Consider the following 120,536-nt stretch of genomic DNA (forward strand, 5'->3'; position numbering starts at 1 on the left):
GTCGATCCGAACGTGGCGACAAGGAGGGGAGATAGCAGGAAGGAAATATTTGCGCTAGGGTATTAGTAATGAATCTCTGCTGAGGCAAATATTAAGCCTTTTTCCAAACAGTTGACATTGTTTGTTTTCCGTCATCATAAAAGCTTCGTTGGTGCCTTTGACGTTATATCAATGCATTGAACTGACGCTATGGTGAAGCAGGTGTGAAGGCTGTGCACCAAAAAATTATTTGGGAATACCAAGTTATTCAATAAATTATAAATTTATTTGGGTTCGCGTGCCAGTTGCAAAACTCCCTTCAACTAGGATTGCATTTGCGCTAATCTTGATCATAATGAAGCAGTGCTACTCTTTTCGAGGTTGTTGAGATTAACAGGAAGAGTTTATTTCGTTTATTTAGTCACCAGGAAAGTAAATGTCGTTCTGGAATTTTGTATGTGATTTGGTTTCGCTTGCCAATAACAAAACTTTCTCCACAAAGGATGATAACTGCGCTTATCTCGAGCATGTATTGTTCTGAGAGAACAAGAATGAATCATCAAACAAAAATCGTCAAATAATTCTACAAGAAAAAAATATTTCAGGGCGACCAAAATAGTAGAATGGTTATTTCTAAAATTTCGTAGCATTATAATATAATATTCGCAGTTATGAACAAGCGACATGAATTAAACTACAGTGTAGTTCTACGTCAACAATGCGGTCGTGTCTTGGACACAACCTCCTATAATTTTTTCATCAGGACCCAATTCCAATTTTAGGGTGGTCCGAAAAATCAAAATTTTCCCCCTTTTTCCAAAAAATGACCTTTTTCAAAAATTCATTATTTTAAAAAATTGTAAAGGGTTGTATCTAGGGCACGACCGCATATTTTAGACGTAGAACTACGTAAATATATTATGCAATCCACTTGTTTACCATTTCGAATATTATTTTAGAATGCATCGAAATTTTTGTAATGGATTATGTTCTTCGTTACAAATAAATTTGATGAACGTCCTTTTACGTTTGATACGATGCCTACGACTACCAAAATATGTGAACGGAAGAATTGTCAAACGATCATTGTTTTTTACATTTTCCTCTGTAATTATTGCACATCTCATGTTTACGTATTTCTCGAACCGCGAAAGTTCATTCACCTCTAGTATCTGAAATGACCATTTTCCCAAGCTTCTCAGCTTAAAAGTACGTTTTAGGGAAACATATTCCGGTCTGCACAATAACATGCGAGTACAAAAGTACTCAACACCAAAAAATACTTACGACATGCATGTATTTGCAAAGCGGATTCCCCCAAGGCACACTAATTTTGAAGTCCGTGTTAGGGAAACACGGCTCAGTGGGAAAAAATACCTCCGACTTGCATGTTTTGACAAAGCGGATTCCCCCAGGCACATTCATTTTGAAGTCTGTGTTAGGGAAACACAGCTCGGTGGAAACAAAAATACCCCCAACTTGCATGTATATTTTCAGAGCAGATTTCCACAGGTACAACGAAGTCTGTGTTGGGGAAACCGTAAATCGAGCCGAATAAAACGAGGCAGTTAGGGCGTTGAAATAACGCATGACATTTTACAGCTATTCAATAGTTCATCTAATGAAAAATAATGTTTTATTAATTGTGATAGACGCGTAGAAATATGTCCTATCAATTGATACAAACATCTTTCCGATCTGTTAATGTTCGAGTTATAAGCATTCGAAATACGGACACAAATCGGCAGAACAAATGTATGGGAAAAAAGGAAGTTCTTCCAGTTTTCATGAATTTAAATCGTTTAGAGATAAGCGAAATGTGATGTATAGCATATCAAACAAATCTTAGAGAATTTCCGATTCGATTGGTATGCAAATCATGAGAATTCGTTCACAGTGAAAATAGTTATTAACGTTAATTTTATTCCATAAAAACGTGACCTGTGACCTGGCACCCTTCCTGAAAGACGTAGTTCAACATCAAAAAATAACTCAAACACTAAAATTAACACCTCTCTGATTTTTGGATATGTTGTGCTTTCAAGAAAAAATAAAAGCTAAAGATAAAGCAAGCTAAAAAGTAAGGTACCTTCCAGAATAAATCGAGAAACTTTGCCATCTACCTCATTTGCCGCGCAGAATAAAGGAACAGTTATCGACATTTGCTTTTTAACTGGACCGACATGTAAAACGTCAAATAAAATCGAGGGAAACTTCAATGAATTGTTTGATTCGCGTTGATCGTAAAATTGGATAAAAAAGGAAGTTGGAAGTTTTGCATTTGTTGCGACATCAGGTATGATACATAATTAGTTGAAATATTTCTTCTATAATTTAATCAATGTTTTTGTCAAGCGAAAATAATGTCAACATTCGAATGCCCTTCTCAGCAAATCTTCAAATTGAATATGGCGTCAATTGTTGAAATTATGCTTTTTACCTGAACCAAAGACCAGTTAACGTCCGCCCAATTAAAAAGCAGTTCAGTTGATGACAATTCAATGCTAACCTCTTACCAGATGCTCAAACCATAAGTTTTCAAAAGTACCTACCTTTGTATTTTTTGGCAATCCAGCAGCATATTCAATTCATGTTATCCATATTTTCTCTGTTGTGAAGCACTTAAAACACGAAATGGCGTTGAAATATAGAAAACAGGAATCGGTCACCGTAGAACCAAAATATCAGCGTTATGATTTATTTAAAATATTTTTAAGAGTGGAACTCATTACTTAATAGCTTAATAATTGCAGTGGAGCAGAGGAAGTTCGGATGGATACGTTTAACACATTTCTAACAAATCCTTTGACTTTAATTGATTATTTTATAAAATACAATGAATAAATTAGGGATTCGAAAGAATAACTTAAACAAGGGAACAAAAAAGGGTATAGATAGCCATCATAGTTCATTCATACCGAACTGATACATCGCGGAAGCATAGCGCTAGGTTTTGAAAGAAAAATTCGAAACCAAGCGCTATGCTTGTTGGATCTGAGAATTCGATCAGACACGTTGTTAAATCAATATTTATAAGATTTTTATCCTTCTAACTAATGGATCTGTTCCACTGATTCCTTACAATACTTTAACATGCTCTAAAGGAATCAAATGATATTCGCAACTTTGTATGTAATAATGATATAATTTATCGTCGTAATTATATATTAGCTAAGGTATGAAGGTAGGAAATATATTAAATTATTCTGTTTCTATGAAATGCAAAATAAAATTTCACTGTCTTTTCTTCGTAATTCTAGATTAGGTTGTTCAGGTTATACGTGAATCATAAATAATTAAATAATCAACAAATTATTATGCGGTTTTTACTGATAGTCCTCGGAAATGTACCTCAAGGGGTATATTTGCTATTAATTTTTGTTTGGAAATTTGGGTTCTTTAAGCTATGAAAAGGCAATGAAAATATTCATAATTTAGCTGAACAATATTTAAATGCCTCTATTGCGTAAGTAATTTGGTGTTCTTCAAAGCAATATATGAAAAAATGTTTGATGAATGATATGACTTGCATTGAAATCAAAATTTCAGTTTTTAGAACTTTGAATCATGGCGTATTATCAAATATATAGCGATATCGGAATAAATCCTTTTGCAGTCTGTTTCCAAATCTAAAAGGCTCGGATTTATATTGCGTTTCAATAGGAAATCGTTAACCTTGTAAAGGAAATCTGTATGTAGGAAACGTGCGCACTTTTGTTATCATTTTGGCAAACTTGGAATATCGTGTTTATGTAGGAAATAGACATAATTTAGAGAGCGGTTTCCAACGAGGGAGCTGAGGGTTTCGGAGAGTTTGTTCGCTGTTGGTCGTCGTTTGTTACCACCTCATTAAAATTCAGCTCGTGATTCTTTGGTGGAGCAGTCGAATAATTACTAATTCCTATATAGTGTCCATCTTTGAATGTGGCCGATTTGATATGATTGTTGTTACTCAAAAACTGAGCTCTCTGGGCTTGTAGATGTGCACGAGTCGTTGCTGGAGAATTTATCTTTGCGATAACTTCACCCTTCATGAAGTTGTTTTCGTCTGCCTGCAGAAAAATGTTCTCTCGAATGTTTGTGATATTTTCCTCGATTACTTTGCTCTCAACGGGTTCATTTTGCATGGGAGATGCGTTGCGACTTTGTGATTGCGAACGGCTGACGGATGCAGAATTGTTCGGGCTAGAACTATCTTCTTCGCTATGCGCCTCCGGGATCGCCGTAGACATGACTTCGCTTCGCATATTGTTGTATTGCCAGCCTCTTCTGGAAGACAATTTCGTACTGTTTCCTATCTTGGACGGAGAGCTGTTTCCAAAGTTACCTTGCCGCAGCATGCGTCTAGTGGCAAATGTTTTTGGGGACCCCGAAAGGTCCAGGATGGCTATGTTACTGTTAGTAGCTGTGCTGGTTGATGGCGTTTCTGATTTAGAAATGGAATTTTTAGATTTTTTGAGCAACTCAACAGCAGATAATTTGTTCCCCGGGCAAAGATTTGATTTGGATCCATGTGCAAGGAGGAGCTTCTTGAAATCCATGAGGCTCGTTTTAGGTGTTCCCAGTCGATCTGAGCAAGTTTGCGGAATATCGGTGCTGTTGGAAGCCCAACTGTGGCGACCCCGCGGTGGTTGTGCTTCCAGAACATTTTTTGGTGTTGATCGACCCGAGCTGACTGGCGAATTTCCATGTGAACGTATTCCTACTTGCTGGAGTTTAAGTCTGTAGCGAAGCTCTTCGGAGAGCGATGCTCTAGTCGGTGATAATGTAATATCCGTTGATTTATTCGGCGTTGATGTCTTAAAAGGCACAGTGTTTCGAGGATCAATGGGAGAGATTTTTAAGCTATTTTCAGTATCTTCCTTTGGTTCGACACTTGCATTGTTCTTAGCGATCGGGGAGAAATACGCCGCAAACCCTGTAGGAGTAGTTTTGAGTTCAGTCGGCTTACATTTGTTCGGTGTGGAATACAGTTCCTCAATCGGTGTGGCGTTTACTGGTGGCAGCAATCTAAAATCAGCTCGCTGACTGGTACGATCCACAGTGGTTGGTCTCCGACGGGTTTGTAGCGTCCAGTACATGTCGTTGCCTCGCTGAAACTGGGGGGCATCATTTCTGAACTGATTTCCGGGTTCATAGTTCTGCCGTGAAAGTGGTATTGCTGTTTTTCGCGGCACTACGTTGCCAAATCGGCTTTCCATTGATTGCTGCCCTAAAGGACGCCTCGGCAAAGTATAAGCGTGCGATTGAGATTCGCGAAGTTGGGCGTATTCCTCAGGGGACGAACGTAGATAGCCTGTTTAAAAATAGTGAAGAAAGTTTGATTTCAATCATTTCATTTGAACGTTTGATCATGTAGATTATTCTCTGGAATTATGTCGTTGGATTTTTTATATTCTAGTGATCATGATTTTGTCAGTTTTAGTATCATAGATGTTTTTCTTCAGAAACAATAATAGCGCTCCAAACCAAGCAAACAGTACAAACCATTATGAATATACTTACATGCGTGTTCTAAATCAAATTTGTGAGAGTGCTTCTATTTACATGTATTGGATGTTCGAGTTGTTATTGAGTTGTTGATGACCAGAAACTCAGTCTGTTTCCTCATATGTGCTATAACAAACGTCGACATGACACTTTCCCCGCGATGACATCAAAGATCCGTCAAAATCAGCGTTCTTTTCCTACGATCTGTTTATTTGAACCAGTACTCATCGCGAAAGCCATCTACAGGGACCTCCAAGAACAAAGAGCATTTCCCGTGTTTGGGAATAAGATGGATATATTTCGTTTGAAGAAGTATGAAATGTAGAATACATGTCCACTTCTTCTATCGACTCCAGTATAAAATAGGAGCTCATAAAGACTCTTCCGGAATAAAGTAAGTGACTTTGTTATTTCACGTCACTTCCTCGCAAAACAAGGAGGAACATGTAGGCAGATTTGACATCTTCATTCGAATGAATGAAAGCCGTATTGAAAATTTCCAAATATCAATCTATCATATCGTGATGAAGCTTCAGGTAAATTCGAGATATGTTTAAGATTTGTTAACTGATGATCGATCCTCAGCAGAATTTGCGTAGCATTTCAAGTAATCGAAGAACTGAGTTGACAATGGAAAATCGTGCTACGTCTCTTTTTCAAGGTTACCATAGTACTTTGCTGACTGAGATTTTTATAGGGTTTCCTCCAGCCTCCTGATCGGTAGAGACAAAGTCTAGCAGATGGCAATCTGCTATCCTTTGTGAAAAACTTCATTACAAATCGAACCATCCAGGCAAAAGTTGGGAGCCCAAGTTCTAGGCGCCTTCACGCAGAAGCTGATGCACCTCAAGATTCCATATTAGCCGTCTGTTTTTTCTCGATAGCGACGAACAGACTGTTCCGGCTGCTAACGAAGAGAGCGTTCGTACTCATATATGTGGATGACATCTTTTTGGTAGTGGTCGGGAACACCCATGCATTAAGATTAAAGCAACTATCAATGCTTTCGGTATATGGGCTGTCGTCCAACTTTCCGACTTTCGGCACAAAAGGGTGGTCACAAGGTGGTCTACAGTCAAAAACATCAAGGCTGCAATTCAACAGTCAAAATGTGTAACGTGCGTATTTCCCTTCGTAGAACGTCGAAAATCCTGGTAGTGGTGGTTGACTGGAACCTGAATTTCCAGCACAATTTGGCACCGGTTAAACCTTTTGAAAATAATCTTCAAACATCACCGGAGTAATAACCGAATGGTCTGTTTACGAGTGGCCAAAGCCATAATCGATGACCGCCTCATCTACGGTCTCGAATTGACTTGCCTGACCAGAGATAAACTCTTAAAAACTCTATCCCTGATTTACGAAAATGCACTGCGGAACATTTCTGGGCTGCTACCATAAGCACAGCAGCCTCGGTAAGCGTAGGAGAACCTTCGACATCGACGTGGACGCAACGATAGTCACAAGAGCTGCGAGCTTCCTCGCTAAAAGCAGCGATGATGAGGAGACGCACCTGACTGTCTTAACAATGGAATGCTTGTAGCACGTGACACACTCCGACCTCCCACCGATAGTTAGACAGCTTTGGTTTGGGACTAACGATTGGAGAATGCCGGCGGACTGAGTGGAAAATTCAATCAGGGACAACTTTCGAGCTGGGGCAAAGCTCAGGGCGTCTGAAGCAAACGCCGAGCTGGTCTCAAGTTAATACTGCGACCACGTGATTCGATACGCAGGCGGTTCTAAAGGAATGCAAGAAATTGTTTTTTCTTTGGGTAAGCGCTCACAATAACTTTGCTCTTGGACTGAAGCTGCGACTATTACGTCAACCAAACCTATCCTTATAATTACCCACTATGTGAAGACCATCGACGCCTTCTGGATCTAGGCACCCATGGACTTTTTTTTGGACAAAAAAATTGTCCGCTAAAGCGAGGTTATTCCTTCGGAAACTAGGCCCAAAGACGTGAAAGCGATTTAGTAGCAGCGAATTCTGTTCAGACTAAGTACCAGTCACAGCAACATTGTCAACAGTGTAGGTGATTCTAGCAAATTATTACTACTATACTACTTACTATTCGCATTACAGTGTATAACTTGATGTTATTTCTCAAATGTCGGTCCATGCTTATCCAGGCGATGGCGGATAGTCATCTCAAGTACGTAAATGATGAGGTTAGTCCAAAGCAAATATGTGATGTACTTCACAATGTCTTCGAGCTTTATGTTCAAACGGCAGTTGCTGTCAATGCATTTTCCGGCCATCGGAAAAATAAAGCGAAATGTTGCAAAGTTAGTGTCGAAAAATATGGTAGAAGGTATGAAGATCGACAATGTTTTGGATGCGTCTGTGAAAAAGTTGTGTGAAGCATGTATCGTTGGGAAGCAAACCCGTAAGCCATTTCATGGTCGAATCGAAAAGCGTGCAAGTCGACCATTGGAAATAATGCATAGAGACGTCTGTGGACCACTTAGCCCATGACGTGGTACGGATTTAATGATTTCGTTACGTTCACAGATGATTCATCCCGCGATGTTGTTGTTTACCTGATTCGATCGAAGAGTGAAGTATTTCAGTGTTTGGCGGAGTATGAAGTAATGGCTTCCGCTCACTTTGGGTTCAAAACTAGCCGTTTGGTGTGTGATAATGGCGTTGAATATACGAGTAAGGCGCTGAGGAAGTTTTGTCGGAAGATGGGTATTCAGCTAGAAACCAAGATATCATACACACCCGAGAGAAACGGCGTAAGCGAGCGCCTCAACAGAACGATCGTTGAGAAGGATCGAGCTATGTTGGAAGCGAGTAGAATTCCGAAGAACATGTGGGGTGTGGAATTTTTTTCTGCAACTAACTTCTCCTAAACAACTAACCTAGACAACTTCGAATGAAGCTTGACACAAAAAGTGAGAAAGTTTGTTTCGTCGGTTATGCTCCTAGCGGATATCGCGTGAGGAATGGGAAGAAATATTTCATAGCTCGTGATGCAGTTTTCAATGAAGAAAAGTGAGGACATTTTGTGATGGAAGAGGAAACTCGTTATGAAGAAAATGGTATGACCTTGATTGAAAATCGTGTGATAGATCGGGACATCACCATACGTGATCAGAGCTCTGCGGGAGATGAATAGAGTTCGGAAGAAGATCAAGGAGGTCCGAATGTGAATCCGAGAGAAAGCGAAGGGAGTGTTCAAAAAGCAGTCGATCGAAAGTGCATCCTCAATAGCATAATGAAAATGACATGAGTGCGACAGCGTTTGCTACAGGCCCGGCTATGATAATATCTCACGTAACTTTTGAAAAGGTCCTAAGTAACAAATGTAAACAAATCGAGTTAATGGATGCACACCATTAGCTCTCAATCATTGAACGCATGGCGAAAACAACCGTTCAAGTATCTATACTTTTCACCTTTTTATCACCGATATAAAATATGTCCAATGTACAGATTCTAATTTTAAGCACTCAACTGTTACTTCGGACGCCACTTTCCTCTGACGCTCGATACGTCCGAAGTAACAAAGCAATCAAAACAACACGAAATTGCACTTTGGACAATTTGGGTTTTTGTTATTTTCGGGTGTAGATACCGATTTTAGTGCAATTCTACGAGTGATAACAATAAAGATCTGCTTTTAGCACGAAGTGCAAGTGTTTGGATCGTTGTTCAGTAGTTATTTTCAAATTTTCATTGTGCAACGTGATTCTCCCAATGTACAAAGCTGTCAGTCAAAACGTCCAATGTAACATTTCTCGCTCGGAGGCTTCAATTTCAAACTAAAAACATATTACGACAGTTACGATCGGTTTTTCAAAGGTATTATTGGCTGCTAGTGGTAAAAGTAGTGATAAAGATCGATTCCTTTTGAAACAATTCGCGGAACAATGTTCCGGTCTTTAACTTCGTTTTTCTCGAGTTGATGTGAATGATACATATGACATTTTCAAAAGTTACGCGAGATATGATCCGCGAGTCGAGATTGTGCCGTCACTTGAGCTGTCATCGCCAAACTGAAGTGAAGATTATTCTATGGTTTATGGTGCGACCGATTGGTGGGCTAGGGGAGCGGGGTATGAAAGCAGTACACCCAAACTAGCGTTGCTAGAAAGCATTTCATTTTCGGTAGAAACCATATCTTTTCATGCCTTGTTGCGTCAAATGAGCTAATAATGTCATCTGTCCCCCAATGCTTTAAAATGTTTCTATGTATGGAAGCAGACAGCAAACTGCATTTGCGACCGTCATGACCGTCATGACCGAACATGTCCGTCGCTGTCACATGCTGCATGCTGTCGGGATCGGGATGCTGAAAATCAAACTGTCCGCAGAGTTTGAGATGGAAGACCTGTAGGAAGTGAGACGTTTTCTGGATTAGCACGGAGGCAAAACCCATCGCACTCTGTCAAGGAAGTTGCGAGGTAGTGTAGTTACGATCCTTTTGCAGTCTTTTGTACAGAATGTTGTGAAACCGATCACTATTTACGAGGATGATCAGCCGTGCATTGCAATCACTACAGATCCCCGTAAACACAAACGCATGAAGTATATCGAAATTCAGAATTTCTTTGTCAGAGAATTGGTAGATAAAGTTTTGAAAAATCTTCAAACTGAAGAGCAGGTAGCGGATATATTACCCAAAGGTTTACCATCTCCTCGATACTGCAAGCTACGACAGAAATCAGGTGTCATCAATTGACACCTTCTCTATACATTCCCCTTACAGTGTATAACTTGTTGTTATGTCGAATAAATATCATTCTTGTGTTATCCTTCACATGTAAACCAAGACGGGTCTATGGTACTAGGTGAGGCCGTTTCATCACTAAGTTGGTAGGGGAGCGGTATATGAAAACAGTACGGAAGAAAGCAGAAGGGGAATTATTTGCTTGCAGCGTGAAAGAGACAGACTGATCACGAGCGAGCTTCGGCACTAGCGTATTGTGTTTTGTTTACAAACAAAGTAGACTTCCAAGACGGCTGAAGAGTGGTTTTAGCAAGTTGGTCCAAGACGGCTGAAGAGTGGTTTTAGCAAGTTGGCCCACCTTAGGATATACTTCTAGGCGCCTTGATGTAAACCACACGTTTTATTCTACTAAAGGGTGTGTCACATCAAATTGCATCACGGAAAAAACGCTGTAGAAATTCGCCCAGTAGACCGATCCTTTTGAAAATTTTAGACAGTAAAATAAGAACTATTAAACAACTTTTGGCATTTTCTTTTTATTCATACTTCGAGCCCAAGCCCGTATGCTCGCACCTTCCTCTTTACACCGTCCATAAGGTTCTGTACAACGTCAGGTTGTAGTTTTTTTTTGAACAGAAATCCATTTTCTCTTGAAGTCCGCCTCCGATTTGACAACTTTTGGGTTCTTCCGGAGGGCCTGCTTCATAATCGCCCAATATTTCTCTATTGGGCGAAGCTCCGGCGCGTTAGGCGGGTTCATTTCCTTTGGCACGAAGGTGACCCCGTTGGCTTCGTACCACTCCAACACGTCCTTTGAATAGTGGCACGAGGCGAGATCCGGCCAGAAGATGGTCGGGCCCTCGTGCTGCTTCAAAAGTGGTAGTAAGCGCTTCTGTAGGCACTCCTTAAGGTAAACCTGCCCGTTTACCGTGCCGGTCATCACGAAGGGGGCGCTCCGCTTTCCGCAAGAGCAGATCGCTTGCCACACCATGTACTTTTTGGCAAACTTAGATAGTTTCTGCTTGCGAATCTCCTCCGGAACGCTGAATTTCTCCTCTGCGGAGAAGAACAACAAGCCCGGCAGCTGACGAAGGTCCGCTTTGACGTAGGTTTCGTCGTCCATTACCAGGCAATGCGGCTTCGTCAGCATTTTGGTGTACAGCTTCCGGGCTCGCGTATTCCCCACCATGTTTTGCCTTTCGTCGCGGTTAGGAGCCTTCTGAACCTTGTATGTACGCAGGCCCTCCCGCTGCTTGGTCCGCTGGACGAATGAACTTGACAAATTCAGCTTATTGGCGACATCCCGGACCGAACTTCTCGGATCACGTCTAAACTGCTTAACTACGCGCTTGTGATCTTTTTCACTGACGGAACATCCATTTTTGCCGTTCTTCACCTTCCGGTCGATGGTTAGGTTCTCGAAGTATCGTTTTAGTACTCTGCTGACCGTGGATTGGACGATTCCCAGCATCTTACCGATGTCCCGATGTGACAACTCCGGATTCTCGAAATGAGTGCGCAGGATTAATTCACGACGCTCTTTTTCATTCGATGACATTCTTCCAAATTTACGAAAAATTGACAGTGAAGCATGGCCAACGTGATCTATACACTCTTATCTGATTATAAGCGAAAGCTGAAGATATAATTCCTAAAAAATATATTTCTACAGCGTTTTTTCCGTGATGCAATTTGATGTGACACACCCTTTACTGTTAAGGTGAAGGTGGAAGCTAGCCACAAATGGCTGCCACAATGGCGCTCATTTCTTTCATCTCCGTCCCTCACCCCTCGCCCGAAAATCAATAATTGCGCGAAACTATGTGAAGAAAATTATCGGTTTTCGCACACTTCCCATGAAGTAATATCAACCAAAATCTAATCGATTACTCACAAGATATTAAATTTTCATCTGCTGTCGCACTGTATAGTGAAAAACGTCGGAAAACTCGAGCAAGTGCTCTGAAAGTTAAATTTTCATTTTTCAATCTTCGGCAATGGTTTTGTTTGTATTGGTGAAAGCATCGTTATTTTTTCGACACTGATGCCAGACAACATCATCGAAACAGCTATACAATACGACCAACGAAGGAAAATATTGAGGAATTATCAGCATCGAGTTACTATGCGGTAGAACTTGTTAATATCAAAAGAGCCCCAATTCGCATGTGTTATAAATTTGTTCATGTTACGCTCGCGTATAATCAGAATTTTACTTCATATGCAAAAATACCCCTTCTATATATTTATGTTTGCAATTGGCTTGGTTCATCGGAACATATCGTTCATACATTTAACTTCAGTATTGAATTGTTATTTTTTTTTTTTAAATGTATTCAAAGACTCGTGTCAATGAAGCGCCACACAGTCTGATAAGTGAATTTATCTATTTACATGTGCTTTGCTCTTCTCTCACAAACACTATTACCCCATTTTTACACGTGGTTTTACCTATACTACTACAATGGCTAGCTTCCACCTTCACCTTAAGGGTGCTCATACACTGTTTGACCGAAGGGAAATATTTGACTCTTTTTGACAGATTTGATTAACGTGTGCTGATCAAATATATTCGACAAAAACCACGACAAGCAAATATGCAATGTTTGGTTACCTAAAATATTTCTTCGGTCTGTTCTTCGAACCTGTCGGTACACGATTGGGTTACCCTCAATATTTCAGTGGATTTTTTCCATGCTTGATGTTTGCCAAGTTAAAGAGTGGCAAAACAAAATAGTGTTTGAGGAATCCTTTCATCCTTTCATACCTTATCCGGAATAAAACGTTGCACGCTTTTTGACCGAAGCGCAATAACAACTCGCATCATAGCTTTCAATATGGGAATGATCCAGAACATTGGAAAGTGGGTTCCACATGAGCTGAAGAACCGAAATATCACATGTGAAATGGTGCTCGCCATGTTCAAAAGAAATGACTTCCTTCTGCACCTAAGCTCCATCGGATTGTGATTGGCGATGAAAATGGATTTATTTCGAGAATCAAAGCCTCAAAGTTCTCGGGCTCGGATTGATCCAGAGATCAGCAAACAAGAATGTCTAATGCCGGTGTGATATTTTTCTACGGGGGAGGGCCGATATGTTGGGTGAACAAGAGATGGGACTCGGCATGCTCTTTCGTCGTTAGAAGCCGAGTATAACGCTCTCTCAGTGGCGTGTTAGGAAGTAGTCTGGATAACGCGATTTCCCAACGATCTAGACCTCAAGCTTATGCGATTTTCATATTCTGAGAGATTAAGTGTAAGAGTCAAGCTCGCCGACAGGAAGGAACATTCTATTCGTGACGTTTGTAACCAGAAAGTCGTCGTATTGATTTACCGGTCCTCAGGTGAAATGATCACATATAGATTAACGAATTCATTAGGATGGCAAGTGGTCAGAGAAAAAAACTCGATCGGATTGAACTATCGACTTAAGCAAAGTCGATTGTTATTCAGGAGTGTGAGAGTAGAATGACTACTAGTGTTTCTACATCTTACCACAAACGCATAGGATAAAAATGAAAGCGTTTTAATCGTTTTTCTAAATCTTCGACTTTTTCAAAGGTTTCCGGTAGTGCTTTGCTACTTAATTTTTCACTGTGTGCAGTCACAGATCTTGATTTTGAATGGCACACAGCGATAGTTACATGACTACATGATATGCATTGGCATTACTCACACAAAGGAAAACAAAACAGAACTCAAAACGACAACTTTATGGATAAAACATATAATTTCAACGTATTCTATTAAAATGGTAAAATCAAGCATTAGGACAAACAAAAAATAAAACAACACATAATCGTTAGATACACACACATCATTAGTATATTTTCATTTTTACTGGCAATTTGTTAGTATTGTACTGTGTCACGTCACAGTTTTGAACACTTTTCTGTTTTCACTTTGTGTTAGTAATGCTTAATGCTATGTAATTATTTACAAAAACACGTAAGATTCGTTTCAGGAATGTTGATTCTTGTTACATTATATTATTAGTAGTAGTCTGTGCGCACTTTTTAGTTCGACATTTTGCAGTGCTCGATTGTTAAGTAATTAGCAATTAGAAAGCTGTGCTGTGGAAGCTATGTGTCGTAATCATAATGATAAAAGTAATATGTACACTCCGTGATGATACTTCACTTTCTCTCGAGAATGTCTTGTACTGTGTGAAATGCAATATATTGTACCTTAAACTACGATCCAAGCGTGCGGAATTAATACAGTAGTGCTTATATAAATCTACAACAATGATCTGGTGTATGAACAATATGTTCAATTATCCGATTCCCATGTTTAACAATGTCAAATAAATACCGTTACTGTTCATTCGTTTAAATATACAATCGGTTGAAGTATTTTTATTTCTTTTACGAACAAAGATTATATCAATATCGGTGATTCACAACTAGCACATTTCCGTCAATTTTGCAAAGTGATAAATTTAATGCTATCAATAGAAGATTAGTCGTTCGAACATGATAAACATTGCAGCAATCAACGTGTTTGATTAGGATGCATTGTCGAATGATTCAGTCGTTATTGCATGAAAAGATTGCGAGGATATTTTGCTACAGAGCAATCCCACGCCAAATCAGCCAAAACACAGCAAATTTTTACCCGACCTTCTCCGATTTTTTTAAATTTGGTATTTATGATGGAGGCTTTCCAAAAACACAATTTTTATTATTATATGACCAATATAAATTACGACTGATTTTTGAAAAGGGCATAATCGAAATCAAGTTTTTCCCCCCGACCGATATTTTTTGTATATTTTTATTAGAAAATCCTTCAAATTTAACAAAGTTTGATGAACAGTGGTGCCGTGGTTAACTCTCCCAAAGGGAGATACGAATTTTTGAAAATTATGAAATTTTAGTACTAAAACATCCTTCTGTTATGTTTCTAAAGATGATTATAGATTAGCTGAAGAGAAATTTGAACAGATTTCTAAGAAAACGAAATCAATTACTGGTACTCATAAATATCATTCATATATACCTATTTATGGTAACAAGATAGCAGCTAAAATATATTCTAATTCCAAAGAAGAGAGTTTTGAGATATAAGTTTTTAATATTAAATTCAATTTTTGAGTAAGATTTTTTAACAGTGCATTTGAAATGTTATTTTTACTAAATTGTTCATCGATTTTCCAACAACTTTGTCGAACATCATATTTTGATCAGACATCTGGATTTTGAGTTACGATTTTTTGAAAGAAAGACCAATGATTTCGATTACGCCTTTTTAAAAAATCAATCGTAATAATAATGAAAATTGTGTTATTGGGAAGCTTCCATCATAAATACCAAGTTTTAAAAAAACCGCAGAAGGTCGGGTCAGCGGCCGGTTGATTTGGCGTGGAATTGCTATACAGGGTCTTTCAGATTAAACGCTCACACAACAAATTTTAATATCTTCTACAAAAGTGAACCGATTTTTATTTTAAAAAAACGAAAATAAAGCTTATTTTAGGACATTTTCGATGTGACCACCTCTTTTTTCGATAACGCGTTTTAAACAGTGAACAAAAATCTTCATGCTCAACTCTAAGGCGGCTCGCACACCGGAGTAATATGCAACTAGCAAGCTGCAATACGCAATATGCAACAGGCAACATGTTTTGTTGTGCTTCGTATACCAAAGCAATAAAAACGCCTGACATGCAAACAACCTGCCTAATGAACGAAGTTTGTCAAATTATGGGCGATAAGTTGCTTTTCAACCGACACGTTGTGTTGCTAGCAATATGTGTTGCTAGTAATAAGGTGATAGCGATATCGTATTGCGTCGGTGTGCGAGATCAACGAAAATAAATGGAAAAACCAATTGGCGATAATATTGCTTATTGCATGTTGATAGTTGTTAGTTGCTTATTGCTCTGGTGTGCGAGTCGCCTAACATTACGACTTCGATGCTGTTGAAAATCCGAGTTATTTCTTCTTTAAGTTCCTCCAAATTTTGTGGCTTATTAATATAGCAACGGTCCTTCACGTACCCCCAGAGAAAGTAATCGACGGCAAGAAATGTTGAAATTCTTACCATAAGAGGACAAAGTTTCATTAAAGCTTCGGTTGCTCGAGTAATACGATTTCACTAAAAATACACGTTCTTGTAATTTGTGCATCTTGACACTATAAACCATCCGATCAGACTGAACGATTAGTTGAATATGATCGTCCCGAAGTGGGGAATGCAGTGTTACCATCGACGGAGCGAAAAAAAAATTATAAGGAGCTATTCCATTTTTTTTGCGTGAGTGTTTAATCTGAAAGACCCTGTAATTGCCTAATTGTTTTTAAATTTAAAAGAACACAATAAGGTTAAGGAAAAAATGAATGAACATTTATCGAAAGTTTTTTTTTTGGTTTAAAGATTTACAACAAAATTTCTTGGGTAATTTTTATCGCTAGTAATTTTAAACATTGAATTATTCATCATACTGAATTCCAAAATCAAAAACACAAACCGAATGCAACACACATCATTGCCACCGACACAATTTGATTACCAAATATCAGTGGACTGATCATTTATTGCGCCGCTGAAGCTCAGAACCCTGGCCCTGTGCAGACTACTGTCGGAAGGAACGGTCAGCTTGCTAGGCGTTAATGGAACGACAAAAGATGGTCCACACTTGACCGGGCTAGTTGGCATTAGGTCTTGCAGAACCCCATCCAATTCGTCGAAACTATGCTCATGTGTGGTATTGTCTAGCTCAGTCAAACTTATTTTAGACAAAATGTCTTTTCTATTGGCGTTGAGCCCAAAAACCTCATCGGAAAGATTGAGCAATCTTTCGAACGAACGGGCAATGGATTTGCTATCCTCCTCGTAATCGATATCGCTGATCTCCTCGTAACCGTCATCTCTGTCGCTGTTTTGCTCGAGTGCACGAGGAAATTTAAGAACGAGCGCATCTACCTTTGCCAATGATCCAAACAATTCATCTCTTTTATTTACATCCTCTTCTGCGAAAGCGCACGAGCTAGCATCAATATCGATTTTTGGAGAATTTGCGTTCCTATAGCTATCTCTACGCCTAACAGCAGAGTTGCTATTTAGGTCAATGTCCTCATTACGTCTGAGCGTATGAAAATCGTTCGCATTGTTAACGGTAGAGTTTAATGTTTTGAAAGAAAAGGAAGGGTGTGCGTGCAATGGATTCCTAACATGAGGCAGTATAACATTTCTAACTTTTGACGATGTGCTCACTACATTAGATGTTCCTATTTTTCGAATTTTCAGCTTACCTGTTTGTTGTTGTTGTTGTTGTTGTTCATCTGTATATAAAATTGTATGTTGTTTCGTAGCTGTTGGTCGATTATCTTGGACATTCACGTATGCACCTTTTAGAACTCCAGACGATATCATGTTTGATGCGGCCGACAATTTGTCAATTTCTTGCATGTCACTTTTGTTTGGCACGATGGTTGCAATTGGAGCCATGCGTGATAATGTCGAATAGCCACTAATATTTCTGTTTGTGCTATCGTTCGTAATTGCTTTCGTTTTTAATGCTGATTGCGAGATCACTGGTTTTATTACAATTGATTTTCTATTCGTGAGGCCGCCGCTCAGCAATGGGGATGCAGCGACATTCTTGGAAATGTCTGCGGACACTGACGTCGGTGTTGCCACTGACTGCGTAATTGTATTGGAAATGTCCGTCGTCACTGGTACGATATCGGAAGAGGGTGTATTTGCACCCTTCACAAATGGTCCCGGCGCGAAGGTTGTGTGCGCACCTTTTCTCCTCTTCAAGCTATCCGAACTGTAGATAACCTTCCCGTGCGCATCCAATTTTACTCGTGCACCCCGCCTCGTGGTGCATTCGGAATTTTCCCCTTTTTGATCGTCCCCTTCCGCGTTGGCAAGATTTGTTTTTCCTGTTCCGCTTGAATCATGTTTCTCCGCCGACGAGGGAACGTTGCTCTCACAGCGTATATTACACGGCAATTCATTCAATGATACATACTCTGTTTCTTCGTTGAGATTTCCCGAGAGAACTGTGGCTAAATTGCGTTTTACTACGTCATTAGAATAGTAAACACCAGCGTGCTGGTTCTTTTTACCGGTTTGTACGTCGGCGATTCGGACGTATTCTCCCGTAACATCGTATATTGTTTCGTTGTTTACACTCTCCGAAATTGACGAATCTTTACTGGGAGATTTTTTCAGAACTCCCTTCAGTCTACCAAACATGCTATTCAAGGGAAGCAGCGTTGTTTTCTTAAAACTATTGGAATCTTTCCTCTGATCGAGTGATTCATCGTGGGACGCTTCGTGGGTGTTATCCTTTTTGCGTTTCAAGGAACCGCACTCATCGTCGCTGTTCAAAGGCGTGATAATGCACATGGACGGTATTCTGCTAGTGTTGATTGTGGTTTTCTCGCGAATCCTTTCAATGCGATCAACGCACTCTAGGTCGGATGATTCGGAGTATTCGAACTCGGAACAGCTCCTCGTTCGTTGCGTTGGGCTCGAGTTGGCGTTAGACTCGATTGGGGAAGAGCTTGTGTTATTGCCACTGTCAGGCGATTCTACTCGGTTCTTTTTACCGTCCTCTTCCTGATGAATTAACGCAGCTACCTCCTTCTGTATCAAGTGTCCATTTCTCTTGATCGTTCCGGTTCTTTCGAGTGTACTACCAACGGTGCTGCTTGAGTAACTTCGCTCGAGTGTCCCGTTGCTGGCTGTACTGTTGCTGCGATTGAGCTTTGTCAGTGAACTTTTACGTTCCGGAACGGCGGGTCCATGTAAAGAGTTCCGATGGCTATCCGCTAGGACAGTGCAGATCGTACCTGCAGAGCTAGTAGTAGTGGAAGTTGAACCCTTTCCGAACAGTTCGTATTCATTTTCCGGTGAAACAACTGTTTGATTTCCTGAACTTTCGAAAGAAGTTGTACTTGAAAGGGCCGTCGTTGAATGGAGAGGTGTTGCCGGTTCTTCTTCTTTCAATGTCTTCAACCCAGAATCTACGTGAAACGAAGTATAGTAGCCCTCAGTGTCACACGAATATACCGAGCTTGTTTCCCCACCTTCATCGTGATAATCATACATTTGCAGATCTGGAGTAACGGTTCCCTCACTAGTAACACTACTAGAGGCCGAAGTATTGAGAAACCTACGACGACTAATGATTGAGCTGGGTGGTCCACTGGAGATAGTGTGATGATTGTGGTTCAAGGAAGTGCTGGAAGCACTAGATTTAGGCTGAGTTGTGGTAGTAATTTCGCTCCCAATAGATGTTCTCCCGGATTCCGAGCTGGCGCTCCAATTACCACTAGATGAGTGGGGTTCATCCTTGTTACCGAGTGCAGTACGACGTTGTCGGCGAATAGAAGAGGACTCTCGCAGTTTCACTGGATTTATGGAAGCCGGCATGCTGGTGGCAACGCTGGTGGCAGTAGCGACATTAATGCTCCTATCTGACGACGAATAGGAAGGCTTTCGTTCGTGCGAAAGTTTTGTATCTTTGTCAGAGTTTTTGCGTTTACTGTTTCTAGTCGTATCAGAGATATTGAAGTCATCAATATCTTGTACCTTGTCTTTCGATTCGCGATTGATCATTCTCAGTCGATTGCGGCCCCACTGTTTCAGGGAGTTAAAGTGTGACGTTTTAGTGGTGTGTTTGTAGGTGTTGTCTGCTGGTGATGATGTGGATTCTTTCCTGAGTATGTCGCTTGATTTACTACGAGGCACCAAGTTAGTAGGTAAGGTAGTAGAAGTAGTAGCTTCGTCCCTGTTGGAGAAAGATTAAAAGGGTGCAGTGATTAGCGAATGACTCCAGTATAACGATAGTTTGTACATTATAATGACACGGGCGTTAAACCGAGAAAAAAAAATGTCATGGCAGTGTTCATGATATTGGTCAGCAACTTGTTAAATTTGGTATGGAATGACTCTTATACATAGAAAATCGTTTCAATTGGTGCGAAAATCGTGCGAATGATTGTGAACCACGGACCGAATGCGATGCAATGCTGTTAATAGACTGCATATCATCCACATTATCACCCGTTACGTGAAATATTACATCAACTTTGGATGGTTTGACGGTTTCAATAATATGCGTATTAAAAACGTTTTCTCATTGAGGAGCAGCCGTTTGCTTTTTTACAGTGTTTTGAAAAAAATTATTACAGCCAAAAATTTGAATTGAAACGAGAACTCTTTGTCGGATGGTTTATTATAATTTCACCATGACGCATTCCAACTAGATTTTGGATCGATATTTAGAAGATCGATCTTTTACTCCGATTTCCAATTTTTTGGATCGATTCGATTTTTTTCTTTTCGATCTTTCCGATCTTTGTGATCTTAGAATTTCTTTTATAATTAATATGTTTTTCAGTGAACATTGATTCTAATCTCACCAAAAGCCACCTGACAAATTTCATAAACAAAACCTCCGAAATGTCCTTACCTAGAACTGGGATTACTACCAAGATTTCGACTAAATGCCAGAAATAACGTTTGCATAAAAAAATGGACAAACATTGCCGATTTTTCATGGGTTTACCTTCACAGGCACTGACGAAACTACCCATGCAGCATCAATCATAGTAACCCATGAGTCAGCAGAAAAAAAATGACAGCTCTATCAGTCGAACTCTAACCGTGATGGCGAAAACAGTGAAACTACTCCGTTCAGAAGTGTGCGCGTTCAATGAACGGTACCTCGCCGCGTCGAAAACGGACATCATGCGGCACTTTGTGGACGCCGGATACGCCCGTTCTGGCATCTACAACATTTTGACACTATTGGACAACAATCAGAGCATCGGAAGAAAGCACCACCGACGGCCCTGAGCGACAAGAAGCTCCAAAGGATGCTGAAGAGGAAGATCGAGAGAAAAGTCTCTACATCGCTGCGTGCGCTTGGCCAGGAGGTTGATGCAACCGGCAAATAGTGGAAAAGTACCAAGCGAACATGGAAATACATGTCAGGAAGTGGAATGGATGACGCAGCGACAGCGGTTGAATAAGACGGTCATGTCGATTTTCTCGGCGAATCGTGACGTGGCGGTGGTGATGGGCGACGCGATCTATCTCATCCTGGATGGTAACGACTGGCAGGGCACTTCGTATTTTACTTTACGTATTTTAAATTAAGGAAGTGAGCTCCAAAGTGAAGTTTATTTTACACACCAAGTTCCCCAAGAAGGTGCTGCTGTGGCTGACAATGAGCGAGAAGGGGATGTCAAAGCCGCTCTTCTTTAGCCCTCGACTGGCCGTGAACGGGGAAATTTATAGTACGAAGTGCCTGCCGGAAGTTGAGTCGTTCATCATAAATACCATGAGGGCGAAGATGTGGTGTCCTGGCGCGATCTGGCGTCGGCCCACTACTTGAAGCGATCGTTAGAGGAGATGGAGTGACTGAATATCGATGTGGTACCCAAGTCGGCGAACCCGCCCAACGTTCCCCAGCTGCGTCTCATCGAGAATTTATGGGCAAACCTTAAGCGTAAGATCTACTCCAACAATTTTGTCGTGGAAATTGAGAAGGAATTGATAGATAAAACGAAGAAAGAATTCAAAAACATGCCTACATGCATATTTTCGTTCGCCATGGCGAACTGTTTTCATATACCGCTCCCCTAACCAACTTAGTGACGAAACGGCCTCACCTAGTACCATATACCCGTCTTGATTTCAACAACACCGCACGGTTGCCAGACTTCCAGACTTTTATAAAGCATCCATATATGCAGACCATCCTTCGTCTAGTTTAGACTTTCCGCGCTTTGCCCAAAATTTTCTAGATTTAAAAAAAATCTGCAATCACATTTAACCTTATTTAGTCGGTTTGGAGAGCTAGTTTATGCTAATTTTATCAAACCGGTTATTCAAAATGGCATCACTAATTTCACTGAAGGGATTGTGAGATCAGACTGAGCTAGCTTTCTCAGAGTACAGATAAGCATGCTGGTTTCTGCAAAGTATGTTTTAAAGACATAAAACGTCTTGGAGGATAGAAGGATTTTTTGAAGCATGCTGCGACTGAGAAGCCCAAATGCAACTGCTGTGATCACGAGTGTACTCTTTTCGAAGAATCGACGGATCTACCGAACAAAAAGTCACTAGCCTTAGTTGCCAGTACTAGCTATTGGAATGATGGTATACTGAGAACGTTGTATGAGGAGATGGTTTCTTTGTTCAAGAGAGACAAAATTGCATACCAAATTTATTTGATTGGCTACGGGGTTGATGGAGGAAGGAACATGACTTCACCAGGCAACTCACTTCATTATGAAGTGTAATTGCCACAGTTTTGCCTTATGCTCTTTATATGCGCGAAAGCATATTCCAGATGAAATTTAGCAAATCAATTTGCTGCAGTCCCTTGCAGACTAGTGAGCGTGATGTGAGCCGAGAAATTCTTGATTCAAAACCCTAGAAAATGCGCGACTAGATCGCTTTCACTAGAAGCAGTGGTGCAAAGAGTGCTTGACAGATATGAATCACTCCCTCCGAATCTACTTTACTGGAAATTTTCTTAATCTTGTTCCTAGGGAAATGATTCAGCCAATTGATAAGAAATTCATAGAGCTGTGCGATGTTGATTTTTCAGACTACTCTCCGGATGAACGAATCAATGTAGTCATGTTTCGGGGTAAAGTCCTAGCCACAACTACCCGTGGTGGTGACATGATATTCCCGCAATTAAAAAACTTGATCCCAAAAATTTACTGAACACCGAAGAAAGTGGTTTGATGCACAAACAACTCAGACGTAAAAATGTTGATTGATTGATTGTGCTGAATTGTAGAGACTAGTCCACAAGGGACTGCAGCTAAGATAGCTATTGATTTGCTAAATTTCATCTGGAATATGCTTACGCGCATACAAAGAGCATAAGGCAAAACTGTGGCAATGATTGAGACTATTTGCCTCTAGTCTTGAAAAAGACCAATTTGGGAAACTGAATTAAACACTCGGCCTTGAAAAAGACTATCTGAAAATCCTTGTTGCCGACTGGTCGTTAACTGGATGAATGATGAATCGGGAATGCTGTGGGATTGCGAATAGCTTATATATACTCAATAAAATCAAAACGGGTGGTGCTAGAATTGTTATATATTATTTATCCACATTTTCCGTAGAACGAACACTGTACTTGCTGTTACTGCTTCATGAAAAAATTTCCCTGTTTTCTGATTTGGCACCATCAATAAAAAACGTATTGCTACGTCAATAGAAGGGGAATTATTACTTAGTTTTTCGTTATTGTTACACATACAAAATTATTTAAAATAAAGCAACACCAGATGGGCCAACCAGAAGAGAACGTCGGGCTACATGCGACCCTCGGGCCTCAGGTTGAGTATAGTTGCTCTAAGTGAACCGATGTGTCGTAATTGGCTCCGTCGCACCAAAGACGGTCATTTCGATGTTGACCACTTAAACCAATTTTCGAAGATAATACAAACAATGCTTGAATGTCAAAAATCATATTATTCACCGGGTGGATAACGGTGGAATTCAAATTGACGTTGAAATAGGTCAAAAACTTGTACTTGAACTGGTATCAGAATGCCGTGTGTGCATTACATTGCGTCGGCTGTCATCACTTGCTGTAACGCTCGGCTGATGCACTCTGTCGATTTTGTTATTACAATCTAGCGCACACGTCATTTCTGTGTAAACAGAAACGAAGCGTATCTTCCTTCAGCTATTTGATCTGTAATTCCAATTCATGTCATGCGCTTCATTTATTTTACTCCTAGAAACACAGTTTAACACCTATTCCAACGATGCAAACGAGGTGATGCGTCATTGTGCGCGTCTATAGGGGAGCCGCGGGTAAGACGGACAGTGGAGGTATAATGGACAGGTGGTTGATTTGTATAGTTACATTATGAATTTCAAATTTCTGTTGATGGGAAACCCTCCTACATGCTATTCTATAATATTTGAACCATCCTATGACAATGAATATAGATCAAAAGTGGAATAGAGAATCCGCGTGTGGATGTAACTTTTGCGGCTTCGATATTGAGAATTTTGAGTGGTTTAATTGCAAAATTGAATTCGCTAATGATTATATTTCGGTTTGTGATTTGTCAGAGAAGCGATATTAGGTAGGTACGGAAAAGTAAATTCATTCAAGTGGTAAAGTGGTAAGTGGTGTTGAAATGGACAATCACATCCAATGCATGATAGAAAGTGAAGAGAAGAATATTGAACTCTTTTTTATATTGCTTTCTCTTTTTGTTCTATATCAGTTACTGGACGGACAAACACTGAGAGAGAGTGAAATTATTCCTCTCACGAGCGATAAACCTCTACGCCTCGTATATTATGAACCTGTCCATATTCCCCTCACTAGATGTCCATTATACCCGCACCGATAAAAACGTTCTACTTTTCGGCTTGTTTTAATTTCAGAAAAAACATTAAAAAACACATTTTTTTAAAACATTTGGCCAGTTATTTTGAAAACCAGTATATTGAATTGTAATAAACTGCTTCTAAATTTTTGAAAACATGAGTATCCAAAGATGCAATTGAAGTTTTCCTTAACATGTTCGTCTTACCCCCATCTCCTCTATGGAAACACATATCTTAAAAAACAACTATTGAAGCGATGTTACGTGCAACGCGGTATTCTGAACCCAGCCACACGATCGACAGTCGCGATAGAATACAATTAGGGGAAATTCAGGATATAGATGTCGCCAAAAATACAATTTCAATTCATTTCATACCAGTAAACAGCCAAATCGTACGATGGAGCCCAAAACACACACTGGGAAGTTGTACGAATTACCAAGGAATTAACATGGATGCTTATAACGGACGTCTAAATGTACGTAAGGATGGATCTCCAGACCAAAGTTATATCAGCAACGGCTCACAAAAATGTTCCAATCGAGTACTCGAAGATGTACAAGCAGGCACACATTAAAGCAAATATAAGGATCTGTGTAGCCACGTGAACAAACTATCACTTCAGTTGAAAAGTGCTCGCGATAATGGAGGGGATTTCGTCGAAAATAACCTCAACCTAGTCAGGCCAAAATATAAGTTAATATCAGCTTCTTTTGTATATAACTTTTTATTGCATGGGTAAAATTGATGAAATTTTGGAGTGTAATGTTTACATGTGCAAAATTTCATCATAAACTGTCAAGTGGTTAACGAGGTGGCTCCAAGCAACGAAAGCTTTGACAAAAAAATATGGGCGCTATCATGGAAAATCCAGGCCAGCCCCACAGGCAAATCGTGTAACAGTTGTAAATTGACCATTCGACTGTGTCCGGTGTGGTAAATTCGTTCAAGAAGGCCCAGATGATCCAGCGGCGAGCTGGCCAAGGTCTATTTTTTCGCCGGGTTCGTCCATTAGACAATGAAATGGACTGGACTTCAAATCTTCAAGGTAAGGAAAGCGTCTGAATGAACCGACAAACATAATACGGTGGCCAAATCCCGCGTCAGGAAGGTGTACCGGAAGTTGTCGGTGTAGTCGAAATGCATCGTAATGGACGACGAGACGCACATTAAATCGAACGCCAAGCAGATCCCCGGCCTGGAGTTTTTCGTCGGCAAGTCCCGCCTGGACATCTGGAAGAAAAAGGTCGACAAATTTGTCAAGAAATACTTGGTGTTGCAAGCGATCTGTGGGAGCGACAAATTCAGCTAGCCGTACGTAACGACCGGAGCCATCAACGGCCAAATATATAAAGAAGAATGCCTTCAGAAGCACCTGCTGCCTTCTTCAGGTCCCATGAATGTAACACTCTGTTTTGACCGGATCTGGCATCCTGCCATTACGCGAAACTGGTGATGAAGTGGTACGAAGTCAACGATGTTGTTTTTGTGCCGAAGGACATAAATTCGACAAACTCGCCAGAACTTCGCCCAATAGAAAAATTCCGAGCGATCATGAAGGGCAAGTTTCGGAAAATAAGGAAGGTCTTCAAAAACGACCAGGTTGTGAAGAAAGAGTGAATGAAAGTGTGTAAGGAAGATGGCGCAAGAGTTGCACAAGAAATTATGGGTAGCGTTAAGTCCAAGGTGCAGGCATTTAGCCGAGGAGAGGAGGGTGAACTAACCAACTTTTAAAAAACATAGCTAATATGTGTTTATTTATTCCCTGAAAGTTTCAAAAATATACTCAAATGAATTTTTGGTGATCATTTTTATCTGTTGCATTTTTTCGAGTATGGTCTTACACGTGTAAGTATAGTCATGTTTCTGACAAATGTTGATAATCGCTTCATTGATACAGTTTTGCATTGTAATTAATGTATATTTCATTTGGAGAAATCCATTAATATTTTGAACATTCCGTATTTGATCTCTGTATCAAGAACTGTTATTGATGAGTAATATAATAATCAGCACTTTTGGAAATAAGGAATCCAGCAGCTTGCTCAAAGGCATTATAAGTTTGTAAATCATGCGAAAATGACTTTAATTTTGCGAAGGAGTAATTATGTTAAAGGAGGGGTGACATCTGGTTCTATAGTTATGAAACATCGGCATTTTGGTTTTCTTTGAATGTTTTGCGCTTAACCAAAAAAAGGCAGGTTATAAACCAAGTTTTTTAAACGAAGATAGTCATCGTACGCCATTCAATCATTTCGACCGGTCTATTGATATTCTCTGATTCATAAACCCCACATTGGCGTACAATGTAGAAATTTTGAAGTTTGTCTAGACATCTGCTGCAATGACTTCATTCTTTCAGCTCATCATTTCGGTAATTCCATCTATCCATGTTTAACTCATATTGTTGACACCTTACTCATTATCAAAGAACAAACACGAACGTATGCTTTTGTTTATCGTTGTACGCGGGAGTTTACAAAGCATTCGAAATACTGGAGTTTTTAAGGGCACGAGCAATATTATTGGCTGTTTAATTCATGACGAACAATATCCCAAAAACATGCATTTTCAAACGTCAAAAAACAAGGCTTATTAGTTTAAACAACATCAAAAATATATACACATTTAGCTTCATCACACGCGATAGATCTAAAAATTGTCATGCAGCCATGAGGGCGATGGGAAAAATGAACAGAACAGAAATGAGCGCATGGTCACCGTTGTGAGGGTGCATGGCGATTGGTATGTGAAGACCAGAGTTTCCATTCTGTTCCGATCAATCAGTTTGGGAATGAGTTTAACATGCGAAATGTTGTACAGCTTTTGTTATTTAATCGGTTGCAGAGGAAATCACGATATCACTTACCCATTGTTAACCACCTCCGCGATTGCCTTTTCGTCCGTCCCGGCGATCGTGTTTCGTCGTTTCCCTCTCGATCGTCGCGGTCTTGATCGCCGTCTAATGGTTTCGCCCTCAATACCCTCTGGTTGGGGTGAGTTAGACTCGGCATTCTCAGCTGCGGACACAAAATGCAGCAGTGACTTTCTGGTAGTACACATCCGATCAAACCTTCGTCCAGAGATGTCCACTTTGACTGTTTCCGCAGGAAATCTATAACGAGGGTCAATCATTATTCACCACCCACGCTAGGAACAAGTAGAAATATGAATATACTTGAGCGCTATCATCTGACACTGCTCCTCTGGGGAAGGTAATCTATGATCGAGCGGTGTGTCCTGTCCACCAACAGTCGCGGCTGAGCTGCTTTCTACCACGATTATGTCATCGGTTTCATCGAACGAACTGCTCGTTGCAGCCTGATATGAGGGTGAGGCATTCTGCGAAGTGTTGTTGGAAATTACCGAATTATTGCCCGGAACACGCACTGTGCAATCTGGAGGGACGGTGATGTCCCCGATAGCTTCTATAGACGTCCATTTTCGTAGATCTTCCACCGCCGACGGCTGTAAGAAAATACAACAAACAGGCGTAGCAGAATATATTTTGTCTTTCTCTGTTAATTGATTAGTTAATATCGCTTTGGAAGTAAGATGGGGAATAAAAAATAAATGCAGCAATTTTCGTCAGGAACTGATCATAAATATGCTGTTGATCTTTAAATATTTTGGCAAAAAACTGGCACAATTTCGATTGGTTCATGTTGTGGACTAGATTCTACTTTGAAATTTCTTTGGAGATTAATACCGACTCTGTCAACGTTATCGAACTCAAGTCGTAAACTTCTATGGGGACATCGAAATGCAAGAAAATCAAGAATGTACTGTTGAGTCTGAATAGGATACTAAATCTTGCTTCGGTTAGATTTTGAGCGTATGACATTAAGAAAAAAGATTTGAAACACACAGTTGGTCAAAGAAAACAATGCCGGCTATTTTTCTACCATCTCTTCATCTATGCCGCATCCCGTGGCAACTTGTCACTCTTTTTTAGCTTTCGTTTAACACTAACCCAAGGTTTCTCGATAGGACGAAATTGGGTGGTTTCCATTGTCCACTGAAGAGTGTCTCTCCTATAATGGCAGCTTGTCTAATTTAACAATAACCTCGCAGGATTCTTGTGTACTTTTATATAGAGCAATTCCATGCCAAATCAGCTGACCTTTGCCTCGACCTTTAAACTCTATAAACATAGTGCCAGCTACTTAAAATCACAATTTTTATAATCAGATGACCAATTTTAATTACGACTGATTTTTTTTTTTACAAAAACGCAACCAGAATCATTGACCTTTTTTGCAAAAAAAATGACTTGAAATCTAGATGTCTGATTAAAATATGATGTAAACGTAAAGTTGCTGGGAAATCCACGAACTATTCAGGAAAAAACCACTCAAAATTTAATTTAATATTAAAAATGTCACTTGATTGGGATGAAATTTTTGAAGAAAATTGAGCTCTTTTGGCATTAGTCGTGCTGCGACTTCTCTCATGGCCAAAACACCAACTAAAATGTGAGAGATATTTTATCAGCAAAAACAAATTTAAACTTCCTTAGAACATCACCCTGAGCAGTTGCCTCATTTTGTTTGTTTGTTCAATGTCCAGTAGCGTAATACAGTCATACCTCGATATAAGACAACCGCGATATAACGTAACTTTTTAAGATGTAAAAGTAAACAATACAGACATAGTTTTTGGAGCATACATTATTTCGAATAAATGTTTCCAGTAAGTTTTCAAACAAATATGTACCGTAAAATGAGGTAGCACTGGTAGTTTTCATTTTGGATCTCAATTTTATTTTTTGATAAAAAGGAGCTTGTGGAAAAGCAATGTACGGATTGTTTTGTATTACAGTCCACGACAATTTCCTTTATGAAATACGCATGCCTTCAACCTGATGTTTTTTGACGATCTTTCCACTTGGTTTCAAGAACAAAATCCTGAGAAATTTCCATTTGAAGATAAAGTAAGTCAAACGGTTCCCGGAATAAATCGCCACAGAAAACGACTGCAACAGAAACCACCGCTTATAAAATGTGTAGTAGGCTATAAATATTGTGGCGCGGTATTGTATTTCAAAACAAGAATTAACCGGGCAAACGTATCGCCCCAGGCAAACGTAACGCCCCGGGCAGACGTATACCGTCCGACGCTCGCTAGAGCTCGGTCGGACATTGCTAAAGGATCGTATCCTATGTTTCAAACTAACCGGGCAATCAGTGGATCCCAGGTTTGCGTGCGAGACACCGCCGCTTCCGACGGCGGGTCGGCGGTGGACTCGGATTGCGTCATCTTGGCGGCATGGGCCGCCTCGATTCCTTATCCTCGCCAAATGGGGACTTCGTCCCCATTACATTGTCCTCAGAATAAATTTCGAAAAACGAGAACAAGAGAATAAATTTATAATAGAAATGTGAGGCACATGATGTTTTTCCCGCGCCAAATATTTCTAGCCTACTACACTTTTTCTAAGCGGTTGTTTCTGTTGCAGTTGTTTACTGTGGCGATTTATTCCGGTCACCAAGTCAAACATAGCAACTATAAAATAAACATTGATACTAGAGATGAAACGGATATCCGGCCTATCCGTCCAATATTTGCTATCAGGCTATATACCGGATATTAGAAAAATTCACAATTTCTAATTAACATAACCTAAATAACGGATGGCGCCAGTGGTTGTGTGGTTAGCGTAGCCTCACAATCCGATCGGCCTGGGTTCCCATCTGGCGTAGTTGGGATTTTCTGAGGCGAAAAATCTCTGGAAGGAAGGAAAGTAAAAGTAGTTGGCCCGGCTCATGAGTTGTTGAGTCTGATAGGTAGAAACAGGTGTAGTCGCCTCCCTGATGTCGGTGATTGGCACCGAAGTGGCGAAAATAGGCCGACAAAAAATAAGCAAATATAAAAAAAACAACATAAATCATAACAAAATAACTCATTAGCTAGCTAGCGTAGCATAACAAAACCATTTATCCATAATTCAAAATAAGGTTTGATTACTGAAATGCCAGATTTTTTAAATTAAATTAATATTTGCTCATAACATTCATTTATGAACAGTACTCAATATTACCCAGTGGTTGTTATTATGATGAATAAATAATAAATTTTCGAAAGTTGATGATGACAACCGATTACGCTTTGCTTCGTAAACCAGGCTAACTTCAGACAACAGTCTTTGCTATAATACTACTGCAAGGAGCTGAAAGATAAACTCTAGCAATCCTTGCATTCGATTGACTGCTTTGATTTTAATGGCCACCAAATTTAGAATCGAACGCAAACGTGATTCACATTTCCTCGATTTCGATAGCAACGGGATTTTTTTTAATAGTCTGACTTGATCCTCAGGTCTAAAAAGTTTTCAATTAAGTTATTCTGAACTTCTCCTAAGTAGTTGAATCCTAATCAGAAAAAAAACTGTTGAAGATTATTTGCAGAAAACTTGAATCTCTATTGAAGGATATCTACGGAAACGGGAAATTTCTTCATAGTTCATTATTTTTATGGAAAAATGCGTTTATTTCTTCCAAAAAGTAATCCTTTATTCGCTTTATGTACAAGTGCAGTGTCATCCAGTTTCGTATTCGCAAATAAAAAGCCGAATATCCGACTGCCGGATCCGGCTATCAGGCCTAGAAGTTATTCGGTATCCGGCCAAACTACTATCTGTTTCATTTCACTTCAATTTTTTCAGACTTTCCTCTACTTAAAACTGATTATGTTCGTCTACGAAAATTATCTTATATGGGCATAAGAAAGGGTTATAAATGCTCCTGGGTGATACAAAAGTCTTTGCGCATTTTTGAGTAATCATGAACAGTTTTGCATCAATCAAAAACATTTTTTTTTGCTTCTTATATTATGTTATCCAACTGTTTACTACTTCGAATATTATGTTAGAATGCATCGGAATTTTTGCTATATATTATGTTCTTCGTTACAAATAAATTGGATGAACGTCCTTTTACGGTTTATATGATGCCTAGGACTACCAAAATATGTGAACGGAAGAATTGTCAAACGATCATTGTATTTTACATTTCCCTCTGAAATTATTGCACATCTCGTGTTTACGTAGTTCTCGAACCGCGAAAGTTCATTCACCTCTAGTATCTGGAATGACGATTTTCCTAGGCTTCCCAGTTTAAAAGTACTTTTTAGGGAACATATTCCGGTATGCACAACGACAACTAAGTAAAAAAGTACTCAAAACCAAAAATACCCCCGACTTGCATGTATTTGCAAAGCGGATTCCCCCAGGAACAATAAATTTGAAGGCCGCGTTAGAGAAACACAGCTCAGTGGGAAAAAAATACCCCCGACTTGCATGTATATTTGCAAAGCGGATTTCCACAGGTACATCGATTTTGAAGTCTGTGTTGGGGAAACCGTAAATCGGGCCAATCAATACATGGCCGTTAGGGCGTTTAGATAACGCTTGACATTTTACAGTTATTCAATTGTTCATCTAATGAAAAATAACATTTTATAAATTGTGCTAGACGCGTGGAAATATTTCTTATCAATTGATGCAAACATCTTTCCGATCTTGTTCGAGTTATAAGCATTCGAAATACGGGTAGGGTTGGCACACAAATCGGCAGAACAAATGTATGGGAGAAAAGGAAATTCTTCCAGTTTTCATAAATTTAAACCGTTTAGAAACTATTGAATTGTAGTGTATAGCATATCAAACAAATCTTAGAGAATTTCTGATTCGATTGGTATGCAAATCATGAAAATACGTTCACAGTAAAAATAGTTATTAACGTTAACTTTATTTCATAAAAACGTGACCAGTTTTCTTATTTGGCACCCTTCCTTAAAGACGTAGTTCTACGTCAAAAAATTAAGTTGCCTTACTGTATTTCAATCATTTGAAACATTTCAACCAGCGGTCTCAAAATTGATTTGGCTGGTAATAATTATCCTAATTTATTCTATTACAGGGTCTTTCAGATTAATGAAGAATTTTGTTCACCGTTTAAAACGCGTTATCGAAGAAGGGGGGTTCACATCGAAAATGTCATAAAATTAGCTTCATTTTTCGTTTTTTAAAAATAAAAATCGGTTCACTTTTGTAGAAGTCATTAAAATTTGTTGCGTGAGCGTTTAATCTGAAAGACCCTGTATATCAATATGAATAAATTTGAATTATTCGGTTACAAAAGTTGATGCTCCCGACAGAGAATGCTTCACATCGGGCTGTGATATATTCTAGTTCTCCATACCACGATCGAACAATGAATTAGCGTGATGTGTCGTTTTGGTGGTTGGTATTACAAGGTAGTGTGAACGGCTTTGGATAAGCTAAATATGCCAGGAAACTGTATCATCAACATTGTATAATCTGTAAGTGCAAATTATTCCAACAGTAAAGCAATCGGAGACCAGCATACATTTTTCACACTGTTGTGTTATCATACTGTCCCATGCAAATCACTTTGAAAGATGATTTGGAGATTGACGGCACTTTTCGACAGTCCTCTGACTGCCCATTACAAGTCTAGGGGACCTGAGACCACTGTTTGAACAGTTATCACCACAAAAAATGTCTGTCTTATTTCACGCATGTATGATTCCATAACTCGTACTGCAATAGAAGAAAAGTTGAAATGGGAAATTAACTGGTAAAAGCCTTAGAATAGTCGAGCAGTCTTTTCATCAACGATTTTACATTCAAATGTCTTAAAGTTGCATGAAACATCGAGATCTACTATCATCTCGTTCTTTTTTGTCAAAAATCGACACTCTTTTTTCGGAACACGAGGCAAAACGTATGGTTTAGGGTGCTAATGAAAATAATCATGTCGATTTTTCATATGGAACTTCGTGCAAAATTTTGATTCACACGATCAAATACTTAATGCAAAATATTAGCCTAATCGGTCATCATTCACTAGTGTCGCAGAGGTTGAAATTTGTGTGGTTTTTCGAGGTGGGGAACATTTTTATGGGGTAACTTTTTAAAACTCCGAATGATCATTTTCATTGTTACCCTAATGTACATTTGGTCGGTGTTAAGTCAGAGCGGACCAAGTCGCAAAATTCAAAATTTCGAGTTATTGATTGCAGTAGATTTGTAAGCTGCATTCCACATTCATCAGATTTGGAAATTTCATTAAATCGTTTATTTTTACAGGCTCAGGTTCCTTTTACGAAGTTACAACATTTAAAAAAATCACCTAAAAATTTCGATGTCGCATTCAGTTTCTTTATATTTTTTTGTCGATTGTATGAATGTTCACGGAAAAACTTTCGTTCGATTTTTGCAGAGCTGATTGTTTTTGAGATTGGCAGCTCCAGTCAAGCAATATCCGATTGTGAGCCATTGAGCAGACCTGAAAGGAAACCAACCTAGTTCAATGCTCGACTACGGCAACCTGAAGTGACTCAGATCAGAAGCATTTCGCAAGTCTTTTGCGTGATCTCCAAACGTTACTCTCAATACCCACATAAGGTATTGAGCGGACAACCGTTTTCTCTAGGTCAATGATCGACGTGATCCAAAACAATTCGCTTCATGTCATTGCGATTTAATTATTTTTTTAAATTTTATTGTTTTTATTTTATTCTTCAATTCTTTCCCAGGTCGTGTATTTTTCATCAAATTAAGCTCTTTTGAATTGCACCGCTTTACGTGAACTTACTACCAAGAATATAAACAAGCGTTATATTTTTCATCAAAATATCAATCAATTGTTCAAAAATGTAGCATCTTTTGGAGTACACTTGAATCGTGTACACCTAAACTAAACACGTTTTTCCAATTCTATGAAATTTCTTCCAGTACGCATTTATGGTTACATCTAATGAACAGTTTCCGTTGCTTCATGTAATAAAAACAGTACAGTATTCATGAACTGCCCAACGGGTGTTATGCCGGTTCCGACCAATACTACTTGTATGACATATGGCGGAGGCACTATGTGTATAGCATAATTATTCGCCATTTGCGGAGAATAGTGACGACATGCTATATAAACTTGGTTCCGTACTTTTATTATGCCAGAATGTCCGCTGCAGGAGATAAACTTAGGCAGGAAGAGAACATTGTACCTACGTGTAATTGCATAAACGTGAGCTATCTACTTACTTCTACGAGTATGACACTGTATTTTACCGCGACTTGTTGTTATTTTATTTTTTCATGTTGGTGTTATTCATATGTAGCATAAATTACCCAAAACGGTATGTCACTGCTTTCACAGCAAAAATAAGAAATATTCCGGAACAGTTGAAGATTGAAAAAAAAGTACAGCTACAAATATGCAGGAATGTTGTTTGATGACACTAAAGTTTGAGGATAGTCGGTACGGTTGTGTTCATAATAATCACTAAATTGGAATCCAAAAAGTTATAAATACATCTTCAAAAATACCTTAACGAATCACCAAAATGTCCCAACACCCAACTTTATATCCAACATCGGGGAATTATCATGGAAATTCGTTATTTTTCGACCTTCCAGAGTAGGGTCTCCCCTTGACTGTGACAAATATAAAGTAAGTTCTTGAGTTCAAACAAAGTAATTTAGCAGAAGTAACAAAACACACCAACAATGTCGGTCAAAAATCAAAAAATCAAATATGATTAATGAGAAATGAAAATGATAAGAATTCGTTGCGGTGAGAGAAAATCTTGCTTACCAGTCTCGTTTCTATTTCCATGTCAACCTTAGACTTGAGCTTTCTTCGCATTTGTCCCAACACTGGCGTACATAGGAAGGCGTCCGAGCCCCTTCCTCCTGATCCGTTACATGCGATGCGTTCCATCTCGGCGATGGCCGGCACCGGCGTTTTGGCAGCCGCATCGTAGAGTTCCTGAAGAGTTTCCGAACGTGTTTCAGCAGTGAATAGGCAGGTATCAACTCGGTACTTTGTACTGTAGTGGGTTTTGATCTGAGCGAACGAAACCAGATCACTTTCAGCTGAAAAAGAAGGAATACAAATTTTAGATTAGTTACCATCTGAGATATGAGTCATTAGAATGAAATGTATCAATCGCACGATTCAGCACTCTACTGTTAAATTCATCGATGCAAATGTGTACTCTACTTGCCATGGAACGTGTCCATCGTATATACAAAATCTATAGTTTGGTCATGTGTTTTGCACCTTCAGCAAAGCATGGAATCAGTTACACCGACTTGTCATATATGGTTTCTCGCGTGTTCTAACCAGAGATAGTATGTTCACATACGACGGTTTCGAATCTGGTCGCCATAAAAGAAGCGTGTAAAATACCTCAAATATTGACACAACAACCATCAATTCCTATCAGCCGAAGAATGGAATCGATTTCAAACCGGGCTGAGTTGTTATCAATTGTGTACACATCGGTAATAATTTGTAGCGACACTTGAACGAGCTGGAGGAGAAAAAAACCAAGCAGGGGTGGTCAACTAAAAGCAGATTTGATAACGATTCGAGCGAACGACGGTTTTTTATGATTGAAGTCCTGACTATTAACGCTGCAAGCGGTGCATCTTGACATAAACTAATCAGCAAATTGAAGTTATCTTGATATGGCTTGGAATCTGTGGATCGAAAAATGAGAATGTCGAATGTGTGACTAGATACTGTTCGTAGAACGCATGACGAGTCTGTTTGATGGTTTCCGCCAAACCACCGTCAGTAAGTTTCAATTTTGGGTGTAAACTTTGGGCAATTAAATCTATTTTCGGAATTGCAATGTCACTAATCGCAAGATATTCACTCCATGTCGCAGTCATGCTAAACAGAGCATTTCTCCTGGTCTCTACTAGCCTATTTTTGTCATGCGGCGTTTAGTTCTGTTCCATGATCGCGAGAACAGTGTATCGCGACAGCTACAGGGCGGTAAATTCCAACCGTGAACAGATTTCATATGAGAAAGCAAAACGATGGACACACATGACTTATCCCGAAGCATTATTCTTCACTCCGAGACACTATTTTTAGAGAGGGCGCGAAGATGATTAGAGCATGAACATGATTTGTACGACTTTAGTGGGTATTCCTGAACTATTAATTGTTAGTTTTTCTTTACCGAACATATTAATTTGAATGTAAAACGAAAGAAGGAGAAAGATTTGGTTGAAAAGGAAATATATTTAATACTCATAGTCATTAGGCGAACCAGCCCAGGAGGCTGAAAGCCTCTCAAATAAAGAATTAAAAAAAATACTCATAGACATTCTAAAGTCTTGCATCATAAAGTAGTAATATTCGGAACACGACCACAAAGTGTCTACAAAGCATTCGAGAGCACTGAAAGTTGAAATGATTCTGGGAAATCAGGTAGCATCAACAATCAGAAAAGGTGTTATTGAAGTTGAACTGCGTACACAACCAATTAGAGTGCCACTACTGAAATCAGGGCATGTAGGTAATCGCATGAGTTTTGTTAAATCTCACGTTGATTAGCTCACTGAAAACCCCCCGGGTACATAATTCCTACCCCAAAACACACAATACACTATAGGCATAGCAGTGGAACTCCATACAATTCACTGACTAAAACGTGTCCACATTTTCATCGCTTTTTTACATGAAGAATATAATTTTTCCAGGCATATTTGATTTGAGAGTGTATTGATTTCTAGCTGTCTTGACGCAAGGTCTTTAATGAAGAATGATAAGATGGGAAAGTTTATATGAACATGTTTCTAATTACATAAGTTTATTCAAGTATTAATATTACACTTTAAGGACCGAAAAGAAATCTGTAAGACATACGCGTGGGCGTGCATGTTTTGGGGCAAACTTGTACGCTTCATTTGTTCGGATTCCACGAATGAAATCGTTTCCTTCGGTGTGGATGAGTCGAGGGCGAGCCACCGGTAGGCCTTGTTAGATTCTTGGCAGACCAAGGATTTAACCATCAAGTGTAGAAAACACGGGTTATTTCGTGATCCACCCGTAACAGACGGAAAGCGAAATACGAGAAAACTCGAAAGCGGTCCTTAATAGTTAACTATTCAGTGTAATTTTATCAGAATTTGAAAGAGAAATTAAAAAAGGTGTGTGTTTTTTCAATAATTGTTGTGAGATGGTTATTAAAATCCATGATCACCTTAGCTTTATTATTTGCCTCCATTTTTGAAAACTTTTCCTGTTTTTCGTTTGACCTATCATTTTGGCAATTCAGTTTGTGAGGTTTAAAATTGTGACAGATAGATGTTTATTATGAAAGAACGAATTGTGGAAAATCAATTAAATTTTCTCAGCTTTATAATTAACATTTCTCTGTAGTCCTAAATTTCTGAGTTTGTTGAATGAAAGATTGAAGTTGTTTCATAGAAGAATAAGATTCAATTTGAAAAATAGTCGATTTTTAAAAAATAGACTCAATGGTTGAAAAGTTCTGAAGTTGAAAGAAATCATGAATTTTATGTTTTTTAATTCTTCTCTTTCAAACCATTGAGCTTATTTTAAGGATTGACATATCAAATGGAATCTTATCTTTCTATGAATCTGCAAACATGCCTAGTAGTAACTTAAAAAAACTCATAAACGACAAAAGGAGTATTATATTGTAGGATATGTAATGATAGAAAAATCAGAGATGAACCAGCCTTCGGCTGAAAATCTATTTAATAAAGCAAGAAAAAAAAATATAGAAAAATATTATATGATAAAATTTATCATTTTTTTACTTGTAGTGCTTTTTAGTTGGCGGTTCGCTAGTTAGAGCACGCGCCAATCAAAAAGCAATCATCCGTCATAATTGTATATCAGTTTTACTCTGTTGTTTCATATACATTTTTATTGAAGGGTCTTTGAAAAGATAAAAGTACAACATAAAAGTTTTTAGATTCACAGTTTGTTTGACAAATGTTTTCGTTTAAAAATATATATAAATATATAAATTGAATTATATCACATCTAATATTCAAGGAAGTTAATGATACTTATATCTTCTAGCATCAATCTAAATACAGTAATCCTAATTATGATTAAACTATAAAATATAATAAAACAGATCATAGTACCTACGTTGTACGGTCTGTTAACCGAACAAGTATCACCTCAAACCAATAGGGAGACAGACAGACAGACAAATCTCGTTTTTGTAATTTTTAAACTGAAACTTCGGTACATTCACTGTGACTGTTGATTCTTGTAAAGGGTATTTTTACGCCTAACGAAGTATGGTCTGCTGCACCAAAAAAGGGAAAGAACTTCACATATGAAGTCATACCTTCTTGGGGGAGATTCAGAATAAACACTATTCTTCGGGAGTGCCTCGCGTCTATAAGCGAAAATTCAATCGCCAAATGTGGATTGCTGCAATGCACGATATCATTTCTTGGTTAATTAATTCGATTTTTCCAACATTTAATGTACAACCAAAATGATTTCATACCATGGTTGAATAAAATTATTCTGATTCCTCTCATGACGAATTAACTTCTACGCCCCGTATATTACATTACCTGTCCGTTTTACTCCCACCATATGGATGTTTTCGCAACTTACCTATCCACCTTACTTACTTACATCATATCCACCTATCTTTCTTCAATTTTACCCATGATGAAGTATTAAGATCATTGCAAAAGCTAGACGCGACGAAAGGAGCCGGAGTGAACGACTTAGCACCTATCCTGTTGAAGAACTGCGCTTCATCATTGGCTTTTCCTCTGGCAATACTCTTCAACAAGTCGCTCGAGGAAAGAACATTTCCTAGCCTATGGAAAACTGCAAAGATTATTCCTATCTACAAATCAGGAAGCTTGCGGCGCGTAGAAAATTACCGTGGAATATCCATCCTATCACAAGATCAAAGATCACATCTCTGCTATCACCTCCAAAGCATTCTCTATCCTGGGATTTGTACGTCGGAATGCGTCACAGTTCACCGACGTATATGCACTAACAGCTATGTACTGTAGTTTAGTGAGGAGCAACTTAGAGTACGCTGCACCGGTCTGGGCCCTATACCACGTTTCCGAGATTTTACGTATTGAGCGTGTACAGAAATGTTTCGTTCGCTGTGCATTGCGGCGTCTCCCGTGGAATGACCCCGCCCATCTTCCCCATTATTCGGAACGTTGTCGACCTTCAACAATGTCTGCAAAATTTTTGATTTCAACATGACTACAGATTGTTTTAAAGCTAGGATTAAGAATATATCATAAGTATAACCAGTCTGTACGATACTCTCGAAGACGATGAATAAAATAAACAAAAATATGTCCGTTTTACCCACATCACAATTTTTTTTTCATCTTTTCGATATATTTTGATTACAGTAAAAAATATTCGAAAATATTTAAATATTTTTTTAAACCGAAATCGAAAAACAGTATATTGTATGAAACTGTATTTAAGTTCTGGGAAACATAAGATTTCAAAGATACAATTATAGTTCTTTTTAACCTGTCGGGTTTTCCACATGATTGCCACGTTTCACGATTTGCATACCAATCGAACCGGAAAATCTCAAATTTGTGTTCACGATCACGATCATCAAGATACGATTTTCAAATAAACCATCCACGGATTAAATGGTTTATTTGAAATTTGGAAGCATTCCCATTTTACCATACATCTGTACATTTGTTTATGTACTTACAAACCCGTCAATAAGGAACAAGTTATGTATCGTTTAAGCATATATATTTTCGGAAGCGAATACATCGAAAGATGTTGAGTCCCCGTTAACGAAGAAACAAATCACATTCTTTGTGCAGGACGTGTACCGACACAAAAGGAAGAGAAAGCCAAAAATTGACAGCGTTAGCTCCACCCGTACACATACAGCGGGTACAAAACCGGGGCACAAATTATGTTCATTAAATTTCACGCGTTATACAATCAACATTAAGAATAATCAACAACTTGATTTCGTTCGCAACTTCAATTCAAGGTGGAATTCGATGAGATGGTACAAGGGTCGGTGCCGTCTGGTGGAGAGTGCTTGTATGTTTTTGCATCACACGCACAAATTGTTGCTTTTTGCGTTGACAAAAGCAAATTGAAGTTGTTTTAATAGTTTTGTGTTTTGTCCATTCGGAAGGTGGAATAATGGAACAAATATATAATCGACCAAGTGTATGTCAACTGAGAAGAAGACCGCCGCTATTATAGCTATAAAACCCGAAAACAAATGGGTTCGCACTTATATGTTTAGCGGATTAGGGGTCGGGTTCCCCAATACAACTACATCTGAACAGTCAAGAACTGTTAATCGGAATCCGATTTGAATTCTAAAAGGATCAATAAAAATAACATATAGTACAAAACACAGGTGAAGCGAACGTGGAACCAAATGGAACCAAAAAATTGAGGAAGCATAATTTCAACGCCCGTGTGTTCAAAAAAGTGTTTATCAGCAAGAAAAATCAGTAACTCCGTTTCTTTTGTGAGAACCCACCGCACAGTGGTCCCTCAGAAATTCTAGGTGGCATTAAAAAGAAAAATGAATGGAAATGCCTTGAAATTTCGAAGGTGTTGAATCTATTTTTGAGTCATTTTTGTTATGTGCTCCAAAGGGGGTAAAGCTTAAAATTTTCGAAAAAAACACGTGTGGGGTGGCTAAATATATGTTTTCAGACTTCCTGCAAACGTATTCAATATTCTTTTTACCAAAAACCCAAGAGGGGGTGCAGGGGGAGGGGATAAAACTTAAAAGAAAAATCGAAAAACACGTGTGGGGTATCAAAATATTTATAGCATGTTTTTGCAAAGTGGTCAGAAGTGGCCAGAATAAAGGGAAAATTTAGAGGAGACCCTAAGGAAGACATTTTGTTATAAAAACTTTGGAGGTATTTGGAGAATTGTTTGTAGGTTTGTAGGTTGTAGGTGTAGGTTTTGTATAAGTTCAATGTAGAAAATGTTAAGTACTTTCAAACACTCATTCCACAGCTTCATTTTTTTTAAACTGAAAACGGAATACAAATTCGAAATCAGCATAAAATTCTCTATCCAGAATACCGTCACATTATTTTTTAACGTATTATGTACCACTTGTGCAAAATTTTAAAAACATGCGTGTTTATCGCTACACTGGTTCACTGCATAAAACACTACGTTGCCACGTCGTTATCGCAACGAAAATCGTCCCGGACACTGTTGCCATATGTGATACTAGATGCCTTGAAGATTATAGAACAAAACTAGACCATGCATTCGGTCAGGCATTGTTGTTCATTTTTCTATTTATTACCACCTAGAATTTCTGAGGGACCACTGTGCACCGTAGTCTAATTGGGAAGGTGGTACTGTTGTAGAAGAGTCCAAATTTAATATCTTTGGTTCCGATGGTCATCATCATGTACAATACGGTTTTACAGCCTAAAGCCTAGACTACACGCACCATTTGCTAAATAATAATGGCGTTTTAAGCATCACCAGATGCCCATGATAGGTGATTTCAAATGTATGTAGTGCATCTGCGAATTCACGTGTCGTGTACCAAAGAATTATAGTCGATCGGCAAATCGATTTAGTAACCTCAATGACGGGGTGAACTTTTCGGACAACCAAGTATTTAGAACTGAATAGATGAGTACGAAACAACAATTCTTGGTTAAAAGAAGGGAATTTTTTTACAGACACAGAATTCTGCAGAGGCCTTAAGCCTTTCAGTTCATTCGCCTCTAGCCCGGAAAAGGGCCCTTGTGGAAAACATAACTCCGTCTCCTCTCTTGCTCATGACATACAACTCATTCTCGCACGACGCTCGCCGGCATCGGTGTTCACTCAACAAACATCAAACGAGAAGTGTTAAGGTGGTTTTATATTATCCAGCACGTAGCGTAAACGGCACGAACCGGCACAGGCCGATAAATACATGATGTATTTATATTACCAGGCATAACGGCTTCTTTATTCCGGCAGCGCAAACGGAGCGGAAAAAATTGTTTTCTGATTGAGAGAGTAAATTCGCATTGACGAAATTGAGCTTCGTATCACGATTTTGGGAAGCAACAATTACTATAAAAGGTTTTCAGGTGGAATGAACACACTTTAAAATTAAAATTATGAATGAAAAAAAGATTTTTCTATATCGAATATGTATTTCATTTACACGAAAACCACATTTTGTTGCAGGTTGGGGATAATCTTATACGAAAACTGCGTCTGAAGAGAATTTTATAATATAATGATGTGTTTTAGTTGAAACATCATTTTCCAATATATATCAAAAAGGGCCGAGTAAAGCTCTGTACTATATGTTTTGAATAATCAAACAAAATGAAGTGAAAAATTTCGCTTAAAGTTTAACAGTTTGCCTTCGGGCATGCTAATTCGATAGAGATTAATCTGCCTTCCTAAATGAATATTGACACCAGATGTCGACACTGTAGCCAACCGTAGCTACTGGTGGTTGAACCGATGCCGAACCGAAGAGCGTCGAACGCACCCATACCACGATCTTCGCCATTTGATTTGTATGTATGGTGTTACTCGCCCGTGTAGTTCGTGCGCCGGCAATGGCAAAATATTTTTTTCGAGAATTCCTTCATGAATTTGTCTGAAGCGTGCTGTGTATGCCCGCAGTCGTTCCGCTATATTTACGCATAAACATTTGAAACACACGCAACAATATTTTTCTTGCATGAAACGTGCCGGATAGTATAATATTACCTTTGTGATGCACGATTTTGATTTCGCAGGTTGCTTCGATTCGATGTCTGTGTTAGGGAATCACCTAGCGGTCTGTTATCACATTCTATTGATTGGATGCGATTTCATCACGGAAACAGCTAGTGAAAACATATCCATTCGCTCGGGTACTTTCGTAAGCGACCTATTTTCCATGACCTCCCCACGCAGTGGCAAAATGGAAACTGATTCTGTTGGTCGCAATTGCATCACGGGACACCTAATCGAAAACAAATCATTTCGCTTCGACGCATTCGTAGGCGAACTATTTTCCACAACCACTCCATGAGAGGGCAAAAGATAAACTGAATGCTTCCCGAGCTGGTATCCGCTTATATACAGATCTTTGTGATTTTAAAACTTGCTTTCAAAGCAATTTTGAGCTATTGAAACAAGTTTTTGGATCAATAAGTAACAAGCATATAACGCGTAGACATTTTTTCTTGTGGTTATCATACAATTTCGTTCAGTTGGTTAGGAGGTACTAACGTTCGAAGTCTTGTACTTCCGGCGTAACGCTTTTGTTTTCGAAACTTTGAACTCACACCCCAGTATAGAAATGAAAGACGTAGTCCTACGTCAAAAATTGCGCAACAAAAATGAAAATGCTGTATATTAGTTCTGTCAATACTATAGATATCTTCTTGAATGGCACGATCCCTGTGGAACTTTTGCCGTCTTAACGAATGCATTCACTAGCGTCATTTATCAATACTTAATTCAGATTTCTTAAGCCAAATAACACGCCTTGGATATATTCCGAGGGGCAAGCTCTAGAATACGCGTGACCACAGTGCAAGTCGAGTAAAATTTCTTTGACAAAAAATCCCCCGGCCAGAAGGCGAATCGAACTCGAACACCCGGCACGATAATGTGAGACGCTAACCACTCGGCCACGGGTGCACACTATAGATATAACAATAGGTTTTAGAGTGAGATCAACAAGATTATTCAAATATTCTTATATCCTATCCTTTTCTTGAAGAAAATATTTGAATATATAACCTTAAAATTAAAGAAAAATATTAGTATAGACGAGTTAAAAATATATCAAAGAGTCTGGCTCCCTTTAAATTTAGGTAACTGAGGCATCAAAATAAATTAATTTAAAAAAAATCTGGCAATGCTCGTATATATGTAAATGCAACGACGAAGTCTCCAACGGAAGACACTTATTTTAAATTTAATTTCACATTACATCGCATGCTTATGCTCTTCCGCGTTGTATTGTTATTTTTTGATAATAAACAAGATTATTGTTTATTATCAGAAAATATAACAAAAATCTCAATCTATTGTTTTTGTAATTTTGCTTTATTCTTTATTTCTGTTTAGGACTACTACCTTTTCGAACGTGTCGAAAAGATGTACTTCTAATTTAATCTCTGTATTTCTCCTTTGTTATACTCATGAACTCGTTTATTACTCGTAGAAAATGAAGTAAAAGAGTCTTATTATACACTCTAATGCTGAAATCGCAAAAAAAACAAAACAAAATTTTTCACTGTAAGTTACAATTGGCAGTGTTCCTCAAAAGTGTAATTCTAGTGAAAGATCAATCATTTTCCATTTGATGAATTTTAGTGACAAAAGAACTATATCCCCCGTCCTATCGCTGGTCTTGTATCGCAGAGCAGCGAAACAGGGTTTCGAAAGGAACCATTTAATTACGCCTTATCAACTTCGTACAAGAAAGGGGAACCATAAAAGCCGAGCACAAACAGAGAAAAGCACATTATACCATGACTGGTATTACCAAACGAAACAACCTGAATTTACTATATAAGGTTAGGCTATGAGAGAAAACCGGCAGGTAAAGCATACAAATGGCAAAACTTTTCTACATGAGTCAATAATGTTGTCTGTCACAGCTCCGCTGAACATATTTTAAAGCTGGTTTTCACTGAATCTCCTTACGAGTTCAATAGGGACATTCGGGGCCTCACCGTTCACCGTTTCATCATCAGATGTTTCTAAGGGTCTGAAATAGTGTGCGTTCCAGTAATTCTAGCACTATCGACATTTGAGCACACAAAGTGTTCTCGCATGCGAATGATAACGATCTGCAGTTTTCCAGACCGCCTGTTTAGAATGACAACAAATAGCTCGTTTCACCCCATTTCCGCGAATCACAGTAACGGTTCACGTTATTATCGCGAACACGACCATAAAAATGGCAATGTATCAGCATTTTCCGCCGCCGCCCCCTCCCATTCCATCAATGTGCGCTCTTTTCTCTGATGACATTTTTCACCACGCTGCTCGATGTCGCTGCAATCCCAAACGTATTGCTCCATAAACAGATTCCTTCGTAAAACAACAAGTGTTCTTTCTAACACAAAGTTAACGACCTCGTTTAGCCTAGTTTTACATATGGTGTATATTGGGAACAGACGGAACGAATTCAACATTCAAAATTATCGGCCCGGGCCAAAGAGCAATGGTTAGTGTTTATTTATCTTTACGGCTTAAATACTCTTAAGATAAATTGGGAGTAATTCACTTCCAAAACCATAACCGAGAAAAATATACAAAATAGAGCAGACGCACATATGAGGGGCTGCAGCCGTTTGTTAAAACCATGAAACTATGATTGAAAACTGTTCCACTCCGATGCATCGATGCTCATTTGCTTTAATTAAAGCGGTCTTCTGTCTTGCTTTGTTTCAACCATAGTCTATTTGGAGCTATATCGGGTTATATATTTCGAAGTTCTCAATTTGAAACAAAAAAAACCTATAATTCAGATTATAATCATTTGTTTTTCATTTTACTGATATTTGCAAATGAAACATCATACGCAGGTGTTCTATAATGTTGCACAACAACGCGACACGGGCATCTAATGACCGTCACGGTGCTGTGGTTCCCATTCGACACTAATATTTTCACATACATAAGCCCCTCTTTTCGTGGAAACCTTCCTTTTCGAGACTTGTAGGCTTTCAGCTGTAGTTGTTCAATTTGACAACGACGGTAATTTAGCGACTGATGGAGGCTTGTGTGATAATGATGGATTCGTAAAGACAGCCGAGAACCATTGAATTTCAAAACCAGTACATCAGTTTCAACTTGAACTATTTTTTTTCTCGTTCTGCTGGTACCACATCATCAACAATAAACGCACTTCAAATTATGTGAACGTGTTGTGGAGAGCATTGTTCAGAGTAAATTAGACATTTATAAGTTCAACACCTCGGTTATCTATGTTACGCAACGAAAGCCATCAGAGAAAAGCGTGAATTGACTATTACTGAAAACACTTGAAAATTAATTTTCGATCACTTTTTTCCAGCAGTGGAGGCCGTATATCCCCATAAAAATGACCCAACAGTGTTAATTCGCATGATATTGGAGGCCAATTCACTCGACTCTTAGGCAAAATGCTCCGCTCCTTTCAATTGTGCAAGTTGTACCGTCTTGTTGAAACTGCTCTTCCACATTACCCCATTAACGACCAAGTTGTAATAAATTTTGTTTTTACGAAAGCCGTTGGTGCAATTTTGATTATTGGCGGTGAAGAAACCCCAATGTTTAAGAATTGTTTCCTTATCCAAGTCTTCCATTCTCCGGGAAATGACAAACTTTCCAAAGAAATGGCAAATCATTATAAAGGGTGTGTCACATCAAATTGCATCACGGAAAAAACGCTGTAGAAATTTAATTTTTAGGAATTATATCTTCAGCTTTCGCTTATAATCAGATAAGAGCGTATAGATCACGTTGGCCATGCTTCACTGTCAATTTTTCGTAAATTTGGAAGAATGTCGTCGAATGAAAAAGAGCGTCGTGAATTAATCCTGCGCACTCATTTCGAGAATCCGGAGTTGTCACATCGGGACATCGGTAAGATGCTGGGAATCGTCCAATCCACGGTCAGCAGAGTACTAAAACGATACTTCGAGAACCTAACCATCGACCGGAAGGTGAAGAACGGCAAAAATGGATGCTCCGTCAGTGAAAAAGATCACAAGCGCGTAGTTAAGTAGTTTAGACGTGATCCGAGAAGTTCGGTCCGGGATGTCGCCAATAAGCTGAATTTGTCAAGTTCATTCGTCCAGCGGACCAAGCAGCGGGAGGGCCTGCGTACATACAAGGTTCAGAAGGCTCCTAACCGCGACGAAAGGCAAAACATGGTGGGGAATACGCGAGCCTGGAAGCTGTACACCAAAATGCTGACGAAGCCGCATTGCCTGGTAATGGACGACGAAACCTACGTCAAAGCGGACCTTCGTCAGCTGCCGGGCCTGTTCTTCTCCGCAGAGGAGAAATTCAGCGTTCCGGAGGAGATTCGCAAGCAGAAACTATCCAAGTTTGCCAAAAAGTACATGGTGTGGCAAGCGATCTGCTCTTGCGGAAAGCGGAGCGCCCCCTTCGTGATGACCGGCACGGTAAACGGGCAGGTTTACCTTGAGGAGTGCCTACAGAAGCGCTTACTACCACTATTGAAGCAGCACGAGGGCCCGACCATCTTCTGGCCGGATCTCGCTTCGTGCCACTATTCAAAGGACGTGTTGGAGTGGTACGAAGCCAACGGGGTCACCTTCGTGCCAAAGGAAATGAACCCGCCTAACGCGCCGGAGCTTCGCCCAATAGAGAAATATTGGGCGATTATGAAGCAGGCCCTCCGGAAGAACCCAAAAGTTGTCAAATCGGAGGCGGACTTCAAGAGAAAATGGATTTCTGTTCAAAAAAAAAAACTACAACCTGACGTTGTACAGAACCTTATGGACGGTGTAAAGAGGAAGGTGCGAGCATACGGGCTTGGGCTCGAAGTATGAATAAAAAGAAAATGCCAAAAGTTGTTTAATAGTTCTTATTTTACTGTCTAAAATTTTCAAAAGGATCGGTCTACTGGGCGAATTTCTACAGCGTTTTTTCCGTGATGCAATTTGATGTGACACACCCTTTAGTTGTTGTTCGGTTTTCGAACGGCTGGTCGTTATGAGCTAACGGCACACAATTGTGGTGCATGAAAACGGCGACCATGGCCTTGTGTCATTAGCTATTACGGTTTGATCGACATCACATTTGAAGAAAAACGGATTTCATAAAGCGCACCGGACTGTGTTTTTTTTCAGAATTCAACGGTATTCCGGCATGTGGCACGACAATGACACAAGGATTCTCGTCACTCTAAATGCGGCAGTTTTGCTTATTGATGTCGATTTAACGAAAAATGAGTTTATTCGCTGAAGAAAACTTTATTTTGAAACTTAGCAATGAGTTTTTCGAGTTCCGAAAATAATCTACACAATTTGCAGGTGTTGTTCAGGTGTCAGTTTATGTATGATGAAATGGTAGAATAAACACAAAACAAGTGCTAGCTTTCAAAATAGCGTACATATCAAACAATGTTGTCAATCCTAAATTCTATACCTCTATAGAAAAAAAAAGTAGTAGAAACATCCATATTATCATGCTCTGAAAGGTTTGAAGACAACTTTTCTTCGTTGTGTAGGTGCGCACCATGTGCATTTTGTGTATTGGTATTGGTGTCAGTTCTAGCCTCATATATAGGCTAACCGACGCACACGATGAAGGAGTACCGTGACGTCGTAGTAAAGTTTTTTGAGAGAGTTGAACGACCCGGCGACATATTCCGGAGGTTGAAATCCCACAGGGTGAAGCAGATTTTCATCTATACTGCATTCCGTTAGTATCGGGCTCGGCCAAGGACCGTGTGAGATCCGGGCGGCCACGTTTGGCGGAGACGACAGCGCCCATCAAGGTGGTAAGGGGGCGGGTTAGCATTAGCATAGCATTAGCATTGAGCAAGTTGCACAATATCGTAGGTGGTACGAATTCAGAACTGTTACGTCAAAAGCTCGCCTCCATCCGTTACTGACGATTGGTAATATCTCTTACATGAAGGCATGCTTTCTCCAACAGGAAAAAAATTGTCCTGGCCACATCTAAAGGTGGTAAGGGGCGGGTTCGTCAAAAAATGAACCGATCGATCTGGAAGACCGCAGCTGACCTGGATGTGTCGATCGGAGCTGCCCACACCATCATGACGAAGGACCTGGGGTACAAGGCGTACAAGAAACGCAAGGTTCACGGGGTAAGGAAGGCTACAACGAAGAAGAGGCTGGACAGAGCAAAACTGATACTTTCGCGGCACGCAGGACAGGAGTTTGTGTTTTCTGATGAGAAACCCTTTGTCCTGCAACAGCATCCTCAGCATCCCCCCGTCCCACATAAACATCCCCCGGGTCCGTATCCAGGCGTGGCAAGCTCCCACTGGTGTTTATCGAGAAAAACATGAAAAACAAGGCCGCGTACTATAAGACCGAGGTTGTGGAGAAGGTTGTGGCCCCGGCACTTCGGGACATCTAAGGGAAGGATTATTACGACCTGCAACAGAACGGTGCACCGGCCCATACGGCTAATATTGTCCAAGCGTGGTGTCTGGAGAATTTGACTGGTTTTCTCGAAAAGACTTTGTGCCCTCCCAGGTCCCCGGAACTTTACGGATTACGTGTTCAACTTCTTGAACGGACTGCAAGTTACGTTTCAGATCAATCATCAAAGATCAAAGATCAATGAAGCCATCTTGTCCATCCCCGAATCGATAAACTCCATGGTTCCAGTTCCAGAAGCCGCCAATGTACCTTACATGAACTGACTACCGCCACCGTGTTTTACTGTGGGAACCAAATTCTGATCCTGGAGCACCGATCCTGGATTATTCCACATCATCTGTCTTCCATCCCAATCAAAGAGATTGGTTTTCGGCTCATCCGGACCCTGTTTCTAGAACTCCGTAGGTCTTTTTACATATGCCTCAGCAAACTGTAGTCGTTTTTTCATATTCACCTTTGAGACGAAATGCTTTTCACGGTCAACACACCTCTCAACTTGTTCCTGTATGCTGCTCTCCGGACAGTGTCTGCGCAGACTAGTCTCTCAATGATGCCGGCTACTTCGGTAGTCAATTTAGGAATGTTTGTTATTGGGTTCTTTCACAATGTTCGCACAATTACTCGTTCATCATCAGAAGACAGGATAAGATAGGATTAGATTTTCCATGGTTCCTTCGTACTTTTACTTGTTTATGATTTTATTTGCTGTAAAGTGAGTCCTTCCTACTATATCTGCTATTAACTGCAATGTATTTCCACGACAGCTCATATTTATTATCATTGTACGTGTAACAATATCTATTTCTTTCCTCTAACTTGCCATTTTGATAAAAAAAATGCAAACATCAATAAAGAAACAAAAACTATCGCTGACATCAACCACTGATGAAAAAAGGTACGCAAATTCACAAGATTATATTTAAAATGTTAATTTGTTTGGAGAAATTTAAGGTGTACACTCAATTTAACGGTGCTTAGAGATTGTTTTCTTTTTTTTTTGAATAAATATTTTCTTGCGGCCATAGATAGTTAAATGTATGTGTCATTAATAAGCATGAAAAAAAATGTATTCAAAATATTTTGTACCAAATAAATGGGGAGTATCGTCAAGTAGCATGTGTTTCAATATATATATATATATATATATATATATATATATATATATATATATATATATATATATATATATATATATATATATATATATATATATATATATATATATATATATATATATATATATATATATATATATATATATATATATATATATATATATATATAGCAATTCCCAGTCACTTTTTAGCCAGGTCTGGATAGCTGGTCATCATAGCAAGAACGTGCAACGCTTGTAAGAGGACTCAGTAGAGATGTTTTGGACAATACTAAAGCGGACGTTGAAGATGAGAGAAAACATGATCGAAAAGATTTTGATCGAATCGAAGATTCGGGTAGTGTCGACCTAAAAGTCACTTCGAAAAAACAACGAATAATTTGTTATATTTTTAAAATATACATCCAATGAACATCTCAACCAATGAAAATTTTCTTTCATCACGAGCAAAATACACACATTTGAATCTGTCCCACTTTAAAATGTTCTGAATTTTATTTAATTTTTTATAAGTTCGTAAATGAAATTCAAAAAAAGGTATTGGCATGATGCCCCATTGCTTTGTTTCTTATTAATAATACAACACCATACATGCCTTCCCGCGTACCTGTAGTCAGGTAAAGAGTCCGAGAATTGCAATATTAGAATGTGATAATCAGGAAAAGGCCGAAGACCACCATCTGGGCCGCCTGATTTTTTGGCGAATAAATTATTTACTGTCACTTATGGCAGAGCGAGAAATAGTTTCATCTTTACCAGTTCCTTCACAGTGAAGTCTTTTTTCTCTCTCTCTTATTTTGGCCCTTTACCTCTTCGCAATCGTACATCGGCGGTTCTACTTGTGCACACATACAGACAGTATTTGATTATTTCTCCCCGGAGTTGTTGATGGTGAAGCAATCTGTCTGTCGAGCTTGGCATGGTTGAGGAGTTAGCAGAAAAATAACCGCAATTTTCTTACCTTTGGTGGGAAACGGAACCCAGCCAACCAACGGATCAATGTGCTGTGAAAAATAGAATGAAGTATGAAGTCTTGAAGAATGAAAACCTTATTTTGCGGTGAGATACATAAAGCAACAAATAAATTCATGAATATTTGAGAACATTATTGCTAAGGGCTCCAATTGTTTTATACATAGAGGCATATGTGTATGAGAAATCTCATAATGGCATTTTTAGTAATCAGTTAAGGTTCTGTAGTGACGCCTAATGCCTTGGTGTGCATTTTGCAGTGACAAATTCAAAGACACACGTGTACACTTTCCCGTGTCAGGTAATTGCACTGATACCGCAACTACTCGCTCTATGAGAAATTAAAAAACAAAAAAAAATCTAAAATGAACTGAATGTATGTAATTCGATACATAATTGAGCACATCAAACCGCTCGGGTTACCTAGGTGTTGTATTTGTACTGTGCCTTTTGTATATTTTCCGGTTACGCTTAAGTGTGGGAAACTATCCGAAAGCGTGGCATCAATGAATTCTGCCCACATGAAATATTCAAACATTTGCGTTGTATGCTGTCTGCTTCTTCACTTGATTCGATGTGACTTTTTCTCCGTACATGATCGTTTCCATATGTACGATTTTTCATTCAATTTGTGTGAATTTACTGTTTGTGTTTGTGAACCGGGCAATACCATACAATGAAGAACAACCGGTGATTTCACGAGCAAATAAAACGAAGAAGGTATATAGTTTGGTAATTTGTGTTAATGAAATAATTTCCTAACCCGATGGTTTCTTTTTGTAATGTGGTGTGATGCAAAAAGGCTCAACTTACACACACGTAAAGGCGGTTGGATACGTTCCAAGCACTCCGCCAACTGAGTGATTGGTCTTGGTGAACATGAAACAGGTTTTGTTCACGGTAGAAAAGATAGCATTTTTATGGGTATTCCGATGAATGCATGCAGGTTATAGTGCCGCTGTGATCCGTCGGTGTTTACGTCCACAAATAGCACCTCCCAAGTGGAGTGAATAAGCTTTGTAGTGTGCTTCGGGGCTTAGTTGGTGTGCACCATCAGAAGCATACCTTCATTGGCGGGATTTCGATTCCACCGTATTTCGATCGTTCTCCCGCAAGATTATATGCGTTTCCGAAGTCTTTTAACGACACGCTGCGGCATTTCAAATCCAACTCAACGTTATAAACCGTTACAGAATTACATATCCAGAACGTGTTTGTATAAAGGGTACTCAGACTTGAAGGGCTTTCAGCGGATTTTGGTTTTATGACCGGAGATAAGCAAGTTTCTTTCCTCTCTGTGAAAATACGCAATAAAAAGGCACTAGGTAATACACCTATCACCCCCAAAAATGTGCCCTAAAATGTATTATTCGTTGTATAAAAGATTATCGGAGTACTTACAAATGCCTTTCCACTTTTTTTTTTCGTTGAGTTTCGACACATTCTCGCACTCTTCAATATTCCGAAAGCGTTAACCCTTGCACTTAAAAAGTCCTGTGTAACGCCTATAAAAATCGCATCCAATCAAACCTGCGTGCCAATCCAAGAGGTTCCTGGAGACATGTTGACAGTCAGAGAAAAGAGATTGGTTTGCCTACCGTAATGATGCGCGACAACGATGTTGCTGATACCAAAGAAGGTATCTGTGGGCTGTTTCGGAAGCAGTTTACCGGTGTTTTTGTTGACGAAAAACGCAATAGCCATCAAATTTCTTCAACTATTGGCAACGTTCCCAGTCTGTCGTTTATTAGTCATTATCCGTTAATAAATGCCGTTATTGTACACGATGCCTGCAAAAAATTAAGAATTTTTTCAAATGCTGGACCTGACGGTATCCCGTCTATTATTTTGAAGAAGTGCTCATGCAACCTCTCGACACCGTTGAGCATCTTGTTCCGCCACTCCATCCTTTGTGGCACTTTTCCAAATGTGTGGAAGAAGTCATTCGTGTTCCCGGTATTCAAGAAGGGTTGCAAGAAGGACATCAGGAATCACAGAGGAATTGCCTGCCTATGCGCTATCTCCAAACTATTTGAGATAATTATTTTGGATTACATTTCCCATGCTTGCAACAGCTACATTGCAGATGAACAACATGGATTCATGTCTAAGAGATCAACGACTACAAATCGCGTTCTGTATACTTCGTACATCGCCCGCTCTCTAGAATCTCGAAATCAAATTGATGCGATGTACACAGATTTCTCTGCAGCGTTCGATTTAATCAACCACGACATTGCAATAGCTAAGCTCCATCGTCTTGGATTCAACGGTCCTTTTTAGAAGTGGCTTCGTTCATACCTCACTGATCGCGAAATGTCAGTGAAATTAGGTGACACTATATCTACGTCTTTTCGCGTAACATCAGGTGTTCCTCAAGGCAGTCACCTGGGTCCATATATATTTCTGTTGTACCTTAACGATGTAAATTTTAGCCTTAAGTGTCTGAAACTTTCATATGCGGATGACTTTAAATTGTTCCTCCGAGTGAACTGCATCGGAGAAGCCAAGTTTTTACAACAGCAACTAGACATATTCGCCGTATGGTGCGTAACCAACAGGATGTTTTTAAACCCATCAAAATGTTCAGTCATTTCATTCTCACGCAAGCGTTCGTCAATAAGCTTCGTATTTTCGTTCTTTTCGTCTTGCGCACTTTACCGTGGAATGATCCAATAAACCTCCCTAGATACGAGGATCGCTGCAAATTGATTGGACTGGACTCATCAGTTTCACGCAGGAACGTTGCCAAGGCCCTATTTACCTCCGACTTGATTTTGTCGAACATCTATTGTCCTGAGCTCCTTCTGATGATTGATTTCAACATAAATCACCGTAATTTACGATCTCAGAAATATTTTTACATCCCATCAACCCGAACAAATTACGGGTATAATGAACCTATATCTAGCATGTGCCGCGTATTTAACCGTTGTAGTGTCTGTTTCGATTTCCATCTGTCTCGTTCGTCCCTCAAAAAAATATATTATATTGCTCTTAATTAACTTGATTACTTACAGTTGTATATATTCATATAGTTGTAGTTTGTAGTGGTAGTACGATAAGTAGTAGTAGTAGCCATGAAGCATTGGGGCATCTAGCCTGTTGTCTTTGTAAATAAAGAATAAAGTTGAGATTTACAACGTCGAGTCTCACTCGATGTGGTATGACAGTGCCACAACCTACGACATCGAGTCTCACTCGTGGTGCATTCACATATCATAGGGCGCTAGGACGCTCAGCAGACTGGTCAAATTACTCGATGCGTGACCCATCGTAGTGTTTGCATTTGGTCCGCTCTTTTTGGAAATTAAATCGCCAGCTAAGGGGTTAAAGTCGGGTTGCATCGATCTGAACGAATTATAATTACAAGGCGCTATGTCTGAATTCGAACTGCGTCTGCGTTTTCCAGGCGTGTACTCCGGTGTGTGGCCGAACCTTATTGTGAATCAGAATACACAGTGTGTCAATTAAGTATAGGAACCTCGAACCAATCTCAGCAATTAGGTGATCCAAATGAAGAGTTTGCTCCATTGGTTTAAACGTTTATTAAATAATCTTTTCTTAGAGTTATGAAACATTTGATGACATGAGGGTCAATGACAAAAAATGTAAAATAATTTCTTTTTGTCGCTCCAATAACCCAGTACTCCATCAATATTTGTTGGAATCGTCAGAACGGGAACGTACATCGACTATCAGCGATCTCGAAGTCACGATTGATTCGAAGCTCCGACTCAACGTTCACGTGGGCATTGTAACTGCCAAAGGTTTCACCGTGTTAGGATTCATCCGCCGTCACGCATATGAGCTCGTGCCTTGAAGATGTTATACTGCTCATTGGTCGCAGCATTCTGGAATACGCTGTTCCTGTTTGGCCCCTTTCTATGTAGTTCATGCTTTGACGAAAGAACGGGAGCAGAAAAAAAATTTACGTTTTGCCCTGAGACGGCACCCATCTAATCTTCCTCCTTATTCCAACCGGTGCAAGCTGATAGGATTGGAAACATTATCAACCAGGCGCGTTACATTGCAGAGGATATTTATCTTAAACATACTGCAAGGCTTCATTGACTGCCCTGAACTTTTTGCACAGATTCCTTTGAACATAGAAGATATCAAAGAACAAACTACGACTACAACAATCCATTTGATTCATGTCTTCGCCTATTCAATTGTGTATGTAATGAATTTGATTTCAATTTAAGCAAACACGTTTCTAGAAACAGGATTATTACATACATTTCTACGTTACATTATACATAGATTATAACTAAATAGTTCTGTCTGTGCGAGTAATCGAGGACGGTGGTAGAGGAAAAGGGGGGAATTTGGACCACCTAAGCAAATCGCCTAATATTAGGCAGTCAAAAAAGTCCTGCGGTATTTTTTTTTGAATTTTCATTTGTTCATAAAATTAGTTACAATCATTTGTTTTAAGTCAAATATGCCCGTTTTGTTCGATGACTTGTTCCCAACGAGATGCCAACTTCATAATACCCCTGTTATAGAAGCTCGCTTCCTTATTGGCAAAAAACTCGGATAGCCAATTTTCTCAGGCCTCTTTTATGGCTAACTTCTGACTACCTAGCTCGTTCGCCATGGACAAAAACAGGTGGTAGTTACTTGGTGCAAGGGCCGGACTATACGGCGGATGCAAAAGAACCTCCCATCCGAGCTCCCGGAGTTTCTGGCGCGTCACCAAGGAAGTGTGTGGCCTGGCGTTGTCCTGATAGAAGACAATGCGGCATCTGTTTATCAAAGATGGCCTCTTCTTCATGAGTGCTACCTTCAAGCGGTCCAGTTGTTGGCAGTACAGGTCCGAATTGAGCGTTTGGCCATAGGGAAGCAGCTCATAATAGATTATTCCTTGACAATCCCACCAAACACACAGCAGAACCTTCCTGGCCGTTAATGAGGGCTTGGCCACCGTCTGAGCCGCTTCAGTGGGCTTCGACCACGACCGTTTGCGCTTCACGTTGTCGTAAGTGACCCACTTTTCATCGCCAGTCACCATCCGCTTCAGAAACGGGTCGATTTTGTTGCGATTCAGCAGCGATTCACATGCGTCGATACGGTCAAAGATGTTTTTTTGCGTCAACGTGTGTGGCACCCATACATCGAGCTTCTTTGTGAATCCAAGCTTCTTCAAATGGTTAATAACGGTTTGATGACTTATCCCCAGCTCTTGGCCGATGCTACGGCTGCTACTATGCCGCTCTTTCTCGGATAATTCAGCGATTTTGTCGCAATTTTCGACGACAGGCCTTCCGGAGCGTGGCGCATCCTCGACGACCTCTACACCAGAACGAAAACGTTAAAACCATCGTTGTGCGGTGGACATGGAAACTGTATCGGGTCCATAAACTGCACAATTTTGTTGGCAGCTTGAGATGCATTTTTGCCTTTGTCATAGTAGTACTGTAAAATATGTCGGATTTTCTCTTTATTTTGCTCCATATTTGCGACACTATAACTCACGAACGGCTTAACCATACAAAACACTGTCAAGGACTATATTATAGCGCACAAATACCTTTCCAACAAGCTATAGTATGACTCGATACAATGAATACAACTAGAACTACGCGCTCACAACGACACCTCGCGGACATACCGCAGGACTTTTTTGACAGCCTAATTTTCCAAACCAATACGGTCTAAATAAAAAATGTCACATTGTATACTAAGCTACACTTGTTTTCTCTCAATCAATAATGTTTAATCGTTTTATCAAGATGATTTTTGGACATTAAAATTTGATGGTGGGTGATTTTGTCCAGTGTGTGTTTCGTCGAAAAAAACATATTTATGTAAAGTATTTTGGAATAATGTTACAACCAGTAACAGTGTTCTGGGATCGATACCAGGTGTCTTCACCAGATTCCATACCAGAAAAATTGGATTGAGACCATCTCGAATTCTGCATGGTTTTTTTCACTGTTGTTCGAGCATTTTCGAACACTTTCGATGCTTGGTCAAAGAAAATCCGTTCTTGATGGCCTGCTTTGCTCTTTCAAGTTTTTCCTTCTCCCAACGTTGTCTGTCCATTCTCTTTTTGTATATCGCGGCATCTAGAATCAATTAGACCGAAGAAAAACCTCAAATCTGTAGGACCAACTCTCCCCACAAAAACGTGTCCATGTCACCCCACACAACATGCAAAAATTCAAAGGCAAATAATTTCATTTATTGTTATCAAACTTACAGTTTCGCTGCATCAAATTGTTCCTCTTCTGTAGGCGAACAGAACTTTACTGCACAATACACGAAAAGTTTGTTTAATCAGCGGGAAACCTTAAAACCACGATCGGAAAATTCACATTTTTTGACAATCAAAGTGCTTGATGTATTCATGCTACCATTTCCTTCCACCTGTCGAATTTTACTAAAGTTTTTTACGTTAGTTACATACGGTTCATTAATAAATGAAGATGACATTATAAAAAAATCCAAGTTGAGCCGTACTTTTTGAGATAATGGGGTGGTCCAAATCACCCCGTGTAACCCTAATGAATAAATAATCAGCAGGGGAATCGCAGGCTCTGCTCGGGTGGCGCACTGTCTACCGGTGGAAACGTGCCTCTGGGCGCTTGAACTTCCGAGTCTACAGCGGATTTTTTTTTGGAAAAATAGTTTGGAAAAAAACTGTTGTTGCTTGTTGATGGCGTTAACTACTTCATGGTTGGAAAATTACAAGTCGCTTCGTTCTGTTCTGTGCCTATTTTTCAAGGGACTTCAATCTAATCGCTTTGCGATTCTGTTGCTTTTATACAAGCTGGCTGGCAGGAAGAGACATCCTTACTGAAAGTCGTATTTCTTCATTGAGCTTCTATAACAGGGGTATTATGAAGTTGGCATCTCGTTGGGAACAAGTCATCGAACAAAACGGCGCATATTTGACAGAAAACAGATGATTGTAACTAATTTTATGAATAAATGAAAATTCAAAAAAAAAACCGCAGGACTTTTTTGACAGCCTAATATATATATATATATATATATATATATATATATATATATATATATATATATATATATATATATATATATATATATATATATATATATATATATATATATATATATATATATTTCAAATAAAATAGTTGTTTTGCATTACTCATTTTCGTTCAATATGTGAAGACCCTTTTTGTGCCGTGTTAATATATTCAACACATTCATCTAGCATCCCTGGATATGAGATGGAGTCCACCAAGCAAGAAATTCGCCATATTTTACGCTTTTACTACCTGCGAGATAAAACTGCAACGAAATTCGTGTAGTTTATGGACCCGATACAGTAACGATTCGCACAGCACAGCGTTGGTTTGATCCATTTCGTTCTGGTGTGGTGGCTGTCGAAGATACACCCCGTACTGGTAGGCCAATCGTGGAAACCGATAAAATCGTTGAAATCATCCAAGTAGACCGGCATGTGAGCACTCGCTCGATTGGCCAGGAACTGGGTATAGACCATAAAACCGTTTGGAACCATTTGCAGAAGATTGGATTCCAAAAAAAGCTGGATCTATGGGTGCCACACGAGTTGACGCAAAAAAATCTTTTAGACCGAATCAACGCCTGCGATGCACTGCTGAAACGGAACGAACTCGACCCATTTTTGAAGAAGATGGTGGCTGGTGATGAAAAGTGTATCACGTACGACAACCTAAAGCGAAAAAAGTCGTGGTCGAAGGGCGGTGAGCCGGCCCAAACCATCGCCAAGCCCGGATTGACGACCAAGAAGGTTTTGCTGTGTGTTTGGTGGGATTGGAAAGGAATCATCATGCTCAACTATAGCCAGACCCTCAACTCGGTTCTCTAATGTGAGCAGCTTGACCGTTTGAAGCAGACGATTGACCAGAAGCGGCCAGAAATGATCAATAGGAATGGTGTTGTTTTCCACCAGGACAACGATCGGCCTCACACATCTTTGATGGCCCGCCAGAAGCTACGGAAGCTCGGATGGGATGTCCTTTTGCACCCACCATATAGTCCGGACCTGGCTCCAAGTAATTATTATCTCTTCCGGTCCATACAAAACGCTCTTGGTGATACTAAGTTTGCCTCAAAAAGGCTTGCGAAAACTGGCTGTCTGAGTTTTTTGCAAACAAGGAGGGGGGGTTTTATAAGGGGGGGATAGTGAAGTTGCCTTCTAAATGGCAACAAGTGTACGATCAAAATGGCGCATATTTAACTTAAATTGGATAATTTCAAGTATGTTAAATAAAGCGTCTAATTTCGATCAGAAATACGACATTTCTTTTTCCCCAACCCTATATTTTATATTTTTCATGTATAGCCCATCAATTTTCGAACATCTTTGTCGAAGGCCAAATTGCAGCTAGAGAAAGACGAAATACTCCCTTGCTTGACCCTTATTTGGTACACCCTCAATAAATGATAGTTTAAAGTAAAATTGCTTATCATCATCTTCTATTTGTTCTTCTCCTTAGGTAGCACTAACGAACCTTCTTCTTGACCTTCTGAACGTAGTATTACATGTGTTATTTGAATAAGTACTTGGGGTATTTCTATGCCGAATAACACGCCTTGATTGTATTCTGGGCGGCAAGATCGAGAATACGCGTTTACAAATGAGGGGCTTAGAATAAAAGGGGTGTAAGTGATTTGATCGATTTCTCTACATCGACTCTCTCTTTGGGTCATAACTTAGCTGCAAATACATTCCCAGCTGTATTTACCAATGTGGAAAAGAGGTCAGAACCTCATCTATCGGATTCTATAGCAAACTTAAATTGGAAATTTTTTGCAGTTGAGTTATTAACTAAATAAAAAGTTGATGAAGAGAAATCGATCAAGTCACTTACACCCCTTACATTCTGAGCCCCTAGAATGCTAGTCAGAAGATCTGTATTTGAGACAAAAATCCGAACACACAGGGAATTGAACTTGAAACTTCCATCACAAGATGTGTGATGAGCTTCCATCAAATTAGAAGCCGGGCAAGATTGATCGTTTTCAACAGATTCTGCGTGGAATTGATCTATGACCTTTTAGATCAAATCGATTTCATGTTTGAATTTATCTCAAATCCATTCAATTTCATGTTTTCATACCGGCGAAACCTTACATTCGCCTCGTTAACATAATGAAAGCAGACAGGCTGAGAGGACAACCGCGAAATGCACTTATTTGTTTCTCTTCGTCCGGTCAAAAAGGGGGTGGTGGTTACAGCTAGAGCTCTTGTGAAGGGAAAAAAACTAGTGGAAGTGAGGGCTTCTTTGATCAAGCAGCAAAATCCGAAACGCGATACGTGGGGGCTTAGCTTGGCTTGGCTTGAACTGGTTTGCCGTATCAAAAGTCGCAACTCATTTTTTATTTGGAAACGGTTAGATTACTTCGAGGAAGACTTCCACCACAGAGTGGAGTGAGGTTAGCGTCTTGAGGTGAAATACTTGAGTATAGCGAGAATTAGTTCTCCCTCGGCGAAATAAGCGACGTTAGCGAGTGCTCGTTTTTATGTAATTGTATATCGTGTTATGCTTAAGCTTATTTTTTGTTTTGCTCTTTAGACCTTCATTAGCTTGTCCTGCATACTCTCGCACGACAGTTATCGTTTAATGACTCATATGCTTCGGGCTGTGAAAATGTAATTAAGCAGGGATTCAGGAGAAGTGCTGAAGGTTCGCTACAGTTATGTGTGTTTTGTACAAGGTTTATTTTCCCCATCACCACTGAGCATTATATTCTGTGATACAAACAAGCCAATCGATTGATATTTAAAAAAAACAGTAAACATTCTTGGAGAGGATTTTCATGCACCCAAAACATTCACATTCACAAACACCTTTGAAATCAATTTGGATGTGATGTTTTTTCTTCAAAGAACCAAATTTGTTGTTTCCGCTATTTCGATGGATGAACGGCAATTTCCTGACGTAGATGGGAAGAGAAGAAAGAAACTATTCTCACAAACAACACGTATCCATGACATGCAGAAAACCCAGAAGCGAGAACTCCGAAGCACATCTGGCAAACCCGGCGCGTGTATGAATAATGAACGATCTAAATCAAAACATCTGCAGCGTGTTGGTTCGGGCCAAACTGATTGCGATGACAGAGTATACACCATCTTGAAGCTTCAGGAACTATGTGCAGTCAAGGAGGATAATTCAGAGGAACATACACACAAGCAAAGGCGGACTAACAATATCAAACGAATCTTAGCGAAATATTTAACGGTATGATTTTATGCTTCAGTAGAACTTGTTGCTCGACACCGCATTTTATAGGTCATATGTGATGAGAAATGTGTCCTAATCAGGACAATTGTTTCTTGGCATAACCGAAAAAACCAACGCATAATAAAATCGTTGTGTTTTATGGTCATAATATTTGAGTAGAGGAATCCAACATTCGATTTTCAGTCATTTCAAGTCAAATTTTTGTTGCAATCTAAAAAAATAGGACTCGCTTGTCACAACCGTTTCGCCATTTTGCATAAAGAGTGTGGAAGGTATCTTATAATAATCCCCGTTGATAGGTTGCAATCAAATCGAACGATGAATAGATCCAATATGTTTCATTGGGGAACCTTGTTGGAACCCAAATCTCCATCCCTGTTTCGATATATGATATGCACGGGCGTTTTTGTGCTCTCGCAGAATCCGATATGATTGACGGATCTCGTTTTACAGCCTAATAATATTCGCTCCATCGGGTAGACAAAACAAATCAGAACGGCACAAGTATAATGAATCAGTCGAGTCAGCGCAGGAGCAGAAAGAAAAAAAAAGGAGAAGAAAAACAAAAGGCGCGAAGTGTTTATTGCAACCACATGTGGGTATCAGCATTTTTTGTGTGGATGCTGTGGCAAATTTGTTGATGAGCGACTTTGGTTGTGTGATTTGCATTTTCTAAGTGATGATTGTGTTTTCATCACATCTGTGATTATGATAATCGTGTGCTGCTGAATTTGTCAATAAATACTGATGATGTTTATTATAGGTTTATGACTATAGAACATTACGGTGCTGACTGTGGTGTGGTGGTACTAAAGGGTGAGTCACATCAAATTGCATCACGGAAAAAACGCTGTAGAAATTCACCCAGTAGACCGATTCTTTTGAAAATTTTAGACAGTAAAATAAAAACTATTAAACAACTTTTGGCATTTTCTCTTTATTCATACTTCGAGCCCAAGCCCGTATGCTCGCACCTTCCTCTTTACCCCGTCCATAAGGTTCTGTACAACGTCAGGTTGTAGTTTTTTTTAACAGAAATCCATTTTCTCTTGCAGTTCGCCTCCGATTTGACAACTTTTGGGTTCTTCCGGAGGGCCTGCTTCATAATCGCCCAATATTTCTCTATTGGGCGAAGCTCCGGCGCGTTGGGCGGGTTCATTTCCTTTGGCACGAAGGTGACCCCGTTGGCTTCGTACCACTCCAACACGTCCTTTGAATAGTGGCACGAAGCGAGATCCTGCCAGAAGATGGTCGGGCCCTCGTGCTGCTTCAATAGTGGTAGTAAGCGCTTCTGTAGGCACTCCTTAAGGTAAACCTGCCCGTTTACCGTGCCGGTCATCACGAAGGGGGCGCTCCGCTTTCCGCAAGAGCAGATCGCTTGCCACACCATGTACTTTTTGGCAAACTTGGATAGTCTCTGCTTGCGAATCTCCTCCGCTGAATTTGTCCTCTGCGGAGAAGAACAACAGGCCCGGCAGCTGACGAAAGTCCGCTTTGACGTAGGTTTCATCGTCCATTACCAGGCAATGCGGCTTCGTCAGCATTTCGGTGTACAGCTTCCGGGCTCGCGTCTTCCCCACCATGTTTTGCCTTTCGTCGCGGTTAGGAGCCTTCTGAACCTTGTATGTACGCAGGCCTTCCCGCTGCTTGGTCCGCTGGACGAATGAACTTGACAAATTCAGCTTATTGGCGACATCCCGGACCGAACTTCTCGGATCACGTCTAAACTACTTAACTACGCGCTTGTGATCTTTTTCACTGACGGAGCATCCATTTTTGCCGTTCTTCACCTTCCGGTCGATGGTTAGGTTCTCGAAGTATCGTTTTAGTACTCTGATGACCGTGGATTGGACGATTCCCAGCATCTTACCGATGTCCCGATGTGACAACTCCGGATTCTCGAAATGAGTGCACAGGATTAATTCACAACGCTCTTTTTCGTTCGACGACATTTTTCCAAATTTACGAAAAATTGACAGTGAAGCATGGCCAACGTGATCTATACACTCTTATCTGATTATAAGCGAAAGCTGAAGATATAATTCCTAAAAATAAAATTTCTACAGCGTTTTTTCCGTGATGCAATTTGATGTGACACACCCTTTAGTATTGTCATAATTCGTTTTAAAAATAATTTGTGTACATATTATAAGTTCACTCCGTTCAGTTTACATTACCTTTTCAATATAATCATAATCGTGTTCAAAACTTTATGCTTTAAGTTAAAATGAAAGACAGTATTTCCTTATGTATAGTTTTGATTTGCCTGAATTAAACAATAGATCATACGTACAACCGAGACGGAATTCCTACTATCAATACTAGAACATTTGCTCTGAGGGACAAATTCAATCGTTAATGTCATATCTTGGAGTTGTTGATATAGAATGAAAAAAAATAAAAATTGTACGTTGCATCGAGTTGTATTTTATATCGAAGCATAATAAAGAACCCAGGAACATAGCTTATATTAATTTATTGAGTTGCTGTTTGAGTAGTGAAAAATGATGAAAAAGTTCAACTAGAAGATAAAGTTAACCTTTCTGATGATGTTTCTCTTCATACTGTTGATTAAAGCTTAATTTATCTACACCCCAAGTTAGTTTTTAGCACAAGTTATGGCATCTCGATTTATTTCATTAAATGAGCTGAAAAATAACAGAAAATGTTCTACTCCCCAATACATCTACATCATTTGTATAAAATATATGCTAGAGCAAAAATGAGCGAGCGAAACAGGAGACACATTAAAATGAAAGCATATGAAAGCTTTTCCCAGACCAGACAGAAAAAGATATATTCTCGTTAATGTTCTTCTTTATCTTCTTAGAAAACACCTTCCAACTTCATTTTATTATGAGTAATATTATCACACTTCAATATAACAACGCTGGCAGCTATATGGATAGCGTGGTCGTGTGAAATAGCTTTGCATTCCAGCCGGCCTTGGTTCGATCCTCATTGATGCCGTATGGGCTTTTTTGGCCCAATCCCAAACGAAATGAGAAGAGAAAACAGAAAGAGATGTCTGCTCGCATACATACAAAACATTTTTAAGCTTTTAAAACAGCTCATTATTTGCGCATTTGACTCTCCAGCACACGAAATGGCATCATTTCTGCAAAAGATGAAATGTTTTCTGCCAACGCTTGTTTGATGGGGGTCTCCGTAGCCACATTGGTTGCGCGTTCGCTTAGTAAGCGATCGATCGTGAGTTCAAAACTCAGGACCCTCATTTGACCATCTTTGTGTTGTTACAGAATAGCTTCGTCCACGCAACAATCATCAGCGATGGAGATCGATCCACGGTCGAAATAAGATCGATTCATCCATACAACTGCTCTGCTCTGCAAGACACATCGGGCTGCTGTTCTACAAATAACTCAACAATGATCAATCAACTGTCTCCGCTGTCCGGTGGTCCAACTGGATAATGGAAGAACAGACAGAATACTCTTAAGCCTAAATGGCTACTGTGTGAATGTACCATATGTAATGGTATAGAAGGAATACTGGCGAACGGCAACTGTGTAATGTGCTAATTATAGAGGTGACCGGAATAAATCGCCACAGTAAACAACTGCAACAGAAACAACCGCTTAGAAAAAGTGTAGTAGGCTAGAAATATTTGGCGCGGGAAAAACATCATGTGCCTCACATTTCTATTATAAATTTATTCTCTTGTTCTCGTTTTTCGAAATTTATTCTGAGGACAATGTAATGGGGACGAAGTCCCCATTTGGCGAGGATAAGGAATCGAGGCGGCCCATGCCGCCAAGATGACGCAATCCGAGTCCACCGCCGACCCGCCGTCGGAAGCGGCGGTGTCTCGCACGCAAACCTGGGATCCACTGATTGCCCGGTTAGTTTGAAACATAGGATACGATCCTTTAGCAATGTCCGACCGAGCTCTAGCGAGCGTCGGACGGTATACGTCTGCCCGGGGCGTTACGTTTGCCTGGGGCGATACGTTTGCCCGGTTAATTCTTGTTTTGAAATACAATACCGCGCCACAATATTTATAGCCTACTACACATTTTATAAGCGGTGGTTTCTGTTGCAGTCGTTTTCTGTGGCGATTTATTCCGGGAACCAATTATAGATATGATAACCATGTGACAGGTACACGATTAAAATTCGGCTCTGTTACAGCTGAAATGCTAATGAGCCTTAAATAAATAAATGGGATAAAAAAAAAACGCTTGTTTGGGTGTAGAATCCGCAATCACAAAACCTGTTTTATCTCGGGATTGGTCTTTCGGCCTCCAGATATTGCTTCAGAGTTCTACTTGGTTGCTTGTAAACACAGAAACTACGATAACCTTCTCACATATGGATTCTGCGGATGGTACTTTGATTAGAGTTGTGTATGTGGCGATGTCGTAGTCCGAGAGTCCCGGGATTGCATTAATTATCTCCATACTTTCAACCTCAGCTTCCGATCGTATGTTCCACTAAGTCGGAACAATAGTTGCACTTTCGCGAAAATGTTTCAGTACATCATACATTTTCGTTTTAGCCACTTTCAGCGATTTCGCGATTTAAGTATCTGACCACGACGGATTTTCAATGTGGGTGTCCAACATATTTTTTTCTCGGCATCCATCCTGCACAACCTTTTCAAAACAAAACGGATCATCCGAATTTTCATCGTCGAATAAGCGTAAGAACACACTGAACGGCTCTCCCGCGCGGATTTCGCAATGACAGACCGCTGCGGGGCCTCGATAATGGAATGTGAATGATATAAAACACACAAGGCGGGGCGGGTGTGTACGGTTCCAAAATCACTGTTGTACGGTTCCTCATTCGCTGCGGTGGCTCGATGGAAATGATGCGCCGCAACGGTTTTGTGGGAGTATTAGTGTTTATTCGCTTTTGAAAGGTGTAAATACAGCAAGGCATTAATAAATTTACTCTCAGGTGAGCCATTACGTGAAAATTACTCTGTGGTCATGTAGCTGCGAATACTCGAATTCCCTCCAAATTGTCAAGAAATACAATATTTCAGACGTCTGTGATCAACTTCTCTCTCCCTCTCGCTCAGGTAAATATCCCCTCTTCCGTTTTCCACCATTCTGTCTTTATATACCGCCCCTCTAATCAGTTTACTGACCAAACAGTTGTACCTTGTACCATAGGAAAGGAAAAGAAGAATGGACAAGTGCTTTCGAGGAAGTGAAGCGGGCGAGGAAGTGAAGAACATGATATTAGGATCGCGACTTCTCAAGCTATCATAATCTGATATGCGTGGGCATACCCTTTCGAACTTCTAAATCAGCAGCCGGTTGAATTCATTAATTGCATTTTTTACACAAACAACATGCTAGGTATTATGACATCCTGAACCACAGTTACATAAACTGTTAGTACGTTTCACGTTTCTTTGTTTTTAAGAGGCTTTAAACTTTGCAGTTCATTCGCCTCCAACTGTTAGTAGCAAGACCTACACGATGAAGACGTGAATTGAGCCCGAATGTATTTGATTGTTGATTGTGCCGACTTATAAATGCCTGTTTGTTCGAAAAATGGAGAATAACTCATCATTCGCATCGATTCCCATTGTGAGTTAATGCTCGAATGCAGGCAAAAAGATTGCTCGTTGCGTTGGGCAGGTAACGCGTGGTTAGTGCAATCGAAAAAAACATACCCATTTTAATCGTCAAATTGTTCAACTTTTTTACTATATTGCCTGTTCGTGTTTCAAGCAAAAAATTGTCTGTCTAATGGTATGTAACACAATATATGTCGCAATAACGATTTAGAGTAATATGCGTTTGAAATCTCTTAATGAATCATTAGATTTTTCGTAGAATCTAATATAGACATTATGGAAATCAAAGACATAGTCCTATGTTAATAGCACAAAATGATGAGAAGTGTCGATATTCGATAGTGTGATATTCTTAGTCGCTTCAAGCCAACAATTTATGGCTCATCTTCATCAACCTAATGTAGTTCATAAACTGATGAAGCAGCCTCAGCCGTCGAAAATGAATTTTCATAATCGTAGGAATATGTGTTTGGATGCAAAACAATGTTGACTAGACGGCGCCAGTGGTTGTATGGTTAGCGTAACAGCCTCACAATCCGATCGGCCTGGGTTCAATCCCAGCTGGCGTCGTTGGGATTTTCTGAGGCGAAAAATCTCTGGTTACGTCTTCCTTCGGAGCGGAAGTAAAAGAAGTTGGCCCGGCTCATGAGTTGTTGAGTCTGATAGGTAGGAACAGGTGGAGTCGCCTCCCTGATGTCGGTGATTGGCACTAAAGTGGCGGAAATAGGCCGACGAAAAATAAGCGAAGATAAAAAAAAAAAAAAAAAAAAAAATGTTGACTATACCATCGTCCATCAGGGCCTTAAACTCCACATCCTCATCGTGCACGATATTGTCCTGACCAACAAATTTCTTCAGAAAGTATTCATTCTTTTACAACCGACAATGGGCTATCAGCATTTTCTTTGACTTGACAATGGAATCAATCGGTATCACGTTCCAAAACTTGGCTACCCAAAACATAGCATCCCTAATGTTGATTCGCTTAACCGTGTCATCGAATTCTCCTTGGCATCCAAGAAGCTCACGCATAAGCTTTTGCTTCTAGTTGGACTAGACCATTTGAATAATATTTTAGTCCATGAGCTGTAACAAGGCGATGATTTTTTTTCGATTTTCAAAACATTACCCCGCCAGGCAATTTCTGGCTACGACACTGCAATATAAAAATAATTCAGTGCAAATCAAGGTTATTTTACGTTCACCGAGAGATTTTCTTTCAAATTTTTGTATGATTCGATTATCCGAAGAGAAAAAAACACATTCCGGATTCCGGAACATTCCGGATAATCGAGTTCGAGTACTAACAAACATAAACAATTGAAAATGCTGGAATAAGTGAAAAACCTTCCGTATCCCAAAGTAAACAATCTAGAATGCGCTGCGGACATGTATTGGTAATAATTCAGCAGAAAAAAATGTTCCATCGTTCGATTTTTCGAATAGGGTAAATGATCTTGGTTTGTCCGATTTAGGGTGTTTTTACGCAACTAGTAAATGCAAATCAATTTTTCTTCATGAAACTCGTATATAATCGATACGTGTTTGGGTTTGTTGAAAAGCCCAAGTCTCTAGTTGCTAATACCACCATAAGGCGTTGGAATTATTCAAATTTTTATGTTTTTTACCGATTTACCTCAAAGAGAAATTATGATCATCTTGACCACCTCTGATCATCTTCTTCTTCTTGGATGGCACTAACGTTCTATTGGAACTTTTGCCTTCTCAACGTAGCATCACTTGCGTCATTTTTATTAGTAATACTTGGTTGAGATTTCTATGCCGAATAACACGCCTTAAATGCATTCTGGAGTGGCAAGCTCTGGAATACGCGTGACCACAGTGCAACCAGGAAGAATTTTCTTTGATGAAAAATCCCCCGGCCAGAACGGGAATCGAACCCGAACCCCCGGCATGATAGTGTGGGACGCTAACCACTCGTCCACGGGAGCACCTCTGAACATAGTTTGTCCAAAAAATGATCATGGTTTGTCCGGTTTTAGAAATCACCATTTTTGAATGAAAAAAATCGAATTTTCAAGTAGATGTTACATTTATCATTGTTTGGGTTTACTGTCATCACATTGATCCATTAATAAATTAGGCTTTCTGCAGAACATTCCCTTTTCTTGGACATTTTAAAAGTCTTCACCTCAACACACTCAACATGGAGAAACCTTATTTCTGCTATGCGCGAAGGACACAATAAACAAACTGTAGCGCGCCAAGCGGTTGCCATAGAAATCATGTGGACAAAATAACATTATTGAATTGGACAACTCATGATCAGAATTGAGTTCATCGAAATGCGTTAATTTAATGGTGTAGCTATGGTGTGCAAGCATGATGTTCACAATATTTGTAAGTGTTATAATCCAGAAAAGAATACTTGCTAAATAATCATCTGGAGATTGAATAAAAGTTAGCTCAAATGAGGGGCGCATTGACACCAATAGAACATGTATTTTATAATCCTTTAAAACATGTGAATCCATAAAATTGTACTATAAAACTACTGTAAATCAAGGAAAAGACAATTTTATTTATATGTTTTGAATCATTCGAATTATTATTATTGAATGGCGTTAACGTTCCCTATCAAACTTTTGCCGTCTCAACGTATGCATTAACTAGCGTCATTTATTAATACATAGTTGAGATTTCTTAAGCCAAATAACACGTCTTGAATGTATTCCGAGGGGCCAGCTCTAGAATACGCGTGACCACAGTGCAAGTCGAAGGAAAATTCTTTGACGAAAAATCCTCCGGCCAGAACGGGAATCGAACCCGAGCACTCGGCATGATAATGTGAGACGCTAACCACTCGGCCACGGGTGCACAAGAATCATTCGAATACCTGATTTGATAAAGGTGTGCTGAATTAGAGCATTCAACAAAGTGATCATATTTTCGACTGGACAAACCAAAACCATTTACCTTACTCAATTTCTCCGGCTTTTATTTTCTTGTGGGGGCTCAATCAAATGATTTTTGCCCTAGATCACTATGTGTTTTCTTTCATCAAAGTAATACTGTTCACATATTCTTGTATTTTATTGTTTTTTTAATGAAATTTAAACACGTTTCAGACATACTTGCTTTAAATCGAATTCACTGGCGAACAAAGTTATACAAAATTGAATGTAATTGAAGACATGAAACATTATCGAAGTTACTGTTCGATTTTTGGAACACTATGGGTTAGGCTAATGGGCTGAGCAATTATTTCCACTGATATCTTCCGTCTCTGTCTCCCATGCAGTTATAGGCATATAGACAGTTTTTAGAAACAAACGTTTCAAGTGGTTCACGAACCTATACGTTCGCTCAGCGGTATAAGACTTCCTTCCTCCCTTGTGCAATACCCACATCGACACAAATGCCACACTTTCTTTCGCCTAGACGCCCTTGAAATTTGAAACCATTCACTTAGGGTATGTCGAGTGCTTCGTTCGATTTCGTGTCTACTATGATATGGCCACGGATGTAAAGGGACGGAACGGAACCTAACCTCGCATGTTTGTTGGTACAGGAAAAATGGACGGAACGAGTCTCACTATTTTTGTTCTTATATCCCCCCAGTGAGAGGGTCGGTTTTAATATGGATAAATTGCGGTTTTATGAAAACAAAATGTGGTTGGCTATCATTCCTAGTCAATCATGACAGTTTTTCTCCACCAGCAAAAACTTGCAATGCTATGCTGATAGATATGTGTACTAAAGTCTGTGAAAAACGTATGGGGAAGCATGGAGTTTATTATTTCAGGCATAAGATAATGACTATTGAATTACCGATGTATATATAGACGTTTATTTTTAAACATAGCTTGGCGACTACTCAAGACATTATTGAACGCCCCTGATATATTATACTAGAGTGTTCGAGGACAGAGGTATTGATAACCAGAGAAGCTCTTTCACAACTTTTTTTCTGCTTTCGGTTTTGCATTCCAACCGGAGTGACAATAGTGAATTTGAAGTGAACATATCCTAATCCTAAAGTTATTAATTTTTGAACAGTTACCAGGCGTAATGATTTTTTTTGAGACGTGATCAAGCGAAATGAAGCATTTCAATTCGAGAATACAAATGAATGTGATTCCAATTCGTTGGTAATGATCTTTGTACCTTCGGGCAGTTCTTCCATTTATTCGCTATGTCATAATATCTAAGTATCGTGAAACATCTTAGAATAACAACTAACCAAAGCTTTGTTTCAGGTAATGAAAATAGTTCTCTTCAACCTTATGTTTCCCTTTCCATTCTCATTCCTTCGCAACTTAAATGTTTTCTAAGAAGTCATCAGTTAGAAGGCTGTCTATAGAGAAACATGACAAAGAAGAGAATAGAAACTGATCCTACGGAGCCGACAAATGTACGATAATGTATGGTAGTGTCTCTTTTGATGTATTCCGTCAATCCCGATGGAATTTAAAGATTTCAAACCTTTAATTATAACATACTAAGTACAATTTAAAATATACTTGCTAATCTGCTAATCTATTTGAAGTCTCCGCATTCCTCATAAAGAAAATTATAAACACACGAATACCGTCATAGCCAACCCCCAGTGACAGAGAATGTTGTTTCGCCAATCGAATTATAGCGCTTATCCTTCCCTCTTCGGTACACAGCTCCAGTCGTGGAAAGTCACCCAATCGACGGCATGTGATTATATCTACCTTTCAGAAGCAAATTAATGTCGGGATTAATCTAATCTAATTGGGTGATGCTGGGAATGATACAAGAAAAAAAACCCCAGGCTGGTAACGGAGTTGAATTCAATTTCTTTATCCACCACACTGACACAGCCAGAAAAAGTGTACATCGAAAAACATTGAGATACAACATGGCCAATATACGTAATATGCTTAATTGAGCATAATGGATATGATCTCATGACACGATCCACATTCTTGTAACTATGCCCTCGGTCAGACGACGAGTTTGCATGATTTTCGTACGAACATATTTTGGAAAATGACTGAAAATAAGCGAGTGTTTATTTGGGAAACCTAGTGTGAGCAAATACATACAGTATCATTACGGAATTATTCAACCACCGAACATAAACAATCATCCTTTTTTCCATTGGTGTATTTGTCGTTCTTCACTTCTATCTGTCTATTCAATTCATTTTGTTTTTTTTTTGCGAGATACCTCAAACTTGAATTCATTCACCAATGTGCTCAATGTTGTCTTATATTTTCCATCGTAAGCAATGCGTGTTGGAACTTTGTCTTTTATCTAAATTAAGGTTCCTTCCATGGCCAAACGGTGAGTGTCGCACAATTATCATGATGAAAAACATTTGGCCCGGCATAATACCGAAAAAATACGCTAATTCAATTTAGAGGTATTCAATGTATAAATCAATTTGTTAACATTAGTCAAATTTTACATAGTATTTGACTGAGAAAAAGACTAGTTCAAAATATATTTACATATTTTTTTAAAGAACATTCTCACCGCAACCATGGGCCCCTATCTTGTTGGCTACGTTGGTGCTAAATTAAATTCAGATTCACTTGTTGGTGATTTCATTAGACAGCTGGCCGACGGGTATACTCTTCCTACTTTTTCGCTGGCTTTAATAGTACACTCCAGCGCTAACGAGATCAAATCAACGTAATTAAACAGCAATCAATTTAGGAAATTCATGTTTATGACATTTTGAGATTCTGGCTAGAAGCCGTCTACGAGAAGGCAAAGATCATATGAGCAACTGAATTTTGTAGCAGTTTAATTTTAGAACGGATCATTCATGATAACTCTTGGAATGCTGTAAACAGTACAAATTGATTACTTTCGACATTCGACTCACGTAGTAATCTCAAGGATGTAAATAAAAAATTATGTTTGAATGTTATCGCCGCTTCTGATCCAGGTGGATTTACTCATGAACATTAAATTAAATCATCTCGTTCGTGCTTGTTGATTATTACACTCTTTTTCAAATTGATTTTCCCAAAAAAAAGTTCAGCGAACGAACGTTTTCGCGTAATGAACCCGTAAGCTTCCATGATCTCGAAATTGAACACCATTGGAATTTTTTTTCGGAGCTTTGTGAAGTCTCTTCTCAACGCCGGTAAGCCGCAAACGATTGACATATTGACATATTCAATTGCTGCAAAAAGGGATCGACAACTGGACTTCTTTCGAACAACCGAGGTAGCAAAATGCCGGAAGTCATAATCGGAAAAATGACAAAAAAGCTCCCTTCTCGAGAGAATTCTTTGCGTGAGTTTGAAAAAATTTGTTGGTAATTTGTTCTAACGAAGGGCGAGGCCACTTTCGAGATGAGTCGTGTACTCATTCTGCGCATTCGTTCGTATTGAAGATCCGTTCACAGCAACTGCATCGTCGTTTGAATGAGCTGCTAATATCTTCAAATTCATATTGACATTTTATTTTAATTCATATTTGGACAGTTTTTTATTGCCGTCGTGGAAACATCTCTCAGTTGTCCCTTCAACTGGTGCATAAATTGGCGCGAAATTTCGTTTCCTTGTAGTTTTTCAATTGAAATTGAGTTTGCTACAACGTTCACGAGTTTCTATCTATGAACGTCTCCATAGATAGTTCGTGGATCAAAATGAATACAAAATCCTAGTTCATCGTTATTCATGCACATGCGAGGTTCCTCGCTGCATTCCATTCGTGAGCAAAGCGAGCAGTAGATGGTAAATTTACTCAAAAATTCGGCACGCAACGAACCATTGTGTGAGGAAAGTGGTTTCATCCTGTCCTGTCCTCATAGCATCGATATTTGGCGATAGTAACGTTTGCATTAGAAAAATGGACAAAAATTGTCGATTTTTCATGGTTTTACCTTCACACGCACCGACGAAACTACCCATGCAGCATCAATCATGGTAACCCGTGAGTCAGCAGAAAAAAAATTGACAGATCTATCAGTCAAACTTAAACCGTGATGGCGAAAACAGTGAAGCTACTCCGTTCAGAAGTGTGCGCGTTCAAAGAACGGTACCCCGTCGCGTCGAAAACGGACATCGTGCGGTACTTTGTGGACGCCGGATACGCCCGTTCAGGCATCTATAAAATCTTGGCACTATTTGACAACAATCAGAGCATCGAAAGAAAGCCCGATTCCGGACGGCCGACGACCCTGAGCGACAAGAAGCTCCAAAGGATGCTGAAGAGGAAAATCGAGGGAAAAGTGGTTACATCACTGCGTGCACTTGGCCGGGAGGTCGGTGCAACCGGCCAAACAGTGGATAACATGGACATATATGTCAGGAAGCGAAAGTTCCGTCCACTGGTCTCGGAGCTGCAGGCAATGACGCAGTGGCAGTGGCTGAATAAGATGATCAAGTCGATGTTCCCGCGAATCGCGACGTAGTGGTGGTTATGGACGACGAGACCTATCTCACCTTGGATGGCAACGACTGGCAGGGCACTTCATAGTTTACTTCCATCACGAAGAAAGTGAGCTTCTAAGTGAAGTTTAGTTCACACACCAAATTCCCCAAAAAGGTGTTGCTGTAGCTGACAATCAGCGAGAAGGGGATGTCAAAGCCGCTCTTCTTTAGCTCCGGACAGGCCGTGAAGTTGCGTCGTTCATCAAGAAATACCATAAGGGCGAAGTGGACTCCTGGCCGGATCTGGCATCGACCCACTACTAAGCGGATGCGCGTCCATTTGGCTCTTTTCTTTTGAATGGTTCGTTCTCTCAACATATAGTAGGTATTACTTGCGTCATTTACATAGTACATCGTTGAGATTTTTATGCCGAATAACACGCCTTGAATGTAGTCTGAGTGGCTAGCTCTAGAATACGCCAAGATCACAGTGCAATTCGGAAGAAATTTCTTTTGATTCGACCACGGGAACACAACCACAATAGTAGAAATCGCAAATAGCATCTCTTTATATTTATATTATCTATATTTATACGGACAACGCTTTGGCATACTCTCCATGAGGTTCCGGTGGTCGTTCCAAACCTTCTTCAACGCAGCAAAATAGCCTTGCTTCTTCGTAACGTCAGTTTTGTCCACCTTATTGTCCAAAACCACCCATAAATTTTCAAACAGATTCAAATTCCAAGTCAAGTTTGAGCAAAGGATGCTAACGTAAGCACTGCACTGAGCGGCGCGTTTACAGTGTTAGGAATGCTCAAGAAACGACGATGAATCCATTTTCAATGAAATCCACAGGCTGTCGACAGCGGAAACTGAAGTGTTTATGAGTACGACACGCAACTCAATCAACATGTAGACGAATATTGATTGCTCGAAGAGCCATGGCCTTCTGAGCTAACATTGGTTTTATTCGAATTCTTTCGTAATTATTTTTGGTTCTGTGCCGACCAAAAAAAAAAGGCAGTCCTGAACCGGCCCCCTGTTATTGCTTCGTAGTTATTCGACACGTTGACTCAGGCGCTTATCATCGTTATATCGTTTTAGGACCACCATTTTTGAAAGTGTCGAAAAAAGAAAGATTCGATTTATCCTCTGTTTCTCTTTTTTTTTCAACACTCATGAGCCACGCCGACCAGTAAGTCATAGTTAAAGAGTCATAGTATACATGTCAATGCTGAAGTCACCAAAGAATAAGAATTTTATATTATTAATGGCCGTTGCAATTTAGGGGATCGGGTCAGGGCCACCTTCCCTTAAAGGAAAATGCTTATTCTAAAGAGAGATCTTAGATCACGCTACAAGCATGTGTACATTACTTAACTGGCAACCCTCGTAAATTATAACGCTTAATTTGGAAGACGTAGTCCCCCAACACCTTTGATTGTTACCCGGTTTTAAAAATCTCAGTAGCGAGATATCACGTTGAGCAGTAAGCTGGTTACACTGTACACAAAACTATCGTTGGAATGTAAATATTAAATACAACAATGCTCTATAAGTCGTGTAATTTATCTACTCTGTTAGTCCGGTTGACTTTCTAGGCTCACAAATGTCGAGTCAGCTTTTTTATACATTCACAACTTTTTTATTTTATTCTGGTCGCAAGGCTGAAAAACTTGCAAACGAATTTAGTGAACGAAACTCGGATATACACTAATGGGCGCAAAAAAATCCACCCCTATTTGAAATCAAAGTCTCCCATTATTATTTTTTGTTCAAATTTTCCGGTATTTAAGTCAATATTACGTAGAAGCAAGTACTTAGTAGACCATTTTTACATTTTAAAATCGTTCATTTATTTTTTAGAAAAAAAACAAAAAAAAAATTTGTTCCTAAATAGGTACTTTTAGGGTATGACAAAAAACAATCCACTCCATGAGGTTCCGGAGGTCGTTTCAAACCTTCTTCAACGCAGCAAAATAGTCTTGCTTGTTCTTAACGTCAGTTTTGTGCACCTTATTGTCCAAAATCGCCCATAAATTCTCAATAGGATTCAAATCGGGGCTTTGGGGTGGCCACACCATTGGTTTGATCCGGGCCGATCGGAAGAATACTGCTGTTTTCTTCGCAGAATGCTTCGGGAAGAATCTTGCTGGAAAGAGTAGTTATTCTTCAACCCATTTTTCGCATGGGGTCTTCCAGGTTTTCGCACAAAATGTCGATGTAACCATCGGCAGTGTCAAACATGTCCGGGTCACAAATGCAACTGTGTGAATCAGGACTCTTAAAAATATACTACAAGGTGGGCCAATATATTAAAACCTTCTGCTGCAATCTTAAAAATACAATATTTTTTGTGTACAAAACAATACCATTGAACACGGTTTTGAGAACTATATTCAATACGACATTTTACGTTGGAAACGTTTCGTCTTTTCTATACACAAAAAGGTTTATCTTCGAATAAAGCTTGCTCCTTTACTGCTTTCATACACCGCTCCCCTAACCCACTTATAATCCAAACGATCGCACCATAAACCATAGAATCGTCTCGATTCCACCGATTAGTTCGTCGATGACAGCTAAATTGACGGCAAAATCTTGACTAGCGGATCATATTTTCTTAGTCGGGGCTTGGTCAAAACAAGTCACTACAGGCGAAATGTTGACTAAACAGCTACAAAAATTATGTTCGTGTCAGATGTAAACAACCAGCTGTCAAAATCAAAGGGTGCATCGATAAAAAAAACACGGTAAAACAAATGTACGCAATTGGATTTACCCAAAAGGATACCCAAAAAATACCTATTTAGGAACAAAAGTCTTTTTTTTTGTTTTTCTAAAAAATAAATCAACGATAATGAAATAGGAAAATGGTTTATTTATTTTATTTATTTTATTTACAACAATCAACATGTTGAAAGAACCCTAATGATCCTCTAAGAACCATCTTATTCTAACTTGCTGGAGCTTGCGGATAAGGCGCCTTTTTATTACATCCCTCGTAACATTAAAATCGATGAATTCGATATGTTGATTGAACACGCGATCCATGCTTGCAACGGGCTCATGGTAAGCATAGTTAGTACGCGCTGCAGGAAGGCGAAGAAAATCGTGATTACGTAAATTTCTTCTTCGGGTGTTGAAGTTGAGCTGTCGAAGTATGTAATTCCGGGCAATCGATGTTTCCTTGGATGAGATCAAAGACAAACAGAACATTTGCTGTATTACGTCGTTCGCTAAGCAGATTCAATTCTATGAGATTGCAACGATCCTCGTAGCTAGGGAGGTTCTGAGAATCATTCCCATGGTAGTCGACGTAAAGCGAAGCGTAAAAATTTGCGTTGAATGGACTCAATTCTCTGGATACTGTTTCCGTAATTCGGATCCCAAACTACGGATGAGTACTCCAAGATAGAGCGAACCAGAGAACAGCACAGAGCTGTCGGTAAAATGTTTGGTGATACGAAATATGAAACCAAGAGCTTTAGAAACTACGTATGAAATATTTTCTCGGTTGATGGTATCGTTGATCGTTTCCGAGAGAAAGAGACTGGAACTGGAATGCCGAAAAATTTGAAAAAACTTTTAGTCTTGGAACGCTTTGATTTCAAATGGGGAGGATTTTTTGCGCCCATCAGTGTATAATATTTATTATGGGCATGTGGTGTAGAAGAAATGAGAGAAAGCTAAATATCTGGTCAAATATTTGCTGTTAAATCATAGAATCGTTTGCAAGATTATTTTGCATCCAGCAACGAGTTTTACGAGCTTCCGCCGAACGCCGTTGAGTAATGTCATTCCGTGTGCTTCCTTCAATCATCCGAGCGAGAAGTATAGAAGACGTTAATAATATCATCGTTCGTTAGATAGATTGAGAGAGTAAAATTATTTATGGTGCAAACACAACAGCTCATATTTTAGGAACGAACGATGAACGGGATACGCTTCGATAATTTCGACAATCTGATGATGTGTTATACATCTGCTTTAATAGCAACATCAATGATTCAATTTATTTGAACTTCGTTCCGTAGGTTTAATTCGCAATCAATTTTCTATGACATTCGCCGAAAAAAAAGCCGTGACAACAAAAACAGAAGTTGTTCCATGTATCAAATATTACACATAGAACATGACACATGTTTCTCGCCCATGTCATCAAGAAAAGTTAAATACAATAGAAGCCACACATAGTCATATAATTAGGGGTTACCTTATCTTGTATCGGATAGATTCCGCGGCTCCGGCTGCCTTCAACGAAATTTTATAGTTTTCTCTTTTCTCTTTCCGGGAAAGTAAATATGAGATACATATGTGTGTGAGAGGAAGCCCACGACGCATAGTGTCCTCCATTTGACACATATACTGTGTAAGCTAAAATCAATTGAAAAGCACGTGGGTGGACATGAAATATTGGTGCCAAGGAATGAGACAGACGAACTCACAAAACATAAAGCCCGGTATTTGAATCGGAACGTAGCGCGTCTTAATGGGCATTTCTTTTCGCTTTTATGTGAATTGCCAATAGCCTTCCGAGCTGGTGGGGGTTTCATGCCCAGTGCGCAAAGCTGTGGTACCTTGCCCACGAGAGACACCAGCTAGGCGGCGTATAGATTGGACTAGACATTTTTATGAATCAAAAATCAGCAGTAATTTTTTACACTTGCGTTCCGTTTCTCCTCCGGCATGTTATCTTCGGGATGGTAGCATTGTATTTGAGACGGTGGGAATCCGGAGATTTTTTTTTATTTTCGGATATACCACCACCATTCTACGCTCAAGGTGCAGGAACTAATAAAAGCATAAAGGTGTGCTGTGTTATTAGTTTCTGTTTTCCTTCGTTTCCTAACATCGCTTGCGAGAGGGGAGAAACCGAATGCACTGTCATGGTAAATATAATAAAAAAGGCTCACACACTGGAAGGTATTGTTTTAGCGCAGCAGCGAACCATGGAGTGTTTCCGGTGCTGAGCGTTACAGATGAGGATGGAGGTTCGGTTTGTAGATGCCTATGTATACATCGTGAGTGTGAGATATGGCAAATCCATATCAGCGGAGGTGTTACCTGCCCAATCTTAATCTCGAGAGACGGTTATTGCATTAATACAAAAGGAGTTGATACGCTGTTCTTTTGTTTTTTTTTCTCCGTTGGTGTGAGTCACGGAGATATGCTGAGATATTTGCCAGTACTCGTCTTTGAAAAACGAACATACTAACTTATTCGTAGTGATTTATGAATCAGTAATAGTATTTGAGATTAATAACGTTTTCAGGGATGCTGAATAGCGATACGCAATCGCTCTGTTTAGGTTGGCCTTCCGTGTAAGAACCTTGTGTTCAATGTTATGTAGGGGAGGTGGGGGTAAAACGAACATGTTGAGAAAAACTTCAATTAAATCTTTGGAAATATGTTACCCAAAACTTTGATGCAGTTTCTTGCAATTCAATATACTGTTTCTCTACCTAATTGGCCTGATATTTTACAAAAAAGTGTTTTTCAATGTGTTTTCACTGAAAATTAAACAGACCGAAAAGTACAACATTTTATTCGATGCGGGTAATATGGACATATAGTGGGGGTAATATGGACAGGTTTGTAATATATGAAGCGTAGGGGTTTATCGATCGTGAGAGGAATGATTTTATTCAACCAAGGTCTGAACTCATCACGAATGTCCGTTGAATGATGAAAAAATCTAATTAATCCACCTAGAAGTGATATCGTGCTTTTCAGCAGTATAAACGAACAGACACTTAACTATTTTGCTTTTGGTTCCAGTCAGCTTCTAAACAGTCCACAGGGAATTCCTTAGGAACAGATTAAACAGACTTTTCACAGTCCATCTCACTCCCACTGGGAACTGTCCGTTTTACCCCACCAGTACAATTATTTCCATAATTTAAATTTTCCACTCAAAAATGAATTTACTTTTCAGTACATACCTAATATAGCTTCTTTGTTGACTCACAAACCGAAATATAAACATCAGCGAATTGAATTTTGATATTAAAACACTCAAAATACTAAATATCAAAGCAGCTAAAAATACATCCACACGCGGGATCATGTATGATTTTCGGTTTTTGTTTCTCTTTTCCACTTGAGTATTCATTGCCATAGGGTGGCTTACATATTAGGCTGTCAAAAAAGTCCTGCGGTATTTCCGCGAGGTGTCGTTGTAAGCGCGTAGTTCTAGTTGTATTCATTGTATACTATAGCTTGTTGGAAAGGTATTTTTGCGCGCTATAATATAGTCCTTGATAGTGTTTTGTTTGGTTAAGTCGTTCGTGAGTTAAAGTGTCGCAAATATGGAGCAAAATAAAGAGAAAATCCGACATATTTTACAGTACTACTATGACAAAGGCAAAAATGCATCTCAAGCTGCCAATAAAATTTGTGCAGTTTATGGACCCGATACAGTTTCCATTTCCACCGCACAAGGATGGTTCCAACGTTTTCGTTCTGGTGTAGAGGTCGTCGAAGATGCGCCACGCTCCGGAAGGCCTGTCGTCGGAGGTTGCGACAAAATCGCTGAATTATCCGAGAAAGACCGGCATAGTAGCAGCCGTAGCATCGGCCAAGAGCTGGGGATAAGTCATCGAACCGTTATTAACCATTTGAAGAAGCTTGGATTCACAAAGAAGCTCGATGTATGGGTGCCACACACGTTGACGCAAAAAACATCTTTGACCGTATCGACGCATGTGAATCGCTGCTGAATCGCAACAAAATCGACCCGTTTCTGAAGCGGATGGTGACTGGCGATGAAAAGTGGGTCACTTACGACAACGTGAAGCGCAAACGGTCGTGGTCGAAGCCCGCTGAAGCGGCTCAGACGGTGGCCAAGCCCTCATTAACGGCCAGGAAGGTTCTGCTGTGTGTTTGGAGGGATTGTCAAGGAATAATCTATTATGAGCTGCTTCCCTATGGCCAAACGCTCAATTCGGACCTGTACTGCCAACAACTGGACCGCTCGAAGGTAGCACTCATGAAGAAGAAGCCATCTTTGATAAACAGAAGCCGCATTGTCTTCCATCAGGACAACGTCAGGCCACACACTTCTCTGGTGACGCGCCAGAAGCTGCGGGAGCTCGGATGGGAGGTTCTTTTGCATCCGTCGTATAGTCCGGACCTTGCACCAAGTGATTACCACCTGTTTTTATCCATGGCGAACGAGCTAGGTAGTCAGAAGATAGCCACAAAAGAGGCCTGTGAAAATTGGCTATCCGAGTTTTTTGCCAATAAGGAAGTGAGCTTCTATAACAGGGGTATTATGAAGATGGCATCTCGTTGGGAACAAGTCATCGAACAAAACGGCGTATATTTGACTTAAAACAGATGATTGTAACTAATTTTATGAACAAATGAAGAATCAAAAAAATACCGCAGGACTTTTTTGACAGCCTAATATTATAGAATAACATGAAGAAGGTGTTCTCATTAACGGAAATCTGAAATTCAAAATGTAACTATACAAATCAGCCACCTGTCCATTATACCCCCACTGTTCGTATTACGGGCACGTATATGAGAATTCCACTTATCTTCATTCCCTCTGAACGTAGTATTAATTGATTTCGTTTTTGATTAGAACTTAGTTGATATTTCGATACCGAATAAAACGCCTTGAATGTACTCGATCATGGGAGCCATCTTTATTCACTACATATTAAGTTGTAAAATCTAAAGAAAAATTCTACCGAGGGCCATAAGCTAAGTCTTGGTGTAGAGCAGGGTTGCCATAATAAAATGTGTATTTTCGGTCTGAAAAAATCTTTTTACCTTAGTTTGGTCTCAGAACTGTAGTAACAATAACACTGTAGTAAAAATACAATGGTTCATTGAAATGGAAGAATACATAGTTACCCAGTTACCATTCGATTATCCTGAATTTTAGACTCGATTATCCGGAGTATTTTATTTTTGATTTTCGGAAAATTTGAATAATTTGTATATTAATTCCATATTGAATAGCTGATATGGGTATCAAATGAAAGGACTTGACTAGTAGAATGTACTTAATTATGGAAAATGCAAATCCAAAATGACGGATAACATATTTTCTCAGAACCCCATCAATATGGGTATCAAATGAAAGTGCTCGACTGGTAGAACACAGTAGATCGTGAAAATCCAAATCCAAGATGGCCGCAGTTCCCAAATAAACAAGTGCTTTTTAAAGGTTCTATTCAGCTTGCCCTGTTTGTATGTATGTTTGGGTTAGGGTTGTCCCACATTAATAGAAAATTGACCCCGTTCCTGTTGACTGATTGATCTGAAATTTGGAACATACTTCTAATTCTACTGTCATTATAAAACTGCGTGTTCCATGTTCTTGAAAAATGTAATTTGGCCGCCTATGACTTGATTATCCGGAGTGAGAAAAAATCAATACTCCGGATAATCGAGTCCGACCTGTATTACATCAGCATTTTTCAAAGAGTCAGCGTGAAAAGTTGTCTTAGAGACGAAGTTCATTTTTCAACAAGACATCGATCCTAAACATACCGTCCACGAAACCACTGTGTACTTCCGTGGTTCACGTGCTTTAAGCTATTGGAATGGCCACTACAAAGCCCGGACTTCAATCCAGCAGAAAATTTGTGGTCCTTTTTGGACCAAAATGTAGAGAAGGGAGATGTCTTAAACCACGATAAAATATTTGATCCTTTGTAAAAAGCCTGGATGAACATCAACTCACAACATATCAGAAACCTACATAATTTCCCTGAAATTCCAGAAATCCTGCGTATTTCAAGAAGAGTAAAATAACGCACAAAAAGTATGTTAATTTTTTATTACTGTGGCATACAACAACATGCGTTCGAGCTGTTACAATTTAACTTCTCTGATTATTATATTTTTAGAATTCTACAGAGCTAAACATTGCACCGCCGTTTAACCGTTCACGTATAACAACAAAATAAAATATATAACACTGGTCGTCGGGTAATAGCTCTAACGGTGGCGCTGCCTGCCGTTTTATAAGCCGTTGACAAAGCAGCAGCAGCACATGAGTGGTTTCACCCTTATGTTTTCCTTAGTTTACACCGCTGCAGTTCGGCTGCGGCCGAAACTATCTCCTCCCAGGGAACATACATACAAGGTCAAAACACAAAACGCCGTTGAGCCAAAACGACAAACCCCCTGAACAGTGTGTAGTAATTAAACGACAAAAGTAAAAACAGAGGGTATATAAAAATTACCGCGTTGGCGAGCCTTTATGCGGACAGTAGACTGTGGTGAGATTGAAACGCACATTTCGATGTTATCTAGGATCTTGATTGATGAAATAAAAAAAAGATAAGTGGAATGGAATTGTCCCAACATGGAGCTACAATGAAATGTTCTGCCTGGCGTTTCTGGTGCATCAGACTCTATAGGGAGCGAGACTGGACCTGGACAACATTGATTTTCGTTTTTCGCAAACGATCTGATTCACTAAGTGAATAATAACAGTTCATATTTCAAACAATATTCTAACCATTACATTTTTCCGAAATTATAGTAATTGGAATTGAGCACAGCTGCAGGAAGTCAGTCCGAAATACTTATGAGCCTTCAGTAGATAGGCAAGGACCTTTGTTTTTGTCAGTTGGTAGGAAAATAATTACCTTGGGAAGCACTGTAACTTACCGAAAACCTGCTGCGTTCTCACGACTACTAGACAGCTGACATAGGAGGCCACAGAGCTCGAAATTTTTAAACAATCGGACACCATCAAGGAAACAATGTGAAGTTCAGTAATCGCAGGTGTCGTAAAATGTCGGAGTCGGCTGTTAAAGAACAAAAGGATTCGGTCTTCTTTAATATTAAAGAAGCAGTCTCATGACTAAACTATATTGGCCTTCAAAAAGTTTCATGTTTGAACCTCTTATTAAATTTCTCTCATGTAGATGATTTAAACCATATTTCGGGACATTGGACGACAGCTTACATACGTTTTGGATGGTTCGTCACTCGGGCCACTGCTTGACATCCAGTCCGGAGGAAGAATGTCGGGAGTGAGAATTGAACTCGTGACCTTCGGCGTGAGAGTTACGGATGTGTTAACCACTACGTCAGATCGTCTCCTTCGCTGACATTGAAAGTTCGTTGTGTGATATATCGGAAATAGTAGTATTTTTTGGGAATCAGTTCCACTTTTATAAATCCAATATTTAACATGACAAGATTCTAGGGCATCACGATGAGAACATAGTTCGATATAAATGATGAAAATAGTTCGAACCATGACATGGTACTAAGAAACTTCAATAATCGGACAAAATCGTTGAACTATTGTATACCCCTGAACTTCCAGTAATTACTCCGCGTAAAATCTTTGCTTTTCGACTATATCCGTATCGAGCAAACCGCAACTACACTTGTCGGGGTGGCTCGAAACCAAAGGCCGAAAACGAATAACGACATGTTTTGATGAAATTGATACCATTGTAAGTCGAAACCGGTTGTACCCATTTTGGGCGATTTTTTGGTTCATGCTCGCGTCCCACCCGGGTATGATTATTTTATGTGCAGCTCCGAGCAGCTCATTTTCACTTTCAGGTGTGAGGTGAATTTTATATATTTCTCTCAGAAGAAGTGATTCCCGTTATATGAAGAGAAAAAAATATTGTGCCACTTTCGGAGGCTACAGCGATCTCACAGGCATGCTCCATTTGACGGTACACATTTCACAACAACTGGTGGTTTGAACGCTGACAGCTGACAGTTTTGTTTTATTTGCATTCAATAACTGCATTTGCATGAAAGAACATTTTCGCTGTCATCCTCTCGAGTGCATTGCGACCAAAAAAGCTGTTGCACTGGAACAGATTGGTGGACCATTTGAAAAGGAGGTCGATTTAGTCGTACAATTGTCACCCTTTCAAAGGAAAAAAATGACTGCACACAGCTTTGCGTGCTGTGAACGACACAACCGTAGTAAAATCGATGTAATGCAAACTAATAGGAACAGGAAATACAGGCATCAAATACCGGAAATTTATCCATTTGATTTTACAGGGAGTGCTGCTCGTTTTTCAGTTCATTCCTCTTTGGTTGGGAACGAGAGGGAATACACGGAAGAATCATAAGATAAAAAGCAGGCGGAAAGTAGAAGCATCGCGTATAGTAATGGGAAGAGGAGAGCCGTATGCGCACATAAAAACCAGACAAGAGGTAGTAAAGGAAGATTCCGGCTGTGATGCTGTGTGTGCTGGAGAGAGTGTGCAGTAAGAGGGGTACTTACGGACTGTAACTTGCTTCGGATCGAATTCCTCCACTCGTTTCGAAAGATTGTCGATCCGCTGTTTTATCCCGAGCGATCGCTCACTAACACTAGCCAGTTCCTTGTTGAGTTCGGTGAAGATCTGGTTCGAAATGAGCACCAGTGAGGCCAGCTGGCGTAGAGCATTGCTCAGGGTTAGGTTGGTGATTGCTTCCAATTCATAATCTTGAACTGGAAGTGCAGTGGCGCCACGTGAATATGACGGTTTGTTCGACCGTGCCACATATTTTGGGGTCACTACACGTTGCACGAAAGGCATTTTTGCATCATACTATGAAAGATAATGACCGAAACCGCTGCCGCCGTTGCTGTTCTGCCCACTTGTGCTGCGTTTTCACTATTACAAGATGTTCCACATAGAGACTCACGCTCTCGTGGTTGTATTTTTACATTCGCTTATTTTGTTGCTATTTATGCGGCTCAACTCATCAGGGCATGTTTCACACAATTTATTACTATACACATGAAAAAGCATCCAGATCACGTCACGCCATTGATGAAACGTGCTAAGCTCAGTTTGGATCACAGACACCAACAAACCGATGTCGAACCATTAACTTCCTTGCGGGTAATTCACATCAACAATTCTTTGCACCAAACAGCAACATATGAACAAATATTGAATCATTCTTTTTTTTTGCTACGCAATGAGCAGATGCAGGTACTTGACGGTTGGCGATCATGTCGCAAACCGATTATTCAAATTAAACATAGGCACAAACATTTCTTTGAACACCTGTGGAGAACACTGCAGATGAAACCGGCATCGCAGATCAACCGACGGAACTGAACTAAAGACTGCGCGAGAGAACAACATGCCATAAACTTGTTCTCAACCCCCTCGATACGATAGCTGCTGGAGAACAGCATACAGATGAGCGGAGAGAGTAGCAATGCTGCCCAGAAAGTGAGAGAAGTTGCGTATCATCGTATGCGAGAGAAGTGTTTATACACCGTGTTGCCGGTTTCATTTGAATGAGAAGAATGTTAAATAACTATCGTTATTTAATATCAATCTTTGATTGGAGTAATACTTAATAAAACTTTATGTTTTGTCAATCTCTCTAATACTTCACACAACTGCGATTAATTTAGAATTGATACCGCGTTAGAAAATAAGTTCTTGTTCAATATGAATCAGATTCTATAAATGACACTATGAATTATTTATTCCATCAGAATGTAGATTTAATTACAAAGCAGTTCTCTCGGATGCCTTCTCGGCTTATCCCCGGATAACTTTATAATTCTACATGAAATAAGTCACATCATTCATCGTCGGTCTGATTTATTATAGAGGACTTCTCTGAGTTCCTTTCTAATCTTCCAATTAGTCACCTGTCACCTATTGGTACAATCGCATAGGAAACATGGAATTAAGAAGAGTTCTCTCCTCGCGAATAGAAACATTCCTTTCACTTATTATTGTTAATTGTTGTGCAACGTAAGAACCAAAAACATTCCTTTTTTTCGGATGGTAATTTTATGAATCAGACTGGATTTGTTATTGATTATTTGAAGTCCGAATCGCCGAAATTTGCACCAGTGAAATGGAATGGAAAAGCCAGACAAGAGAAGGCGAGAAAACCCCACATCTTTTTACATGATTTACAAATACTATATAAGTTATCACAATACCATTTCCCAAAGGAAAACGTAAACATCGGGTTTTTCAATAAGTGTTTTTTCTTGCAAATAAAACAAAAACGGTTTGGATATCAATGAAATTCTTTATTCATGTGAAAGTACATTTGATGCCATTATGTATGGAACTCGATTTCTTTTGCATGGCCACCACGGACACGCTTGCAAAAGTCTAGACACCGAACCCAATTTTCGGACGGTTTTCAAGCATAAGTCGGCCGATATTGCTGCAATTTCAAGTTCTATATTCATACGAATTTCATCAATCGTCGCTGACTTGTTGGCATAGACTATAGACTTGACGTAACCCCACAGAAAATAGTCTAACGGCGTCAAATCGCACAACCGAGGCGGCCAACTGACCGGGCCATTTCGTGAGATAACACGCTCACCAAACTTGGTTTTCAATAAATCGATTGTTAAATTCGCTGTGCGGCTTGTGGCGCCGTCCTGTTGAAACATATTCGGTTATCATTGAGCGGTAGCGATTCCCATTCACAGTAACGTGCCGATCATCATCACGGAGAAAGTAAGGCCCAAGGACGCCGCCGGACCATAAACCGCACCAAACCGTTTTTTTTTGGATGCAATGGTGACTCATGGAGTACGTGTGGATTGCTACCAGACCAATAACGCATATTTTGCTTATTGACGAAGCCATTCAGGCAGAAATGAGCCTCATCGCTGAAGATGATTTTTCGATGAAAATCCGGATCATTTTCAACTTGTTGCTCAGCCCAATTCACGAACATACGACGCTTCTGGTGGTCAAGCGGCTTCAGTTCTTGCGTCAATTTGATCTTGTCAGGATGTAGGTCAAGATCTTTTCGCAAAATTTGCCACAACGACGTCACAGAGATGCCCAACACTTGAGAACGACGTGTGAGAGACTGATTTGGGTCTTCTTCAATTGATGCGCTAGAGGCAGCAATATTCTCGACACTACGGGCACTCCTTTGTCTCACTTGCATGGAAAATTTTTGTACTGTGCCTGTGGATTCAATTTTTTCCACTAGACCCCCAATTGTTGATCTGGCAGGACGATAATGACGACCATAAATTGGACGTAGCGCTCTTAAAGTTGAGGCCATTGAATCCAAATTTCGGTAGTAAATTTAAATAATCTCGACTCGTTGTTGTATCGTATACCTTTCCATTATGAAATGGCAAACCTTACTGAAGAGAAATGTCAAGAGAGCGGGAAAGAATATGGCATCGTTTGCTGTCCCCATCGGTCTGCTTTTGTAGTGTCCCTATTGAAATACCCGTTACATGCAAGTTTAGGGAAATTTTTTCCCATCGAAGTATGTACCCTAACACAGCCATCAAAACAATGGTGCCTAGGGAAATTGGCATTGCAAATACATGCAAGTTTGTGGAAATCTTGTTCCCATGAAAGTATGTTTCCCAACACAGTCAATTCGTTACTTACACAGCAAATATGTTGAAAATGGTTTCATTCAATCAATAACTTTGAGTCACAACTGTTTATTAGTTGAAAAATATTTCGAAACTGTTCAGTCATAATGAACCAAATCTTGAAAAGGGCTTCATTTGTTCAATCAAAGTGGACCATGGAAGTATAGGAATCCAAATAACTCTCAGTTTTGGGCATGAAATTTGATGTTTTTTGCAATTATCATAAGTCACAGTATTGCCAGAGAATAGCTAATATTTCTGGGAACAATATATACACAAAATATAGGAGGTTGTTTCCAAGATAAGACCGCATTGTTGACGTAGAACTACGCTGTTATTTTATATAAGTCGCTTGTTTATACCTTCAGATATTATTCTATAATGCTGTGAAATTTTAGAAACAACTGCTTAGTAGAATAATCTCTGAAATGGTTTTTTCATTGTAGAATCAGATGACGATAATTGATTGATGAGTCATTCTTGCCCTCGCAAAACAATCGTATGTCGCAATTTATTTCATGTCAATGCATTGAAAATTTATCTCGAACGCTATTCCGGTGGCCTTTTTCGAAATTGACATAGACTCGTCTACAGTCGATTATATACATGTTGCACCAGCACCATTATTCCATATCTCAAAACTACATCAATATATCTTTGGCACCGCATGGAAACAACAACAATGACAACATGTTATTTAGTATTGCCTCAAAGGAATCGCACCTCTAGGTATCGTTCGTACAACGTGAACCAAGCGCCAAACAAACGTTCACCATAGCATGCATACAGAGCCATTACATTGGTGGCTTGAAACTACTAGGAATATAAACACTTCTCATCATTTTGCGCTATTCTCAAAAGAAACGCTTCGGTTAATATTACTGGCCTCGAAAAGAATTTCATTACTTTTTCATGCTCGAGAGAAGCGCAGCTGTCACCCTTAGTGGAGGAAGTTTTGTTACTGACAAGCAAAACCTAATCACATACAAAATTCCAGAACATTTGCTTTCTTGGTGACTAAACAAGAGAAATAAACTGTTTTTGTGAATAACAACCTCGAAAACAGTAGCAATGCTTCATTATGATGAATATTAGCGCAAATGCAATCCTAGTTGAAGGCAGTTTTGCAACTGGCACGCGAACCCAAATAACTTATAACATTCCAGTAAGACATTCAAGATGCTTGGTATTCCCCAAATAATTTTTGGTGCACAACCTTAACGTCTGCTTCGCCATAACGTCAGTTCAATGCATTGATGCATTCTCAAAGGCACCAACGAAGCCCTTATGAAGACAGAAAATAAACAATCTTAACTGCTTGGAAAATGACTGAATTATGCCACACAGCTTGTACTCTGCTGTAACAGCCATCGATGCGAATTCGCTGATAAGTTTGTCAAGAGCGACCGCCTTCACCACCAGCGGGATGAGCTTGATTTTGGTTGCTGCCTGGGTAACGGCGTTTACATTTTCGACCGACGCGCCGAAATCGCCTACTTCGCTGTTGTTCGGTGCGGTGTCACACTCGCGAAGGTTTGGTTCAGTGCGAGCGTTTTTCACTGCACCAACATCGCGTGCAACATTAGATGACGCTTACCTCGAAATTTTATTGCCCCTGGCAATGCGCTCGTTTTTTGCAGGGCTCCAGCCTGCCTTCCTCTACTTCTTGCTCATCACAACCTACGCGAAGCGTCCAGTTTATGACGCGGAAAGAAAAACGCACGATACGAAAAAAGTGCGCTACACATACAACATCCCGTCTCCGTGAAGGAAACATAAAGGAAGTGTCAAATATTCTCCCATGGAAATCATATGGCAGTATTCACATACACAATCACCGGCTACTTTGACGTCGGCAAAATAAGTTCTAGAGAATAGTTGACGGGACGGTGACGGTGACGCTGTATGTGTAGCGCACTTAACGCGAAAACGAACAGAAAAATCAAACGACGATATCCAAGTTGGATTACCACTGGTGGGGTCCAATCTTAGATCGAAGCGCAACGAAAGCAAAGTGAACTGGATTACTCAACAGTCCGATGCCGAATGAAAGTTTGCCTCAGCGAGATCCACTGCTTATACTCTAGGCAAGTATCCCCCTTAATTTTTCTACTTGTCCTTTTTTTTTCCAAAATATATATTTTATTAAGGCACATGTGGCGTTAGCCTGACGGGGCCGGGAGTCCAATATTTTGACAATTTTTGTCTTACAACTATGTTAGTAATATGTAACCGATTACTCGCGGTTGGCTCGAGGTTAGTATTACAAGTGTTCTCATAATTGGTATGTTGCAGTCTTCGATGCTCTGTACTTGTGCCCGACACGGGATACTTCCTATTGGGATGCAGCTGACCATTAATCAGCAACGCCCCCCTAGTCTGTACCCCATATCTAGCGTGGTGCGTCTTTCTCGACTCGAGGAATCCAGGATAGAATGGTCACTAGCCGGCGCAATCATCAGCTCGTGTAGAGTTGTCATGAGCGGTACAGCCTTTGGCTCTTGTTGATTGATCAGTGGACTGCACAACCTTCGGCCCGTGCATCTGTAAAGAGTGTGTGTATGTATTGCCGCGACTAAGTAAAAGTTTATCGATCGGATAGAAGGATCGGAAGTATAGATGAAGCAGAAGATCAGGATCCCGGCTACCTAAGATATCCCGGACGCGTTTAGGTTGTAGTGATTGGACATAAGCCGAGATATCACGCGAATGAAATCACGACCTACATTCAATCCCTTGAACCATGCACTCGTCGAGACCTTAGGGATAATCGTGTGTAACCAACGACCGAACTCATCACCACTCCACATGCGCTGCCAACTTACGAGCGTATACTGATGAGGAATGTGGAAAAATTCATTATAAGCAATTTGCCTTTCAAAAAGTGTGCCTTCTAAAGCGCCCACCTTAGCTAGCGAGTCCGCTTTCTCATTCCCCGGAATCGAGCAATGAGAACCCATGCTAAGGTATTCTTGAATAATTTTTCGACCAAAACACTCAATAGTTGTCTTATTCTTGTTAGGAAATAAGATGAGCGTTTATCAACTTTCATTGAACTTTTCCTTTGTTCACGGAGACTTTAAACCCTACGATTTCCCCTCCATTGGTCGTCGATAAGTTGCACGTTATTGACAGCTCTGTTCGGGAAAGCACACAAATGACAGAGTGAATATATGGAAAAATGGAAACACTTAAAGTTTTCATGAATTTTAACCATTTACTAACCAGGGGATTCTAATGTATGGTATATTAAACAAATCTTACGGAATTTCCGATTTGTTTAGTATGTAAATGGCCAAAATCCGTTCGCGGCAAAAATAGTTATTAACGTTAACTTTATTTCATAAAAACGTGACCTGTTTTCTGATTTGGCACCCTTAATGAAAGACGTAGTTCTACGTCAAAAACTGTAAGGGATTATATCTAGGACACGCCCGCATTTTCGACGTAGAACTACGGAATTATAGTATTCAATCCGCTTGTGTACTACTTCTGACATTATTTCAGAATGCATCGAAATTTTTAAAATAACTTTTTAGTTATTTTAACTACTTCAGTAGTAGGAATTTTCATTTAAATACCAATTTATGCATCCCTAAATGGATATTACCACCAGACACACGTTGTAGATCTACATATTAGATATAGACATATTAGACATTTATTTATTTGATTGCCAACAGACTAGATGTCCCAATGGTAGTCATAGTATCTAAATTGGCTTTACATAGATATAGAATAAAATTACAAAATTACATTAAAAATTTGCATTGCCTAGTAAGATGTCCAAAGTCAAGGTCTAAAAAACATTAAAAATTTACGTTTAATACAAACACGAGACAGGTTAAAGTCAAAAATAAAGATTACACGATTGAAAATGCGCAGTAGACCTGTAACAGCACCGTAAGCACCGTAGTTCGTTTGCCAGGTGGAAAAGTGCAGCATTCCGAAGCTGCCTTGGACGAACCAGAAGATTGAACCTTTGGAGAATGGAGTCGATTCGTGAGGTTAAAATGTCAAATATCACCACGGCTAGGGCAGCGTTGCGGCGCACTTCCAGAGTGTCTAAATTGATAAGCTGACAGCGGTTTCCATAGCTGGGAAGGCTATACGGATTTCGTCAAGGCAGTAAGCGCAAAGCGAAGCGAATAAACCGTCGTTGTACGTTTTCAATGCGGTACACACTGTTCTGGTAGTACGGGTTCCAGACGGCAGAGCAATACTCCAGTATGAAGCAAACGAGGCCACAGTAAACAGATTTCAGACAGTGAACATCTGTAAATGATTTCGTCGTTCGAAGGAGTTGTTGTCTCGAAGCCTTGTTGGCAATATAAAGGGTGTGTCACATCAAATTGTATCACGGAAAAAACGCTGTAGAAATTCGCCCAGTAGACCGATCCTTTTGAAAATTAAACATAAAACAACATAAAAAATATTAAACAACTTTTGGCATTTTCTTTTTATTCATACTTCGAGCCCAAGCCCGTATGCTCGCACCTTCCTCTTTACCCCGTCATAAGGTTCTGTACAACGTCAGGTTGTAGTTTTTTTTTAAAGAAATCCATTTTCTCTTAAAGTTCGCCTACGATTTGACAACTTTTGGGTTCTTCCGGAGGGCCTGCTTCATAATCGCCCAATATTTCTCTATTGGGCGAAGCTCCGGCGCGTTGGGCGGGTTCATTTCGTTTGGCACGAAGGTGACCCCGTTGGCTTCGTACCACTCCAACACGTCCTTTGAATAGTGGCACGAAGCGAGATCCGGCCATAAGATGGTCGGGCCCTCGTGCTGCTTCAATAGTGGTAGTAAGCGCTTCTGTAGGCACTCCTTAAGGTAAACCTGCCCGTTTACCGTGCCGGTCATCACGAAGGGGGCGCTCCGCTTTCCGCAAGAGCAGATCGCTTGCCACATCATGTACTTTTTGGCAAACTTGGATAGTTTCTGCTTGCGAATCACCTCCGGAACGCTGAATTTGCCTCTGCGGAGAAGAACAACAGGCCCGGCAGCTGACGAAAGTTCGCTTTGACGTAGGTTTCGTCGTCCATTATCAAGCAATGCGGCTTCGTCAGCATTTCGGTGAACAGCTTCCGGGCTCGCGTCTTCCCCACCATGTTTTGCCTATCGTCGCGGTTAGGAGCCTTCTGATCCTGTATGTACGTAGGCCCTCCCGCTGCTTGGTCCGCTAAACGAATGAACTTGACAAATTCAGCTTATTGGCGACATCCCGGACCGAACTTCTCGGATCACGTCTAAACTGCTTAACTACGCGCTTGTGATCTTTTTCACTGACGGAGCATCCATTTTTGCCGTTCTTCACCTTCCGGTCGATGGTTAGGTTCTCGAAGTATCGTTTTAGTACTCTGCTGACCGTGGATTGGACGATTCCCAGCATCTTACCGATGTCCCGATGTGACAACTCCGGATTCTCGATTAGGATTAATTCACGACGCTCTGTTTCGTTCGACGACATTTTTCCAAATTTACGAAAAATTGACAGTGAAGCATGGCCAACGTGATCTATACACTCTTATCTGATTATAAGCGGAAGCTGAAGATATAATTCCTAAAAATTAAATTTCTACAGCGTTTTTTCCGTGATACAATTTGATGTGACACACCCTTTATGCGATGTGATCCTTGTATGTAAGTTTTGCATCCAGAAGCAAACCAAGGACTTTCACCAACTTCACACGAGGTAGAACAACGTTTGAAAGCTGGTAATCTAAGAAAATAGGATTCCGTTTCCTCGCAAACGACACGACTAAGCATTTGTTGGTATTCAGTACCATCCTATTCGTTTCACACCAAGCTGCAATGAAAACCAGTTGCCTTTGAAGGAACATGGCGTCGTTGATCAATCTGATGTGGCAAAAGATTTTCATGTCATCGGCGTAAAGTAATCGGGGACTCTCTAGTAGATTATTGCAATCGTTGAAGTGACATAAAAAACAAGTCGACCGAGATGGATGCCCTGTGGTATTCCGGAAAACGATGCAAAACATGAGGATAGCAATCGCCAATTTTCATGCAGTTTGTTCTGCCAGTCAGGTAAGATTGGAGCCATTGCAGCAGATAACCACAGACTCCCATGCGTTCCAACTTGGCCACTGCGATTGCGTGGATCAACTTGCCGAAGGCAGCTGTCAAGTCGGTATGGATGGCGTCTGTCTGGCATCCCTCCGAGAAGCCGTCGGTGACATGCGATGTGAAGACAAGCTGGTTCGTTGTTGTGGAGCGTCGGGCATGAATCTGTGCTGATTTTTGCTATTAGTTCCTTAAACCACGAACCACGAGTTCAACATAAAACATATTAGATATAGAAAAGTTATTTTTCATTCATAATTTTCATCTTGAAAGAGGTTTCATTCCACCTAAAAATTCGATGGCCACCAAACGAAAAGTTGCGTGGTTTCAAATCACGGATGGTTTATTTATACCAAAAGTTGAAAACGGACAGAAACGAATGTAAGCACAAAAATCGGTTGAGAAAATGTATGGGATAATGGGATCAAACGTCAAAAATTGAAAGCTTCGAAAATTTCAAGCACTGAACTTCAAGTTCGTTCTTCACGAAATCATAAAAATGTCACATGGTCCGAACCAGGGCTGCCATAATAAAATCTGTGTTTTTGTTCTCAAAAAATCTTTTCATCTGTGTTTTTTCTCAGAAAATCTGTATCGAAATCTGTATTAACTTTTTGCGGTCGTTTGTCTGCTTTCAGCCACCACAGCAAAGAAGTATGCTAATATTATAATTTATGCAACGATGTATCATTTAACATTTTGTTAACTTATTCACGAACCAAAACGGTGCTACTATGAATAACAGATAACGGTACTCAGTATAAATAAAAGCTTTCATCCATGCTTGAGGAAAGGATTAATGGAAAACTCCATGTATTGCGGCGCTGTTTAGATGTAAAGAGCATTGTTCATATACAGAACAAACAGAAAGATAAAAGGTGAAAGACGCCAAACTAATTATTTTGTGATACATGCGAAGGATAGAACACGCTACATATAAATGACAAGATGACTCGCATATTAATTGATATCAGTCACAACTAATATTGGATCGTTATTTTGAAAAATCTGTAAATCCTTAAATGAAAACCAAAAAAATCTGTAATCTGTATCTACAGATTCTTAGTTTCAGAAAGTCTGAAAAATCTGTATAAAGTCTGAAAAATCTGTATAAATACAGATTATTCTGTAGATATCTATCAGCTACTAAGCGGTATTTTGTGACTTATCATAGTGATATTGATTGGGAGAACTCAATTGTAATGCATAATTCTTACTTTTTCATTTCCCCTGAAAATCCATTATTTTCTTGTGTCTTTTTAAGAAAAAGGTTCAGGAAACATGCAAATTTCATATAATTGCGTTGGAATTTGTCAATTCCCCGTAATGAATAACAAACTGAATGTCCCATGAGAGGGAACAGCAGAGTGCAGAGGGTTATCCAATCAACCTCATCGTCAGTGGGGAAAACGAATTTCAGGAATTGCATTTTGACATATTTTCGGTGAATTCTCACCAAAATCTTTTAGTAACTCGATTAGGCCATATGTTGATCATCACTTTGACTTGTATTCACCTGTACAGATGCAAGCATCAAATGAACTGATTCAAAACTTCGCTCGAACTCTGGCTCATCCCAAATTTAAATGTTGATTTAGGGTATTCTAATTTTTCGGCCAGGTTCAACCAAGATGTTCATCATTTTACAAGGTCACATTGCTTCCCAAGGATTGATCACTCGATATCATTCACAACATAATTAACTCATCATAGTTGTGTAGAATCATCGCCGGACAATATTTTCGTTCAAAATTTCCGCACCACATACAGAAAATGTGCTGTCTATTGCATAGCATATTTATTTGGCACAGAAGGCATAACTTTCATTTATACATTTAAATTCAAAATTGTGATATGTTACTCGGAAGTTCGTCACCATATATTTGCTCCACACATACAAACTGTTCCTCGCAACTTCAATATTCCGAATATGTTGCATCCCTCGCTTATAATTTGAGAGAATATAAGAGAGTCCATGAGAGCAGCTGAGCATATACAGAGAGCAGCCGTACTCGCGGCGTAAATAAAAACAAAAAACAATCCCTCAATCAGCCGAATGAACTCTCAGAGTTTAAAGTCTCTCTAATTCAATACCTTCCTTCCTTCCTCAATCAGCCGCAGGAACTTCTTGGAACGCTGTTCGTTCTGTAGGAAAACATTTTTTCTATTCAAGCTGTCTGTTCCGAAAGGGACAATTAACAAGTACTTCATGAACATGTCATACTTCAGTCAAAAGCCGTGCGCTTGGCGTAACGCTTTTCAATAGCTAATGTAGCAGATGTGAATGATATATTGCAATCTCGAAAAAAACCGTACTCTCCAGGTAAGCGTATGTGAAAGCATAAAATTCGTTTATGCTCGAGTTTACACTAACACATGCTGCTGTTGCATACCGAACCCTCTCAACTGCTACAGTGGCATATGTTTTCTGCTCTTGGCACACTTAAAACTACCCCAATCGGAAGCACTCTCTGCGGCCTGTAGGAATTACATGGTAATATGGATATGTTGAAAATTTATGATCTCTGTGAGCAATGTTTGCGAGAAAAAAGAGAAGAGATCGGCACCGTAAATAACCGCCAATTGCTTCGACAATGTGTTTATTACCGTTTGATTGTGGACTGAAAGCAACAGGTGTTGGATTTTTGAACATAATGAGTGTAACGTTAACGCTTACCCACATAAAGTATACGCATCATCCCTAATTAAAAATGCAAATTATTTAGAACTTTTATAAATATTAAATTATCGCTAATTATTCATGTAACGCTGTTCGGTTGTTGGATAATAATTCAGCTTGGATTATGAACAATAACCTCCATATAAAACTGTGGTGTTGAACGATTTATCATGATCGAATAAAAAGTTATTCGCACTATAGTGAGGAAATGTTACTCAAAATTTGAATCCCAGTATTTAATATCAAAACTATTCGTTGCCGAGGAAAAAATAATAAGAAGAAAATTTAAAAAAATATAATGGCTACCTATTCATCTAGTAAAGAAGTCGAGCACAATAAGACGTTTCCAATGCATAATGCACAATAGTCCAGGAGATGCATTTAAGTGGAAATTAGTTTTTAGAGCTCGACAGTTATTCTCTAGACAAAAACTGTCTTAGACAAAGTTGTTACTCATGATAGAGCGCTCGCTTTTATGTTGTCAAAAATAAGGTGACCAAAATTTTCGAAATCTATAAAAAATCTATAAGAAATCTAACTTTCTTATCTTTATAGATAGAAGTAAATATAGTTCGACAATGTTGTAGTTCCAATTATTTGAGACATATTTGTAGAACAAAGTTTTTCTCTATCTCTTGAAATAACCGATATAGCGCCTTTTGTCTAAGTTACGTTATTGCAACCATGAAAAAAACTGTTTTTTTGCTCTCACTTTTATGTTTCAAATTATACATGCAAACTGTCTTCGAAAGACTTTTAGAGTTTACTAAAACAAACATTTTTCGATACAGAACTTGTCAATATCTCAACTTTACTCAAAGTTATTGATGTTTATTCCCAAAAAAACAAAAAAACACAAACATTTTTTATGTTTGCCCCAGAAAGAATGACAAACAAATCAAAAAAGCATGTTTTTGGGAAGAAATATCAATAACTTTGAGTAAAGTTTAGATATTGACAAGTTCTGCATCGAAAAATGTTTGTTTTAGTAAGTTCTAAAAGTCTTACGAAGACAGTTTGCATGTAAAATTTGAAATATAAAAGTTAGAGAAAAAAAAACAGTTTTTTTCATGGTTACCCTAACGTAACGTAAAGGCGCTTTATCGGTTATTTCAAGAGATAGAGAAAAACTTTGTTCTACAAAGGTGTCTCAAATAACTGGGACTACAACATTGTCGAACTATGTTTACCTCTATCTATAGAGATAAGAGAGTTAGAGTTTTTATTTCATCGAAAATGTTGGTCACCCTATTTTTGGCAACATGAAAATGAGCGCTCTATCATGAGTAACAACTTTGTCTAAGACAGTTTTTGTCTAGAGAATATGCTAAAATGATAATTTCCACTTCCACTTTCCACATTGTGCAATGGTCCTGGAGGTACATTCAAGTGGAAATTAGCAATTAGAGCTCGACAGTTATTCTCTAGACAAAAACTGTTTTCGACAAAGTTGCTGCACATGATAGAGCGCTTATTTTAATGTTATCAAAAATAGGGTGACCAAAACTTTCGATGAAATAAAAAATCTAACTTTCTTATCTTCATAGATAGAGGTAAACATAGTTGGACAATGTTATAGCCCCAGTTCTTGTAAGCAATGTTGTAGAACAAAGTATTTTTCTATCTCGTGAAATACCCTATATAGCACTTTTTTTTCTAAAATGCGTTAGGGTCACCATGAAAAAAAACTGTTTTTTACTCCAACTTTTATATTTCGAATTCTTCATTCAAACTGTCTTCAAAAATATTCAGAGCATACTGATACAAATATTTTGCGATGCAGAACTTGTCAATATCTCAATTCTGTTCAATGTAATGATTTCTTCTTCCCAAAAATACACTATCTTCATTTGCTTATCATCCTTTCTGGGCAGACATAAACAATGTTTATTGGTGGCATTTGAAAGAGCATATTTTACTCTACATAATGTGAGATTTTCAAAACTATGTTATTCTTTGTATTTTAGTAAATTAAAATTGAAATCATGAGTTTTTGGGTGGAAAACCTGCAATAACATTGAGTAGGATTGAGATATTGACGAATTCTTCATCGCAAAATGATGGTCTTCGTAAGCTCTAAAAGTCGTACGAAGACAATTTTGATGTAGAATGTTGAATATAAAAGTTAGACTAAAAAACCCGTTTTTTCAAGGCCACCCTAATGCAACTTAGAAAAAAGCAATGAATATCATATTAACAAATAGAAGACAAAGTTGATTCAAATAACTGGGGCTACAACATTGTCCCAAAAACTCATGATTTCCATTTTAGTTTACTCAAACACAAAAAATAACATAGTTTTGAAAATCATACATTATACAGAGTGAAATATGCTCTTTCAAATGCCGTCAATAAACCATGAATTTGATATAAAAGTAAGAGCAAAAAAACATTCTTTCGAGGTGGCCCTAAGGCAACTTAGAAAAAAGCGCTATGTCGGCTGTTTCAAGAGATAGAAGAATACTTTGTTCTACATAGATATCTTGAATAACTGGAACTACAACATTGTCGAACTATGTTTACCTCCATCTATAAAGATGAGAAAGTTATATTTTTTATTTCATTGAAAATTTTGGTCACCCTATTTGTACGAAAATGTACGTGGTCGGTTCATGAAATTCGATAATGATTTTTTTTCTCCACACATCCATCGCCACCCTAATGAGCACCCTTTGAAACAAATGAACTGCATATTTTAAAGTTTGTCATTTACTTTGGGTTCAGCAAAGACAAAAGATTCATCAAAAGGAATAACAAAGAAGGGACGAATTATGTTAAATAGTGCAAAATTTACTCACCACTTCTCATGTTTGCCCTATAGGGTAATTGGAGGGAAAGTGGTCACCCTAAAGAACATGCCCATTTCCTGTGTCCACATACCACTACAATTTCCGTTTTATAGCTCAACCTTTTTTTTCCATTATCAAACAAAAAGATGAAAAATCGAACATTTTTTTAGTTAGACGGTAAAGTCGTCACTTTATGGGGGCATAGTGGTCATTCGCACATATCAAGGAGAGAGTAACGGAAAGGGGGGGGGATATTTTCAAAAGAAAATGAAATGATACCAAATGTCTTAAAATCATAGATTTATACATCCATCGGCACTCTAAGGTACATGTATGTATGAAATGAGCTGTTGATTTGTCGAAAATAACAGGTCAAATAAATTAAATTTCACAAGTCACTCACAAAACTACGGTCGAACGGCTACCGAGAGAGCGATTTTTGTTTTTACATGCGACATGCGATAGCTCCACTGAAGTACAGGATGACTCTAAAATCAGGATATACTTCAAACATAAGGTGACTATCAATACTGTGTCAATAGTCAATATTGCCCCGACTACCCCTACTTAAAATACATTGCTTGTCAGTGCGTCTCAAAACACTTTCCCCTTTGCGTGTGTTATACTTTAAGTGCCATCCCCAATGAGCTTCGTTTTCGGAGTTTGGGACGTGACCATGACAATAATGGTTTTTCGCGTGGAATGAACACGCTTTTAAGATAAAAATTCTAAATTAAAATGTTCTTGTATTCTACGTAAAAAAGTAACACGTGTTATTCGAAAATTGTGAACAACTATTGAATGAAAAGAGCGTTTGATAATGTGATGAAATAATGTAGTGAAGAGTTTTAGTGACATTATCAGAAAATGTATCTACCAATTGTTAGGTAAGGGTCACAATTTGCGTAGCAACGTGCACAATCATCTTTTAACCCTTAATTTGGATTCTCCATTGAAATTGACTTTTTCGAAACAAACTATTGAACTGTTGTAAAATATCAAGCACTATCTAAAGGCGCCATATTTAACGTTATAATTGATTCAAATTTTGCAACTCGAGAAAGAAGCAACTAAGTACTGTTTGAATATATCCATATCATTTAAAAAATCATGATAGTTAACTAATATGTTATATTCTACCAAACGGAAAATGAATACAGTGGAACCCCGATTATCCGCGAGCGGATGATCCATAAAGGCAAGCTCCAAAGTAAATCTATATGCCCTCTCCGCATTTGTCAGGCTCATGCACTTTTATTTATATGCACTGATGTACACGATCTGGTAGATGGATACTTTAATGATTTATGTAATGATAAAACATAGTTTTCATGCTGAAATATTTTTTTTCATGTTTGGAACTCATTTTTAGTCCTTTATAGTGTTATCCGCGATTTTCGTTATTCGTGGTAAGCTAGTCAGACTATTCCGCGGATAATCGGGGTTCTACTGTATATCCGTTCATCCATTTATTGAGGATTGATTTAGATGCAACTTGAAAGAAATGATTACCAGGCTAACGATAGGTAACGGTAGTCTTACGTGAATCTTGCGGTTATTTCACCGATGTCATCCACCCTTAGTTTTTTTTATAATGTAATAAACGCCACCATATTTGTATTACTTTCAGGAGATAGTAAATATATGTTTACTTTTATTCAGCAGATCAAGACTGATATAATATCATTTATATTCGTTAGTTTTCGATTTGGAAGATAAAACAAATCGTACGATCACTCCACCTTGTATTAAATTGCATAAACATTGTTGCCATAAACCACTGTGTGCATTTATCCTAACAGTGTTTATAGCATACAGAGCACATGCCATAAAAGCATGTACTGATAGTGCTTTTTCTTGAAACTTGACAAATAAATGACGGCTTGCATTCACCAAGCTTTATCTCGCGGGCTGATAATAGGGATGCCAGGTACTTTTTCAAATGTCGTCAGCAAGTATTAACGTTAACTTTATTTCTTAAAAACGTGACCTGTTTTCTGATTTGGCACCCTTAATGTAAGACGTAGTCCTACGTCAAAATGAGCATACAAACAAAATGCATACAAACAATAGTTTTTCAACCTAAATTCTAATTTTTCCAAATCACTCTAATGTTGCAAGCAGCCATGTTCGTGGCATAAATTTATTTTGAATGATCAACAAAAAAACTGATAAAAGTATGCAGCAGAGTTGCCAACCTTCCTGATTTTTCAGGGCTCCCCAGAGTTTTTGGATCGTTTCCTGATGTCCTGACGAATATTCGGTTTTGCCTGATTTTACTAGCGTTATCTTGATTTTCGAGATTTTTGTACTTTTTTTTTCATCAGAATAATAAAAACAAATCTGCGATGAATACTCTAGGATCCATGCCAAAGTTTTCTTGGTTGTAAAATAGCACTGTTATAAAAGCCCATATGAGGAAAAGCTGTACGGTCCGCACGTGTATAAGAGCCCCCGCACACTGCAGACTTTTTTCAGTCGATAGTTTGATCGGGTTGGGTGCCACCGAGCCAACCTAACAGCCGTGTTGGTCGAGAGTGCGCACACTAGCCAACTGTTGGCCGAATATTCTCGAAACACTGTGTATTTAATTTGTGTTTGACAACGGAGAAGAGAACGGTGAAGGAAAATCAAAAAGATTCAGAGCATTGAGAGTGAATTGAACTATCAGCCGATAAACAGTCGTCGTGTGTGCGTAGATCGACGCTAGCCAGTACTGATTAAACGGACGACCGATAGTTTACCAACCGAATTGTTTGAACCAGTGTTGAAAAAAAAATCATCTTCGCTAAGCTCAAATGTATAGATTTTTGGGCTAGGTTGCATCGAAAACCTATATATTCCAAACGAAAAACAAATGACAGATCCAGAGAACCAGTGAATATGAGCAAATGAACTTTTGTTCTTCAATATGTTTTGAAGTTCATTTTTCCACCCAGTGTCATTTTCATCTTGATTATTCAAGATGCCAGAATTGAATTTCATTTTAGCCAAATGAATATCAGCTGTTGTTTACTTTTAACCAGAGGCAGCTGTGTGCGGTTGGATTCTATTTATGCCGTTGTTACCGTCTCGCCAAACTAAATCCTGCGCGTTTTCTTGAAAAACTCGTTTCATCGAATTCTGGCGTTATTGTTCTCTAAATGGTCCAGCCTGACTATTTTTTTATTTTTGAATTTTGACTCAAAATCAATGCCAGAACGAATATCGTTTCGAATGTGATGAATATCAATTTGTTGCTTTTAATATTCAAAATATAAATAACAGCGAATAGATGAACCCCACTCAATCCCGCATTCATTCATTATAGCAAATTTATTCATGCATCTGCGATATGAACAAAATGAACTCGTTTATTATTGTCATCAATGCAATGAAGGCAGTGTGTCATTTACACTGAAATAAAATCATATTCGTCATTCGTGAATATTTGTTGATATTCTAAGACACTGGTTTGAATGCAATCGGGAAGCTTATCAAACTTTTTTATCGGCCGGTACTGAATCGGTGTAGTGTGCGCATGTGCATATCGCTCCGTACTGATTAAAGGTAATATTATATTATCAGGCACGTAGCGTAACCGGCAAGGCACGTTTCATGCAAGACAAATATTATTGCGTGTGTTTCAAATGTGTATGCGTATATATAGCGGAACGGTTCCGGGCATACACAGCACGCTTCAGACAAATGCATGAAGGAATTCTCGAAAAGAATATTTTGCCGGTGGCGGGCATGAGCCACACGGGCGAGTAGCACCATACATACAAATCAAACGTCGAAGTTCGTGGTGTGGGTGCGTTCGTGGCTTTTCGGTACGACATCGGTTTAATCACCAGTAGCTACGTTTGGCTAAATTTCGTCAACCCGAATTTAATCTTTCGCTACGAAAACAAATTTCTCCGCTCCGTCTACACTGCCGGCCCGTACAGAGAAGTTGCTATGCCTGATAATATGAATACATCATGTATTTGTCTGCCCGTGTGGGTACGTGCCGTTTACGCTACGTGCTGGATAATATAAAACGGCCTTAAGTCGGCCGACCAGACTGTCTGCACTCTGCGGGGGCTCTAATGCTCATCCTTTCTTTATTATATTTATATATCTCTCCCCTCTATACCATGCGGCGAATGGCGTGAGATTGCGAAGTTTCTCACTATATTGTGGAAGCCATCTTATTTTACAGCACCTATTTGATCAAAGTACGTGGAATAAAAAGGTAGTCTACTCCCTGCTTTGTTTAAGTAGTAGTGGTAGGCAAAGAAAAAAAAAGCAAAAAATTGTAATAAACCATCGATCGTATCCATACGAATTGAAATATTTTTTAAATTTTTTTAATTATAACACAAGAACTGTCTCAAAATATGTTTCGAAATGATAAAATAAAATAAAATTTACTTTATTATTTTAAAATTTAAAACACAAAAATTATCGCACATGAACTATAAAAATAATGCAAAACCGATAAACAATTGTGTGTGAAAAGTTTATATTCAAGCAGTGTCATTCCCGTTCCCGATCCAAGGAACGAATCATGTGCTGGAAACATCTCCGATTAGTTGATCTCATTCGAAATTATTTTGCTTCGGCATCGCGGGACGTGGTACTTATGAAATCGATAAAAAATCATATAAAACCTTGCAGTGAAAAAGCAGCACACTATCCTATTCATCATTCGCTCGACTTGCGATTTTGTCACTTTTATGATTTTTAGAACTTTTAAAATCGAGAAATATTGAAAAAACTTCAGAACTTCGAACAAATTGAGTATATTTTATTACTAACTTCGTTGTGTGTGTAACACATGCGCTCTCCGTGTGTATTCACAGGAAATATCCCTTACCTTCTATTTTACGTACTTTGCTATTTGATACCCGATAACATATGAGGACACGAATGCGGAATCTCACCTAAGTGACATACTACACTGTTTCATAACTACAGAACCACTCCATTTTTCTGAGTTTCCATATATTATATATGTAAGAAGTCAGTTGAATTGAAGTATATAGTGCAGTATATAATAACTATCTTCGTTTATAAGACTGATCATATGAACTTTATTGTTGTGTCCAGACGAGAAACATTCAAAAAACTAAAATTCCAGTGTTTCATAATTATAGAACCAAATGGAAAAACTCTCACTCCTTTACAAAACTAACGTCAATTTCACATGAATTACAATAAGTTTCTAATTCGTTCTCGTCCAGTTCAAATAACCTATTCGGGGTGGTTTTGATCATGCTGCGCCATCTCGTTCTAAGCAGAGGATACTGCTCGTTTAAGCTTTTAAAATCACTCATACTGCTTGTAAGCTTCATCTACTATTCGTACGATCACCCCTCATAAGTTCTTGATAGGGTTTTGATCTGGTAAACAAGCTGACCAGTCCAGAATCTAAGGTCCCTATTGTAAAACCATGCCATGACTTTTAGGAATGTTTACCATGATGGAAATCGAATTCAACCGTGGGCTTTTATTGACTGCAAGTATTTTTTTTTCAAAATCACCCTAACCTGTTTGTCGTTGAAATATATTTTTCCTGGAAAGTCAAGAATTGTTGTGAATTGTTGACTCTGACTGAACACGCTTGAAAATTGGTAATCTTCAATGTAAATTACGGAAAAAACATTTTTCAGAACGTAGTAGTGACTCCGACTTCAAAATCAAATGTTTTTTGAAGAATCTTGTACTTTCGAAAAAGCAGTAATTGCGTTCATCAAATATCTCAGGAACACGATAGAACCGACAAGATTGCATCCAGTATCTGTTTCATCACAACCTACCTCTTTTTCGAAAGTATTATACATGATGATTGTTCAGAGAAACATTTGATTGCAGATTCACTATCAGATTGAATCTAACCTTCGAGTATCAATACTTTTCAGTAAATTGGAGAGTGAACTTGGTTACGTTAAAAAACTTGGTACTTCCTGATGTTCCAAAAAGCGAAAATAGGCAGAGTCCGACTCGTGGTTCTGCCCGCTTTGGTTTTTCGACGGCAAAATACTCGGATATCACTCATTTGCTGAAAACGTTCTTTCAATCTACCACGAATTTTACGAGAATTTAGAACAAAATGACGTCAAGGATGACTATTAAGATTAAATTTTATTAAAAAGTTTAGGGTGAAACTAATCGATTGTTTTTGGTAATTAAATTACCGTTAAAATACTGAAACCAGTTTGTTTTATTCTTCTTTTTCTTAAATGGCACTAACGTTCCTATTGGAACTTCGCCGTCTCAACGTAGTATTACTTGCGCCATTTTTATTAGTATCCAAAAATCAGAGAGGCGTTATTTTTTGTTCTTGAGTTATGTTTTCTCAAAATAAACCGATGGCACGAAAAATCATTTTTCCAAAAATGACTTTTTTCAAAAATTCATAACTTTTGAAGTACTGGACCGATTCAGATGATCCACATATCAAATTTTGGTTTCGTCGATTTCGCTGCCAGAGACGATAATGTGAATCGTCAAGTGCGTCCGTCATATGAAGACTGTTTCGATCAGGGATGCCAGGTGATTTTTTCAAATGTCTTCACATGGTACAAAAAATGTCTTCGAATACCTTCACTATCATATCGGAGGAAACAACAATTCATAACTTGCTTTTGAACAAAGCCTTCGTGTGATATCTTTCGAAACAGTCCCTGGTTTTCGCAGATATCACAAAAATAATAAGTTTGGCGTCTTCCGCCTTCTATCTTGCTCTTTGAACGTACAGTGTAACCGTCGGCGAACCCTTCTTTTTGTTGAGGTATTAAAAACCAGGTGGCTTTTGCGCCACTCTCCGAAGAGAGAACACCCGTCACTTTTATTGTCCAGCTGGATGTGCCAGAATGGTCAGCACCATTTTAAAAACTTTTCGAAATCCGCGGTCAAACACCGAATTTTAGCTTTCGGACGGAAAAGGTAAAACAAAAATCTAAACCATGTGATTATTTAAATGAAAAATTGGCCCCAAGGAATCAGTCGCCCGGAATTGGAATAGCAAAGTCCTATACAAGCCGCCTGTTGAACAGGCTTTCCTGTTCATAAAGGGTTTAGAACAATGGAGTAATACAGGAGAGAAGAGTTTCTAGATTCGTAACTTTCGTTTCCTCTAAGCAATATTATAAACGGAACACTTCCAATAAAAAACAATTCATTGTTCTTTACAATATAAAATTTCTAAAACAATATGTTTTTTGTTCTTTATTATAGAGACTTTCAGCCGTAAGCTGGTTTTTCTCTCTTGCGGAGAAGCTTCGAGGAAGGGACCTGAGGGGGCCCTTCAGGTTGTGGGGGATATGATTCCCTATCATTACAATTCACAAAAGTTCAATAATTTTCTTCTATTCTTATCCTACGTAGTCGTTAGTCGTCAATTATGTCTGATTGTACATTTTAATGTCTTTTAAGTAGAGTGTAACTGCTGCAATTCTAGATACATCATTCCTCTATGCATCCCTGAGGCTTTCGGAGATCCCGTGCAGTACTCATGAGTCCTCATACTTGGGCATCGGCATATGACGTGTTCCATTGACTTGTGAACACGACACAGCTCGCACTGAATTCGAAAATCACCTCTGTCGCCGCCCATGTTGTAGGCGAACGCCGCATGCTCCGTTCTCAGTCTAGAAATGATCTTCTGATTACGGTGTCCCAAAGAATCATCCAACCTTGAAATGTCTGCTTTTATTTTACGTAGGAAGAATTCTTGCGTCCCATGGCAGTCCGAAGCGTACCATTCCTGGGCCCATCTATCGTTGAGTATTTTGGTTACCCATGTTTTAAGATCGTCTGCAGGTACTAACTTCGTGAAAAACATCGCTTGCCGGCCCAAAGCTACAAGGTGATCCGCTTCTTCATTCCCAGGGATCCCAGAATGCCCTGGTATCCACATAAATGTGGTGTCAGAACGTGCGTCAGATAGTGTTTGTTGTATCCAAGGATGGGTTGGTCTTTCCGAATCGAGTGCTGCTACTACGCTGGCCGAGTCTGACAAAACAAGGATTGGGTGGTCCGACGGATGAGTAGCTGCGATGAATCCTGCTGCTGCTTCTGCATACGTCTGGGAGGCGGTGATATGTGGAGAGTTCTGGTCCTGTCACTCCTATGCCAATTCTCCCTATCGCTTTAGAGCCGCCAGAATAACGGATAGCGTGGTTTACATACCGAGTATTCAGTAGTTCGGTGACAATTTTCCGGACGATAACAGGGTTCAAGCCAACCTTAAGTTGACTCTTTATTGTGGTGTCGATTTTCAGCCGCTCCTGATCCCATGGATCCTAGCCTAGCTCCAATGGATCCTGGCCACTGGAGGAGCACCTGGTCGGTAATTTCGTGGAAGGAAACCCTCCCCGTTCGGTCCCGCTGTTTTATTTACAAAGCCAATTACTCAGTGACATACCGCTTTCGTCATATAGAACCGAAATGGGAGTTTTCGGCTCTCGGCGCATGCTATAGATACCAAGTATCGTTAGCTCTATGCCATAATGTAGACGAGAGTTAACAATGGCATTGCACAAATTATATCTTACATCACGGTTTGTATTGGCGTGCCGACCTGCAAGGCATTTGATCAGGATGATGCGGCTGCGGCAATCATTCTTGATTTTGTCACAGTACTGGTTGAAGGATAGCTTCCGGTCAATCGTGACTCCGAGGATTCTAATAGTTTTCTTTCTAGGAATGATGATACCGTTGATTTGGATGGGGGTATCGTTTATTTTATGGTTGGAGTCGCATATATGTGTATATTCGCTCTTAGAGGGAGATAACTCGAAGCCCGTTGAAGATGCCCATTGTGCCACCCACGAAATGGATTGAATAAGTTTGCGCCTGATTAACTTAACGGTGGCGCCCACCACCATGAGTACCACATCATCTGCGTACACGAAGATTCGGATGTTCCTCGGTAGGTTTTCAAAAACGTCACAGCTAGCATGGAACCTTGTGGGACTCCAGTTTTCTCTGCGAATGTCCTCGATTTTTCATTACCGATGATAACTTGAAAAGAACGGAGGCTCAGGAAGTATAGCATATGGCCGGCGATTCCCCAGTGGTTTAGCAGTTGCAAGACCGCTGGCATCCATGCTCTATTGTACGCTTTGGCAATGTCCAGTGCAGCTAACTCCGTGTGAAGACTTTCCGCCCTTGCCTCGTCTAAAGCATGGCTGAGTGTACCCAGGTACATGTTGGTCCCGCATCCTGGTCGAAACGTATGTTGTCGGAGGTCCAGTAAATGGTTGTCAGATAGATGCTGAGTCAGTCGTCGGTTAATCATTCTTTCCATTATCTTGGAGGCACAACAGGTCAGGGATATGGGGAGGTAATCTTCTGGGGAACGTCTAGTTTTGTCTGGTTTCTTAACCGGAACAACCAGACTATGAGACCATTCCCGAGGGAAATCACGTTCGGCCCATATCTGGTTGTAGATTTTTAATAATTTTGTTTGAGTTTTTTTTGAGTTTTTCAAGGAGCTGATAACCAACTTCATCTGGGCCAGATGATTTACCCTTAGCGACTACAAATGCCAGAGCAAGTTCGTGAGGAAGGAATGGTTTATTGAGTTTATTGATTGAATTTTAAAATTTGATATAGATTCTTTCGTGACGACGTTCCTATAGATGAAATCCTTGGGATAGCCATTCAGGGCTGATAGTGAATGAAAATAGTTCCCAAGGACATTTGCAACTGCAGGGGGATCGGTGACGATTCCGTTCGCTGTGGACATAGTGATCCCCTGGTTTCTTCTTTTCCCTGAAAGAGCATTGACCCGCCGCCAAAGTTCGGCTGAGCTATTGTCGCTGGACACACCGTCGATGAATTCCTGCCAGCTGTTTGTTTTCGCATGGCGGATTATCTTTCTGCACTTGTTCCGGGATGCACGATAGGATTCAACTGTTCTCTCTTTGTCCGAGTGCCCAGTGGGTAGTCGCATGGTCGCCCGTAGTGCCTTCCTTCTCAATTTCACTTCAGGGGACCACCAAGGAATTACTCTCCTGCCGCAGACATAGGTGCTGTGAATATCTGGGCTACTTGGAGTCTGCGGTTTTGTCCGGGGCTCGTTAAACACGTCTGACCTCTGCTATGACTGGAGGGAGGAAGCGACTTTTCCGTTTGACGTGTTCAGATGAGCTGTCGGACTAAGCTCCAGGTCTGCTTGTCGGCTTGCTATAAAGGGTGTATATATGAATGGTGGGATGAACAAGTATGGCGAGACAATTATAACGGACTGCCAATATGCATTCTGGAGCCCACACAGGTGCTTCTTGGTATTGATGCGGATGCCGCTTTGAATAATCCTTCCGATAATTGACCAATAGATATTTGTCCTGGATTACGGAAATGATACAGGAATTCTGTTTCGGTATGGCCTCGCACGAAGGTAGGAGATCCGTCGTTCAACAACACCATATCCATCTCTTCCATGGCATCAGCGGTGTCAATTGCGCGGCGGTTTTGTTTGATGCTACCCCATGCTTGATGATCTCCTAGAGCGAGGATTGGTCCGTTTATATTCCTCAAGGTGTGGACCAGTTTATTCCGTAGATTGGAGATTTTCTGGTTCGGCAAGTACATCGAGATGCTTGTTACCTTCACCGACAGCGTTGGGTAATTGCCATTCTTCGCGTTCCACTCATCATACTTGTTAGCGTTTACTCTTGCATCAGGCGGTACAGTGATTTGTCCCACAGTTTTCGCAGATCGTCGAGATAGGAATTTTGTATTCTTAGGTTCCGGAACATAAGCTGGGCGCCGGGGAGTATTCCATAGTTCCGGTTTGTCTGTAACTTCCGCACTATGGAGGCCCCGGCTACCCATGGCTGAGTTCGTTTTCTTGTATCCCAAGTTGTCTGTCAGTTTCGGTACTCCAAAAACTTCCGCACCGACAGGGCCTCGGCTACCCAAGGCGGCGTAGTAAGTTGTAGGTTGAAATATGGTTGCGTTTGTTTCATCGTTATGGTTTGCAAAATGTATTATCCTCTCTGTCTTGTCGAATGAAACTATCCATATTGTTATGTATTAAAGCGATTAGGATTCATATAAGCAGTAATCGGGAATTTACGGATGAATTGGAGAGGATATTTTCTCGCACAATCTAAGGAAATTATTCCATCAGAATCAGAACAGATTCCTGTGATACATTGACCTGAGTGGTTCGGTTATTCGATGTGTTGGTGGTGAGGGATGCGCCGACTTTTTGCTTCTTAGACGATGTTTCTCCACTCTGTGTTTTAGTTAGAGCCTTCTTTTGTTCATTGATTTTGGAATTGGCAGATTTTTTAAGACCTGGTTTGGAGTCTTTTTTAGTATGAAGTCTGTCTTTGCTACGCTTTCGTGAACCTCGCCGGGGCGACCGAGATCGTGACCGTCGGTTAGGTAATGTTGAAATGTTAGTGTCGGTATCAACTGTAGTTTTATCAATGAATTCGGCCGTCGTACTGAATTCCACTGCAGATGGAGTTTGGGACGTGGTTAGGTTTTCCGTGGTGTCTATGGCGTTAGGGGATGGAATGCGTATATTAAAGGGTGTGTCACATCAAATTGCATCACGGAAAAAACGCTGTAGAAATTCGCCCAGTAGACCGATCCTTTTGAAAATTTTAGACAGTAAAATAAAAACTATTAAACAACTTTTGGCATTTTCTTTTTATTCATACTTCGAGCCCAAGCCCGTATGCTCGCACCTTCCTCTTTACCCTGTCCATAAGGTTCTGTACAACGTTAGGTTGTAGTTTTTTGACGTAGAACTACGTCTTTCATTAAGGGTGCCAAATCAGAAAACAGGTCACGTTTTCATGAAATAAAGTTAATGGTAATAACTATTTTTGCCGCGAACGTATTTTGGCGATTTACATATTAAACGAATCGGAAATTATGTAAGATTTGTTCAATATGCTATACATTAGAATCCCCTGGTTTGTAAATGGTTAAAATTCATGAAAACTTTAAGCGTTTCCATTTTCCCATACATTTGTTCTGTCCATTTGTGTGCTTTCCCGAACAGACCTGTCAATAACGAGCAACTTATCGACGACCAACGGAGGGGAAATCGTAGGATTTGAAGTCTCCGTGAACAAAGGAAAAGTAGAAGAATGAAGGGGAATACTTGCCTAGAGTATAAACAGTGGATCTCGCTGAGGCAAACTTTCATGTTAGAGGCGAATGAACTACAAAGTTTAAAGCCTCTTAAAAACAAAGAAGAAGAAGAAGGCAAACTTTCATTCGGAATCGGACTGTTGAGCAATCCAGTTCACTTTGCCTTCGCTGCGCTTCGATCTCAGATTGGACCCCACCAGTGGTAATCCAACTTGGATATCGTTGTTTGATTTTTCTGTTCGTTTTTCGCGTTATTTGTATCGTGTGTTTTTCTTTCCGCATCATAAATTAGACGCTTCGCGTAGTGTGTGATGAGCAAGAAGAAGAGGAAGGCAGGCTCTAGCCCTGCAAAAAAAGACGGGTGGGTAATGTCGGGGACATAACCGGAGTGACGTAGGACTATACAAAGGGAACAGCTTTTGTTTAATATATATTTTAAATATATTGTTTTATTTTCTTCTCCTACGTGAATACCTACCTATCCACATGAAAAATGGATTAATTTACTGTTTACTCTTTATGAACATGTTGGTGGTTCTGAAAAGAACCTTTTGTATTGTGTTTTTGTTAACACTCGATATCCCCATCTTGTTCGGTTAAACCTTCCTGTTTAGCTATTGCGTTTGCCACTCGCCACAGCTTTCACAGCTGGAAATTTTTTTCCCATCCAGCTTGTGACATGTTGTACAGTAAGTTACATTCAATGCGACGTGCCGAAGCACCACTCAGTGTCGCATTGGAGACGATTTTAACCTGCAATTGAACATTTCCGATGAGAGTGGTACAGTGTCTACTTTCAATGTGGGGTCATAATTTGGACTCCGAACTCTATGTTTACAAAAATGTTCAACTAAATATGTCGTATTACAGGTCCGTCCAATTAGCTAAATGTCTAGCTAAATATAAATTACTGTACTTTCAATCTAGAAGCAATTTAAGAATTGGTGAAAATTGAATAATCGGGAAAGTCCCCAACCATCAGTAAGCTCAGAACAACTGCCAAATTATCATACTCATCATATCCTGGCAAACAATATATAGACAAACTTTTTCCTTCTTCTACCTGCTGCCGTTTTACGATTGCGTTTGCCACTCGCTGAAACTAGTTGTTGCTTTGATGAGCGCCGAACCGAAGCTGCTCTGTTCCTGATGCGGATTTTCTGATTGTCGTGAGCAGCTTTGCAAGCCAACTTGAGCACTCCGACGGCCAAACCTCTCTAATCGCTGTTAGGTATACTGGTGCTCCGGCATCAATCCGTTCGGCCTAGTTACCCTTGCGGAGCAATCAGTGAATGCGACCAACAGGGAACTGGAGACCTGCACGGTTCGAGTGAGACTTTGCCTTTCCCTTAACTTGTCCTCCTTTGTTACGTCCACACGTCCACGTTGCTGCTTGTTTTCTTTTTATGATAAGATGCGATGCGATGTTAAACGATGCCGTACAACCACACTGGTTTACGGTTTGAAAGAAAATAAGATATTTTTTGGGGTCCGCGTGTTTTATACTCTAGCGGTACACACTCACAGGATAGAGACAAATCGGCAGACTCAGCCAAAGGGGCGAGTCCAACGAGACGAACGAATGAGCGTTAAAAGGCAGCGATGGCAAAAAAATACATTAGAGGCGAATGAACTGCAAAGTTAAAGCCTCTTAAAAACAAAGAAGAAGAAGAAGAAAAATACATTCATTACGATTTGTTCGCTCGTTGGATTCACATGCAGGCTAAAAAGGGTCCTTTTCAGGATCACAAAATTATCTTTGATCTAAAGAGTTTATTGTTTTGTTATCACTCGATATCCCCATCTTGTTCGGTTAAACCTTCCTGTTTAGCGATTTGTTGCCACTCGCCACAGCTTGCACAGTTTGGAAATTTCTTCCCATCCAGCTTTGTGACATGTTGTACAGTAAATTACATTCAAAGCGACGTGCCGAAGCACCGCTCAGTGTCGCATTGGAGGCGATTTTAACCTTTAATTGAACATTTCCGTTGACAGTGGTACAGTGTCGACTTTCAATGTGGGGTCATAATTTCGATCTCTATGTTTACTAAAATGTCCAACTAAATATGTCACATTACTGGTCCGTCCAATTAGCTAAATGTCGAACTAATTGTAAATTACTGTACAATGTAAGAATTGGTGAAAATTGAATAATCAGGAAAGTCCCCAACTATCAATAAGCTCAGAACAACTGCCAAATTCACATACTCATCAGATCCTGGCAAACAAAATATGAAAAAATCAATTTGTGTTTTATTATTATTTTGAATATTATTTTAGAAAGCATTGAACTGTTTTTCGTAAACTTCTTTTTTGAAAGGTTTAATGGCCCTGATAAGCGCCGTGTTTTATGGAATGGTTCAAATTTAGAAAATTTAGTACTCGTGGTTTTGAAAAAAACTGGATTTGCCACCAGAGCAGATTGTATAAAGAACAAACTTTTTTCTTCTGCTACCAGCTGCCGTTTTGCGATTGCGTTTGCCACTCGCCACTCGCTGCAACTGCCTGTTGTCTTGATGTCCACCGAACCGAATGTGTTCTGTTCCGAATGCGGGTTTTCTTATCATCGCGAGCAGCTTTGCCAGCTAACTCGATCACTTCGGCGGCCGAAACTAGATAACGCCGGCTAGGTGGACTGGTGCACTGGTACTAACGCGCTCGGCCTAGCTACCCTTGCGGGGAACTCCACACCAACACGGTTCGAGCGAGATTTTGCCTTTCCCTTCACTTTTCCTCCTTTGCCATGTCCACACATGGCTGCTTGGGTTGGTTTGTTGATGTGTTGTGATGCGAACCGATGTGGTGTACGGTTTGAATGAGAATGATCGTTACGCCAGCGGAGCGAGGATTTTCAGCTGACTGGATGGCTCGAGTATTACGCATGTGTGAGACTGCGACCAATGTTTCGTTCATTTTTTTTCTTTTTCCTTTCCAATCGTGCTTCATACTATTTCGCTGCTGCTCTGGTTGCCCGTTTTGGTCGGTACGATTTGAGGAGCACAAAATGGATCAATCAAAAATGGGCACATAGTGCATTTGGACAATGCTTGATATTTCACAATTATTCAATTATTTATCTCAAGAAAAATGAAATGTTATTCGTTATGATAGATGTGTAGATATATTTCATATCAATTGATGCAAAAACCTTTGCGATCTATTGAGAAATGCTCGAGTAATAAGCGTTCCAAATCTTGCATTTTTTCCTACTTGTTCAGTGCCTAGATTTCCATTTCACCCCCTATATCTTCCGGTTAGACGTAGTCCTACGTCAAAACGAACGCATTGCCAGGGGCAATAACATTTCGAGGCAAGCGTCATCTAATGATGCACGCGATGTTGGTGCAGTGAAAAGCGCTCGCACTGAACCGAGCCTTCGCGAGTGTGACACCGCATCGAACAACAGCGAAGTAGGCGATTTCGGGGCGTCGGTCGAAAATGTAAACGCCGTTACACAGACAGCAACCAAAATCAAGATCCCCCCGCTGGTGGTGAAGGCGGTCGCTCTTGACAAACTCATCAGCGAATTCGCATTGATGGGTGTTACAGCAGAGTACAAGCTGTGTGACATAATTCAGTCTTTTTCCAAGCAGTTAACATTGTTTGTTTTCCTTCATCATAAGGACTTCGTTGGTGCCTTTGAGAATGCATCAATGCATTAAACTGACGTTATGGCGAAGCAGGCGTTAAGGTTGTGCTTTGGGGATTATTTGGGGAATACCAAGCATCTTGAATGTTCGCGTGCCAGTCGCTAAACTGCCTTCAACTAGGATTGCATTGGCGCTAATATTAATCATAATGAAGCATTGCTACTGTTCTCGAGGTTGTTATTAACAAACAGAGTTTATTTCGCTGGTTTAGTCACCAAGAAAGTAAATGTCGTTCTGGAATTTTGTATGTGATTAGGTTTCGCTTGCCAGTAGCAAAACTTCCTCCACTAAGGGCATCCGCACCAATGCGCTGTTACAGACATTTTGACAACCCTCACCATAACGCAGCAACCCCACTGGTGGTTGCGGTTCAGGTGTGGGAAATAGTAATCTGCCTCTCGGTGAATAGTGAGTTAACAAATTTGGCAACGCGATAGCAACCGAGCCATGTGTTGCTATTTTCAACAAATGTCAAACATCTGTTGTGGGTTTCATTCGTCTTGTGTTCGTTTTTTGTGATTTTGCTCTGAAATATTATTTCGGAAGTGTATATATTACATTTATCTACCAAAAAATGAACGCGACGAAAGGAGAATTAACTGACACATGCCATTTCTTCTAGTAATAGCAATCGTATTTAGCAACCAGCGGTGCGAAAAAGAAGTGATACTATAGCAACCGTGATAGCAACGACGGGTGCGCAAATCGACGAGTTAATAAATTGGCAACGGCTAAAACTCGAGACTAAAAACCGTGAATAGTAACGCATTGGTGCGGATGCCCTAAGGGTGACAACTGCGCTTCTCTCGAGGATGAGAAAGTAATGCAACTTTTTTCGAGGCCAGTAACATTAACAGAAGAGTTTCTTTTGAGAATAGCGCCAAATAATGAGAAGTGTTTATATTCCTAGTAATTTCAAGCCACCAATGTATGGCTCTGTATGCATGCTATGGCGAAAGCTTGTTTGGCGCTTGGTTTACGTTGTCCGGACGATGCCTAGAGGTGCGATTCCTTTGAGGCAATACTAAATAACATATAGCATGATATTTGATACATGCAAGTATTGTCATTGTTGTTGTTTCCATGCGGTTCCAAAGATTATTGATGTAGTTATGAGATGTGGAATAATGGTGCTGGTGCAACATGTATATAATCGACTGTAGCCGAGTCTATGTCAATTGCGAAAAAGGCCACCGGAATAACGTTCGAGGTAAATTTTCAATGCATTGACATGAAATAAATTGCGACATACGATCAGCTAGTGTATTGTTTTGCGAGGGCAAGAATGAATCATCAATCAATCATCGTCAACCGATTCTACAATGAAAAAACTATTTCTGAGATTATTCTACTAAGCAGTTGTTTCTAAAATTTCACAGCATTATAAATAATATCCGAAAGTATAATTAAGCGGCTTATATAAAATAAAAGCGTAGTTCTACGTCAACAATGCGGTCGTATCTTGGACACAACCTCCTATATATTTTTTTTGAACAGAAATCCATTTTCTCTTGAAGTCCGCCTCCGATTTGACAACTTTTGGGTTCTTCCGGAGGGCCTGCTTCATAATCGCCCAATATTTCTCTATTGGGCAAAGCTCCGGCGCGTTGGGCGGGTTCATTTCCTTTGGCACGAAGTTGACCCCGTTGGCTTCGTACCACTCCAACACGTTTGAATAGTGGCACGAAGCGAGATCCGGCCAGAAGATGGTCGGGCCCTCGTACTGCTTCAATAGTGGTAGTAAGCGCTTCTGTAGGCACTCCTTAAGGTAAACCTGCCCGTTTACCGTGCCGGTCATCACGAAGGTGGCGCTCCGCTTTCCGCAAGAGCAGATCGCTTGCCACACCATGTACTTTTTGGCAAACTTGGATAGTTTCTGCTTGCGAATATGCTATTTTGGTAGTATGGTGACCATACTACACAAGCGTACTCGAGAATTGAACGTACCAATGCGCAGTAGAGTGCCTTTATGCAATGCACATCTTTAAACTGCTTTGAAACGCGGAAAATGAAGCCAAGCGATTTGGATGCTTTGGACGTGATGTAGGAAATGTGGGCACGAAATGTCAGTTTGGAGTCCAACATGACGCCAAGGTCTTTAATGGTGTTGACACGTTCCAATATTACACCATGCAGCTTATAATCGAAGATTATTGAAGAGCGCTTGCGGGAAAACGATATCACAGAACACTTCGATGGATTTAGAGTCATTCTGTTATTCATACACCATTCGTCGAAAATATCCAACTGTTTTTGAAGAAACTCGGCGTTTACAGTGGAATTCACAGGAAGGAATAATTTGAAATCATCTGCGTATGAAAGTTTCAAGCACTTCAAACATAAATTGATGTCGTTAAGATATAGAAGGAATATGTACGGACCGAGATGACTCCCTTGCGGAACACCGGATGTTACAGGAAATGGAGTAGATAGGGTATCACCGATCTTCACCGACATGACACGGTCGGTTAGATAAGAACGTAGCCAGCTGAGAAAAGAGCCGTTGAAACCAAGGCGCTGAAGCTTAGCTACAGCGATGTTATGGTTGATTTTGTCAAACGCAGCAGAGAAATCAGTGTATATTGCGTCGATCTGCTGTCTCCTTTCAAGTGAACGAGCTATGAACGAGGTATACAAAACAAGATTTGTTGCAGTTGATCGTTTGGGCATGAAGCCGTGTTGTTCCTCGGCGATGTAATTATTGCAAGAATGAGAAATGAAGTCTAACACAATAACCTCGAAAAGCTTGGAGATAGCACATAGGCATGCGATTCCTCTATAATTCTTAACATCCTTCTTGCAACCTTTTTTGAAAACAGGAAAGATGAATGATTTTTTCAATGCATTCGGAAAGGTACCACTAAGGATGGAGTGGCTGAACAAGATGCTCAGCGGTAACGAGAGGCTGTTAGAGCACATCTTCAAAATTACAGATGGGATATTGTCGGGTCCAGCATGAGTAGATTTCTTCAGATTACCGCAAGCCTTTTCTACAGATTTTGAGTTTATTACAGGGTAGGCTGCGATAGATGGCAGGCAGGGTATACTGGTCACAGTTGCAGAGACCTGATCATTGCTGAGACTTTCGCTAACGAAAACGCCACTGAATTGATTCCGAAATAGTTCACAAATATCTTCTGTAGTGTTCGCTTCAATGTTGTCACGCGTCATGACTGTATGTAGACCAGATTCTTTTCTTAGACTATCAACGTGTTTCCAGAATCCTCTTGGGTTGGCACGCAGATTTGTTTGGATGCGGCTGAGATACGCGGCGTATAAAGCATTATTCAGTCGTTTGTAATTCCTGTTTGCAGAAGAATAACGGTCCCTCCATAGACAATCGCGATGTTAGGAAAATTTCCTTAAGTAAAATCTTTTCATGGATTTCAATCGTTTTAAGTTCCTGTTTGTCCATGGAGGGCTAACTATTTTACTGGCTTTCTTCTTAGGAACAAACTGTTCGATTGCGTAAAGCAGCACATTGGACAAGGAAGACGTTGATATGTCGATATCACAGTCCTTCAAAATTTCATTCCAATCGATGCTACGGAAAAAACCATTCATTGATGAGAAATCAGCTCTCCGATAGTCATAAAAGGTTGACTCTGCGGTGCAAACAAAAACAACAGGAGACGGAGCAGATAAAGAAACCAGAAGCGGAGGGTGATGACGACAAAACTTCACCAGAGGAGCAGGTGCTTGGGTTACAACTGTGCTGTGATATCGGTGATGGATAGTATAGCCGAGTTCGGACTCTAATCCATCCAAAGTCGATTGTTTGCGGTACCACGTTCCCCGCAATTGTCAGTATGATTGTAGGAGTTACTATTATCTTGTCGCCTTCTTTCCTCGTAATCCTACAAATGTCTTTTACTCCTTGCTGCATTAATCCTCTTTCAATCGTGGATTCCGGGCAGTACACAACGCACTTGCATTGGTTTAATGTGGGGTGTTCCGTAATTTTGATCTCAAATCCATCTTGTAAATTAGTCATCGTTTTATAAGCAGCAATCTGTTTCTCATTCCGTAGTATCAGGATATACAGGCCCCTTTGTTTTCAGGTCTTGCGTCTCTGATTTTGGCACACAGAAAACTCTCCACCGAATTTCGGATTTCGAACGGTTTTTTGGGAAGGGGATTTGCCACCCCTTCTAACCGTAGAACTTGTACTCGACCGAAGTCACCGTGGGCGTCTCCCCATCTGGGAAAACTTCGTCCCGTGAAGGTGCCGTCTATTCTATTTGTTGGTCCAGGGTCCACTGAATACCTTGGAGGTATGAGGAGAGGAAACCCCCCGTTGCTATGACGGGG

The 120,536-nt window shown here is 39.7% G+C and overlaps 1 protein-coding gene across 2 annotated transcripts; it reads right to left on the minus strand.

Moving 5' to 3' along the window:
* Positions 1-2,788: 2,788 nt before the first annotated feature.
* Positions 2,789-86,651, minus strand: LOC129767788 (uncharacterized). Of its 2 annotated transcripts, XM_055768988.1 has the most exons (7): positions 85,836-85,962; positions 51,499-51,541; positions 35,112-35,392; positions 27,671-27,960; positions 27,362-27,607; positions 17,409-19,900; positions 2,789-5,275 (listed from the first exon to the last, which is right to left on the minus strand). In XM_055768988.1, the coding sequence occupies exons 3-7, from the start codon at positions 35,235-35,237 to the stop codon at positions 3,750-3,752; spliced, it is 4,680 nt and encodes a 1,559-aa protein (XP_055624963.1). In that variant the 5' UTR covers positions 35,238-35,392; positions 51,499-51,541; positions 85,836-85,962; the 3' UTR covers positions 2,789-3,749. The 2 variants fall into 2 exon arrangements, with proteins under 2 accessions (XP_055624963.1, XP_055624955.1); XM_055768980.1 differs by lacking the exon at positions 51,499-51,541 and having other exon boundaries at positions 85,836-86,651.
* Between the last annotated feature and the right edge of the window lie 33,885 nt (positions 86,652-120,536).

Source organism: Toxorhynchites rutilus, chromosome 1 (assembly GCF_029784135.1).
Source record: "Toxorhynchites rutilus septentrionalis strain SRP chromosome 1, ASM2978413v1, whole genome shotgun sequence".
In the NCBI taxonomy this organism is placed as follows: Eukaryota; Metazoa; Arthropoda; class Insecta; order Diptera; family Culicidae; genus Toxorhynchites; species Toxorhynchites rutilus.

Coding starts and splice junctions, on each gene's coding strand:
- LOC129767788 (XM_055768980.1), bottom strand. CDS start 86,133: ATGCCTTTCGTGCAACGTGTAGTGACCCCAAAATATGTGGCACGGTCG. Junction 27,961..35,111: donor TGGAAATAGAAACGAGACTG/GTAAGCAAGATT, acceptor ATTTTCTTACAG/CCGTCGGCGGTGGAAGATCT. Junction 5,276..17,408: donor ACAACAACAACAACAAACAG/GTAAGCTGAAAA, acceptor ATTTTTAAACAG/GCTATCTACGTTCGTCCCCT.